Source organism: Colias philodice, chromosome 20 (assembly GCF_061535455.1).
Source record: "Colias philodice isolate Cphi_HAF_F1 chromosome 20, ilColPhil1 Martin Lab GWU primary, whole genome shotgun sequence".
In the NCBI taxonomy this organism is placed as follows: domain Eukaryota; kingdom Metazoa; phylum Arthropoda; class Insecta; order Lepidoptera; family Pieridae; genus Colias; species Colias philodice.
The window spans coordinates 4,336,108-4,443,467 of NC_143105.1; the positions used below are offsets into that span (position 1 = coordinate 4,336,108).

The 107,360-nt window shown below is 33.6% G+C and overlaps 7 protein-coding genes across 9 annotated transcripts; 3 read left to right on the forward strand and 4 right to left on the reverse strand.

Annotated features, from left to right (window-relative positions):
* The first annotated feature begins 3,722 nt into the window (after positions 1–3,722).
* Scsalpha1 (Succinyl-coenzyme A synthetase alpha subunit 1) lies at positions 3,723–7,330 on the forward strand. 2 transcript variants are annotated; one of them, XM_089707754.1, is made up of 5 exons: positions 3,723–3,869; positions 4,520–4,887; positions 5,373–5,567; positions 6,418–6,597; positions 7,040–7,330. In XM_089707754.1, exons 1-5 carry the CDS (start codon positions 3,833–3,835, stop codon positions 7,253–7,255), a joined length of 996 nt encoding a protein of 331 aa, XP_089563880.1. In that variant the 5' UTR covers positions 3,723–3,832; the 3' UTR covers positions 7,256–7,330. The 2 variants fall into 2 exon arrangements, with proteins under 2 accessions (XP_089563880.1, XP_089563881.1); XM_089707755.1 differs by having other exon boundaries at positions 3,741–3,869; positions 4,526–4,887.
* A 289-nt stretch (positions 7,331–7,619) lies between these two features.
* On the reverse strand, positions 7,620–10,559 carry LOC149479374 (putative ATP-dependent RNA helicase DDX43). Its single transcript, XM_089707751.1, has 2 exons — positions 8,187–10,559; positions 7,620–8,128 (listed from the first exon to the last, which is right to left on the reverse strand). The coding sequence occupies exon 1, from the start codon at positions 10,365–10,367 to the stop codon at positions 8,400–8,402; it is 1,968 nt and encodes a 655-aa protein (XP_089563877.1). The 5' UTR covers positions 10,368–10,559; the 3' UTR covers positions 7,620–8,128; positions 8,187–8,399.
* A 379-nt stretch (positions 10,560–10,938) lies between these two features.
* Positions 10,939–37,457, forward strand: RhoGAP71E (Rho GTPase activating protein at 71E). Of its 2 annotated transcripts, XM_089707752.1 has the most exons (11): positions 10,939–11,367; positions 11,786–11,958; positions 12,756–12,851; positions 18,049–18,140; positions 22,822–22,931; positions 25,813–25,996; positions 27,179–27,256; positions 28,152–28,309; positions 30,814–30,936; positions 33,147–33,402; positions 35,782–35,830. In XM_089707752.1, exons 1-10 carry the CDS (start codon positions 11,200–11,202, stop codon positions 33,369–33,371), a joined length of 1,407 nt encoding a protein of 468 aa, XP_089563878.1. In that variant the 5' UTR covers positions 10,939–11,199; the 3' UTR covers positions 33,372–33,402; positions 35,782–35,830. The 2 variants fall into 2 exon arrangements, with proteins under 2 accessions (XP_089563878.1, XP_089563879.1); XM_089707753.1 differs by lacking the exon at positions 33,147–33,402 and having other exon boundaries at positions 10,943–11,367; positions 35,782–37,457.
* A 2,887-nt stretch (positions 37,458–40,344) lies between these two features.
* On the reverse strand, positions 40,345–45,619 carry DhpD (guanine deaminase). Its single transcript, XM_089707743.1, has 8 exons — positions 45,326–45,619; positions 44,988–45,248; positions 44,501–44,719; positions 44,067–44,174; positions 43,713–43,820; positions 41,815–41,980; positions 41,174–41,320; positions 40,345–40,769 (listed from the first exon to the last, which is right to left on the reverse strand). Exons 1-8 carry the CDS (start codon positions 45,422–45,424, stop codon positions 40,549–40,551), a joined length of 1,329 nt encoding a protein of 442 aa, XP_089563869.1. The 5' UTR covers positions 45,425–45,619; the 3' UTR covers positions 40,345–40,548.
* A 4,261-nt stretch (positions 45,620–49,880) lies between these two features.
* On the reverse strand, positions 49,881–55,570 carry LOC149479377 (adenylate cyclase type 10-like). The gene is made up of 4 exons (XM_089707812.1): positions 55,275–55,570; positions 50,430–55,170; positions 50,142–50,303; positions 49,881–50,066 (listed from the first exon to the last, which is right to left on the reverse strand). Exons 1-4 carry the CDS (start codon positions 55,568–55,570, stop codon positions 49,881–49,883), a joined length of 5,385 nt encoding a protein of 1,794 aa, XP_089563938.1.
* Positions 55,571–57,389: 1,819 nt separating this feature from the next.
* Positions 57,390–70,910, forward strand: LOC149479378 (glutamate decarboxylase 1). Its single transcript, XM_089707952.1, has 8 exons — positions 57,390–57,672; positions 58,526–58,713; positions 66,716–66,938; positions 67,540–67,791; positions 68,502–68,566; positions 69,171–69,360; positions 69,785–70,018; positions 70,442–70,910. The coding sequence occupies exons 1-8, from the start codon at positions 57,568–57,570 to the stop codon at positions 70,631–70,633; spliced, it is 1,449 nt and encodes a 482-aa protein (XP_089564078.1). The 5' UTR covers positions 57,390–57,567; the 3' UTR covers positions 70,634–70,910.
* Positions 70,911–72,452: 1,542 nt separating this feature from the next.
* Positions 72,453–78,132, reverse strand: LOC149479379 (venom protease-like). Its single transcript, XM_089707987.1, has 8 exons — positions 78,046–78,132; positions 76,929–77,029; positions 75,514–75,650; positions 74,612–74,742; positions 73,903–74,071; positions 73,298–73,542; positions 73,065–73,225; positions 72,453–72,637 (listed from the first exon to the last, which is right to left on the reverse strand). The coding sequence occupies exons 1-8, from the start codon at positions 78,104–78,106 to the stop codon at positions 72,476–72,478; spliced, it is 1,167 nt and encodes a 388-aa protein (XP_089564113.1). The 5' UTR covers positions 78,107–78,132; the 3' UTR covers positions 72,453–72,475.
* Positions 78,133–107,360: the final 29,228 nt, after the last annotated feature.

Sequence of the window (107,360 nt, forward strand, 5' to 3'; positions counted from 1 at the left end):
CCGACTGATTAACTGCGTCACTGTTTCACAAAAAATATTTAAAATGCCGTCTTGCGTGGTTAAATGGTGTCGCAACAGTACAATTTTAAATAACAAAACACAAGGGAAGCAAGTTATTTCTTTTATGTTTTAATTACAAAATTATTTCGGCTTTATGTGAATTGTAAAGTTAATTAATTTTAAAATTACGATTAAATAATTTCATACAAAATGCAAATTTGTTTTAGCATTTTCTTCTCACAAAAACATGTATAATATGCTAATCCTTATATAACAATCATATTTTATTGTTTGTTCGTAATACGGCGTCCGTTTTTTTTTTATACGTCCATGGTTGTTACTTTTTTTGTTAAATAGCGGCTGTGGATAAGACTAAACCGGAAATGATAAATTATTTTTTTTTGAAGTGAAACTTCTCTAAGCGCGTTGGGAGCTTGTTGGGAGTAAAATTTCAAGGTTGGATCATTGCGATATCATCACGTCATGGAGAAAGGAAAGGCGAAGATTTTGGTATCATACAAAGATACCTTGAATTTTGAAATGTATCTTTGAATCTTGTCACAGAAGTTTCACTTCCGACGCTTGTGCTCGTCACACACGCTCTTTTTTTAAATACTTGTGTAAAATATCGTCCTGAATATTTCACGAATAATTTGGAAAATCCAAAAGTGCACGCCTCATAATTTTTTTTTAATAATTATTTATTAATTATTATTTTTGTTTATTTAATAACAATTAAACCACATCGAATCAGACCATGAAAAATGAAAGGGTTCTATTGACCATACTCAAGCGTAAGAGAAAAAAAAAGACTCGATTAGTAAAGTATTTCGGTCGCTATCGTGTTTGTAGCGACGACAAGCCAATTTATGAGTTATCGAATTTCAAGTGTAACGCTAAGAAAGTTCACACGGTAACTCATATATAAACAGTTCGTGCGTTATGCATAGACAGTTAAGGGCTTGTCGGGACGCGGGTTGGTCGCATAGGTCGAATATTAATTACATACGTTAAATATATGTAGTTAACGAAATATAACCTTTGCGTAGTTATTCATCTTTTATTACACCCGCACATAACAAGCCCCTATATTGGTGACTCCCGACGTTTAGTGAACATATAGTGAATTGCATAGATATCGTTTGTTTAAAATTTAATTCAAAATGAATCCGGCAGTTCCAGTTAGAGCAGTTTCGTCGGTACAATTAAACCTTCTCGAGCAGTTAGCACAATTAAAGCAGCGGGTAAACCAGCTGGAATGTGCAGGCTCGAGAGGCAAATCGTTTAGCGGTCGAAGGTACGGAAATCGCACGCATCGCTCCGCATCCCGAAGTCGCGATCGTGCAGGGATATCAAAACAGAAAAATCCCAATTGGCTACGTTTTTTCCATTACATTTAGCATAACGCCAGCAAGCGCATTCAACCTTGTGCGTGGCAGAAGCAGCAGGAGAGCCAATTAAAAAACTAGATACGGTACAGACAGATGCGGATGTTTGTACCACCGTAAATAAACGCCTGTGTATAAAAGACAGGAAGAGTAATATTAAGTTTTTAGTGGACACCGGCGCAATATTTTAATTTTACCAGTGTCGAAAAATAACCAATCCGCGAGTGAGTGTACTGTGTAGTGATTATAAAGTGTAGTTTAGTGTAATTAAGACATTTGGTACTAAGTTAATGACTTTAGATCTTAGTTTACGGCGACCGTATAAATGGTTATTTATTATCGCCAAGGTAACTCAACTTATGTTTTTGTTTATAAAGTGCAGATTTTTTTAGCACCCTAAGGCCGATGCATCGCTCGCACTTATGATGGACGCATCGGATACATTCGCATTCGCACAAATAGATAGCAGTCTTGAGTATGTAAGTAAATTACGAGACTCTATTAGGAAATATCAGTCAGTAGCTATTAGGCAGAATGAAAGACGGAACATATTTATTCACCCCGATTTGCAAAAGTGCGATTATGTTTTTGTAAGAAACGACGCAGTACGTAAGCCTTTACAACCAACATACGACGGTCCTTATCGTGTGTTGAGTCGAGAGGAAAAGGTATTTTACATTCAAATGACTGGCAGGAAAGTTAGAATATCAGTAGACCGTCTAAAACCTGCATATTATTTGAATGATAATAGTGATACGACATCTGGGGCAGATACTAAGGTTCCGTTACTAATTCCAAGTAGTGAATTGCCTAATACACATACCACGCGTAGTGGAAGAGCTATACGATTACCAGTACGATTTAGGTAATAGTATTGTATTTGTAATTGTTTCAACTATTTTAAATTTATTAGAATTACGATGATTATAAGTATTCATAAGACTTCATAGAAATGTATAATAAATACTTAGTAATCAACACATCGTATTTAATAAATAATAGCACTTATGAAATTTGAAACGAGTTTTTTATTCATTGTTTAACGTTTTAAGTATGATATTTCAAATTTATGTTTGTGTTGAGTTTTTATTGAAATGTTTACTACCTACTTAGAAATTTAAGTACTTTTGATTTATGGCTTATGAGTGTATAGTAATAGCCTTTGTAATATTAAACGATACAAGTGTAAAGAACGTATTGGGATTTGAAATGTTAATGTTACTAAGTGTTAGATGACGTGTAACAATTATCGCACGCCACTTAGAAGACCCAACCGAGTTTTTGTAGTAACATAAATAGTTTAACAAAATTAGGTGTTAACTGTTAACCACTTGTATACGATACGTATTGATTGATTTATATTGTGAACATTTTTTATACTTTATATTGTAAACATTTTGTAACCTTATATAGCGACACTTTATATACACCCATTTGTTTATTGTTTAGTTTAGTTAAATGTAAGTTTTTTTACTTGTATACCCTTTTTGAAGTGAAACTTCTTTATCGGGGTTGGACAAAAATTTTGTGTAACATTTTTGCGTTACGCCGTACGCGTGACATTTATGCGTTACGCCGTACGCGTGACATTTTTGCGTTACGCCATACTCGTGACATTTTTAAGGTCATAAAGGAGTTTCACTTCTTACGTGTGTACTCTAGTACACGCCTACATTTTTTATTTTTTAAGGGGGGAATGATGTAGCGACGACAAGCCAATTTATGAGTTATCGAATTTCAAGTGTAACGCTAAGAAAGTTCACACGGTAACTCATATATAAACAGTTCGTGCGTTATGCATAGACAGTTAAGGGCTTGTCGGGACGCGGGTTGGTCGCATAGGTCGAATATTAATTACATACGTTAAATATATGTAGTTAACGAAATATAACCTTTGCGTAGTTATTCATCTTTTATTACACCCGCACATAATAAGCCCCTACATGTTAACAAAAAAATCCTCCGCACATACAGACACACGGACGTCCAAGACAGAACTTTTTAAACTGTTTTTTAACTAGTTTAAATAACAAAAATGACATCAAAAATATCATGAATGTTAAAAATAGTGTTTTTTCTTAATATGTGTGTGTATGTATTATCTTACAAGTGCAATGTATGATACATAAAGACATTTTAAGTTTGAAAAATCAGATGTTTTGCGCGAAGTGACAGTAGTACCCACCTCAACGCTTCGCTTATGAGGCGTGCAATATTTGTAATCATGTAATACATGTGCCATTTTCGTTTTTGCTACATGAATTGAGAGTAATTTATAATCTATCTATGCTGACATTTGAGTTTTGACACATGGCATGACGGCCGCGGGCCGACCGCTGACGGCTGATTCCTTGCTGATTCTCTATTCCATACGTCATTACGTAATGGCTGCTGTTTGTCAGTGTCATAAAAATCTTTAAAATCCTCCTTTCTTCAATAAAATAATGGCTGTCCCGTTCCGAATTCTTTCTCGTTGTAAAGGTAAATTTCTATTCTTAAAAGTAATTTATGATATATTTTATGTTTATGCAAGTTTCATTGCTTGATGTAGTTGTAGTTTTTGCATAGCACATTTGCATCTAATAATTATTAATTGAACGTTATTAGCCTTGTAAAATGATCAATGTTTATTGATACAATCAATTTCATCGATTCTGGACCTGTATTCTAGATCCTCATTACTGTATTAGTTTCTGATAAATCCTAATCGGACTTTGAGAGATTGGACTACGACCATTTTTTACCAATGTCGTTTTTATTACAGTCAATGTTACGTAGACCTTATTCTAAAAATAATATAGACAGTTTTACAATAAGTATAACATTTTATATCTATCTTGTTATTATACGAAACAATGAACTTAAGTTTTCGAATGAATATTAAGTCATTCTAATTAGATAACTGTTATTGATAAAAATTTAAAAATAAGTTATCCTCCTTATCTTGCGTCCAACTATCTTTGTATGTGATTTGTTTGGATGTAATTTTTTATATAACTGGAAACTATTATTTTGGATATATACAATGAGGGTGTGGCCTTACATAATATAAATATAACACCTACAGTATGGTATTCAATTATTATTTTCTTTTCAAAACTCATAAACAGTGTTAATCTATGTATTTTTAGTTACAGATGGGCTCAAGCTCGGAAATGTCAGACTCTCATCAGCCTACGCAGAGACTAGAAAAAACTTAGTACTCACAAAAGACACTAAAGTCATTGTACAAGGCTTTACTGGCAAACAGGGTACATTCCATAGTCAGCAAGCTCTCGACTATGGCACCAACTTGGTTGGTGGTGTGTCCCCCAAGAAGGCAGGCACTGAACATCTTGGGAAACCAGTATTCGCTACTGTGAGGGAGGCTAAAGAAAAGACAGGTGCGGAAGCATCAATGATCTATGTTCCTCCACCTGGAGCAGCCGCAGCCATTATGGAATCAATTGAGGCAGAAGTGCCCTTGATTGTGTGCATCACAGAAGGAGTACCTCAACATGTAAGATATATTTTATAATTCAAAAACTCTCCTTTATTAAAATAATCATACATAAATAACATTTCACTTATAAGTATGCCAAGGAAAAGTTGTGGTGGTCATGGGTGAAGTATTCCATGATGTTTAAGATTGTTTAAATATTATTCTATTGTTCCAGTATTAAAGCATATTTAATATCACATAATAATTAATTGAGATGTTTATGATATTGATATTTTTGGTTTTATGGCATTCAAATATAAATTTATAAAGAATATAAAAAATTCGATCACTAGGCGGGACACGAACCGGCACCCTTTCGCGCCATTCCGGGGCCGATGCCTGACCAATTCAGCCACTCGTGACCCGCCAGATTAATCGAATTTATTATATTCTTTATAAATTTAAATTAATATGTTTATGATAATCACAGTTCATCAATACAAAAAAGGTACTTATTTGAAATTATTCATAATCTTTCTTAACAATCATTTTAATGTTTATAGGACATGGTGCGCGTAAAGCACGCGTTGCTACGTCAAAACAAATCCCGTTTGGTGGGCCCCAACTGCCCTGGTATCATTGCACCAGAGAAGTGCAAGATCGGCATCATGCCGGCAGCTGTGCATAAGGCTGGTTGTATCGGCGTTGTGTCGAGATCTGGTACTCTCACATATGAGGCCTGTCATCAAACAACTGTTGTAAGTGTACATTTTACAATATATGTTACTTTTGTGTTTGTATCATAGGTTTGATGTCATGAATATGTTATTTTATATGACTACTTAATTGATAGGTCTGGGTTAAATATATTTTCTTCATACTTATATGCATTAATAATGGCTATAATTTTGATTGCTTTTGTAAGAATTAAACCTCAAGTTGTCTATTGGTAAATTGGACACAAAAATCTTTGTAGAATCTCAAAATTTAGAAAAGTGGCCACATTAAAGACATTTGTTTGCCTCTCAAAGGTCTACACATATCTTACATCTGATATTGTAGACGTGAAACATAGGTATGACTGATATCTTATTATCTGTCTATTAAATCTTGATTGTTCAATGTGCATTTGTACTTTCGTTAAATCTTTATATAATAAATCTGTTATGTAAGAATAATTTTTATTCTTAACTCAAAAGTAATAAAATATGATGTATGATATTAACCATGACCATCATATTAAATTGTATTGACCTTACTCTTGAAATTTCGTATAGTAGATGTTACGTAATTCGTGACGCGTATTTGGCGACAAATAGTAAGATACATTGTTGAGCAAACAAATACATAATATACAAATAAAAATTATGTATCTAAGAAATTATAGAAAGATATGTGCACTTATGATGTGTGTACTTATGATACACATATCATTGCTACCTATATTTTAATATTTCAAGACATTTCATGTTATGTACCTACAGTAACGAATAAGAATAAGATGTTGGAATATATGTATTTTTAACCGTATGTGCCATATCATGATGTGTAAAAATATACAATTATTATAGCAAAGAGTTTTAATTAAATGTGCATCTATGTTTTCAGACTGGCTTGGGACAAACTCTATGTGTTGGTATTGGTGGTGATCCCTTCAACGGCACAGACTTTATTGACTGCCTTGAAGTATTTCTGAAAGACCCCAACACCAAAGGAATTATACTCATTGGAGAGATTGGTGGTAACGCTGAGGAATTGGCTTCAGAATATCTGATTCAGAACAACACTGTAAGTTTTGTGCCAATATTTGTTTTATCATTATTTTTTTTTATGTTTTATTTATTTGCTTAGTTTATTTTTTGTTTTGACAGAGCAAGGTAACGGGTTAAGCTACTCACAAAGGTTACATTTAATTTATATGAAAGTCTCATGCATTTACGAGTACAATATGAGTGTCTATATGTAGAAACACTTCATGACTTCAAATACATTTATTACATTACTATCATTCTAGACTCGAGTTTGTATTTCATGCATTTAGAAAATAGCATGTATCTATATTACAAACACTACATCTCCATAACTATAACTATATACATTATTTATTATATATTGCATTTATGTAGCAATGAACATAGCAAGTGAATGAGTGCATCTTACAATCATTGTATGCTGCATTGACCATTTTTTTCATGTATTACGAATAATAAACAAGTTTTATGATCTCTAGGGCCAAAAAGCGAAACCAGTAGTTTCGTTCATCGCTGGTCTTACCGCACCACCCGGCAGGCGGATGGGTCACGCCGGTGCCATCATTTCTGGTGGCAAAGGAGGAGCCATGGACAAAATCAAAGCTTTAGAAAAAGCAAACGTAATCGTCACCCGCTCTCCCGCCAAAATGGGCGTCGAATTATTAAAAGAAATGAAGCGATTAGAAATTGTTTAAGTATATCAAGATATATTTTGTCGTCATTTTACTTTGTATAAAATTTTAGCGATTATACCATATTTATTTATTTCATGTTGTTGTTTAATTTGTGACGACGGCCTTTATGTACCTAGTTGTGTGTGGCACAGCATATTATTAAGGCACTTCAATGTTAAATTAAGTGAATTAAATTTTGTGAATGATCACTTCCTATTTGTAAGATCATGTCCAGTCACATATATTCTAAGATAAACTCTGCCAGATTTATATGTATTTACTTATGGAGTTTTGTTATGCTTCTAATGTTTACTCCTAATTATTATGCTAATTACAATTTAATACCTCGAATCAATGTTAACGTTATGAGGATAAAATAAAAAAGTTCTTCAAAGTTAATGAAATTTTTAATTACACAACTACAATATAAAGTACATAAAAACAAAACAAATATTAACAAAACTTTAAAGTTTCACAGTTTCAATGCTGAGTGTTTTCTCTAAAAATACTTCACAGCAAATTAAATCTCTAACATAATATGCTAGCTACACTATTGGTGGGAACTCAACAGTAAAAATCAGTTATCACATTCAGATCTGTTAAAAAGTAACAATAAAGAAGTGAAGAACTAATATATTGTTTTTCCATTTATAATCTAACATTTATACAAAAGATTTCACTCTTTAAATACTTCAGTGAAATACTAACTGCTACAATTAATATTAAATGCTTTTTTTAACACCTTCATAAGGTGAAATAATAGTCAATAGCACAGAAAAACAAAAACCCCTACCTTTATTTCTTGATTTTGACAATATTCTGTGCTTCAAGCGCCACTATCTTACAGAGTGAATAGATTTTAACACATTAAAATGGATAAAACTACGCTTTTTGCTATGTTTGCTAAAAAAAGTAATGGTATGTATTACAAAACATACAAAAATACAGAGACATCTGCAAATTTTTATTGGCACATGTACAAAATTATGTTTATTTTAAACAACATATTTTGTCATATTATATAAATAATCTGCATCTCAAAGGTAGCAAAATAACTTAAGTCTAAAATAGAATAAAAAATATCACTAAATAGATAAAGTTGCTTAGAATGCATGCTTAAGTCTTCAAGTCATGTTTACTTCTTAACATCTAACAGAAAATATTTCTACCACCTATCTCTACGGCCTCTGCCACCCCTACCCCTGCCACCACCACCACCTTCCTTCTCTCGTCTTATTTTCATAGCATCAAATCTATCAGCCATAGATTGCAACTCATCAGGAACTTCTTGATTTGCTTCCTCCAAGATTTTAATTAATTCTTTGGCATGAGCCCAATCACTCCTTGTGATAAAGGACAATGCAATACCAGTCTTTCCAGCTCTACCTGTCCTGCCAATTCTATGAACATATTCCTCAATATGCCGAGGAAAATCTAAATTAACCACATGGGTCAAGTCCTTAATGTCTATACCTCTGGAGGCAACATCTGTTGCAATTAAAATATTGACTGTACCATCAACCATTTCTTCTAAAGCTGCTTCACGGTCACTTTGGTCTCTATCTCCATGCAAAGATTGGCATTCAATGCCTTTAATAGCAAGCTCAGTGGAAATGTGGGTGGCTGTGGCTTTTTTACCACAAAATACAATCACTTTATCATTTGGGTCCATGTTAGTTATGAATTCAAACAGAGCAGCATCCTTATCATCTTCTTCAACAAACATAAGCTTTTGTGTAACAGTATGTACTGCAGCTAAATCAAGTGATCCCACATTTACTTGGATCGGGTCTTTCATGTAGGATTCTGCTAAACGTCGCACACCAGATGGCCAAGTTGCTGATGTCATAACACATTGGCGGTCAGGCCTGACATCAAATAGGGATTTTCTGATCTGTGGTTCAAAACCCATGTCCAACATTCTGTCTGCTTCATCTAATACTATGTATGAAAAGTTTATAGCATTCAAATGTCTAGCCAGAACCAGATCATTAAATCTGCCTGGTGTTGCTATGACAATATCCACACCTTTGGTTACAATCTTAATTTGTTCCCTGCGATCCCCACCTCCATACACACATACAGATTTTATCCCTCTGTATTGATACTTAGAAACTTCCTTATCAATTTGCAAGGCAAGTTCTCTTGTTGGAGCTAATATTAATACAGTTGGACCCTCCCTTTCTTCCCTTGGGGTTGGTTGTCCCTCAATATGTATCAAAGCAGGAAGCAAGAATGCAAGAGTTTTACCAGTTCCTGTTTGTGCTATACCAATCATATCTTCACCTCTCATTAATATTGGCCAAGCTTGACTCTGTATAGGAGAAGGTTGTGTAAAGCCTTGCTTATAAATTTCATCCAAAATTTCAGGATAATGTTGGAATGCCTGTTCAAATGTTAAAACTGGGTTGGGAATGGGTTTCAGATCTGGTCTATCCTCAAATGTTCTCCGCACTTGTATGTCATTGTTTTCAAGTCTCCAACGAGTAACATCAGCAGGAGACATAGCTGCAACATTGGGATCTTCCTTGTAAAAATCTTTTACAATAGCTGGTAATTGTGACCATCTCTCTTGTTGATGTTGATCATAGACTGCATTCAGTTTATTCCAATCAAAAACCTCATCCCCATGTGCATTCTTAGTAACAAATTCAGAACTATTGCTTCCATTACTGGTATTCATAGTGTCTCTTGGCTCTCTGGGGGTGGGTCTACGATCAATCGTTAGATCATTGATCAACTTCTCTACTTTTGAAATAGCTTCATCTGATCCAAACAATGTTATGTCTGTATCATTGCCATTAGAATCTCCGATTTTTATTTTAGCTTCACTTTCATATTCAAGATCTCTGATTTTAGAACCCCCTTTGCCAATCACCCGGCCAACTTTATCAGATGGAATGGATATAATCTTTTTGTTTTCTTGACGGAAGTTTTGCCGGTCACCATCTCTGTTGTTATCTCCACGCGCTCTCCAATCAGTGTTAGTATTTGCAGAACGTTGCCCTCCTCTATACCCTCGATTTGAATAGCTTCCTCGTGCTCCTCTATTCGAGTGAAAAATTTGAGTTCTTTGTGGAGGCGAAGCAGCTACCGGCTCACTTTCCTGCCATTCATCATCCCAATCCGCCATTTTTAAAACAATCTAAATGTTTAAAGATGTTATTACAACGTATCTTTTCGATATTATAAGTAGTAAGAAGTCCTCTCAGGATCTAAATACCAAGCTTCTTCTGTAATGTTCTATTCTTTAACCTAACATATCAAACAAAGCAGCGCAACAATTTTAAATTTTACCTTGAATTGTCACACCCGTCACACCAAAAAGAGATGTCCAGTGTCCACAGAGATGTCAAAATTTTTAACAATCTCGAGTGACAAGTGACAACTTATCTATGGTTTCGGTACCGTTTTCGTTTTGTGGTTTCACTTGTGCGTTTCCACAGCGTTTAACGAAACCACGACAAAACTGTGATCGCCTTAAAAAACTTATAGCACGCTGCACCTAAGCGCTGCACATTATTTGAAATAATTATTATTACTATTAAATTATGTAATTCGATCTTCCGTTTGATTACAATAATTGAAAAAAATTATAGTGATGGCGCAAAAATTGTAACGTGAATGGCCTGTTCTAATACATAAATTCCTATGGTATCTGTATGACGAGTTGAGAGTTGGGAGTTGTTGATAATTTGTTCTCTATTTTTTGTCGTTTGTGTATCGTTATTGAACGAGGTTGTATTGTAGCTAAATCTATTTGCTACTGACTAAAATATTTAAATAAAATTTGTGATAATGATGTGGTTTAAAATAAGTTAAAGTTTATATTTGGTGTGATTGATATTAAACGAAGAAATTTGCTGCTTCACTGTTGGCAAGCCTTTTAATTTCATAAAATGCTTGTGTTCATGATAGCTTGATTGAAGCGGGTTAGTGATATTGAAGTGAAATAAGTTTTAAAAATGAGTAATTGGGCTAGGCGTATGCATAGGAGAGCTGCTACTTTAAGTAATGTGGTTACTTCTTGCGGCCATCCAAATTCATTGCCGTACCCTAGAAGATTAGAAAAAGTCAAGTTTGGTGTTCCACTTCATGAGGTTTGCAAAGAAGATATTCCTGGACCTTTACTTGTAAGTACAGGCATAAATATACATTTGATCTTATTTCATACCTAGCGATTTTATTTGTGTGTGCGAACGGATGTACCTATACCATATTGCTTTCTTTTCATTAGCAGTAGGTATCGAGTATGCACCCAAACTCGTTTTTCGATGTTGTTAAACCTTAAGAAATAAACCATTTATTATCAATTCATACAATGATTTAAATAATTGTTCAACTATAATAGAGCTAGACTATAGCTTAAGCCTTCGGATATATGGCTCTAAAAAAAAAAAAAACAAGATTGATTCTCAGTAGTCTCTGCGAGTAATTAATCTTCATTAGCTTAGCTGACTGATCAGTGATAGCCGACTGGTGAAAAAAAAAAAAAACCACAAACATGTCTCACATCTTTGTTGATATACTTACTCGTGTTTAACTTTATAGGTACTAATATTGAAGCTAAACAAAGAAGCACCATTACGACGCGATGTATTCCGCGCTCCCGGACATCAGGGAGCGATGAAGAAGCTCATACATTTTCTACAAACTGGCCGACTAGTCAATGTAGATAATTATTCAGTATACACTATAGCGAGTGTGCTGAAGAAATTTCTTAGGTATGTTTGCAAGAAACATTTTCACAGTTTTATTGCTACATACACTCCTGTAATTAAAATTGTACAATTTGTTTATTAGGTACAAAAGAGTTGCTAAGTATAATAATTATTGTAGACTATTATTGTTGAGAGTAATTGAAAAAAAAAGGAAATGCTCTCCACTCAATGAATTGTTATTATAATGTTGTTGGACATAGAATCCCTTGTTTTAAGTGTAAATTACATTTCCCACAGCCAGAGGCCCCAAAAAAACTCAGATTTAGATGATTAAAATGAAACTTTACAACCATGTCTGCTCGGTGCTACCTACGCCTAACAATATTAATAATTATTCTAAAGAAATCTTAAAAACTAACACAGCAAAACTACGCTTGCATTCCGTTCCCATGTGAACGGCGTAGCCAGCAGTTTGCTGTTAAGGCCGGGATGTAACATGTATCAAAATATATACACTTTAAAAAAATAAGCTAATAATAAACAACACTTTTAGAGTGTTGAATATGTAAGAGCATCCCAATACCTCTGTGAAGATGTAATTTGTACAAGTTAAAGAAAATAAATGCATTTAAATTTTTAAAACATTGAAATTCAATAACTAAATAATTACCTAAATAAACTCCACATTAAAATAATAATTATTTTGTCAATAATAATGTGTAGTGTAATATATCATCCAAATTTTAATAAAAATGTTTTTTTAAATATTCTAATTATATGTAGAACTCAACTCAACAAAATCTCAACTAATGTGTTGTTGCATCAATTATGAGACCATAATAAAAGACAATATTTGACAGGAAAATTCCGGGGGGTGTGTTTGGGCGCGATGGTGAAATGCAACTATTTGCTGCTGTGGAGCTGCCGGCTGAACAGCAAGTGGACGCTATTAGAAGGTATTTAAGTAATTGAATTTACATAGTTTTTTGTATTTTGCTGATGTAATAAAAATAAAAAATATGTATTATGCTGCTATCAATCAACTTAAATAGTATATATGTTTCTGTTTTTTAACTGTTAATCTTATCAAGTCTTAGGGAGTAAACTTATTTTTGTTAGTACTACTGCTGCTTTCCGCCCGCAGGTTCGCTCATGTACAATATTCAACTATTACCTACTAGTGATCAGCATAATTTCGCTGCATTATTATATTGCATTGTTATAAATTTTCGAATACATTTTATACATTACTGAACAGTGAACAGTTGCAAAGGTTCACATAAAAAATGTATTGTGTCCAAATTAACTTAATATGCGTCAACGTGCACACATTGTATAGCCACATTGCGTCGACGGCCCTACATATGGTAGTGTTGAATTTGCGCGAACATTGACGATTTAGTCTTTAGTCAATGGCTCTTTGTTGGCCGCAATGGGAGATGGTGTATTTTGTACGTCACTACCGCTCGCTGTACAATAGATGTTGAATAATTAGTTGCGTTCGATTTTGTTGCTAGGTGGTGTACCTAGTAACGCGTATGGTGCATATTATAATTTGAAGATTTCCGAAGTGAAACTGTAGGCGCGTTGAGACTAAAATTTCAAGGTCGCGTCATGGTACCATCTTGGTATCCTTGAATCATGCCAAAGAAGTTTCACTTCTGACACGTGTGCTCGGCAAACACGCTCTTTTTTAATGTTCTTGCTTTGGGGCAAAAACAAGTAATTTTTGGGGTAAAAGAAATATAGGCGTAGGTATTTAATTAGATTAAAAAACTCCGTACCGTTATATCCGATGTATTTCTGTGCTGAATATTACACTGAATTTATCTGAAAAGTTAAACTTTGGAGAAAATAATCGCGGACCTGGTAATTTTATTATTTTTCATAATATCAGCGCAATTAACATCTATACTAATTTGACAAACTTAAAACATAAATAACAAGAAATATTGATTCCACACCCACTACAGTAAAAATGATTTGTTAGTCAGGAAGTCGGTGACCTTTTAGTGAAAGAATTTCACATAATATATTCTCATCACGATTTATTTAACAAATATGTATCGTTAATTTAAGCGCTTGTATACCGTTAGACATTTATACTTATAAATGCGAAAATTTGTATGGATGTTTATAACTCAATCACGACTAAACTACGAAACAGATTTTGATAAAAAAATTTAATGGTGTAGCTTCTAAGCAGCAAAATAACACATAAGCTATGTAAACACCAGCTTTATCGTACTCTGACCAATCGTTGGTGAAGTATGAAAATGTGAAGTCCAAGCAGACGGAGACGCGGGCAAAAGCTAGTAATTAATGATTCAGGTGGATTGTATAAGTGAGCTCTTTTGTTTCTTGTCAGTCGAGAACCCTATGCACTCGATTTATCAATGTGATAAGATCGCCTATTGTCTCGCGTGTATGTAATGCATTGCTTTCGATTTTGTTTATGGCTGATGTTACAGTGTAGGTAAATTGTGAAAACATGTAATGTCATGTAATGTGGATTTTTTTAGGAATTTCTCGTTATTGTGTATGACTTTTATTAGATAAACTTTTTCACCACTTAAATGGGGTGATTTTGAATGTTTAGTTAATTAAAAACTAAGTTCTTTTACACCTATATCGATACATATAAATAACAATTAACGCGGAATCAACTGATTTGGTTAATTTTACCGCAAATAATAATCTATTATCGTCTTGATTATCAGGTCATATGCACTTCATCCCCCATAGGACTATCTTAATCTATTATTATCTTCTATCCAATAAATCCTGATTCTACCCTACAGTCTATACGACCAAAAAAATACGACCTTTCTATTCTCATCTCGGAAAGTAAATTAATTGTTATCACATCACCAATACGTTAATTATTTACCTGGCCATTCAAAGTGGAAGTGTTTAAAGCGGAACAAATGTTAATTGCTTATAGTTTAGTAGTAGTGTGCTATCATCGATTGATAAATTAATATGCATGAGTTCGATGAGGAAGTTTACATGCGGTTTCGTTGTAAACCGGCTGATTTTAGCTATAACGCTCTAGTGACTTTTTTACGCGACATGTTTTTTCTAAGAATCGATTTATTTAGGTAATTTTGTGTTTTGATGTGGTTACTGGTATAACTACATCTTAAAAGGGTAGTTTTTTTTCTACTTCAAAAATACATTTTTTACAATACATTGGTTTACAGAGTAACAATACCTATAATACCCGTGGCCCTGTCGATGATGCGGCTTGACGGAACACAGTGGGGTTTTGGTCGGTAGGAATCCGCCATAACCCACGGCCCCTTCCCCGGAGGCCGTGGATATCTATGCAAGATTTCCCCATTAAAAAAAAGGTCTCATATCAAGGTCTAGCCAGTAAGGCTTTAATCCAGCCCGTCATTTTGATGATTTTACAATAAAACATTGATAAAAATTTGATAATTATATCTACTCGTAATCTTTTTTAGCATATTATGACACTGTGATAAATTTTTCGAGTAAATATTCACTAAAGTTCTAGATTACACATAATCCGACTTCAATAAGGAAATTTCGAGTTCTCTTTTTGATATCATAAAAAATTACATCATAAAAGTTTACAATATAAAAATGTAAACGTGAGAATTCTCGCCGAGGACTTATAAAGTATACTCCCTTGATACATTCTTAGATTAGGCGGTGCATCTCGATGCAATTGCAAGTCCATCACGACAAACCGGTCGAGGGAACGGTTGTTGGCAAGTACTGTAGTGCGAACGTCTTCAATACGATACAAAAAGTATTTATCCTTTTCAATTTGTTTACGTGTTGTTGTAATCAAAGGTTATGGGCAGTTGGTAAGGTTTGCAATTTGCAAACGTCGGGTTCGTTTGGACGTAAATGTAAATTTTCGTTGGAACGCGGGTTATGTCCTTATTCCATAGCGTTGTCGTTTTAAACAGATATTGAATTAAGGTTTTATTTAAAACTCCAAAACTACCCACATTTATTTTTAAAGATTTTTTATTTATAATACTAATGAATGGTAATTTTGTTTCTTGTGTCATGTGATTTTAATTCGTTCAAAATCCTATTATATAACAGTGCTCGATTATTTTATTAAACCGATTAAATTCTAGTTTTGTATACTGAAATAATTGAATAAAATTATATTATGTGATGAATTTACACCAACAGTAATTTTGAAATAAATAGGTATGAATGTCGAAATTACAGTCTACATTAGCTGAGAAGCAATTATTTAATTCCCTGCCTATTCAGACTCGCGTAATCGTGATTTATGTAGGTTTACGGTAACAAAGCAGGTCGTTCACCCCGCTCGTATTATGTGTAACATTTTCCTGGATAATTGGGTCATTATGATATAAGGTTCGGGAAAAAGAGATGAATATTGTTGTGGGGTTATTTACAATGTGTTATTTTGCATCAATGTTTACGTAAACGGATATTTTACGCTATCGTTGTTGTTTGTGTTGATCATTTACGAAGTAACTTAATCTGTGATCATACTATTCAAATTCTCATCTTATATTGGCTTGTTTTAAAATTAGATCTGTGCAATTAATTTCCAAGTTTGGAAGGTCATTTGTATTTTCACTTTCAGGTTAGTTATAGAAATCCTATGATTAACTGCGCAGTATAATTAGGTACTGTGATTATAAATTTGTAGACGCGATGCAATAAATCGTTGGTTAACTTTATAACCTTGAATCTAGAGCTTTTCATTTTATGGCGAAACTAATTCAATGTTTATAGAAACGTTAGTAATTACAATTAGTTATTAGTTGAATCGTAAACCCAGAATACAATCAATGTCGCAATACATAATATCAAATTATTCACCTGTTTTGATTATACAAAATGATTCGTATTCCTTTATAGTTTATACGAATACTGGAGTTTTAGTTAAGTTCTTTACGTGCTGGACGTTATAAGAAAATCGTTCTCTAAACATTTTCACATAAAATAAATGAGATCCTATTATTTCTCATGTATGATGAAAAAAGCGGAGCGCCATTCCTGTTAATTATATAGCTTTGCCGCTCTTTTCTCCCGGGAACAAAAAGTAATGAGATGTTGCCTGTTCCGTGATTAAAGAAATGGGAAAAATCCTATCAGCTACGATGTTATGATTGCAAGCTAAATTGAAGGTAGTTTTAAAAAATGTTCTACAAGGAATAATTTATAACAAGAAGGTTAATAAAAAGATTTTACATTCATAAACAATTGTTTCCTATTTATTACACACGTATAAAATTCAAACATGATTTGTAATTAGTAAAATTTTAAGGCGCTTCTTTGCTTACTTTTCTTTTGCGAGGCAGAAAATATATATAACCTATTTAATATTTATGCCACCGCTGCACCGTTTAAGAAGGACTGCTACCGTTTCGAACAATACTCGGATAAATAAACATAAATAATATTGAAAGTTGTAACGCTACAGAGCTTTCACTTGGGGAAAGGGCATACGAGTTATATAACTTGTTCCATTTTTAAATAATATTTATTTTATCGATACCATTATGGAGTAATTATGTCATTAAAAATGAAGATAACGTATAATTAATGTAGGATCTTTATTTTATCTCTTATAACAATTTTAATAATCACTGGAAGAAGCTTTACAAAAGCTTTGTAATAAGATATTTTATATTCAATATTTTTAAGCGCATCTGAATCGTTTATCTCGTGTCTATTCATCTTTGTTCTTTTTTCTATTTAGAAAATGATTTGCCATGAATATTATCTGCAATTTTCTTCTAACTGCTTATATTTCTGTACATCGTGCTTTTCTCTCACGCTTTAGATGATTCACAAAAGATCGTGTCTATGACATTTAGGTTGGTATTAGCGGTTTAACGAACTTTTAGTCAAGTTCTATGGTTACTACGTTATAGGTAGGTACGATAGATTACAAAAGCTCACATAATATAGCAGTTATTTTTTTACAAATGCATCAGTATAATAACTTTTGCATCCGTATTTCGATTGAAGTAATCCTTGTCTTTGTCGTCATACAGACTTAGAAACTAGGCATAAATGAGCTTTTGTAGAGGATAATTTTACAACTGAAATAAGTAAAGCATAGGAGGAATAAGTATAGGGATGAAAAGTTGAAGATTACAAATATTTTTATGTACTTGTCAACAGATTATTGCTGTCATTACCGGTATGCACGCAGAGGCTCCTTGTGCTTCTCTTTGGTACATTTCGAGTGATGGCCTCCAACGCTGATAAAGCAGGTTTGATATATTTTCTTAGTTTTGGTATAAGACTTTACCCATTACCCATTATTTACATTACATTGTTAGTAGCTTAAATAAGGAATTTGAGGGACCTCAATAGCGTACAATTAAAATATTTTCACATTTGTTTTAAATTTCGGAACCAATTGAAAAAGGCATTCGGAAATAAATTCAGTCGAAACGTTTATTGGGTGCTATCAATTCATATATGTATAATGAGGATAAGTAATATTTTCTGGTTGACGTATGACACGATTAATCTAGAAGTCGCTGAAATTTTTATGTTTCCAGGACAACTATAATTTAATATTAATCATGTGTAACACTAAGTTTTGGTTTACAAAAATTATATAATTTTTAATGTATTATCTTAATTCGTATGAGAGTGAGCGTTTCAGCGGATGACCTTATGCTCACGATTCTCAGTAAAAAAAAATGGGAACAATGAAACCGAAAATAATTAGTGGTAATTTCGCCAATTACGAGCGTCGGCGTGGGCGTCGATGTAATGATGCAACGCTAAGCGCTCGCGATCATTCCATCTGGCCCGTAATTCCTAAGTGGGACTCGGGTTTGATGAGTTAAGTGTTGATGCTGGGCATTTTTGTGTGAGGCTCATGTAAACAGAAAATGAAGGAGTAAATTGGTAGTGGATTAGAAATTATCTCGAACAATTCAAATTTCTAAATCTAGTCTGAAAGTGGGAAATGCAAGGGTAGGAGTACAATTAAGAAAGTCATTTAAAAATCCATTGATAACTGATATTTCCATTTATAGTCTGATACTTAGCCATACATACATATTCATATAATACCCGAACCCTAAAACATAATGTTCATCACATTATTTTTTTACATCGATTCGTATGAATTCATTTGCTACATTCTATCATTCATATCCTACTTCTATAGGTATACATGAAGTCTGAAAGTCAATTGTAAGATATTTTAGAATTTTTAATTATTTGTGTCTTCTGTAGTATTTCAATTAGTCTTCTGACCTGACCTGATTTCTTATACATAGTACATAAACAAACTATACTTCCTAAGGAAACGATGCTCTCAGTCCAATTTCCTTACATCTTATATCATGTATGTATTATCATCTCATAAGATAGTATTGGCAACCCTGTTTCTGTCGGTCTTCCGTTTACATACGACACTCGATGATGTGATTGACCCACTTATGAGATCGAGCGTGTAATCTTCTGAAGTTTGGGAAGTCGAATTTTACATAATGTTACATGGATTTTGTAACGCATTTCTTATTTGTTTACATTGTTTTATGTTGACTCGTGTTAATTGGAGCTCGTTTGAAGCTTATGCCTTAAGAATGCTTTTAATTCTGCCTGACTGGATGTCAGCGGAACAACTCTTGGTATTCCTTCTGCAAGTATCTAAGTTCTATCCTATATAAGCTGGTCCAAGTTTTAGTTTGTTTCGTAATGTCATGCTAGATTTTTAGCGTGAAACTAAATCTAAATGAGAATCTTATAATAAATAATAATTATAATTTATATCAGCTGTGTTTGTATCAAAATCTCAATTGATAAGTTTACACGATAGTCGTGCCGAATTCATCATTTTTATAAAATTCAGCTATGTATAAATATCACAGTGATTTATATCCACTCATTTTCATAGAGTATTTTCGTGAACGACATTAACCGGATGTTCATAGATTTTCTGGGTCAAGCGCTGAACTATTCGGGTGCCAAATATAATATTTTTATCAGCTCATCTATAACATTCCGGCTATTGAAGAATGCCGATTGCCGCTATTATTGTGTTTACGTTATATCGTGTCTACGCTCGCGCTGGACAAAATCGTTTGTCTATGACGCATTATTAATGACCTTTATAATTGTTGCTATTTTTTCTTCTGTAGCGTTGGCGTCTGTTTTAAATGCCGCTTTACGTGCATTTTCATTAGATGTGTTGATAGCTAATTGTTATTCTCTTACGATCGGTGTGGTATAGGCAGTCGATTAATTGAGTTGTTAGGAATTTGTCTTTTATTGGAAAATTAGAGAAGACAAATGTGATATGTGAATGAAAAAGAACCGGCCAATCAGTGAAACGATAAGGAAGAAGGAAACGAACGTTCGTTTCCCGGCTGGGATGGTCTATTAATTCTAAATCTGTTCAGCTCTGTCATTATGTGTGAACATATTAAGCAAATCTTTATTACACTTTCAAATCATGTCTTTTTGAATTTGTTTGTATGAGCACTTGGCTTGGAAGCTATTAGAAAATAAATTCGAAAAAAAAATGTATTTTTTATAAACGAAGTAGTGTCTTATGTCTGCTCTTTTCCTACAAATTATTTTCAACACGCGCTAGGAAGTACTCCCGGGCAATTTGCAAATTTCCTTCCACGTTATTGAATTTAAGTTATTCACGATTGTGTTTTAAATGGGGCATTTTTTTACCTTGTCACGCATACGCAACGAAACGTAACGTATAGTTACGTGTATTGTTCACTGCCATCCGTTGTCATATTCCATTAGCGTTTTTATCTATGCCTGTTCAATTGAGTGTGAATTGTGACTTATTATGGTGGTTCCCGTTGCTGTGGGCGCTTCCGTTTCTTTTATACGCTGCAGCTGGTTGGATGTTCATTTGTTGGAAAGTTTGCGTAGAAGTATTTAACTATTTAATATTGGTTGTTGGCTCATCTATGACCCTACTCCCTGCTTTAGTTCTCCAAAAGATTGGGTACATTCCTTGTGTTGGTATATTATTAAGGTTAAGATGATCTATAAAAGGAATATTGTTTATTACTATAAGATTTTATATTGATTATATTTAAAAGTTTTTATTCAACCTGATATAGCCACGTGCATATGTATAATTGTTCATTGCATTGCATTACATAATGTTCAATCAGTCCCCTTTAGCGACAGGGGGACGTCAGACGTGCATCCTTTAATTTGTGAATCCATTAATATGGGTATTGGGTATATGTAATGCATATGTTATTATCACATAATTGCCTTTTTATTTTGACTAAAGAGTTTAAAAACAAAACGATGGTTGTATTTGTACATTTTTCATAGGCAAGTGAAATTTATTTTTTTATATTAGTATTTAGTAGGTAATTAGGTATGCTATCTATGTTACCTACCTATGTATAATAATCAGATATTATTATTGTGCTGAAATTATTCTTGATTTTTTCAAATATACAAATATTGAATTTAAAACTAACATTAAGAATAACATTAAAAAGGTTGCAATAAATTAAATTGATTGATTATAACAAACTAGAGGTCCGCCCGGCTTCGCCCGTGGTACATATTTCGCAATAAAAGGTAGCCTATGTCCTTTCTCGGGTATCAAAATATGTCCATACCAAATTTCATGCAAATTGGTTCAGTAGTTTAGGCGTGATTGAGTAACAGACAGACAGACAGAGTTACTTTCGCATTTATAATATTAGTATGGATTAAATCGACATAAATATTGTGTTACTAATTACCTATACGCTATTTATTCACAACACGTATACAATCATGTACATACATTTTACCGATTCAACCGTGCTAATAGCCTTGTGTTCGATTTAATTCACTTTCCACAACCATTACTGACTAATTGCCGGTTTATTATAACATCATTACTATCAGAGATGGTTATTTTTTGCATCAATAAAATTTTATTGCTCCCTGAATTTTATTGGAATATTAAAGTTGACAAGACTATTTAGTATTCAGTTTTTAATGTTAATTGCTCAAAGAATTGATCGTGTTGTTAAAATATAATTGAGAACTTTCACCGTTTAAAAGATTACAGTTGTTATGGATACATTTTATTGTTTAGATTGCTATCCAATGGTATTTTAAATATTAATATTTTGCAAGGCATGATTGGAGCATCTCTTTCATCTATATTCTATGGTATTTCTATCGCCCTCGCTCGTCGAAGGCAATGAATAATTAAACTTTGGCGTGAACTTTAGGCCTCCCCCACATTGGGCGTTGGCCGAGCGTACGCGTTTTCTGAGCGTGCTGCCGGCGTCGGCGCGGCGCGGACGTCGCGTCAGCGCACCGTCTGTGGGGCGCGGGCGTCGCGTCATCGAACACCATGCAAGCGCTGCGCAAGCGCCGCGCCGACGTCGCGTCTAAGCACTCTGCCGCCCGCGCCGTGCCCCTCGCACTCATTGCCCCCGTCGTCGCCCGCTAGGGTCGTCGCCCGTGGAACGCGACGTAAGCGCGGCGTCTGCGCGGCGTTCACGCAGCGCCCGCGCGGCGCTGGACAACGCGGGGCGCGCGCTCCGCAGACGGTGCGCTGACGCGACGTCCGCGCCGCGCCGACGCCGGCAGCACGCTCAGAAAACGCGTACGCTCGGCCAACGCCCAATGTGGGGGAGGCCTTAAACTTTGTATTGATTATTGACACGTTATGGGTTCATGATGAGTGGATCTGTAATGATAGAATTAAAATAGCATCGATTTTTTATTACAAACGAAATAATAATACTGCTATAATACACCATGGTAACTCCCTGATTCGATCAGCTGTCCTTGCCTGAAAGAGCAACAACCATCCATCCACACATTCCTACAATTTCGCGTTTATAATATTATCAAGGAGAGATACATAATATAGCCCAATATTTTGTGTGTATAATGTTTGTAAGGATATAGCCCAATATCTAACCCGCACACGGATTTCAGGTACGGGCATGACGTCAGAAGCGCTCGGCGTGTCGGTGGCGCCTTCGTTCTTCCACTCTTGCGTGTCGGATGGAAAGACTGCCACTATGGAAGATGTGCAGCGGTTCAAGGTTGGTGACTATGTGTGAAGTGACGTTTAATTGCGTGTGGTTAGGAGGTGTTAAGGGTGTGTGTGTATGTTTTTATAAAAGATGTACACTTGAAATGGGTGGTGTGTGTGTTTGTCTTTTTATAGATGGTTTAAGATAATGAGTGATAGGATAGTGCAGATTATGATTGTGAGCAGTCTGAGTTCCTAAGTCATTTGCTAACTACAAACAATATGAAGGTAGGCTTTATAGTAGTAATGTCATGAGATTTCGTGAAAGGCCAAAAGCATCATGAATGCAAATCGTCTTGAAAATATTAGAACCAGCTATTTAATCGAATTATGTTTCATTTCAATTTGATTTCAAAAATAATAATATTACAAAATATTAATATTCCAAAATAAAAGTCCTCAAATATAAAATCAGCATTACATATAACCAAACCGTTTTATCATCACAATTGCAATGCACAAACTCGACTTCCCGTTCTTCAAACGCCCAAGTATAAAGGTACTTGAGTTATCTCGTTAGCCGTTATCAGTAAAGATCGGGGTCCCTTATCAGCAACACAATACACCTAACTGAACGCTTGTGCTTTCCTTGATAAGTCATTGCAATTAGATAATATTGCATTATTTTCTTGCAATTTTGAGATATTAACTATTTGACCTACAGCTTCATAGGCCCGTGTACCTGTAGTAGGAACATATGATATTACTAGCGGTCAACCCCGGCTTTGCCCGTGGTACCTACATGTTTAAACTATCCTATCTCTCAAGTTGGATCGAACTGCACATGGTGTGCGAATTTTATTATAATCGGTTAAGTGGTTTAGGAATCCATAATTGTAATATGTACATATTAAGATTAAGATGATCTGATAATGATGAATTGATATTTGAGATGGTTGTCTACGCAGTTTATTATTAAGATGCTATATCGTCTAAGCGCCTAATCTTATTACTGTATAAATAATTAATCGATATTTTATAGTTGTTGTGGACTAATATCTTCACTTATAACGTCAATATTGGTTTTCTTTTATAAGGTTGCTTGCAGGAAATAGATAAAAGCAATAAAAACTTTATACATTGTACAATCACAACGTATTTGTGTAATGTTGAATAAATAGTATTATGTTTATGTATATTATAAATTAAAAAAAATACTTAAATAAATTAGGTACCGCTGGTATTTCATACTATGTATTGTGTTATGTGTAAATACGTTTCGTATTTATAATATCATTGCATTGTTTATTTAAAATAATTTGGTAATGTAGATTGTAATTAAGACACCTTATTTCTAATGCAAATAAAGTCGTTTTTAGGTAAATTATGTTTTGAAATTTTGTTGATTAATTGTTGAATTACAATTTCGTTCACGAGTGTCTTAACATTATGTATAATTTAGTTGATGCTTCTTGTAAATAGCTTTAAACAAAATTGTTCAATACATGCAACCGAAGGCCGAAGTGTGTGTAAGTATTCATCGTATTATAGTATTATTAGTGTAGTAGTGTGTGTGTAATAGGTATGAGCATAGAGACAGTCCTCGTTCAATCTTATAGTGTAGCAAAGTAAAATCAAGCGTTCCTTTGATCTGTATCTTCTCGATGTCTATCTCTTTATTATTTTTCGATTAAGTAGATGATTAGCTTTTCCTTATCTAAATTGTTAGAACTGAGAACCTATAAGTCTTACGCTAGAATCAATTATTTGCTCTCTAGGTTTATGCTATTTGCGCTTTACAAATAGTGAGGTTTGTAAAGCAGACATTTGAGGAGATTATCTTTGAAAACTTTGAAAATAAGTTAAAACATGATATTGGTTCTTACATAATAATTACGGTTTATATTATATCGATAGATGAAATCTATTAAATAAGTGCAGCCAGCACGTTTTAATAGAGAAAAAGTCTTTAGTCACAATTTATTTTTTGTAGAAAGCCCGTCCCTTAAAGCTGTTTGCTTGCAATGTTTGTAATTTGTATATGTGATTATAATTTATTGCTTTTGCCTCACATTTTCCGCATATTAGGGCTTGCTCACAGACAAGCCGTTAAATGTATACAAAATTAACCGCTCATAAATAAGCCCTGAACCAAATAAGGGTCGTCTATGTCTTTCAATATTACAGTGCAGTTGTTCTTTATGACGTCGCTATTATTGCTGTAAATGTTCTTGCCGCTTTACTTTACCACTAATTTATATAATTATATACTATGCTATAATTTATGTATGTGCATTGCTTTATTATTGTTTGACACAAGGAAGTTTGCACACGCATGCCAGAGATAAGAGGTTAATTCACAAAAATTCGTTACTCACATCCTGCTATCGCTTGACTCATCTAAACGTACCTATATTTAATTATGACGCACGTGTGATTTATGGCTTTCTAGAAACAATTTCTATTTATCTTATAGAGCTTATTTGTCACGCTATGTCAATATTTTTAAGTGTTCCAACGCACTTATCTTTGATAATTGATATGATATTGTTTTAGCTTCCTGTAGGTTATTGTAGCATTAATTTCAATTAAAAGCTATTATCATATGATAAAAAAACATAAAATTTGTATCCTCAAATTATATTATGTAGCTAATAAACACATTTTACACAACTACTATGAACCCAAGACGACGTAGCCCCACTTCGCAGAGCTACCATTTCTATGTAGTTTCATATGTTGCAGCTATTCTAACTTGTATTATGAACATGGTCCATGCCATATGTTATTTGTATGTATTACATATTCCTTACAACAGCTCATAGAATAATTCAGCGCCGTTGCTCTCTTTTGGCTCCACAACTACATATTTTCACTCTTTATTCAGTACACATTTCTCTTCATACTATTCTCTCCTACATACCATAAACATATAACAAACTATCCATCAGGTAGCAACACGCATAATGCGACAGCTCATAGAACAATTCAGCGCGGGCGATCTGTTCGGCCGAGATAACTACGAGTACTACGCGCGGGTCACGGGCCGCGTGTTGCGGGTTAAGGATGAGTGGATATGCTCCTTTAGGGACCCGCCGCCGCCCAGACATCATAGGGATCAAGAGGCGTATGCTAGTAAGTGGATGTAGATATTAGTTTATTTCATATTTTAACTCTTAAATGTGTGTAAATGACGTGAATGAGATATTAAGGTTTTATTACTGAATAGCTATTCCAATAGATGCAAAATTGACCTCTTTTAATTTAAGCATTTGTTTAAACTTAAGTGACTAATAATATTAATAACATTTCATTTCATAAATGTGTGACCACGTATTAATTATTTAATTTATGTGCAAGTGTAGTACCTATAAATTCGATGAATTTCAAACTTGTCGTTTGTTATGGTTAGGTACCTACTTAAAAAACGTGAGAAAAATAAATTCTAGGTTAAGTCTACATCAAATTTAATATTATCAATGTCGATGATACTGATAAAATAAAGGTCACAATTCGCCACCTAGACAGATAAAGTAGCTGTAGGTACTATTTACAACCATTTATTGTTGTTTTGATAAAACATGTCCCCTAGTGAATTCAGATAACTTAAGGCCATAATATAGCCGCCATGTGTTTATATTAGAATTTACCATATGTAGAAAGATATGTTAGTTCTTTCATAACGTTTAAGAATATGCTTCATGTATGGCAAAAAAAAATGATCTAGTTAAATCTTATCTATCTTAAAATTTGCTTCATCGCTATAATAATATCGCAATCCTAAACAAATTAAAGTTTCAAAATTTTTTGTTTCACAAATTAATTTGCATGTAATCCATGTAATTATTAGCACACATGCACTATAACATCAAAAATGTTTTAGCGATTAAAACAGAAACAATGCGCGTCTTCAGAAAACACGACGCGTTTGAATGGTGTGAAAAATTAACAATCCCACGGTTTTAGAAATACGCGGTAAAGTTGATTTTTGTACGCAAAAACATCCCGACAAGTCTAATAACCTTTATGGAGTTGACTTTTTTGATTCGTAATTGTTGGGATTGTTATACAATTTGATGTGGACATTTTGTAAATTGTAAGATGTATTGTCGTAATTTTTTGGTTATGTTTCGTTTTTTATGAAATGGAATTTGTGTAGAAGGAACTATGGTCTAAATGAAGACATGATAATCCTACAATCACTCCATACTATTATACCTACGTAAATAGTTTTTGTATTTACTGTTTTAATGTATGATACACGTACTTTTTATGATACACGTATTTTGTCATTAAAAATCTTATATCTTCTTTCAGGGCAATTATCACTGGAAGCTGAAAAAACCTGGTTACAGTGTGAATGCGACCGATGGGGGAACAAATATAATTTGGAAGGTTAGTAGAATATATTTATTTGCATATAAATGTTCTTAATTACAAAATAATATGACAAAATGAGTATGATGCATGGAATAATTAATTTACCAAAATCATGTTATAATTTGTGTTCTAGAATTATTAATCACACTTAATATTATTTACATAAAATAGCGTAATGGTCAGTTTTAAATGGGTTTCAAAACCGGTTTTCAGTCAACAATATCTTCCACAGGTCGTGTTCATGAAACCCCTTAAAGTCGCTAAAAATACCTCAAAATTAATAATAATTTTACTTGTAAAGTCAAAATTTTTGGTGAGTTCGAACTATAAAATTAAATAACAAATTGTCGTACACATGTAACAAGGGGGTGGATAAGTACATACTGTAGTTTTGATCAATTTGTGTTTCATAATAAAATAGTTATATTATATTTCATTTATAACATCATTCGAATACTAATACTATGTTAAAGCTTTGAAATAACAATCACGTATGTGTTGGTCATCATATCACTTTCGTATTACATCATTTAATACCTTTAAATTAACAAGATTATATTCAAACTAAATTAATTTTTTTTTGTTTGTTTTTATACGAGAGTGATTTATAAATTCAAGTATATACTGAAATCTTTCTGAAGATGTTTTATTTTTGGTCATATATGTTGTACCTACTTTTGTTGACAATATAAATTTCTTGCTATAATCGATCATAATAATTAATAGATAATAATTAAATGAGAGTTTTACAACCCTTTTTCGCAAACCCAACTCAAATAAATATTTGGAACGGCATATTCCACATGTTATGCAGCTTGAAATTGAATTGTGTTCTTTTCAAATACATTTTAAAAATTGAAAAGCATTTGATCGTATTACACAACAATAATATTACATCAATTTATTATAGCGTTGTCAAAATCAGAAGAATGCCAGTCAATGCCAGCACTTATGGGCGTAGTTGGCGCGGGGGGAGGGGGGGCCCTCGGTCTAGGGATCATTCCAGAACATAGCCTGTTGGATTCGTGTACACGACTGTCGATTTCCTTGGAAGAGAGCGTTTTTAAGGTAAGAAAAGAATTGTATAAAAAACGTGAATGCTTCGAATAGATAAAAGTGTAGTTTTTTGAGAATGTTGGTTAAATGTGATTTAGTTTGTGTAAACAGTCTGCTTTGAATATAAACTTTAAAACTTATGAGTGAGAGGACCCTCTCCCCTCTCTTTTAAACTGGTTAAGGGTACCTTGTTTCTAAAATACCCAGGTTTGAGTCAATTCAATTCCTTCAATACATACTAATTTATTTTAAAAATTATGTTTTTAATTTGTAAAGTATGTTTTATATTAATATACAGGGTGTCCCAAAAAGTAGTGATGAACGGAATCTGGGAGGTAGAGGACCTAGAGGGCTATCCGAATAACCCCCATGTATGTTATGCGATTTTTCGTATTTTCGGAGATATGACATTTTTTTCAATTTTTCATCTATCGTTGAGTACGATGAGATTTTTATTTATGGTGACGTGAATTATTGCGCTAGATGCTTGATTTTTTTTGTGTGCTAAGCTGAAAGATAGGCCAATTCAGTATGGTAACATTTACTATCGTTAGATCTTCGAATGGAATAAAAAAAAGAATTAAATGCCAAGAAAGATAAAATTACTCAGTATGTTCACAACTTCAAGGGCCCATAAAAAAATTAAATCACATAAAAAAAGTTTTCCATTTGGCTTTTAAAAACTTGCTCTATCTATCAGGTAGCTACCCTAAAAATTTCATTTTATTATTCAGAAGGCTTCAATCGAAAAATTGAAATCTAAATGTGGTAAGTGCAAAAATTTTATTAACATGATGATCATTAAGACCAAATTAAAAGCAATAAATAGGTGTTTAATTACCAGAAATTTTTAAAATAACGCCGCTGTTGCTCAATGCAAGTGCGACATCACCGTAAAAAGTTGTCTTTTAAATGTCGGAATGCCCTTTTATAATTTTTAATGGTTTCTTCTGCTACTATGAATTGCCGGGTTATTTCGTCCAAATTGTGGCATTCTCTCAAGTAGCCGAGGTCTTTTTAGTATCCCCATTGAAACAAATCAATGGGGTTTAGGTCGAGGGACCGTGCAGGCCAGGCTTTAAGGCAGGCGTCACCGGCGCATGCGCAGGCTGCAACGACCAATCCATCTTTCAGGGTATCTTTGCCCTTTAGCCTGGCCTCCACGGTCCCCGGACATAAACCCTATTGATTTTTTCCGTGGGGATACTACAAAGACGAGAGACTGCCACAATTTGGAAGAAATAACCCGGAAATTCGTAGTAGCAGAAGAAAGCATTAAAAATGATAAAAGGGTATTCAGACATTTAAAAGATAACTTTTTACGGTGATGTCGCACTTGCACTGAGCAACAGCGAGGTCATTTTAAAAATGTCTGGTAATTAAACACCTTGTTATTGGTTTTAAATTGTTTTTATTAATCATCATGTTAATTCAATTTTTGCACTTACCACATTTTGATTTCAATTTTTCGATTGAAGCCTTCTGAATAATAAAATGAAATTTTCAGGGTAGCTACCTGATAGATAGAGTAAGTTTTTAAAAGCCAAATGGAAAACTTTTTTTATGTGATTTTATTTTTTTACGGACCCTTGAAGTGGTGAACATACTGGGTAATTTTATCTTTCTTGGCATTTAATTCTTTTTTTTATTCCATTCAAAGATCTAACGATAGTTAATGTTACCACACTGAATTGGCCTATCTTTCAGCTTAGCACACAAAAAAAATCAAGCATCTTCCGCAATAATTGACGTCACCATGACTGAAAATATCATCGTACTCGGCGATAGGTGAAAAATCGAAAAAAACGTCATAACTCCGAAAATACGAAAAATCGCATAACATACATGGGGGTGATTCGGATAGCACTCTAGGTCCTCTACCTCCCAGCTTCCGTTCATCACTACTTTTTGGGACACCCTGTATGTTATCAATTTAATATTCATATCATGTTAAATGCATGAGAAATATTTTAATGCATTGTATTAAAATTTGCTTACTCACGGTCTGCAAATTGCACAATGCTCTTTTCAATGTTATTTTTATGAATGATAAGAAAAATATTATCAGATAAAAAAGGGTTGTTATATTAATGAACGTTTTAATAATATGTAAGTTAGCCATTTAACATGCGGCCTCACCTTTATGAATATTACTGTAATTTATTTTACAAAAAAATAATATATTTATTATTTAAGATAAAATAAATATAAAATTTTAAAAAATATATCCCATTTCCAGTTCTATTTTATTATTATTTTTAATGATCATTACAGATTAGCAATGATAGTTTTCTTACTTATAAAATAAACATTATATTACTCAATAAGCACACATATACATTTTCCAAAAATGAGGGTACCTAAAAAGTATAAACCCTTCCAAGTATCAGTAAGTTCTTACATCATCTCTTACCTATCCTTCTAAAATTTAAATAGAGTTAGCATCAATACTATATTAACTAATGAGCAATTTTTTTTCTCAAAATAACTGAGGGTACTTTAACAAAATATTACAGGTGTCAGTGAGCTCCTCCTCACAGTCGTCCTGCAGTAACTCGAGCCCGCACATGACGCTAGAGGAGTTGCGCGCAATCAACAAGTACGCGGAGAGCACTAAGAGCCTCTCGTACTTGCCGCAGGTAAGAAATAAATAGATTAAGTAGTAATTGTGGACTTTGGACCTCGTTACCCGAGTGTAGACTTTGGACCTCGTTACCCGAGTGTAGACTTTGGACCTCGTTACCCGAGTGTAGACTTTGGACCTCGTTACCCGAGTGTATACTTTGGACCTCATTACCAGAGTGTGTACTTTGGACTTTAATGTTGAAAGCGTACTTGTTTTATATTAAGTATTAATGTGACACCTGACAGTCACAGACAGGTCCTTGGAGTTTGATGTTTTTATCAGTGTTCCTGTAGAGGTTAGGATTAAGGTGACCTAAAGTTGACTTGATGTTTGTGTCACTATTTTAGGGTATGAAGGTTAGGGTTATGTTTATGATATGATAATTTTTTGTGGTAAATATTGAATCTAGGGAAAAATAGATTTTTTTGAGTTAACAAATTATGTTCCAAAAATATCAGGTTATGCAAGATTTTCATAAATTTGAACTTTGGCTTTTGTAGCTAAAGAAATCAAATGCAAAACGGAAGCTTCTGGGGTCAGTAATTTGTACTGAAACAGTTCATAGAATTTATCGATTATTTGACAAAGATTTGAGTACATTTAATTTAATTAAACTTGTTTATATAGATATACAGTGGTTGTGGGATATATAAAAATGTATGTTTAAATTCTAGCGCACTCTGAGGGATATATTACTTTAATGGTGAAGTTGTTTCCGTAGTCACCTGTAGATATCACACGATGGATCTGTTTCTGTGTTGCCCTGTTATGTGAACCGTTTACCAATTTTTTATATATAAAAAAAAATCTATTTATAAAGGAATACAGGTAATCTGGGGGTAAATGGGATTAAGTTAATGAAAAAAAAAACTTTTGTTAAAAAATTTACTTACTACTACTTAATCGAAGAATTCAAGTGGTCAAAAAACATGAAAAAAAAAATATATATATATATATATATTTATAGTCCCTTTTTGGTTCATAAAATGATTCATTTGATTGATACGTAATGATATTTACCCCAACGGTAACTTATATTCGATATAATTCGTAAACGGTTTACGTAAATTCTTCGCATGGCGATATCTGTTTGCAGTAGGTATTTAGGTCCATCTGTTGCTATGGTATTTTTACTTTATCCCGCTGTTGAAATTTGTATTATCTTCGTATTTTATGATTTTTATTGTGATCGTAGGTTGTTTCAGAGTGAAAAACATTTTTATGATAAAGCCTAATAATTAAAGGTTGTTAGTGTATAGTGATTAAAAAGTTTCCGTGTGTAACTAATCGTGGTTAAGGTTTATAACTAACATTTCATTATTATTCTAACATATTAACGGTTTATGTTAGGTATTTTGGTAGTTGTTTATCGTGGATTTACATGTTCAGTGAATTTTAGATAATAGGTTAACATGGTTGAATTAATAATTCGACATGAGTGAATATGACTGCGAAGTGAATGCTGATTTGAATTTTATGTATGTATTAGAAATATTAGTTACAATAATTTTGATGGTAAATATGGATTTGGTAAAATAAAGTGTTATTATTAGGTAAGATTTACACAGGAGACAACTCGAATTGCTTAATTCAATAAATCAAGTTAAATCTATTGTTTGTTTTTAAGTATCACATTTTTTTTTAATTTGCCGATCTGAATGTCTGCTGTCGTTGAATTGAACGGTTCGGAGGTGTCTAGCTTTCAGAGCAACTGCACTAAAATATCGTGCTTCTTAGAAGACCTGATTATAATAAAAAATTGTAAAAATGATATTAATTTAAATTAAATCAAACGATACACAATTTTAGTATAGTTGTTCTAAAGTAAAAATCCGTTGTTATTGGAATAACATGGTATCACTGTTTAATATTGCAAACATAAAATTACAATAAATTGTAAATAACACTCTTGTCAAATCTAACACTTTGGAGTCGGTATCCAACCATAGCAAGACAAACGTTGAACTTAAAAAAAAGAGCGTGTGTGCCGAGCACACGTGTCAGAAGTGAAACTTCTTTGGCAAGATTATAAGATACCTAAATCGTCGCCTTACTCGATGACGTGACGGTATTGCTATGACGCGACCTTGAAATGTTACTCAACGCGCCTAAAGAAGTTTCACTTGAAAATTGTCGTCCAAGTTAGAAGAGTCCCGTAAAAACAGTGGTGCCACGTTGCACAAGGACGCGCCACTGGCGCGGGTGACGTTGAGCGTGCCGCAGGTGCACGAGCGGCAGCGCGCGCGGATGCAGACGCGCTCCGAATGGTTCCTGCAACCGGCCGCGTCACTGGACACGCCCCGCCCCCGCCCCGGTACAAGCCCCGCCCCCCCGCGCCCGCCCCCCGCCCCCCGCACCGCACCCCCCCGCCGCCCGCAGCCGCCCGCCTGCGAGCCGCAGAACACCGCGCTATACGTCCTTGTCGCCTGCCTAGAGTTCTTGTTCTGATACGCCGTACGCGAGCGGGCCCCCAGCACCGGTACTGTGTAATACGCAAGAAGCTTATATCTAATACACTGCAGATTACCTACCCTACACCTAACTTGGCAAGTTGGTGTGAAAGGGATAAAAAAACATACAGGCGTCATTCAAGGCCATATTTTCTTGTTACAAGTTAATGTTCATACTGAAATCTTCAGTGTATTAGATATAAGCTTCTTGGTTGTACGTGAAGGCATTTTGCGGACTGTACGTTGGTGTATCGTTTGGTGTTGTGGATTTGGGATTTTGTTGGTCGAATTGGGATCGGTTGTTTATAACTATGTTTCGTGAAAATTTTTCTTCGCAGTTAAATTACAGGGGTGAAATGTCTTCTCGCTTACTGACACAGTATTGACGCTAAGGGTAGCTTCAGCTTGGAATGTATGTGTTATGTGTATAGTTCTATGTGTAACGCGTCTGCATGTAAATGTGTTTTGTGCCTTTTATCTTAAAAATGTTTTTAATTCTGTACATATTTAGATGTTGTTGTGACTGCAACTTTTGCGCATGTCAGATGTTGCATTGTTTTTTAAAAATGACAATTTTTTGTATGATATCGTACGAAGACTATAAAATGTAGGCATCTAATTAATCGATTTATGCTACAGTGGAGCTAGCATGTTTCTTTATATTGTAACACTATGTTATTCTTATTATTATACTCTTGACTCCGCATTTAATTAGGCATGTTTGTATTTTAATGATATTAAACTTATTATCGTTTTTGATAATTTTATTATATTAGGTAGGATTATACCGATTAATTTATTGGCTTTTTGCCACGTATTTTTACGATTGGCAAGCTTTTATTTTTCGTTTTTATGTGTTTTGAGAATATTCTTCCATATCACACGAGCTTATAAACAAGGTTTGTAGATTTGCTTATTAGAATATTTAGAGTAATTGATTATTAAACCAAACTTCTTTTAATTAAATATTTGCTGTAAACATATCCACCAAAATTTTAAAATTAACGTTAGCCAGGTATTGATTAATAAAATCTTCTTGTATTCTATTGAGCATAATAGATACATGATTAATGCTAGATCAACACAACGATATTTTCTATTCATATATTGTAAAATTGAAATAAATTTGGATGAAATAATAAGTGCAAACAGCAGATGTAATATATTATAAATTATTCACATAAAATTATTGCTAAAATGGATTAGCAATTTGTTTAATTTGTTTATTTTATGCATTTATTGGTACGTATAGTTAAGTACCAAGTATTTTTTATTAATAGATCTCTTATGCATGTATTTAAATATTGTTAGTTTCGCGTTATAGGACAAAATTTACTAGCATTTCGTTGCAACCACAGTTTTTTTTTATATTTTTGCCTAGACACTACATAATCATAGATAATAGGGAATTTATTTTCCTTTAACATAAAAGCTTATTTAGAAAGTATTTGTAGTTGTACTCTAATGTATTTCCTTTGTTATATGTGTTGAAAATCATTATTATCCCGTTTGTGATTGTAGTGTCCGGGTATTTTTATTCTTTAAAGTACTACGTACTACGTGACCAAGCCAACTAGACCCTTTTCAACTGTGACGTCACCCGCCCATGTCTCGGGTACAGATAGCAAAAAAAAATATTAATAATATCACTGTTCGCTCTCCGCTATGAATAGTCTTATTTTTCCCCATTTCGAGGGCTGTCTATGAATAACAACACAGTAAAAACTTAAACAAATAACATCAAAAAACTTAACAGTCAACAACAAGCTTTAACGATTAATAATAAAAAGTACAGAAATAACTAGCGATGCGAAACGTACGAATGCGTCGATGTTGCGAACCGTACTAAGGCGAACGCGGTACCTGAGGCGGTAAGCGGGCGGGGAGGCCGCATTCCACCCGAGCGTCTAGTTGGCTTGGTCGAATAATAAGTTTCAACTGCTGCGTTTGTATGTGCTTATCAAAATAACTGGTAATAATGTATTAAAATGTTTTCGTTCTACCAATATAATATAAATTTTAACAAATAACGTTTTTACAACACTCATTTCATATTGAGACATAAAGCACGTTTTAATCCATTTGAAGCACATATCATCGCAGACGTTATATATTTTTTTAATCCGTGTGCATTTCGAATATGCATAATATACCTAACTACATTACTAAATAATCAATACTGTTTACTTTTAATCAATATCTATTTTCCTATACATAGACTGATATACTTTTTTTTTTCGTTTCACAACCATTTAACGTATCACTTTTAAGACGTTCCTTGTTGCCTGAAATGCAATTAAATTACAAACAAATTCAATAAACATTTTGATCGACACGTATTCCTATTCGAAATGCACACACATGTACATTTAAATGTACAACCAATATAATACCACGTACACGGCCAGGCGGCGAGCGTCGGAGCTCGCGGCGACGTTCGCGGCGCGCTCGCGTGTGCCGCGCGCTCACACACTCCGACACTGAGATCCCGATCGCTCTCCAACCTCGTAAAGTGACCGCCTGACCGGACGCCTGTCCGCGGTGCTTTTGCATGCGTTAACCTTTATAATGGGTGTATAATCCTATGATTGTATAACCTAACTCTTTATGGATAAACGTTATTTGGTGTAACTGTACAGATTGTGTAACCACAACAAATATGAATTTCTCATTTAGCAGAGTAAGTCAAAGTGGCAACGTGGCGGCCTGTCCGTGATATTTTTGCACGCGCTCACTTTTAGTAACGGTTTTACAACCACGTAACTATAATTTGGCTGCACAACCGCTGTCCAGATTATACAACTACAAATATTGAGTTTCTCATCTATCCGTACGGCAGCCAGTACTGCTATGCAAATGCTTAAATTTTATGTGATCGTAGAGAAGTTAAGTGAGGACACTCATATTTGAAGATTCGACTATATCACTATAGATTAAACTAGACAACTCAAATGCATATACCGAAGTTGTAAACGATTTAAAAAAGCTCTATTCTGTATTGTCCCATAATTTTCTGTCCTGTTTAGTTTATAGTCTGTGGTTACGTCATTGCACTGCGCGATACATAAGTAGTAGAAATCAAAATGGCGACCTCAATCAATCGCACACATTTTCATTTAAGCCTTATCAAACATGTAAAGATTATTAGCATGATTTTAACATCTTTCAACACCCAAAATGCACTGAAATCAGTCTGAACTCTGAAGTTTAACTTATTTATCGCGCAGTGTAATAATCTGTGAGTGAATAGTATCCAACCCGAAATGGTATGCAAAATCAAACTAACGACGTGTTTAATATTGTTACTAACGTGGTAAAACTATATTGTATGTGGGGTTACCAGAAAACTATATGGGATAAAATTTTAAGATTTTGATCAATTTTTTGTTTTTCATTCAGTAGATACTCCTTGAGTAATTAACAATTTTCATTTCTGGTAACCCTACAGTGGAATTATCACTGTACCAGAATTGTCCTCACACGAATTGCGAGCAATTACACTAATACACAATACGGGTCATAAAGCTTTGTTGGTACTTCAGCAATATCAGCCATTAAAAGCTTAAAAGTAAATCTTATAGACCAATATAAATAACATTCATACTTTTCAAGCCACGTTCCAACATTCAAGTGTTGGGAAGTTAGCAAACCAAAGTTATTTGACACGGATTGTACCTTTTATAAGGAACGATGCACACAATGCAAATGCTACATCTTGTATTGTAACTCGATATATTATGTCTTCGAAAATCGACCTGTATGCACTGACCCTAAATTGGAACGTGTCCGCACAAATGTACGATCCATTAACAATTCCTAAATGCAACAGCATTGTGATTTTGTGATAAATTATAGAACACAATCGATCTAATGTTTTGAACTATTACTAATTAATCCTGATATTTTTTTATCCTTAAAAAATTGCATTCATTGAATTGCACCTATATGTGTTGAATTGAAAATTTTGTATAATCCTACATGTTTTCATATGCGCATGTCACACCTGGGTATTAAAATTCGAATATTATGAAAGGATCATCTTATAACAGGATTTATTTTTTGTAACTAAGCAATAAAATAAAAGGATTATTGTATCATACAATCATTGCGAGTAAAAAGATGTTTATGAAGAACTTATATTTTCAGGGTTTTTGTTTATTCTGAAGTATACTGGTACGTTTATATTGCCTTAATTATAGTAAATACAAAATAGGACGATCCCTTGGCGCTTTAAAATTTTGTGAAGACGTTTTCACTTATTATGTCTATAATTGATTTATTAATTTTGTTTAACACATTTTATATTAATAGAACTTTTATATGAATCTTTTTAATATGCTCTCTATTGAACGAAATGTTTGAAATATTCGAATAAATTTTTAAAATAATCGAGAAACCATGCCAAAATAATAAAGTAATAGATTATGAGAAACATTAGTAAAATTTAAAAACAACCTGCAACATTTATTATTTTTGAATGTTATTAACAAAAAATTATAAAAATTTAAGGTTTATTATAAATTTCTTTTTATAAAAAATAGGTATTAATTATTACTTACTGAAAGAAAAGTCACAAAGCTTTATAAGATTATGTGCCATTATGTAATGACGAACGCAACTATTTTATGTTCCTTTATTTTATAAGTAGAGGAGGGTAGTCTTAACGAACAAACCTTGGACTTGACATAGATATAAAATCATAACATTCCTGTAAATATTTACATCATACTATAATATGGTTAGTGTAATATTTTAAAGTAGAATTAAAGATTTAATCTTCTCAGAAAAAGCCGGTCTCAGAAATGAGACTGGGCTATGATTATATAAATTTAAATTAGATTTAATAATAATTAATGTGTGCTAAAATATGTATTAACAAAAGAACATTTCAGCATTTCTCTCTACCTCGTAATTTAATTTCTTTATTCACTCTAAACCAAAACATAGTGGCTTGATTATTAAACATCACAATTATTTATAATAGACTTTTCTGGTCAAGCCACATGAAGACTGATTGTTTACGAACCCTTTCTCTTGAAATTATAATATTTAATCATCTCATCGAGATAAAAAAAGTCAACTACAGACATTTTAGTCTTCAATAATAACTCAAAGTTAAATGTACATGTATATTTTTTACCTTTGCAATGTAGTCAGATGTCTATTAAGCAATAGTACAAATAACATCAAACAGTATCGAATTTAAACTATTTATACTTTAACCAATTGTTAGTTATATACAGTTGGATACTTTTCTGACGTATTATTATAGGTGCTAGTTGATTGTGAAATCTCTTATGAATATTGTAACATGTTTAGAAATGTGAAGTGGTTAGTTGTATGATCGTTTTATATACTTATATTATTCGAAGCCAGTCGACTTAAGAGATTTTAAGATACATTTTTATTCTATATTTTTGGGGTTATAGATAACTCCACTCTTAACATAGCCGACTCTTTCGCTTCTAAATCTTAACGATGTATGTTATCGATTTATTAAAAGTGTAAATATAACTAAATTATAAAATTATTCGCACATAAATGTCATTGGTATGATTTTACTTTAAGACTGTTAAATTTGTTATTACAGTTTTACTGTATTGCTAGAGATATGCTCATTGAAGTCGGCTTATAAATGCAATTTTGTTACTTTTTCTTTATTAGTTAAATATGCACTTACGTGCTTTTATAAAATAAGTTAATGAAATCGGCAGAAGTAGATCTCTAGCAATTTATTATTATGTGAGAGTTGTTTTTATTTGGTTAACGGAAGGCAGCTCAATGTTATTTTATGGAAAAGGTTGTGGCTCATACCTGTCCCTAATCATTCTATGTGCATTTTCTGTAGTATTTTTAATATAGATATATTCAGATATTGAAAGTTGAGGCTATCGCCTATCATAAATTTGATGTTGTATATATGTAAACGTAGTGAAACTATACGATATCTTGGATAGACGTCCAAGCTTGTGTTCATTGGCTAGATATAGATTTAAATAGTTGAATGAACTTATGATTGTAGGTACATACACGGAAAACGCTTGTTTATTTGCTCTTACAGATTCTAATATTATGTAAAGCGGAGACGAAGTATTATATTTTTGAATAAATATTCTATATTTTCACGTGCGTCCTATTTTTTAAATTAGCTTAAATTGAAAGTGTATTTTACGCTAAGTTGAGTTTATAATTTAGATTAGGTTAATGAAATTGATTTTATAAGACTGTTTAGTGTTTGTATTATATTGACACTCGAATATGTTGACGTTATCATTCCACCGATTTGTACCAGTTCTTTGAGTATTATCCGTCATGTAGATGTTAAGATCTCACTTATCTTTGGTAAAATTAGGACATTGTTAAAATTTATCACAATAATAATGTAACTATTCGTGACATTGTTTTATGGAAATGTTTGTTATTTAGGTATCGATTATTGTTTAAACTTTACACTACACGAAGAAGTATTTCTGTTATATTGTATCTGTTTTAAGTATTATTATACGGTTTTTGCTTTGTAAATTACTTTTACATGGACACACTGTATTTGCACATCCTTATAATATTAAAATTTTTAATAATTACACGAAATTATAAGTATGAAGTAATGTGTTTTATTCCATGTCTTACCCATCTCAAAAATCATTTTTCTTTTATTATCTACATTAAGCCTTAAATATGCTACTTCAAATAATAAAAATGATAAGATTGTTGCCAAAGCAACAAACAATATTGGTAAATAAACTATATCACCTTCTATGATCTAAGAAAGATGACTCATGACGAAATCGTATTAAATATCCAAAAAAAAAGAGTACTTAGCTTCAATTTACCTTAGTTCAATTAAAAATAGTTTCTTACTTTTATGTAAAACTAGCTACTACTGAAATAAGTGAAGTTTTTAATTTTCAAATTATCTGATTTGAGGTTTATGAAGGAATTAAAAAGTTTTGCTTTCAATAAAAACATAGTTTTATAATGAAATTAACTTTTTATTCATAGTGGTATATTATAAAAAATACACATGGTACATTTGTAAAAATAAATTGCTCACTGGAATGTATATATTTCGCTAATAAATCTATTCTTTATATGTAATTAATAAATGTTATCACTGGTTAAATGCCATACATCACGGATATAATATAAAGGTACTGCAAAATTATCACAATGAATCACAGTATATCTTTCACTATTTTTCCCTTAACGTAAACTTGTACTATGTTTCTGTCGTCTCCTACATACAGGAATCTTTGTAGGAGGTGCATAATGTGCTCTTCGCTGGTTGCTATGGGATACCCGTAGTCGTCTACTTGGCCTTGGAACACGTCTATGACCAGTGCGTCAAACTCTTTGCCTACAGCAAAGTTACCGATTTTATCGTCGAGGTTTAACGCTGAAATGAAATTGTCATTATTTTGTTTATAAAAAACTAGAGGTCCGCCCCGGCTTCGCCCGTGGTACATATTTCGCAATAAAAGGTAGCCTATGTCCTTTCTCGGGTATCAAAATATCTCCATACCAAATTTCATGCAAATTGGTTCAGTAGTTTAGGCGTGATTGAGTAACAGACAGACAGACAGAGTTACTTTCGCATTTATAATATTAGTATGGATAATATTGTTTTAAAGCCCAAATCATCTATTAAAAAGTACATACTACGTCTTATGACAACCTGCAAGCATCGAAGAACGATATAATAGAATGAATTGAAATTTGCCCAAGTAGCTATCTGCTATTCTATAATAACTTCATCTTTAAAACTATTCATGTGTAATCTGCGTAGTGTATATATCTTACCAATAGCGCCACCTAGTGTTGCCAGGAAAAAGCCTTCTTTCCAATCAAGGGCACTACCGCCATTTCCCTGCATATCGAGATGAGTGGACACATCCATAGCGCGCCTTAATGCATCCAATATACTTGCGCTATCACCACCCGACACATCTAGAAACATTTTTATTATTATTCGAGGGTAGAAATGAAAATATACTACCCTCTGGAAGATACGTCACCTAGATATAACTAAAAAATCTAAACACGATTAAAAATATCGAGGATAGGATTGAAGCATTAAGGAATTTAAAATTAAGGGTCTTTGTGTACCTTGTAAATATAGCATAGTCCTTGGCATGTCTTATATGCCGTTAGGGTATATAGAAGTGGTATTAAACCTCCACAATAAACACGAAAGGGACAAAGTGCACATTGAAGCTTATAAATATCAATTTGTTATTAATTATACACATCATAAAAATATGCAATTACAAAGATAAGAAGTGCAAATAAATATAGGGACAAGGAAAGATTACAAAGGCAATCGTCCTAGTATGCCATTCGTAATTGCATGTGCCGATAACATGTTTTGCAATAAAAAGCCTTAATGCATTTAAAATTGCACTCTTGAATCCGAAAGTTAAGCAAAATATACATAAATATACCAGTGCCAAGTCCAACATTGACATTGTTATTTAAAAGTTGTCTAACGGGACACAAGCCGGATCTCAGTCTTGTGTTAGAAGCAGGACAGTGTGCGACGGATACCCCCTTTTTAGCAAACAACCTCTGCTCCTCTTGTGAAAGGAATACTGCATGCGCCATTATACACTGGAAATTGTAATAACTAAGAATTATTTACAGTAATAAATATACATTTGATATAAGAATGTGTGTTTTATTTGCCTTTTCCCGTATCCATTGTCAAAAATACTGGGGCGCCTTTTATTGGTTTTAAATGTATGATTTGATAAAACTAACGATATATTCAGTTAATAACAAAATCAGGCCTCTACTTTGTAAAGGTACGCATTAAAAAATGGTGCTTTTGAGGTGACATCGCATCGTAACAATCAAACACAAAAAAATACTATATAATGTGTTATGTTATATTAGTTCGAGTTTACTTGAATTTTAATCTCAAATTTAGGAACTAAAATTTGAAAAGGAATGAGATACAGTTTATGATGCATATGGTCCGGGAGCCAGCAGCAGATTTTATGACCAAGTTCCTCTCAAGCGGTAATTAGTAAAATGCATCAAAGTATAGTATTATGAAGCCTCGTGAACGTCAGCTGGAGCTCGGTTGGGGGGAAGAGCGGTTGTAGCCTCCCGTATCAGCTGACGGTTTTTCCACCAAGATACAGCCAGCTGACATATATATTTATCCACAGTTACATATAAGCTATCATCAGGTAAATTTTTGTTTGAGAGGAAATAACGGAAAATAAATTTTTCTTTAAATTTAACTTTCATGTTCGAGACACCAGCTGACGTATAATACACCATGTTGTAACCAGCTGACTATTTTTTTTCGTTGAGATATTAGGTTAGCTACAATTTGACAAATTTTTAGCTGAGAGGAAATGAATGAATGAATGTATTTTTTTTCCTATGTGCGTGTGAGGCTACAACCGCTCACCCCCCCAACCGAGCGCCAGCTGACGTTCACGAGGCTTTATAATACTATACTCTCATGCGTCTGACGAATTATCTCTTGAGAGGAAATAGTTAACCAAATTTGCACCTGGCTCCCTAACCAATAGATAAGATGCACAAATTAAGATTACACTTTTGACACTTACCATGAACCGTCAATATGACATTTCCCCCATATACACCACTTACATGAATTATGATGATACGAGCCTTAAGATTTTTAGTAGTCATCACAACAAACTTCTTTGAAGCAAGTTTTGATTTAAATGAATTAAGAAAACGTTAAAAGACTTTTCTTTAAGTTTGTTGTCTCTGTTTGAAATAGGTATTATGAAAATGTTACCAAGTGTTATGGGATATTAATTTTATTTGCAAGATGAATAGTGTCACATAGATGCGTTTTATTAAATTACCTTAGTATCTGGAAATTACTTTTATAGATCAAAAAACACGTTTGAAGTTGAAATATCCCTCAATAGAGGCGTAAAACCGATGGAGGATTTTTTTTTCTGTTTAGTTTAAGTGTTAGGGCTCTTATAACTGGGTTGTTGCCATCAAATTCAGATGAAATTAACGCAATAAGTTATTAAATATTGTGCAAAACATTTTGAGCCTAGTTTGAGTGGAGATGGAGATGACGAAGCAACTTAATTCATGATCTTTAGACCTGTATGAAAAGTCATTACGATGTAATTTAAAATGTAATTTTGAGACCTTGAGTGTAAATTTATCTCATATTGTTTCTATTTATATATCGTGCCTTGCTCATAAAGCTATTACTAAAGGTTGACTAAGATTGCGTATATAAACTTAAGTTTCAATGCAAATGGTTTTATAATAAATTATTAGTGAGTATTAATGAAGATAATGCCCTTGATTATTGTATAGAATGCAGTTTCCTTACCTTGTTTGTCAATATTCCGCACTTATCATAAATATCAGAGTAGTTAGCACAACCAGGAAATTGAGTTAATACAAACTCTATTTCCTTCGTATTTTCCGAGACGTGGCTCTAAAAATTAAATTATATTTAGTATTTTCTTTTGTTGATTTAACGCGAACATTATTCATTAAAAAAATGCTTTCTAGCGAATTTTAAATGCGATTTATTCTGCCCTTGACTACACTCGCTGTAAAGTGTTCGAAACATATGAATAAATCGGATTAAAAATCCGTTAGTCAAATGAAAAATAATGACGGTAATATCTGTATTATAAAAGTCATATCTAGTAAAATAATATTCATAATATAAACACACCTGTATCCTACAATCATATTTTTGGGCGATATCTGTTAGACCACACAGTAATTTGTCATCACAGCTTACAGCGAACCTTGGTGTCACTATGGGTTGTACTAAATCTGTCTGCAACAATATGTAGAAAGAAACTAGGTAGTTCGTTTTCTTCATATTATGTACTACAATTCCAACTCTAATGAAAAACAAAATTATATTTTATATTAACAGTACATGTCCATGATGTATCATGTAAGTACATATATAAATTGAAATAAAAATACAATATTTCTGTGGTAGCACTTCTCCTATTAAAATGGATGGACTAATTTTTCTAAAATATCAGGAAATGATTCCAATTTGATCCAATAAACTGTAGTTATATGTTTTTAAAAAGGTCTCTAGTTAACCAACTATTCATATCAACTTAATAAATAGACAAAATACAAACTTACTTTATAATCCAAGACCTTTTTAATAAATTCCTCTGTCTGTTTCAACTCTGTAGCTGTATCATTGTAGTAACCAGCATCATTTTGCACATTCATACTGACTTTCCCCACTAATGCCCTCTGTTTGTGTTTTATGGCACTCTTGACTAATTCTAAACTACCCTCCTTGTGCAGAGAACCGAAGTAACATGCAGTTGTTGTGCCGTTTATCAGTAATCTTTGCTGTAAATATTCATTTATTTTAATAGAAAAGCAGATTCTGTTTCAATAAAAATTAATATGTTAATTGTTAAAATATTCATTCCTTCAATTAGGCTGTAGACTTATTAGCTATAAAAAGTGTTATAATGAGGGTTTCAAAACCTCTTTTATTGGATATAAAAAGATTGAGAACTACTCCAGCATTTTATTATTTATTTAATATTATATGTTAAAATACCTAATTCTCTTAAATAAACAAATATTCTAATAAGAAAACAATGCTACTCACCACTACATTATCATACACCCTAGCTGCAAAATCTATATCTTTGTACTTGGATTCTAACGGAAATGTATATTTGTCCAACCACTCCAGCAGGGGTCTGTCCAGCCCCAGGCCTATATTGGGGAACTGTGGTGCATGTGTGTGGCAATCTATGAAACCAGGCATCAAAAACTGATTGCCTCCTAAATGCTTTATCCTAAACCCACTGAATTGACCTTTCCTTTCAAAATTTTCAAACTCTTCTCTTGTACCTAGTTTGGTTATCTAAAAATTTAAAAATAAACATGTTTACTGATAATAATTACAAAAAATATACACAATAAAAGAAAAATAATACTAACCACTCCGTCTTCAACACATAAGTAACCGGCAAATGCATTAAGATCTTTCAATGAATTGGAGTATGTTATAAAACCAACAAAAACAATTTTGGGAGACATTTTTAGTAAAATAAAAACCTTAAAGTTCACTTGCTATAAATACGACAAGACGAGGTTACAAGTAAGAATACAATGAGGGAAAGGATGAAATGAATACATTGATAAAGATGATTTCAGTTACCGTGAGCATTTGCGATAACTTTTTGATAACAACACGAGTTCTGTCAATACAACATGGTTACAAAATACTATAGTCTCGGAGCAATTATCAAGCCTGGAGAAGTAACAATTAATTGAACAATAAAGCACTAGTTTGGCCTTTTTGGCTTATGGCAAAATGTCATGCGAAAAAAGAGGACAGATATATGTCAGTTCGACAGTTTGAAATGACATGTAGCCATTGAAATTTGTTTTAGTGACCAGTCTGGTCACTAACGCATGGTGATTTTAATTATTGTTTTTGAAGTGAAAAACGTGTTTTCTAGTTTCTTATGTTATTTTCTGAAAAGATAATTTACTAAAGATTACATGCCTTGTGTTGTTCACGGCTGTAAAAGCCGTAGTACTGGGAAATCGGATGAAGATTGGAATTTGTCTTTTCACAGGTTAGTGTTTTGATCAATTTTTTTGTTAATTGTATTATAAATAAGTTAATTTACGTTATTTTCATAATCATCTATGTTTTATCTAACCGTAATCATTGAAATGAAATCATAATCAGCTTAGTTTTTAGAAAAAATGCAAAATATAACTTCCATAGTGTTGTGCAATTATCGATACTTGAGTAGGTACGAAGTACTTCATTGATAATGACTGCTTTAGGTTAGGAGAAAAAAAAGGTATTAAAGTATGGATTTTATTGTTATATTTTGCAGATTTCTGGCTTGAGAAAAATTAAAAGATGTTTGGGTTAAAGCAAAGGGAAAATTGGAAGCCTTCAAAACATTCTCGGCCTTGTTCAAATCATTTCGAATCAGACGGGAAGAAACGTAAAGTGCTTTGCAGAGATGCTGTGCCACAAGTTTAAGGTGGCATCTATTTTAAATAATAAATATTGTAATTTGTTAATTAAGTATCGAAATAAAATGTTGTAAAAAAAATTTTAAATTTTATTTGTTTTATTTGAAGCAATTTATTTTAAACTTTTACCAATTTTTTCCTGTGGGAATGAGTTATTTTCCCGCGGTAAATTGTAGCCTATATGTTATTCTGATGTTTAATCTATAATATATAATATGTATGATTGTAAAGTTCCATAAAAACTCATTCAGTAGTTTTTACGTGAAAGAATATCAAATGTCCATTCTTATATATTTTTGTTTTTATAATATTAGTAGGATAATATGTATAATTGTAAAGTTCCATAAAAACTCATTCAGTAGTTTTTACGTGAAAGAATATCAAATGTCCATTCTTATATATTATTTTGCTTTTATAATATTAGTAGGATACGATTATTGATTTGTAAAAAGATCAACCAGGTGGAAGTCAGATTCGCGCACGAAGGGTTCCGTATAATTCTATGAATGAATCTATGAAAACAGGAAAAAAATACGTACCTTTTTACGAAACCATAAAAAACAACCTAAACCGAAATACCTAATAATATTTTTATATAAATACCACTACCATACAATGCAATACGCATCGTAAATGAATAATTCCAAATTAAACGAATCTTAAAATTTGGAATTACCTATCCATAATTCAAAATTAAAAGAATCTTAAATTATCTTCAAGCAATTTTATAACTTAATTTTTTTATTTATCGATATTTTAGTATTCGATAAAGTGGCAAGCACTACCTTTTAAGAACAAAAAGTGGCTACATGTGGATTTGAATGCCAAGCCGATAACAGTGTGTTGTCTCTTTCTTTCGCATTAATTAGGGTATTGAATAAAAGAGAGCCACTATATAAGAAACGTTCAATTAATTGTTACTTCTCCAGGCTTGTTAATTGCTCCGAGCTATAGTCTGTCCACTATAATAGCGGCAGTACACATTGGGCCAAGGCGTTGGGCCAACGTGTTGGGAAAAAATGAAGGATATCAAGATTCCTGTTCACACATTGGCGTACTGATCATTCTGCATTGGCGCTTCAAGGATGGACGTAGTCCTTAGAAGTTCTTGCAGCCGCGGCAATTTATTTATACAGTGCGTATCATTATTACGTACATGTGCATCAATAATAATGAATGTACTCTGCCGTCTGCGATGATACCATTTTCCAATCTCTATTGTCCTTTTTTTTATATCTGTATAAATAAAACATTATTATGTTTAGATTTTTTCAAATGTTTAAAATGTGTGCATTTTACATTTAATTTAATTTTAACTACCTATAAAACGAAACTTTAAAGATTAGATTTTAGATAATATTATTATATCAAATGATAATATTATTTATGTAATAAAGCACAATTTGATCAAAATCATGCTCATTGTATATTGTTATTTAATAATTTTTAAGAACAAGTAACTTTTTAATACTATTTTACTCATTTTATAAATATATTCATTTTTTTATCGCATTGTATGAAAGTGAGATAAGAAAAACATCTAGAATAATATAATAAATAGAAAATAGAACATCTAATTTATTGAGTCATATGGTTTTATTTTTGTGTAGTTCATGCCGTGGATTCCAAATTATTCCTTCATGTCGATACAATTCTACGAATTGTAAAACCTCGGCGCCGCCATCGCTATCGGAACATGGTTAAACGTAAATTTCATCGACGCGCAACGATACTGTCTCCGCTAACGAGTAGCAACAAACTGAACAAGACACCAACGTGTGAACGCTGTTTGTGGAGCGCGCCAAGATCCTTTGATGTGTGCACAAAAAACCGACAACATTCGGTTGGCCTGCCAATATTGGCGCCAACTAGGCTAATGAAGCCAACATACCGCCAAGTAGCTCTCTACACGTTGGCCCAACCCGTTGGCCCAACACGTTGGGCCCATGTGTACTGCCACCATTAGAATTGCTTTTTGACAGCTCGACGGGTGATACCAGAAGTGATGTTCAAAAGATTATCGATTGTGATACCATTTCAATTATAAATTCAAAATATTATCATAAATCGAATCAGGTACGTAAATAATAATTACAACGTAAACGTACTAATAAGATATGTAATAATATGACCACATATCTATGCATTGTATGTTAAAACTAGACTAACCTAATATTTTATTATTTATTGGTTTCTATTTTACAATTTGGTTGTCTTTACGGTTAAATTATATAACATAATAGAAGAGTTTTTCTGTATCGGATATATTTTACAGAGTATTTCTATCGATTATTATAATTTATCGACCCATCATTGAATAATTCTGTGTAGACATCACTAAGTGGGCGGGACCTGTCCATGAAGTACGATAATTATTTGTATGACATTTTAACATAGACAATACAATCCTACATAGGCGTGAAGCTGTCAAAAAGCAAATAATATAATGGACAGAGTATAATAAATAACATGTTACAAAAAACGTCAACAAAACAAACTTCTGTCATGTGTCACAGTGTGTGATGTGTCACGGTCATTTTGTGTTCAGTTGACATTAATTGTCAAATGTCTCTTTGTCCATATAAAAATGTAAATCTGTTATGATACGAGTCTATTCAAATCTGTGATTTAAATTTTGAAAAAAAAAAAAAATACGTGAGGCACTCGGGGACTGCCGCGGTAAAGCTATTGCATGCTATGCCTTCAAGCCACACCTCCGTGCCCGTCGGAGTGGGGAGCGTGAGGTTTTTTCGTTACGGAATTTCTGGATTCGGTCCCCGCGCTCAAGGCCCGCGATAGAAGCTATGCAATAGCTTAAAATAGAACTGCATTTAACAATTCTCAAAAATTCTCTTGCCAGGACCACATTGGTCATGACCGGATAAAATTGTTATTATATGCTTCAAATCAATACAAAATAATAATATTAAAGTTTCTTGTAAAAATAATTGCTCTTAGTATAGTAATAAATATATCATGGAATCCAAGATGTACCTCATTACTTATTTTATGTACATATGAATTTATTTTTGAAGTGAAAACTTCTTTAGCGGCGTTGAGCACTTTGTAATGGGTAAGTATAAAATCTTAAACTCGCGTCAGGACACGTGACCTGATCGAAAAAGCGTACGGATACCATTCCAAAATATCAAACATGCTCAACGTTAATAATCAAGTTTTCACTTCTGTCGGCACTCCCGGAGTGCAACCCGTCTTTTTTTATTTATCATCAACGACATGTACTTATACATGAAGAAAGTACCTAATTTGAAAAAAAAAAATTAACTAATTAATAATTTAAGTACTATACTGACTACTGAGGTATATTCGACCTCAGTCAATTACTTAAAACTTAAAAACGTACTCTAAACTTAGAAAAAAAATCGTATTTAGTTACTTGAGTTTTTTTTAATTAAAATAAATAACATTCTAAATCTCGTGTGAATCCGCTGCTGGATGCTACGTGATTAATAAGATTGTTAATAAAAATCTATTCTTATCTTGTATTATTTATTTTGTACATGAGTTGATGCCAAGATGTGCGCGCGTGCTCGGCTCCTATTTTCCATTCCAAAAAGGTTCCATTTTTTGCACTTTGTATCCAAAACTGAGAATTGGCAAATGCAGCTCGAACTAAGGATTCTTCTAACCGGTTCTTGATTTTACGGGCTTCGTCCAAAGCCTAAAAATTATCTAGTAAGTATTAATAAATGAACAGAAACTTACATAATTTTAATGAGAATGCGTTTGGTTGTACCTGAAGAAATGTATTAGTTGCGGTATTACGACCAGATAAACTTAAAGAATTAGCTTTTAGCAGTAACCATCTAGGCCATATAGATTTAAGCACTTTAGAGTCACGTTCTAGGCGCATAAGCTCCTTGTCGGCTAGTGATCGTAGTTCCATTAGGTCCACCACCTATATACGACATGCTATACTTTTAAAAATAAATTAATAGATAAAACAATTATTCAATTGAAAAAAAACAGGAAAAAGTATACATTTATTATAACATATTAATAATTATAATTAATAAAGTAATACCTTTTTTAAGTCATCAACTTTTCTTGCTAAACTTTCTAGCATTCCTTCGGCTAATCTCAAAGCGCTAATTAGGGTCTTCAATGAACCATCATCACTATCATTACCACACCAATTCAGTGCTTCACTTTCGAAACGTTTAGCCTTACGTTCGATATCTGCGCGAAGCCAATATGTCCATATTCCAACTACTAAACGCCTTCTGCTATCGCCAGCAAATTTTCCTGTCGATATTGCGTATTCAGCGAATCGGCTTATTTCTTGAGGAGATTCCAATTGAAATCCACAGTCAAGGATCATATCAATAGAAAGTGCATAATACCAAGTTTCACAGTCAAGAGAGTTGTAAGTTTGACTTAATTCTAACAAAAGCTTCATAACATCTACCGCTTCTTCAATTCGGCTGCGACTTAATAGCATGTAAAATAAGTCAGGTATGATGTCTATTGATACTTTGTCTGCGTGGAGAAATCGGCTTACAACTAATGCTCTAAATCCCGAGCGAATGGAAGCAGTAAGCTTAGCTCGTGCACTGCGGGCACGAAACGATGCCATAAATAGTTTTCCGATGGCATATAGTTCTTCAGCTTGAATAGGCTCATCCAAGTTCTTCAGTGCATTTATAGCTCCACGTTCTATATTTTCAGTAAGTTCTGGTTTTCCATGATCAATTTCAATTTGGATAGCGTTTGAGAAAACGTCACATAGGTCAACAATATTACATTCTACCCTTTGTGCTAAATAAAGTGCGCGAAAAGCTGCTACTCTTGCCGTTTTTATATCATCTAATGTAGAGTAAAGTATGGTAGCAATATTTAAACAGAATATAGAATCAGACTTCATGGAAGAATCTTGCAAACGATATTTGTGACCCCTCAATTTAATAAAATTATTCACAATTTTTAAATCCATATAGTCTGATATTTTAGTTAGATTAATGCGGTAAATTTTAACCGCTTTTTCAATGTGGATTTTAGCTGCCATTAGTTTGTTACACATTAAGTAAGCAGCAGCTTTTAAAGAGTAAATTTTACCCAAAAATAGTTTTCTGTCAAATTCAGCAATATTATCAATTGATTTATTAGAACATAATTGTTCAGCTTCTTCTAGTTTTGGAATAGCATTCTCGCAGTTATTTGACTGAACATTTAATCTACTAAACTTAATGAGAAATTCTAATAGTTTGCATGTCAGACCAGCTTCGGTAGCATGATGTATGAGTTGTTCAAAAATAATTATGTTAAGTTCGGTACATGTGCATCTATCAAAATTTGTACGAGATGCACCTTTTTCAATTTTAATATTAAAGGATTTTCTGTCATTGTTATTTTCATCTGAATTGTCTTCATCATCAACTATACCCAGATTTTCCCAATCGGTTTTATTATTGGCTTCTGCAACGGCTCGAAACATGTCGAACACAGTGTAACTCTTTATACTTTCAATACTGATATCTCTAAAAATGAGTTTTGACATTGTGACTCGTTTTGATGATCTACGTTTAGAGCTGTTGTTGTTTGACTTTTGGTTAGTTTTCAAAATAGATGTAAACTGTGAACCACTTGCTTCTACTTCAATTTTACTTGAATCACGTTTTGATAATATTTCACTCTTTGCTAACATAGTTTCTGCTGTTTTAATTGTTTTAGATGAAATCTCAGATGTAGCTCTTCTGACAGCATGGGATGTAGAAATTCTCTCTAAATTTTGGGCAATTTCTTCTAATTCATCTTCGTTTTCAGATTCATTTTGTTCGTTTTCATCCTCTAAAATCCTAGATGTCCGATGCTTTTCACTATATGGAATATTTGGATGAAAACTCATAGAGGACTGAATAATCATGACTGTGCCACCACAATCCGGACACTTTTGTTTATGGTTTTCTAAATATGTGACTATACGGGAATGAAACTCTTTTTTCTGATTAAGTGGCAATAGATCATAACAGGTTTTTCGGGAATTTCTGTTTCTAAATTTCATTACTTTACAAAAAGCATATTTTGGAAGGTCCTCATTTAGTTCTGGGTCAAAGTCGAAGGAACATTCGCAAGTCAAATGAGTCGTCGGCAAAGAATAATCCGATACCACTGTTGTACTTGAAGCCATTTTGCGATTGTTATATTTATTCCTAACATTTGCACATGAAAAGATTCGCATAGCAAAAAGTCTCTTAATAGCTTTTGCAGTAGTTAGTGGATTATTTTCATACATTATATTTTCTAATAGATCCCTAGATAGCACATTGCCTATGACAGATGCAATTTTTAGGAGTAATTGTTGATATGGTGTTAAGGAATCTATTTGAATCATTATTAATACATCCATGTTTTGTACATTTAAATCAGTCTTTAATTCTTCTTTGATTGTTACCACGCATATTTTAATATCTTCTGTTGAATTATCTTGTATTAACTGGTCCAATAAAGGTTGATCAGATTCATTTAAGGCGATTGGGTGTAATAGTGAAGATTCAGGAAATTGTAAGTCTTCATCTTTCCATTCATCCAGTTTGTCGTCGGTCACATTCTTCAGCTCTAAGGCACCACTCGAAAACAAATGGACAATAAAACTTTCGATCAAACCAGGCATTCCGTTACATTTTATCCTCAGAGCATTGCATAGATCGTTTGGCACGGCATCAACATCTAGTATTTGACAAGCAAGTGGTGCAATCCAAGTTGAACCTAGTGGACCTAGAACTAACTTTCTTATATTGTTACTTATAAACACACTGTAAAGCCAACTGTGAACAGTACTAAATTTTTCTCGAGTGACTGTAAATACAAGAAATATTTTCATGACGCCAAACATAACTGATAAAAAATCCCATGATAATGGATCTAAATTTTGTAGATCATCTAAAAAGACAACACAAGTTTCGGGAATAGACATCAAAAGTTGTCTAAATACTATTTTGGCTTTATCTATCTGATCCTTTTCATTACATGTGTTAAATCTTTCATGATAAGCGAATCTTACTTTGATAATATTATTTAAATAACAAAGATCGTCAGAGTAAAATTTTAAAAGTTTTACAATTTTTTCCTCCTTTTCAAAACCCTTTAAAGGTTGTTGTACTTCTAGGAGTTGATCAATGATTTGGCTTATAGCTAGATATTGAGTTGCGGCGTGAATAGAGGTCAATGTGACATAACAAACTTTGAGCTGTTTACTGCGAGCACTGCGAGCCATCCAATCTAAAAGTCTAGTTTTACCTAGTCGAGATTCACCTATAAGTAGTAAAGCATCAAAATCACGGAACGGTAAATTGCTATCTTTAATCCAGTTATTGAAGTAATCCATTTCATCCGCTCGATTTAATAAAGGTGGAATCATAGGAATGTCATACAATTCCTTTACACGAATTTCTTCTGTGTACTCATATATCTTTCCAGGTCTTACGATACCTTTCAGTTCGGTCGGAGGCTGTAGTGTAAAACCGTTGCTAGACATTTTGCTTTTTACGAAGGTAGCTTCATCACACGTAATTTTATTGCGGAAGCCGCACATAAATCTGGCGGCTTTATTAACAACGGCTCCGATTACTGTGAATTCTCTACGAAGAGGATGTCCAACAACGCCACAATATACTTGTCCTGTTGTTACCCCTATAGACACTTCCAGAACACCGTCCAGTGCCGACAGAGATTTTTTAATGCTATAAGCGCACTTTAAAGCTGCTTGTGCTTCAGATTCATGTTTAAAGCCTCGTAAACCAAATATAACTAAAATCATTACATCTTTATCAAACAGAATTATCTTATTTACACATCCCATAGATTTATAAACAATTTCACAAGTTATTTGATAAGAATTGTTAACTATCGTTATAAGCTGGGGGAGAGGACATTCTCGCGGCTTGAGAGTAATAAATAGAATAGAAACTTGTCGCATTTCCGTGAGATACTCTAAAGGCTGATGCGCATCTATTTGAGTTAGTATAGGCCTTATCATAAATTTTCTTATTTCAGAACCTATATCCTTTTCTTCAGCGAGTAATATTGTTTTCCGCAAACTTAAGATATCATTTCGTTTAGATATGTCAGAAGAACTTAATTCATTAGGTGCAGTATACAGAAAATCTGGAAGACTCTCAATAGAAATAAAAGGTTTCTTAATTTGTCGTATCATAGGGCCAAAGCCCAGAAACGGTTTTGTGACGTCTTTTTCATGGGGATCGTACAATATTGACTTTATTGTAACATGACCATCGTCATCAATGGTGTGATCGTAATTTCTCGAGTAACAATGTCCCCACGCTGTTGGAGTGAGTTTTACTTCACCAGAGGCGCACACGCTCTCAGCAGCTTTCGCTTCTAGTACAGGTAATCCAATTATAACATAATTCATGTCTATACCACTTCCTATAGGAGCAAAAATGAGATTTCCTGCTGAAATAGCTAGCTTAACCTTTAAATTTACTTTAACATCAGTTTCATAGGAACCAAAAGAGTGCTGTATTATAAGAGCACAAGCTATAGCGGTATGAATCGTATGATTTATAAAAGTTCTTTTATCCGTTTTCCAAAGTGCTAAAAATGCATCTCCAGCAAATTTAATAACATCACCTCCGTGGCTATATATAATTTCTATGAGGGAACCTAGGTAGGTATTTAGGGTGACTGTTAATCTATATGTACCCCCTTTACCATAATTGTTATATTTTTCTGATAAAGCTGTATAGCCAGACACGTCAGCCATTAATAAGACTCCAACGAAACGGTTTGCATCAGATGTATCAAATCTAAAACGAATCAGATATTAATTTTTGACTTATTAGATAAAGAGTAATTAGATTTGCAGCAACAACATAAAAGAAGCCAAGATTATTGTTCAAAATTAACTCACTTATTCATAAGAAGGATTTCATCTGGCACTAGTGTAGACAGTATCAAAGTTTGTTTTTTATTGAGTTTCACTTCGATATCTTGATCCGATTTGTCTGCGCACACGCTCTTACGGACGAAAAATTCTTCAACCCAATCCTTGAGTTCACCTGCTTTCGGTACATCGTCATCTGAGTCTTCTTCTTGATCTTGGTCTTTACGAGATATTCTTTTACCGAAGCTTCGCCATTTATCACTATTTAGTACAAAATTTAAAGAGTTTCGTCGAGAACGTGTGCGCGGTCTTCGGAAATTCATTATGCGATTTTTATTTACATTATAATTTGACTTTTTATGCTAACATTATTATTTATAACGTTAGAATTTATCTAATCTCTGGGGTCATGATTAGTGTCACTATAAAATCCGAGTTTAAGAACTTATTTAACTTAAATCTTATAGATTAAAACTATTATTTATATTGTTATATTATGAATGACATTTTCTTAATGGGTCTTCTTATTATTGACAGAGAAACAAAGTTATCAAAAATTTGAGGAAAAAGGTCTTTCTTTAGTTGATAATTAAATATGTACCTATGTGGTAAACATATATCGAAAAACGTAGCTAAATTATTAGAATATTTTTTATGAAATATTCATCATCATCATATCATAAATCCATACTTAATATTATAAATGCGAAAGTAACTCTGTCTGTCTGTCTGTTACTTAATCACGCCTAAACTACTGAACCAATTTTTATGAAATTTGGTATGGAGATATTTTGATACCCGAGAAAGGACATAGGCTACTTTTTGTCCCGGGAAAATGACGCAATCCCGGAAATCCCACGGGAACGGGAACTATGCGGGTTTTTCGTAGACTGCGCGGGTGAAGCCGCGGGCGGAAACCTAGTATGAAATAATCGATTTTGTTTTACATCAAGTCTATTAGCGATAACGTAATAAGCCAACGAGTGTGATAAGATGTTCCCATTGATAAGCTGATAAAAGTCCTCGAAGCGACACGTCACATTAAATAAATTTAATTTGCAATTTTCAAGGTAGATGCTAAACAATCATATTATGACGATGTCGTGGCGCTATATTCAGGTTTTAAAATCAACGTAAATAGGACTTAGGTACCTTAGAGTATATATTAACAAGGAACCTGTAAATATAGTATAATAACTGCAACGTATGATTTTTAATTGAATTTTCAGATATTAAAATAAGACCTCACCAATTTTCAAATATTTGTGTAAAACTACCTGAAACACCTTCAAATTTGTTTTCATTGAAAGATTCATGAAAACATACGCATAAATAATGTCGAGACAAAGTTCCTACAATGAAATTAAAAGTGGAGGCAAGGCATTCAAGTTCAAGTTCCTGTACCTATAATATTTATTATATACTATATTTTTTTGAATTTCTTTATATTATATAAGGAGTATATAAGGAGTTATGCTTAGCGGGTAAAATACTGAAACGACTTCTTGGAAACGTATATAATATTATAATATAGTAGTTTAAGGTATGTACATAAGGCAAAAAACAGGAACAGCTCTACAATGAGAGCAATGGAGCAAATACAGAGAGCAACTTATGACATAATTTTGATTAGCATAGAATAAACGTGTGTGTGTTAGATGTAATTCAAAAAATGCAAGTTGATTAAAGACATGCATACTTAATACCTACTGAGAGAGCAATATGTCTAGGTATAATAGTCAATATGATGTGAATTTGGAATTCCGTGAATTCCGTGCACGTGTAAGAGATAAGTGGGTAATTTAAGAAACATTAGCCAAATATTGTATTGTCATGAGAAACACAAACATGAAGATTAAACAGCGCTAATGAGGAGGATGACGGCAGAATTTTAAATTTTTGACCATGCTTGTTAAATTTAATTATGATACCTATACTTTTGTCAAAATGATGTAAAAAGCTTACAATAAAATACATTCACAGCTTTAGAATTAGTACTTGGAGTACTACTTATAAAACGTATTTAATTCATGTTTCCAGTATGTAGGCACATTAATAATTATGCCTCATGAATAAAAGTGGGCTAGTAAGGTTGAACATAGCTCGTTATTGATTTTATCATTATGTAAATATGTGGTTCTCATGAGGAACTAAAGCCCTTTCAGCTTTCTGTTTATTCTTGCTTTGTCCAGGTGCAGTAACGGTATTCAGTACTTGTTATTGTCATACTATTGTGATTTATATTATGTTCTAACGCAGTGTAAGCCGACCATTAGACTGAGTAGTACATGTGTTGTGTTATAGGATTAATATTCCGATAATGGAACACGAAGATACGTTTTTGGACAGAGTATTGAAGATAGTAAAAGACGAATCGGCGCATCATTTACCGTTGATTCAATTTAAACATCCGAAGGATTTAGAGGTAATGTAAAGGAATATTTTATTCAAGGCTAGTGAACATTTTCTGCCAATTGTTAGTAATTAAAGATTATGAGAGGCAATATTGATTTATTGCAGAAAGACGTGTGCAATGCTTTTTATTGCACATATATTATTTTTGAGTATTTGTATGTAACTGGAATATCACAAAATATATAAATTTATAAAATATATAAATTATAAAGCATTTGAATGCCATTAAAAACCAAAAATATCAAATATCACAAAATATATTCAATACTAGATTTCCGCCCGCGGCTTCGCCCGCGTTTTCAAAGGAAAACCCGCATAATTCCCGTTCCCGTGGGATTTCCGGGATAAAACCTATCCTATGTGTTAATCCAAGTTACCCTCTATATGTGTGCTAAATTTCATTGTAATCGGTTCAGTAGTTTTTACGTGAAAGAGTAACAAACATCCATACATCCATACATCCAATATCCATACATCCATACATCCATACATCCATACATCCAAACAAACTTTCGCCTTTATAATATTAATAGGATAAGAACGCCTTTAGCGATAGCGATTCAGCATTCTCAGCGATTGTATGACAGTCGCAATGCACGGGTTCGAACCTGGCTATGATAAAAATTATAATTCGTGGAACTGCTTTGTTTGCGTGCGTGTTTATACAGGGTGTGTAAATTTAAATCAGATCAATTTATTTTTAAATGAGAGATGATGATGATGACAAACACAAAAGATGAAACAGTGGAGTGAAACCGGAGTTTAATTTTAAATTATCAAAAACTTAACACTGAGATTTTTAGTACCAAATTAAATTTAATGCAGTAGGTGCCAAAAATATATTTCCGACGACTATTTTGCAGGAAACTCTTCGCAAGGATATAGATATTTCGGAACCCGTCGCAGATGAAGAGCTGGAGCAATCAGTAAGAAATGTGTTGCAATACAGCGTCAAGACAAACAAACATACCTTTAAGAACCAGTTATATGGAGGAACAGATCCGTATGGGCTGGCAGGAGCATGGATTGCGGAAGCTTTTAATACCAGCCAGTAAGTATTTATAATAGGAAAATTTGTAAGTAATTACAATATGATTTAGAAGTGTCCTATGCTGCAATGATCTGACTAACTCCTTGGTCCCAGGATTCTATACTTACTTACGGTATAAATCTATGTCCAAGGAGAGTACGTAAGCTAAGATACTTTAGGTCCTGTCTCCGATGGACAATAAACAAAAGGGCGTCTAGCACGGTGTTCATAGATGAACAGTTGCATGCCACAAAAGAAAGAACCTTTTACCGTAGTTGCCTAGAAGAGATCACTAAAAAGTGATCAGACCGCCAAATAAGTTCAACAAGGTCTTTTTTCTGTAATTAGTTTTAGGTTTCCTGATTGTTAAACTAATTAAGTGTTAAATAATAAATAAATGATCTACGAAAAAGATATGAAATGCCTCATTCTTGTGTGGGGAACACGGGTCTTCAGTCTTCACACGTCATAAAACAGGTCTAGGTCACAATGTTGTATCTGGTGAGAAGCAGACAAGCCACGTGATGACGCGATGACAAATAAAAAACGTAGCGGTCACATAATATATATGCTCATATGTTCCTTTACAAATATTGGCAGACGGGTTGTTGAACTTCATGATTGTGTAAATTGATTATTTTCAGTGGACTGGGGCAGTCTTAGATTGCGTATTATAATAGAAAGATTACTTTTAAGTTTGTTTATTTGAATGACATGGAAACAAACAAAAACATAAAATAGTCCGAGCGTTTACGGGACAGGGGTCATTGCAAGAAAATAAATAAATAAATAAATAAAATATCCTTTATTGAATTATTATGTACATTAATGGACGACTAAGATCCGTTAGGCAAAAATAAAAAAAATACAAGAGTTACATTACATTACACAGTTATTGAAATAATACAAAAAAGTATCAATTTAGAATTCATAAATATTAACGCAGAAGCCGGGCATAAAATGCCAAGATGCTGCTACCAAAATTCGTTAAAGCATTTATAATCGAGTTACTAGAAGTAAAAAGAATATTCCTAAATCTAGCAACGCGATGCCTGATCAATGCATCGAGAACATGGGGCTTCCGCGAACATGCTAGACGCGCTACACTAACGCGTTAGTTTGAATAAAATTCGGAACGAATCATTGTATTGTACCCTAAAAATTCGATAATTTTCTTTTTTATACCTTGTCCACAGTTGTGGAGTATATAGAGCGGTGCAATAAGCTTTGAACAGTAATATTTTTGTATTTCTTTCGCACTTATTACCTAAACTTTCTTCCGATTATGTTCGCGCGCGCAGCCAGAGAACGCCTCTCTCTGTCTATATCGAGGTCATCTGTCAGATCATACGAAACTATATGTCCCAGGTAGCGGAAAGAAATCAAAGAATTAACAAATTTGAGCGGCTGATTATACAGGTAAACAGGCAGGTGGATATCCCTAGGGGTTGTGCCAAAAAGCATAGCAACCGATTTATCCGTTATAGACAAGGTGATGCCTTTCCGCATAATTGACAACATTTCAAAATTTTAAGCTACTTATTTTTTTATTTTAATGAAAACTAGATCAAAAATTATGATATCGTCAACCGAGGCAAGTGTGACAGTGGGGCTAGTGTAACAAATTCAAATTACGCGCCCTAAACACGTTTATTTGTTTTAACGCCATACGTACGTTAGAAGAACTTTTTCATCATTAATTTTTGTATCGACACACAGCAAATACTCAACTGTTTTATCGACATACGCCATTTTGAAAAACAAAGCGAATTATGATTGAAGTCCGTGATATCTGGGACGTCGCGTTTAGTGATTTTTGGTGTTTTGGAGTGTTGTTTTAAGGAGTTAAAGGTAAGCGACAAAGTATTACGATTTGTATTTGAAGTTTTATATGTTTCTGTGCCCAAATTTCTGATATTCTTTGACATATGTGCATTGTCACACTTACCTCACCCGCTAACCTAACATGGGAAAGTGTGACACAGTCACACTTACCCCAGCCCTTTTGTATGAGGATACCTTAGACCATGATAGTGATGGGACAGCATATATTTTATACAACGATTTTTTTAAAAGTAAAATTGAAGCATTTGTTTTGTTTTAGATGGTACGATACTATAAAAGAAAAACTACTGATAAATACTCTCAAGAAACTCTACGCGAAGCAGTCAAAGCAGTACGGGAGCAGCATATGACAGCTTTGAAAGCATCCAGAGTTTACAATGTTCCTAGAGCAACTATAATTTCACACGTAAATGGTGTTCGTGGTCTAAAATCGAAATCTCATGGGAGACCAACAGTTTTTTCAGAGGAGTTTGAGAAGAAAATGGCTTCAATTGTAATAGTTACTTTTTTAATTAAATATAATTTTTAACTAATAAGTACATATTTACGTTTTATTATGCTTAAACCTTCCCGGGGGAAGTGTAACATACTGTCACATCACTAGTCCTCGAAAAATCTGTCACACTTACCCCTTCTAGAATATAAATCTGTTGCAAGCAAGAATAGACTATCGTGTTATTGAATTAGATTATAAATTAAGTTGACATATTTAATATCTCATTATTTCAGTAAGAGACCAGCAACAATAACCAGAGGAACAAATAAAAATGATATCTGTTACACTTGCCCCATTCCTGGGGTAAGTGTGTCAATCTCCAACCTTCCTTTCTTTTTGCTTACGTATGTCACACAAAACTTCTAGGAACATTACAAATCATTGTTAAAACATTGAACAAATGAATAATTAATGTATTAAAATTAAAATATCGGCATAGGACTATTACGGTAACGAAATATTAAAAAAAATAATTTGTACCATTTAAATTTATGTCACACTTGCCTCGGCTGACCTTCTACACGTATTTTTTGCTTTTTCTAAATATGGAAGTTTTCATTCATCTTTTTGAGTTTTAAAATCATCTCATTCTAAAATGTCGTAAGCGCCAAATGACGTCATACATACGGAGGAATACATTTTTTCCTTTGCCACATACCTAGTTTAAATTAAAAAAAAAATCTTGGCAGTTGACATTTTGGCACATTTGTCACTTTGATTCGTCAAGCTTTGTAAATATTGTTATTTATTATTTGCTGATCCAAATTTTAAACAAAAGAAACTTATTCACAAGTACTGATGATGATGACTTTATGCAGGATTTGTTAAGGGGTAAGTACTGAAAATTTCTGGGAAACAAATATACTATCCCAAAAACCTTGGAAAGTGTTAAATAAATACAACTTTTAGTAAGTAAACAAAGTCTTTTATTTCAAGAAAATTATGAACACTATAGGCACTATTTGTAGGTATAATATAAATGAATTGGTCCAACTCCAATCAAACAAACATCACGCTCATGAGATTAAATTAGAAAACCAAAACACAATAACACGATTTAAAAGTTTGTTTACATGAATAATTCACAAAAATGATATTAATATGAAATTTGACACATGTCATACCCTGTAAATGTCAGTGATAGTTTTTTTTTAGCTTTTTTTAAATTAGGCTAAGGCGCATTTTTATTCCTCCGTATGTATGACGTCATCATCACATTTATCGTTTTATTTAATTTCTCTTAAAATAAGCGATTAAAAAATGAAATAATTTTTTTTCTGTAATCGCAAGAGCAAAATAAAGAAACAGTTTTTTTCTTTCATGGCCTTATAAAAAATGAAATGTTGTCAATTTTCACAGATGGTGAGGAGCTTACGGAGCGCGCCGACCGAGGGGCTCAGCAAGACCATGTCGTCAGCATAGCTGAGGTTATTCATACAAATACCATCGATGTAGCAGCCGACACCGGTCTCGCTGAGCTCCTCGATAATCAGTTGATACTGATTAACATAAATTTTAAATAAGAGAGGAGAAGTCAGACCTCCCTGTCTAAGCCCACATGACAGTACAAACTCATCTGAGCAAATGTTTCCCCAGCGAACGACATTTTTTTGTTTAGTGTACCAGTTTTTGTCTGTTTCAAGGAGTAAATAGCTAAATCAGTTGAACTTTGTTTTTTAAATCCAAATGGAGCATCGTTTATCGAAATGTATTTAGAAATAATATTTAGAACAATCGAATCTACTAGTTTAGCGCAAGTCGTCGCGATAGAAATCGGCCTATAATTCGAACTCGACATTGCGCTCATAGTTTTACTTTTAATCAGGGGCGTTACAACACATTTTATTAAAGCAGAAGGCAAATATGCGTGTTTTATACAAACATTTATGAAAACTGATAAAAAGACTACCACCCATGGACCACCGAAACGTAAGTGTTCTACGGCAATGTGATCATGACCACAAGACTTACCTAAATGCATTTTTCTAAGCGTGTCGTAAACTGTTTTTTCATCTAGGTATATGAATTGATAGGTCAGATAAATAAGAAAAGGAATCGTCAATGCTATTGCTATTTCTATTCGCATTGAGAAGCGTGTGACTAGTAGAACCAAGCATAATTTTTTTTTAAAAATATCCGTAATTTTTTGTTTATCTGATTCACCAATCACCATCAATTATTGAAAATGGTGTTCCAATCTTAGTATTCGTTAATTTACCCGCTTGCTCCCAGAACTTACAAAACTGTTTTTCTCTACAAGTACTACTTATTTTATCTAGTAAAATCTTTTCTTTATTGTTCTGGCACCATTTTAACCGTCCCTAAAAAACCGACCTACTCTTTTTCATGCTATCATAAAGCGTACCAGAACGAGGAGATCCAGTCTCAAACCAATGCATCAAACAGCGTCTTGCATCCTCGTGAGCCGATTTTACAAATCGATTCCATCCAGGTGTTTTCTTAGGACACCCATTTTTCCCCTTATACCTGTGTCGTGAACGCGCCTCCACAGCGGTCGATTGCAACGACGTTACGAATTCATTGTAAATTAGTTCCAAACTATCCTTATGCACAGGACAAGAACATGGATTACACCTAGCGAGCGAACGCAAACGATCCCAGTCAAGAGCAGACAAATACTTATTACATAATGATCTATACGTCTCAACCTCGTAGCTGCCTCTCCTACCCCAAACAACTCGGTTCAAAGACCTGTTCGCGAGAACAGAGCACCTCTTTACTGCAATTATATCGAAGTCTAATTCTAGTACTAAGGGCCTGTCATCCAACCAAAATACATCTTTAATTATGTAAACATTAGTTAAAGCCGTCCACGCGAGCGGGGAGACGATACAATGATCAAGCCAACTATATGAACCGTGTGAGTAACTTACATAGGTAAAAACATTATCCAAGTTCTTTAGAAAACACATATATCTGCACATATAAGATTGTGATCAGCACAAAAATCAATTAATTCATTGTTAAATAAAGTATTTCAATTCGCATTATAATCTCCCAATACAACAGCCACATTAACAGAGTTACTTTCAATTAAACTTTGTATTGAGCCTAAAATATCAGTAAAATAAGGCAAATTTACAATATTATTTTGAGGCATATAAACCGAAAAATACATATGACAATAACCATTATGTTGAAACTTAATGGCCCATACTCGTGAGTCATTACATGTAAAGACATCAACATTATAAAACAAAGAGGCTCTCCAAAGCAAGGCTACGGCCCCCATAAGGTCTACCGATTAAAATCTCCGCAGACGTATCTACTGCGGAGGTACCGTGCGCTGAAAAATCAGGATGTATGTTAATAGATAACAAAGGCAGCTCGTGGGGCAGTAGCCAGGTTTCTTGTAACGCTATTACATCATATTCATCGCATAATGATCTTACTTGATCAATGCTCCTTTTAACGGATTGACAATTAAAACTAACAAATTTCATTTTGATTTTAATAACGTTTTATGTAGCTTAATAATGATATTTTAATTATGTACTATTATTCTTAAGCCAATAAGGTCTAAAAACAATGCCAATCGGCCAAAAGTCGGAATTTAAAAACGTATTCTTTTTATGAGACAATATTGTTACCTTAAAGGAAGCAAAAGAGGTTTCTTTATACGGTTCAATACGTTCTATAGACACCGCGCTTTCACCTTTTGATTTAATAGACCGGGAGATACTGACACAAAATTTCGAGTCATTTGTAACAGGATGGCGGTTCTACAGGGTTCTTAGTACGCAATGACAAAAAGAAAAATGATGGTGTGAACGCTGGTACCGGCGGCTTAGTCGCGTGGGCGTTAGTCGAACTCGTCGGAAAATAGCGAAAGTCAAACGATTTGTAACAGTATGGCACTTATTTTTCCTGTAAGTTTGAGGATCAACGAATATAAATACAAAATTTCAAAGATCTAGGTGTTGGAAATCTTCACTTATATAAATTAATAATAAATTTATTTTTCAAGTATGACAGCACTTTTTCCCCCTACTAGAAGTATGGCAAATATAATAATGGTCACATTTTATCAAATACTCTCCAAAAAGCCAAATGCAATACTGGTACAAAAAGATAGGCGAAATAAAAAATTTTTGCAGATTTTCGGCGGTATGGCGACCATTTGGAATCGTCCGAAAAGTATGGCATGGCGATTTTCGTAAATGGCTGCACGACGATGGTTACCTGTGCAAAAGTTAGCTTGGTACAAATGGTTGAATAATTGTTTTTTTTAAATCAACACATTCGCGTCGGTATGGCGGGCTGTAAGTCATACCGGAAAAGTATGGCATGACACTACCGCCTACTTCTTTTTTATGGGCTATCGGTAAATTCTAAAATTTTTGTGTTACAAATCGTTTGACTTTCGCTATTTTTCCGACGAGTTCGACTAACGCCCACGCGACTAACCCACCGGTACCAGCGTTCACACCATCATTTTTCTTTTTGTCATTGCGTACTAAGACCCCTGTAGAACCGCAATCCTGTTACAAATGACTCGAAATTTTGTGTCAGTATCTCCCGGTCTATAATGTATTCTGCGAGCTTATCGTTAGTTGACGATATATCTAAGCGACAAACGTACAAACAGAAGGTTCTCGGTGCGGCTTGAATAATAGAATCTTGTTCCTGAACTACGGCACGACCCTCCCTGTTCCTGTCTTTTTTAAAGTGAAACTTTTATTACATCGTCTCAAACTTTTTGGTCTGTGACGGAACCGTACGATAATTATCGTACAAATACGATAATTTTGTGCCTAAGTTTCACTTTTACCGTGGTTTCATAAAACCACACAACTTTTTCTTTTTATATGTGACCGGCAAAAAATCCCTATCAGAGCTTTCTTTAATTAAACCCTCTTGCTTATTAGTTACACAGTTAGGCGCGCGTAGCGAAACAGCTGTTTGTCCTGCTAAACGCTTCCGGCGTGCTGCGCCTGCGCCACCGGCAAGTAATGCACCTCGTCCCCCTCAGGCCGCTCCCCGCTCACGTTGGTATAATAATAAAAAAAATAGTAATTATAGTTGGAAGTTTCGAGCGTTCAATGTGTTGATTTATTTCTTTACGTAGTGAATCGACGTCCGATTGTTTCCCACAATCACTTTTGATGTGAATGATCTCCTTTTTTAGGAGGACTATGTCCTTTAGGAGGCTGATTACATCCACGTGATCAAATGTTACGGGTGGAAGTCTATTAATGTTGCGGGCAACGAATACGGGCAGAGTCGCTGGATCAGTTTCTTTGAGGATTTTTACAATATCTTGCAGGTTTCTTTTATTTTTGTTGTCACCTTTTCGTACTCCACGACGAGTGAGCGAATTATCTGTTAAAATCGCCCTTGCACTGTCAATTTCTTCTTCGGTAAACTGGCCCTCACAAATTTGAAGCAAACTGACTTCGTCAATTACATCAATCTTACACTGAATATAGCATAAGAGTTCACTTATTACCACACGGCAACTACAATCGTTAGGCATTTTAGCCTAGGAAAATAGACTTTAAACACTTAAATTATATTTAATACTTTAAATTTAAGACAACTTAGTGCAAACACGACCGTTCGATGCGAGACCTCGCGCTACCCTCCACAAAAAATATTGATGAATTTTGTTACGAATTTGTTGGAAATTGGAATTAACTTTGATATGTTTTTATATTTCAGGTATACATTCGAAGTAGCTCCTGTATTCACGTTAATAGAACAAAAGATGATTCAACATATTCTTCAGCTATTCGGAATTCCCAATGGGGACGGTATTTTTAGTCCAGGTGGCAGTATGTCCATGTTATATGCTATAGTAGCAGCTAGGTTCAGAGCTTTCCCAGAAGTAAAGGCGAAGGGAGTGAGAGGTCTTCCTGAAATGGTTATATATACTTCGGAAGATGTAAGTATATTGATAATGATCATTAATGATGATGAGTTCATTACACGCTTTATATTAGCTTCACCTGTATGTTTGTTTGTTTGTAACCGACTTCTTTGTGCGCGATTTTGACCCACTTTAAACGGCCAGATTTCGTTCAAACTTTGTAGATTTATTGAGGACCGATGACAATACACTAATTTGATAAAATTTTCTATTTTTTAGTTCGGTTTACTATAAAAAGCGCGTTCAGGCGTGATTGAGTAACAGACAGACAGAGTTACTTTCGCATTTATAATATTAGTATGGATTTGGAATTGGAGAGCAACTCATTTCATATTAGGTACATATTTTAGTATGCATCGCTATTAAAAGCAGGATGCTCTTCTTGACAGTTGGAATAAATGATATCATACTATCGTATTTCCTCAAATTGTATGCAATTTAGAAAACTATGACAGACGTGTTTTAATTGATGGATTTTAGCTTTGAGCTTTCATTAGCTTTTAACATTTTCTTGTTGTTATTTTATTTCGCCTTTTTATAGTAGATAAACTAGTAAACCCCAGAGAAAGAAACTGTATTCAAGTAAATCATTCTGACTGAAAATAACGTTTTCCAGAGCCATTATGCAATTAAGAAAGCAGCACATTGGCTAGGTTTTGGCACGGAAAGTGTTAGACAAATTAAATGCAATCAATGCGGACAAATGAACGTGGAGGAACTCGAAGAAGCTCTTAAAGAGGATCTGAGTACAGAAAAAGTTCCTTTATTGGTGAATGGGACCGCGGGAACAACTGTTTTGGGAGCTATAGACAACTTGGAAAAGATTGCTGATGTGTGCAGCAGATATGGTGTTTGGATGCATGTTGATGTGAGTATTTTCGCTAATTAAATGAATATTTGAGTTTCACATAAAAGGCGAAACTTCTGCAGACGTTTTATGATTACCAGAGTGTCGTAAGTATTAATGTATTATTTAGTAGGTGTTAAAGATATTTGAATTGATTTAGGTAGTATTCGATTAAAATATTAATATAGCTATGTCTCGCCGTCATTTGGTTGAATCTGCCATTAGCCCGGTTTACACGCACACTCTTAACCGCGTGATTGAGTGCGCGGGATTGAACGCGGGAAAGCACGCGCGCTGAGGAAAGAGGAAAGATTGTGCGTGTAAACGATAATCGCGCGCGATTGATCGAAGTTAAGCGTGGCGCGTTGGAGTGTGTGCGGAGTGGACGCGCAATCTCGTTCTCTCTGTCATCGTTTAAATGCTCGCTCTTTCCCGCGTGAAAGCCAAATCGCGCGCGAAAGAGCGTGCGTGTAAACCGGGCTATTTGATTGAATGACTAGCACGTTCATTGAATGACGACAATCAATTTAGAACTGATTTCATTCAATTATAGTTATTACTGCATTAATATTTTCTTGGTAATAATCTGTAAACGCTAAACATATGTTTGTAGGTCTTAATATTTAGTATTTTATTTTCAACGACCTTTGTAAGTGTAACTTTAAGTGTACCGAACTCCAAAGGAGTGTATGTATTTCTTATCAATTCATGTTCGTAAATTTATTTTTCAGGCATGTTGGGGAGGTACGCTGATATTGTCACATAAATTTAGAACGATGTTGAGAGGAATTGAAAAGTAAGTATTTTTCTATAATAAGGACCGATTTATTATATATCATAATTTGATAATTATTCAAGAAACCCATATTAACATAGACCGTAATATTATAAATACGTAATTTAATATTGGTTGAATAAGCTCAAGGAAATTGAGTGTTCTATGTCCTACATGAATTGTAAATTGAAATGACCAGTCAGCGGCTTGATCATGATTGCTAATGATATTAACATTATTAGTGGGAATGTTAACTGTTTTACTACAAACCTTGAAAGCTAGTTGTATCTTATATACCACTACTTTCCCTATATATGTGTGCTTAATTTCATTGTAATCGGTTCAGTAGTATTTGCGTGAAAGAGTAACAAACACACAAATACACATCCATCCTCACAAACTTTCCCATTTATAATATTATAGTAGGAAGGATTTTATGGGACAGATCACAGAATAGTGTCACAGATAGTATAGTATCTTTTACAAATAAAATTAATTTAAATTCTGATTAAAAGGTAACATCTATTATTAGAATTTCTTTCAATATCGATTAAATTCAAAATTAACGATTTTAAAATTGTACATTAATTTGCTATATTTAAACAATATTTCCCTTAATTTTCAGAGCAAATTCAATATCATGGAATCCACATAAAATGGCGGGTGCACCTCTGCAATGTTCCTTGTTCCTTCTCAGAGAGAAAGGACTCTTGCACGAATCGAATGCCGCATCTGCGCAATATTTGTTCCAACAGGACAAGTTCTATGACGTGAGATATGATACCGGTGATAAGAGCATACAGTGTGGGAGGAAGGTAGGTTACACAAAAAATAACAACACAATATTTGTGCAACCTTGAGTTATATCCGCATATTTTATGTTCTCATTCAAAGGCATTTTTTTATAACTTTGTCTTGTGCAAAAAATATTGTAATAACTCAGGCCCCGGAATCACAGACACAATAGAAAATCTATTGTGTCGTGGACCGATCGGGCCGTTCGGGGCTCAATGGGTTAAGAAAATAATAAAAATATAATGTATCTACAATCTTCAGATAGGTATATGATATATCTATCTCGAATTATAAAGATACATTATATCTTTATCATTTCAATAATTTATGGTTATAATCAGCACCTTAGGTAGGTTCTCAGTTCTGTGTTCGTCAAGATTAGTTCCGTAGTTCCAATACAAAACCCAGAGATTTATTTATTAACATTCTTCCCAACCATTCCAGATAGACGCTTTCAAGTTATGGATGATATGGAAAGCTCGTGGAGACGTCGGGTTGAGTCACATGATGGAGTACACCATGGAACTTGCCGAATTTTGTATGGGAAAGGTCGCAGAGAAGCCAGGCTTTCGTCTTGTATCGGCTCCTATACAGTGTCCTAATGTTTGCTTCTGGTATATACCCTCTTTTATGAGACACCAGATGGAAGATGACAGCTGGTGGGAAATTATGCACAAGGTAAGATATTTGCTTATTTGTTGACCCATATCCATGACTTTTGTAATGGGAAGTTTTTATAAAAATAATATTATATCGTCTGGGTTAAAACTTGTTAACTGCAAACTTACTTTGTCGGATACGCTAAAATTACTTATCTTACATCCTCTTTATGGTCAACGTCATCTACCGTATTTCATTCCGTACCGTAGTTCATTTTTTGAATAGTTTGGGAGTCATATGTAGCACACGGTAAAGGATATTTCATCCACTTAAGTAATAATTACTTTCAATATGAATTCTATTATGTATCCTTTGGCCTACCAAGTACCAATCTCTGAGTAGCATTTAAATTGTTGCTCAAAAACTTCTGTTATAGTTAGAGTCCCTAAGATGTGTTTTAAAACACTCCAAATAATATATTATGAATTGTTTTTATTGCAGGTAACACCAAAGATAAAGGAACTATTGACGATAAGTTCCCGCCTCATGGTGGCCTACTCCCCTCTCCGTCAATATAAGAACTTCTTTCGAATGCCGTTCACCTTCCACCCGAGACTTGAAGAGAAACAGATCTTGGAAATGTTGCAAGCTATAGAGGATTGTGGGGAAATGATAACCATGGATATGCTGTGATGCAATAAGAAAATAAACTGGAATTAAAAAATAATCATGATAGATGAGACTTAACGATTTGCGTCTAGACAAAGATTTTGAATCTGCTGAAGACTAACATGTTCATTATGTATTTATTTTAATAGCCACGAGTATAATAAATGTACAAAACGATCCTTGGAAATATGTCTCATGCATATGTTTTTTCAAAACGAGTCAAGGTGGTGTCATGTATTTATTAATTATACTAAGTATATGGTGCTGAATTTATATAGGTAATAAATATATTTTATAATTATTATTATTTGTTTTATTGTTTTTACTTTTAAGATCAAAGCATACTTCAAAATAATTCATAATAATGTTTCTTCACAATTGAATGGTATAGGTCTACCAGAATCTGATGGCATATTTATATTTAAGAAATAAAAGATTTTCATGAGGCAACTTATTTGACAGCTATCAAATTGGTTGTCAAATTATTTGTCTTTTTTGCAGTTGATGAATAATTTTTAGGATTTTGTCTAAAAAATCTTCGAAAATGTCGAAAAAGCCGCTGTGATCACAAGCAAGAGGTGTTGTTTATAATGTGTATAGAAAAATATTTGATGAAGAAGGGTCAAACACATCACAATTTTCAATTTAGAAGATTTTATTGGTAAATTGGACTTACCCGCTTTGATACTTTCAATTAAAAAATATTATATGTAGGTAACTATAATATTGTTTGTTGATTGGAATATAATTTTATGAAAACTTATTACAGGAGTTTCCAATACGGCTATTCGTCAAGTCCAAGCTGTCCAAGTAAATTTTATAATGTGTGTATCTGTTAATACTTACGAAAATAAACATAGTTTTATTTTATTTTTATTTTATTTTATAAAAAATTATAAGCAGTCTAGTTTTCTATCGATATAAGATCGATATAACATCGATATTTTCACATGGCATAATGATAATGAACATACAAATATAGGTATGTGTAAATAATAATATGTATTACCTGTATAAAAGTAATATGTATATAATACATGTAAGTATGTACCTATATAATATTAAGTGGATATCTCATTATTAAGTACAGTATTGTCCACTTAAGTAATGTGACTAATGATATTGAGAACAAACTAAAAAATAAGCAGTATCAAGATCGTTCAGTCCATTTTCCCTAGGGTTGCACACTCAAAATTTTGATTTCCCTAATTGCCATCAGATTCTGGTTTACCTATATGGATTATGCCAAGGATTATGCGTTATTTATAGAAACATATTTTGAAGTTTAGACGCTCGACATTTGGTACATTTTCTGACCACCACTGACATAAATAATGTCTCAAGCGCGTCACACACTGAATATAGCATGGAAAAACATCTATTCAACATTGTGAGGAAATAAAAAACACATCAAAATCTCAAATATGTATTTATTGTCTAAAACACGGTATTGGCCAGTATCCACTCCAAGTGAATATCGACCGTGTACAGGCCGGGGTGCGCCCGCTCGACATTTGATACATTATTTGATCACCACGGTCACCAAAATATCTCTGATTGTATACAGTATGGACACACATCTATTCAACATTATGGGGAAATGAAACACACACTGCTATATCAAATATTTATTGTCTAAAACACGATATTGGCGAGTATCCACTCCAAGTACATGTCGACCTTAGTGTACAGGCCGGGGTTATTAGTGCACCACGCCTATCGCGGACCAGCGCCCGCTCGACATTTGGCACATTATCTGACCACCACTGTCATAAATACTTTGTTACACTCAATATAGTATGGATAAACATCTATTCAACATTATGGGGAAATAAAACACACATTTCTATATCAAACATTTATTGTCTAAAACACGGTATTGGCGAGTATCCACTCCAAGTACATGTCGACCTTAGTGTACAGGCCGGGGTGCGCCGGCTCCCCGCAGCGCACGCCCCACGACACCACGCCGATCGCGGACCAGCGACCGCTAGACATTTGGTACATTAGGGGACCGCCACTATCACCCTGGAGAAAATAATTAAGCTATTACATAGGTTCTATCGCGGGCCTTGAGCGCGGGAACCGAATCCAGAAATTGCGTAATGAAAAACATCATGCTCCCCACTCCGACGGGCGCGGAGGTGTGGCTTGAAGGCATAGCATGCAATAGCTTTACCGCGGCAGTTCCTGAGTGCCACACGTCTTTTTTATTATTGTTTTATTCATAAATATTACGGCCTATTCTTTGGGAAAGATTGAGTGTGAGGGAAAATTTTATTTTTCTTGTAAAAGACTAGGAACATCCATTTTGCAAATAGGAGATGTCAGAAATGGGTTGTGGCTATAATAACTATAAGGTATAGACTATGTACAATCATATTATCTACTGCAAAAGCCAGAAGGAATATTCGGGAATAAATGAACATTACGTCAAATAAGTAGTCGATATTACCTGACAGGCATCCTTGCCTCCTTCCCGGCCACCAGCACAAAGAGTTTCATCGAACACAGAGTCAGTGAAAGCTTTCACACATTCTTCGTGTCTCCACACAGGTACTGAGACCTCCATGAGGACATCGCTGTGAGGCCCTCCGTAGAACTGTGTTCCCCACCCTAGAATATGAAAAATGTAAAAATTTACAAACCTGAAATACTTTTTGGGATTTCAGTTAACAAATTCCTTACCTATGATAGTAGCAATTTCATTGTCCAGCTGTGTTCCCCTTGGTGGCAAGCAAATTGGCCACACATAAGTATTAAAAACAGTTGGTCTATGTAACTTCAAGATGGCTATATCATTGTGATAGTTAGAGGAATCGAAAAGCTCGTGCTGTCTAATTTCAATGACTCTGAAATTGTATGAGCGGGAGTCGTTGCTTCTACGGAAGTCGTATTCGCCGAGCCGCACGGATAGTTCTTCGGCTTTCCAGCTGAAAAGGTTTAATCGTTTTATGAGATCATTGTAAAAAAATTCTACGGATCATGGAATTCTGTATCAGTCAAATCTAGTCTAAGTTCTGAATTGCGCAGAAACTGCCAAATTATCTATTCAACCCAACACCTGAAGATTATACGCTTTATATTTGCGCTCTGACCAAGCCGATTTTTTAACCAAAAATTGTCATCTACAACTAAATTAATAAACTATCAACGTCGATCTAGATGTAGCAAGCAAAGGGGCAGGTGGGCCGTCTGATGTTAAGTAGTCACCTCTGCCCATAAACACTTGAAGCGTTACAGGTGCTTATGAAAAGTACCATCACAAAAATGTCACACACAATTCAACCTACCGTCTAGTACAATGCGCAGCGGTCATCACATGTCGGTCAGTGATGAGAGCTCCTCCACAGTATTGCTCGAAGCCGGGCGGTGTGATGGACGCCATCCACGGCCACTCGCGCGGGTTGGCGGGACGGGCGCCGGTCACACGGCCTTGTGCGCGTGTGCTTAGACCACAACCTGGATAGTTGAGTTTGGAGATGATGTATGGGATAGTAGAGTGAAAGCTTCTATGAATCTGATCTGACTGTGATTATGTCTAAAGACAGAGCAGTCTCTCAATACTAAAGAGTTCCATGTTTACAAATACGTTAGAATAAGGCGAAAATGAATAATGTGAGCTTTTTGGCTGTAGAGACAGAAATGTATCTAGTTACAAGGTGGAATTTATGTAGATAATTGGCAAAATGTTGCGCGGGATTTGACAAATATGTTTAAAAAATAGGATGTCGTAGTAAATCAGGATTAAGCAATATGAAATTGATAATGATCAGAATGGGATGACGTAGAAAGTGAGCTATGATTGCTTCTATAGAAACAATATTATACCTACATATGTTTAGGGTGATAAAGATTAGTGATAAAGTGGTTTCTGAAAATGATTCAAATAAATGATAAATAAAATAGCAACTTACATTCACTTGAAAAAAATCTCAGCAACTAGGGTGTAAAATGTAAATAAAACACGTCACTATTTAGAAACCCTTTAATATTACACACCTCTGTTATCAGCCCTGGTTATTTTAAGGCTGATTTCATCTTCATCGCGCGGTGCGGTGGCTGGTAAATCCCCTGCCAAAGCGTCAGGAGCTGCTTCACCCATACCATCGGGACAGCAAGTACCGATCGATCTATGGAAAAAGTTTTAAGAATGCAATTGACAATTGATAGCGTTTATTACAAATATTTTACATTATCCTAACTTTCTAACTAACATTATAAATGTGAAAGTAACTCTGTCAGTGTGTCTGTCTGTCTCTTCACGCCTCATCCACTGAATCGGTTTCGTGATTTGTATGAGATTTGGTACAAATATAGTTTGAGATATTATGTAGGTATATAAGTATAGGATAGTTTTTATCCCAAAAATCCCACGGGTACGAGACCTATGCGGGATTTTTTCATTAACAACTCGGGTGAATGCGCGGGCGGAAAGCTAGTATGTGTCAGTACTACTACAGGATGTCAGAATCCACTTTAAAGTATTGAAGAAAAATACCTGAATATATTTTGCGTATATAAATATGTTGTAATGCCTTATTATCATGCTCAATTTGTTCATTTAACTTTTTACCGATGTATAGGAATGTCGTATATTAAAATTGTAAATATTATGACCAAACATCCCGATTTGGCTATATAAAAGGAAATCGGTAATTATTTGACTATTAAACTGGCAAATTAGTACTAGATACCCTTATAAATAGGTATTGTATTTGAGCCGAATTAATTGTAGGTATATTGGCAATCAAACGATCAAACGATGATGTAGCAACTTGTGGATTATTTTATTGTATCTAAAAGGATAGCATATAAAACATTGATTACAAAATAAGTTAGGTAAGTGCTTATTACAAGCGTATATAACGTTATAAGTAAAATAATAAAGGTATAATACTCACGAATGTTGTATAATACAGATATAGTCCATAAACTTCATGAAATCTTTCTTGAACTCATCTTGAATACAATAGTGTAAGTGCCGGCAATGCCCTGTTTTGCCATTGGGGAGAAGGCAGGCTTGGTAGGGCACATTTGGCTAGAAGATAAACATAATTTGTTCTATAAGCCTCTTACTAGACGCAAATGATGAGCGCATTGTGTGGTAGATTGTGTTATTTGTGGCTAAAAGTCGCGCGAATAACGTAGATGGTTAAATATTTCTATTTATGACCTACAAAAGCTTTGAAGGCCTTATAAATTTGTTGTAAAACCAAAGAGCTTATGTTTTTATATGTGTACACCAAATACAAAATTCAATAATACTATAATCTCTCTTATCTTTCTAAAGCATTGTTTTTCCATAATGAAGTCTACATTCCTCAGATTCCAAAACTCTAACATTAAAGAAATTTATACTTCGAATATACTTTAAAACAATACACAAAATCCACACGTAAAAGCTTACCGATAAAAAATTGCAAAATAATGCAAGCGATCGTTCATTTCGAATTTTAATAAATCATGTTTATTTCAATATGTCAGCACCTTTAGCCACGCACATTCATTTAAAGAAACATGCAAATTGTATTGACAAAGTTATTCATTATTACCACCAAATTCGAGATCAAGCTGATATCAAACAATATTTAATATACCAGCTGTGTTTCGCGGTTTTACCCGCGGATAAAACAAGAGACAAATACTTTCATTGCCGATTTCTAACGTTTCTTTTAAAAAGTAACCAATATTCGACCCTGGTTCGTTAGCTATTTTTTTTCTATACATAACAGACGAATAGATTTTTCGCATTTATAATATATATTAAAGTTATATATATATCATTCCGATATTGTGCAGATTAGGACAGTGCGTGGGAGGCGACACGCGGGCGCCAGGCTTGAACTCAAATCTCACATAATTGAATTGCTCTCTCCGATTTGATGATCATTCAAACTGCTTTTGCAATAGTGATGAAATGTAAAACTTGCTTAAGTGTGGCGCCTGTGTTGAGATGTCCTGCTGTTTTATTTGCGTATTTTTAGAATTATCGGGAAATAATGAAGGTGAAATATATTTTTTGATAGGCTATTAATTAAACTTGAAATTCAAGTTTAATTTATAACAGTTAGTTGAATAATTCTTAGAAATTGTGTTAGTTTTAAAATGCACTGTGAAAAATAGAGTAGGTACTAGCACATAATTAAAGATATTCATTTCACATTTAAAAGAAAATTATTTTGAGGATTTTAATCGCGATCCTAGTTAAACTGTCCAAAATATCTTTTTGATAAATATTTTTTACGGCGCAGTTTACAGAGCTCGATTTGAAATACATACTATCTAATTTACACTTAAAAACAAAAATATAATTTACCTGATCCTTGTTGAGTTCGACGAATCGTTTAGTTCGGCCGTGACCGATGTGCATGCCACCAGCCGCGACCAAGTCGTGCCATGATGGATCTAATTCATCAGCTGTAAAATATAGCTCCTATAATTTAATGTTCACAAAAATACTATAACTACAAGTATTTATTTTTTGAGAGTTAAAATGAAAAGCTTTAAAAAAAGAGCTTGTGTGCCGAGCTTCTTTGGCATAATTCAGAGATACCAAAATCGTCGCCTTACTCCATAACGTGACGGTATTGCCATGACGTGACCTTGAAATTTTCTCTCATCGCGCCTAAAGAAGTTTCACTTCAAAAATGTAAACGGTGATCCTTGGTGGTCTCAAAAACACAATTTGAAGGGTAATACATAAATGAGTATGCGAAGTTAGTACGTGAGTAGTGCGGACATTATTCAATGTTCAAATGATTGTATTTTGATAGGCTTATAATCGCTGTTGGACAATAAAAAAGTAATTGATTTATTATAAACCGGATTCCGGATTAAAGCACAATAAACATAATCATACGATTCCTTCGTACCTATAAGATATATTATTAGTTACCTACTCTCTTTTCTAAAGGAAATACACACATTATATTTCATCACCAACTTATACTAAGGCAATCAAATATTTCCTCGCGGTTATATTTTAGCGACCATTAACAATTAATATGTATGACTTGAACAAATCAACAACCTGCATGTTTTGATTTATTGAGATTAACGTGCTATGATAATAAAATTGATTGAGCAAGTATGTATATGAAATAATCATTTAAAATTCTATAAAATCGTAATAAAATTCAATCTTTAAACTGAATAATTAAGCAAGTTTATTTTTGTGTATTTTCTTATTTTTAGTCGTTGACATTAAATTATTTATTTTTCATTGCAGTTTATAGATACTTAATAAGAATTTATAAAAAATATCACACTTTTAGTCCCTTAGATGCTCGTGAAATATTATCAAAAAATTTTAAATCTCATTTTGTACACTCATATTCATATATGCCAACACCGAAAACAATCATAATTTTTTTGTAATTAAATATTCTTATTCTTATACTTATTTGTTACCATATAAAATAAAAAGATCTTACAAATGAGTTTAGATCCCTCAGCACTCAGCACCGCCACAAATATCGTCAGGAGGAACAACATGATGGAAGGCCTCCAAACAACTAAATCATTATAATTTAATAATTGGGACGACGGAAGTTTGTCCTGATATATAATCCGCAGGATGTTACTTTGATAGCTAAAATATATCATCGCAATTTTTATCATACTTTTTATTTTTATTAATTAGTGGTCGGTAAAAATTTTTGTTTGACCACCATATTTTTTGAAGTGAAACTTCCTTTAATCGGGGTTGGAAAAAAATTTAGTGTAACATTTTTTCGTTACGCGTGACATTTTTCCGTACGCGCCGTCTTTTTCTAATCCCTACCACGCGTGATTCGACGTATTTCTGTAAAGTTGCATATAGTAAATTATTTTTTGAAAAATAAGGTCATAAAGAAGTTTCACTTCTTACGTGTGTACACTAGTACACGCACACTTATTTTTTTCTCTTAATTCGTTTTAGGTACTTAAATAATTTTAGCATGAAAAGCATTATCTTAATGTCATAAAGGTGTAAACCTTAGGTGTAAACACTTCTAAAGTCTTTTAAAACAATTTGTGTAATGTTTTATGGTAGATTGGTAGGCAAACTCATAATTGAAGTTATCACTAACATAACCGATAAAGATACGATTTGCATGTACGTATATATGGTAAGTGGTATTTAAAAATACATAACTGTATGATTTAATACGCATAATAAATGACCGCTTCAGGCGTAACTTTATAAATACACAAGGCTTGATACCATATACGAAGAATTGAAAATTCAACGACCTTTAATTTGTAATCTAGTGACCGACCTGCCTTGATATGAACAGACTGTTTGTATTGGTAGTGTATGATGTAATTTTAATTACATATTATTAAAAATCATACACATTAACATTGAACATTTGGATTTAACAAGTGTTACCTACTATTCATTAAACCATTAATTTGAATCTGAGACTTTATATTATAATGTAGGTAGCTAAACTTTCCTGCGCAAGTCTAAGTCAAAATTCAAAAGGTTGTATGCCTCATTGATGAAGCTTGTAGGAGTAACTACAAGCCAGGCAATTCATCGAACAATAGCTTATTAAAATAAATCGTAACCAGCAATTATAAATAATATGAAGAGATAAAAGGAATAGTGAATACGATGTAATAACGTGCAGTGAACACATGTTTGTGGGCGCTCGTAAAATCCCTGCTATTCAATTATACGAGTAATATTAACTGTGTGGCGAAATCAAAATATTACCCGGCATTCCTCTGAGTAATTGTTTAGGCTAAGCGAGATTACTTGAATATTTCAACGCCCATTAGCGGCGTGGGCGGCGAAGCCTTATCACTCGATATCTTTTATGACACTTTGACGTTACGATGTATGCGATTAGGTATCAATTTTGCGTGAACAAATTTATTATCCGAAAATTCGTATTCGGTACACGACTGGCTGGAATTAGACTTGATTTATTTAAGGACGAATTGTTCTATTAATAGACCACAAGGTGCCATGCCAATGTTTGCAAATGTCGTCCAGTTTGTTGTTGCATAATCTTCGCTAGTGGAAAAGTATGAAGCTGGAATGTTGAACTGATTTGTAGGTTTTGAAATAATTTCTGAGATAAATTAACGGATTAATATACCTAATGTAATAATGCACGTCTTATTACATATGTAGACCTAAAGTTCATAGCACCAACATTTTTAAGGAAAAAAATAATGGCTCTATGTTTAAGTAGCTTTTAACTCAACAAACGTTAGTTTGACTGGGTATGACTTATGGGTGTGCATACACAGTTTTTTCTTTCATTCTATTAAAATTTTGTATTATTAGCCTCAATTACATTTAATTTATTATTTTCTACGACATATACCTATGTATGTCCTAGGAAATATACCTGTATATTTAATATGACATGCACTAAGCAGTCGGCGACATCAAACGGCAAACCATTGCGTTGATTTCGTACCCATATTCAGGTATTACCAAATTGAATTCATTTCCGTTGATAATTATTGGTTGTAATTAACCGTTAAGGTAATAAATTGACAATGGCGCCGGCGCAGGTGGACAGTCCACAAGGCCTTAATGCAAATACCGAACACTAATGCTTTTCATACCTTCAATTTTGTCCAGAATGCCTCAAGCTATAGGCCGTAATCGACTGATTACAATATTTATCCTTTAAAACCATCAATTTGAGTAAACCTCGATATTATCAATGGTAGCTTGGATGCATGACCAGGAATAATATGGTCTATGATTACAGTCAACAAATTAGGTTCGTATCTGGGTAGAAACACACTAATCATCAACTTATTGCATGCTACAAACAAACTAGCCACTCCTTGTGCAGCATTGTCAATTTTCAATTTGTTACTTTATATGTATTGCATATAAATGGAAATTATATGGATAGCTACTGGCTATATTAGTGAATGCATTTATCGACCTGAAGCCGTAGCGTGACTGAAAGAGATAATTTAACCAACATTATGTGATGCCCTCCAATAATTCTTTTATTTATATTGATGACTATGTACTTGTTAAGAGGTAATCGTTATTAACAATAATACATGTACCATGTTAATTTGTTCTTGGATTACTTTTAAATAAAAAGTTGAATTAAACAAAAATGCCCCACAATTTATTGGAGAAGCAAGTCTTACATGCGTATTTTATTTTTATCTGACTTCTTGTAACAGTCTAAGGTTTACAAGTTGCAGTACTTTTAACTCGTTAGGTAAATGAATGTAAAACAGTATAAATTGAAGTGAAGGGAACGCGTAGGTAGACGCTTCGATTGCATTGGCAAGAATAAATTGAAATGACTGATGTCTATGTAGATGTTATTGGAGCCACGGGATCATTCGTCAGTCACATTGTATCTAGACCACACGAGATTGATAAATTGAAACTGAATAACAAACGTATAAAGTAATTCTAGAATTTAATTAAAAGAACAAAGAGTTTATCGGATATCACAAGTATAAAGATGAATTCAATTTAGATACAAGTTCTGAATTAGAGAGTGATATCGCATAGCGCAGATTTTTAAATAGCGCAGATTTTTAAAATAACAATAATTAGGTATTATGTGTAACAAATTACCAAAATAATCATTACCAATTCATCCAGTCCAGTCGAATATCTGAGGTAACAAACCCAAAAAAAAAACAGCCGAATTGAGCTCTTCCTTTTTTAAAGTCAGTTGAAAAGTTTCAAGATAATGTGCTTATATTAATTTGTTCTAATTGTACCTTTTAGATTTATATCTTGCCTAATAATCGGTATATTACAAACTTCGTGACTAACCTCTTTAACAGCACGTGTCAGAGTCGCACGCTCGACCCTCGGATGCGTCTAATTACAATTATGTAATTAGACAAGACTTTAAGTACGTTTACTTTGATGCCCCTTTGTCATTTCCTGTAAAGAAACAAGTAATTAACAAGAAAAATAGACCTATGTGACGAATGGTTCCGTATTCATTGTTTGTTTGAGTGAGGGTCAAGATAGGCATTTTCAATTTTTTTTTGCAGAGAATAAAAATAATCATTCTGTATGAATTAATGAATGAAAATGATTTATTGTGTTTCAAAAAATACTATAAAAAAGGTATGCAAACCCTAATAAATAAAACCTATGGTGTTTGAGCAAAAATAAGGGGATCATTATACTTAACACTGTTGAATGTACCCGTATAAAGCTAGCTAGGAAATATTTCGTTTGGAGGGAGTCCAAGGTTTATCTTGGAAGGAAATTGCAGGTTAACCAAAACTAAGGTGGTCAGGATTAAGAGGTTATAAACAGGTAAAAAATAAAGCTATAATGTGGGAAGAAATTTTCAAAGTTGCAGATTGCATTATAATAAAAACTTGTTTATTTATTAGCGGCTTTAGCAACTTCATCTGCATGTATCTCATGATATTAACATAACGTGATCAGTGATAAGTATACTTTATCGTATATTATGGAACTAGGCTCTTTTCACCAAGTCCTTAGCGGTTTGATTGGATTTTGTGGCTTTCCAACCTCTATACCAATAATTATTCCAATCATCTATTTGATGTGTCTATTAACTGAAATATTCAAATGACAAGAATGAATAAATAAGTGGGATGAAATGAAGTCGTCGATATTCATTGCATTGATCTAGCATATTTTTAAATTTAGCTGCCTCACATGTATTTAAATTCAGCTTTCGCCTAAGCCTTAGCAATCAACACAAATGTGTGTAATAGATAGTTAGTATATTCTGTTAAATTAAACATACACGTTAACTTATTAGTGTCCCTTAAATTCCCTGATTGTTTAATAGTCCATTAATTTCTAATATATCTGCGATGAGAAGGTCTCAACGGCCTAGTTCTCATAATAGTATTGGCAGAAATTAGTGCTCGCTTTCTGAATTTGATTGACGAGAAAATCTCTATCTCCTAATGTATGTTCGTGTAAATAGTGTATTAATGCAGTAAATGTCTTGTTTCGCCCGTTTAAGCCGACTCCAAACTGATTGGACATTTTAATAACGCCGATCCGATGAAAGTTGCACGCATTAATAGTGGAACTCCGATTCACTGGATCATTAAGAAAATGGTCAAGAATGGACCAGATCTATGTAGGGTTCCGTGGGACGCTTTGTAGTTTTTTATTTGATATGGTAGATATACTTTCGTAATATAATCTAGTTGAGAGGTGAAATAAAAACACAGGCGATAGCGACATCTAACATATTTTGCCTGAAATTGTTCAAGTGATCTCGGAGCTAGATTTTTTAAACAGGCGCGCAGTTTTAAGTAACTCTACATTTGACGCAATTAAATATTTATAAATGCGATAACCATTTCATAGCGAGATAAATATATGCATATTTTTATAGGAATACTAATTAGATCACGTTTGTGTTGGAACATATTTAATAAAAGTAGACAAATATAATGCAAGTATGATGGATAAGGACTCACAAGTGTAACAACTACACAACTAGCCATGCGGTTGGCATTTAAACACTTCTACAATATAAAGGTCCAGATTACGGGACACTAAACAGTAAACCTGGTTTACTAATTCTAAATGCAATGAAATCAAATTTATATATTCTAGTACCAATAGTGCAATAAGACTCTACATTTTACAATCATTAAAATAACGTATAGTTGGTGTATAGATATTAAAGATACCGTTATCTATAATATCCGTATATTGTTAAACCTTCTTTACTTCGATTGTAAATTTGTATTAAAATTTGCATTTAATACCAATATTGTTTGCTTTACATTACACACCGGAATTAATTGAGATTCATAACCACAAAGACCAATAGAAATTACATTTCACTTGAGTAAGTTTGATATAGCATATGATATAGCTAAGGTTTCCATATTTTATCAAGTATTTTTATGAACTTGATGTTCAAGAAATAATTTGCATTTTCAGGAAAATTTCTACATTTTCCCATGGAAATTCAAAACATAGTTCACTTAAATTTATATCTATAGATAAATATACAGAAAGAATCATCAGTATTACTTTCGCAACAATAAATATTTAGTACATTAATTTACATTAAGAAATCTCTAGATCACGTTTCTGTGATATAATTTCCGATGGCCTGACCACGTCTGTGACCTTTGATCTCATCTCATCTAGACCTCACATAGCATGCCTAATGCCGCCTTAACTATAGCTACATAATAACTTGCTACTGATGCCCCATAGAATTTCATCTCCAAGCAATTATTGTTCGTACGTTTGTCTGTGTTTTGTTCAGGTTAAGGGTCATTGCCTCGTGTGTTGAACGTATTTTGTGAGCATTTATATTTTATTTATATTCATAATTATGCGATCAAACTAGTTTATTAATAATATGTCATAGGAACGGGTAGTGGAACCCGTAACGATATAAGGTCTAAGCCCCGGTGCTTATAAGTTTTATATCTATGAAAAATATTATTAATTATGCATTAGCATTTGCTTGAGGCTATGCCTGCGTATTAAAAGGACGTTCCCATGGGAAAGAGTAAAGTAAAAAGTAGCCTAAGACACTCACCTCCTACCTCCAAACATTGAAATCATATTTTACAATCGTTCCATTGTGACGCGACAGAAAGACAATGCAATTTAAATTGAAATGAATTCTAAAAAATAAAATAGTGAAAAACAAATGTAGGATATACTTATTTAAATTGGATTTATATTTATCATAATGATAAATCAAATAAGTGAGAAATAGCTTCAGGATTCCATTTCAACTGGGTTATATTTAGAAGAACGTTGAGTGGGTATACAAGAAATACAAAGTATTACCACTGGAAGGTATAATTTCGAATTCCACGGCGGAAAATGTGGCGTTAGTTTGCTTTATCATTAGACTTGTTAGTATCACTGTGATTATCACTTATCACTCCACGCACCAGCTTTTCACACGTATCGACTTTTGTACGCACAATATTTGAATTTGGAAGGGCAGCAATTTTTTCGTTTGAAAATCCACAGAGTATTTATGTGATTGAAAAGGCAAGCTTTTTTTTGTAACTGGCCAGTTTGTCAACGTTACGTTTTTTTTCACATGCTGTTCATATAGTTAGTACTTATCGTGCTGTATCGTTTTGCAGTCTTTTTCATTTGGATGCAGCAGCAGCCAGCAGGCCAGAAAACTACATTAAAAAAATAGTAATACATAACTATAAATTTTCACTAAAAGATCTATTAAGCATACAGCTTTATTTTATAAATTCATTGGGTAGTTCTGTACGTATTCATAAAATCAATAAATAATGGTAAAAATTAAACTACTGTTGATAGGACAATTTCTATGCGACGCGACCACGTGATGCCTTTTTCAAAAATACGATCAATAAATGCAGTCTCGATGAACAGGGGTCAAAAGGTGAAAAAACATCTTTAATTTGCCGCTTTACAACCTGTATCGATCACTGAATGACGGGACGCTGTTTTTAGTTGATTTTAAATTCTCGAATTTAAAACTGGTTTATTTCATTCATTTATACGGCTTCTGCTTGATCGATTGCATTGTTCGTCTGATCACGTATCCATCAAAAAACACTTGGATAAGCACATTTGTAGTTCCGTAGTGAAGAGGTATTATTCTGAAGCGATTTGCAAACAATGTAGCTTAAACCGAATTATGCACTTTTTGTTATGTAATGGCCGTTTATAGATGTAGTACTTGTAATTGTTATAAAGTTTCAAGATAATCACTTACCTACGTTGATTAAATTGTAGAAAAATTATATGAAATAACATTTTTTTTTAATGATCGCCTATATAATGTCAACTAGATGAGAATAATTTAGTCCGTTTACTATCTAATCTAAAAATATTACTGATTATTTCATAGAAATTCTTATAAGCTATAAGAAAACAGTTTATTTTCCCAATAAGATGTGTTGGTACTTATTTAGAGACAATGGAGTTTCGAAGAAACATAAGAGGATGTAATGAAATTATTAGGATTCCACGTATCAAAAACGAAAATCATTTATCGTGAGAACTATACATGTATAAACATCAGGTCGAGCGAAAACTCGTTGCCTTTTAAGCTTGAAATCTGATAAGATGAAATTGATAATATTTTTTGCGCGTTGCCTTTGAAGCTAACCTCAAGATCCGGAATAAGCCCGTAGCGGTCAGGCTGAGGTTTGTCAGTAATTAGAGGAGTCTTTTTGCTCGTCGGTGTACAGTTAGCGTCCAGGGCGCTTTCCTTAGAAGGAGACTGGTCTCGACCCCAAGAATGCATCAATATTGTGCCGTTGGCGATGTTCCGTTCACTATCCGCTTTCTATTTAGTTCTGTTATTGACACTACAAGGAATTTTATTATTGAACAATTAAGGTATGTAAGCTTCGTGAAAAATGTCTGTCTGAGGTTGTGAGGGTAGGTAAGTGAAGGGCGGAGGTGAATAAATTAAGTTGATTATCGCCAGAATTAGATTTAGCTTTTAAATCTAGTTATAATGCTTCGTTCAATGACCATAAAGGAAACAACACACATAAATAGACTTGTGATTAATGTAATTTAAATAAACCTATTATGGTAGGTACCGGTCAGGTTATGTAAAATAGATTGCTTTTAAAATTACCATAAAGCAAATAATGAAATGAGAAAAAATGAAATGTAATCATGAGATGAAGTTTTTTAACCGCTCGTTAACTAATCTCATCGCTTCTAACTCGCAAATCTATTGTGCCTTGTTGTCTTAAACAAAGATTTGTGCTCAGTATGATGAATTGTATTTAACCACATCGTGTTAGCAGAACATCGTGCTTCATTCGTCGTCTATAATTAATTGTATTTGTTAGACGCATCGTGCGTGTACCATTCGCTTGAAGGTTTTTTAAATTCATTAAGACAGTGGTCACGTCGGGGTTCTTAGCTGCGGACGCCGGCCATTAAGAGGTTCAAGAAACTGTCATTAAAGCAATTGTACGCTTCAGTCTTCAATCAAAAATACTTCGATAGCATTCTCCGTTTTTTGCGCGTTAAACAGTCTTGCTTTATTTCCTTTCGTCGCTCTGCCTTCACCTCGCAAGTGATTTGAATGATTTACAATTACATTTGAGTTTTATCTCTAGAAATTATTAGAACTGGTTCGGCTTGTGGCTTTTTTGCTCAGCTTTATTGTACGTGTATGTCCAATTTGAGAGTAGAAAGTGGTAGGTATGTGAAATGAGAACAATTTGTGTATAAATAGCTTCTTCCGGAGAAAGAAATTATTTTTATAGAAATGTTAGTACTTTTTATTACGCATTAAAATAACTAAACCACTTTTTCTAGGAGCTATCTTCTGAGATTGCTAGTAACAAGTACTTGTTTGAAAACTTACCAACGACGAAAAAAGTAATTACATACCTACTTCTGTAATACCGTAATACGTAGAAATATGCTTTTTTATTTCTGAATTGCAGTTAATATAAAAAAAAAGTATTATACAATATCATATAATATGGAATGGTAGTATCCAATGTCTTTATTAGGCTTTGGAAAATATTTATCTATTCAGTATTTCATCGAAAAACTGTCAATAGTTTTAAGTATTATAAAGTAGAGGTTGCCTGAAAGATCAATTGAATGACTGGACCCTTAATTTCAAAGGTAGGTATATAATTCCATATCCAGCTGAAAATTTGTAAAATTGTTCAAAGCATAACTAAAAATAAAATTAAAATGTTCAAGGTAAAAAAATAACCAGAATTTTAAGACAGACCAAATAATACTATTAGTTATACGTTTGCGCGCGCAAACTTCTAATGAGAAAGAACGCTTTGATAAATAACATCAAGAATTACAAAGCACATAAGTTAAAGATTATATGAAGACAAGGGCCTATAAATTAGCATTATCATACAAACGACATCAATTTTTACAGCGTTTTTACGACATTCTGATACTATATAAAGTGTATGGTCAACATCGGTCTATATTTTATTCTTCCGACATAATAGGTACATATAGACGACATCGTATTATGCTAATTTATAGAATCGATAAAAATATCAGATATGCTTCGCCATGGTTCTGGTTTGACGGGTTATAAATCTTCAGATTTAGATTTAGGGCATCTTGAAACGTATTCGTGCAGAATCTAGGTATTAATTAGGGATGTAACGATACATGATTTTGCCGATACGATACCGATACCGATATTTGTAGTAATGTATCGGCGATACCGATACCGATACCGATATCGATGACTTGGTAGAAAAATAAATAGTGAATTATGCATAAAAAGTTACCAACATTTAACAGAGACAACTGTTAATCGTATTCTTTTAAATAAAAATGCCAAATCAAAAAAACAACAAAACCATTTATTTTAGTATTATTATTTTACGAAGTTAAACTTTAAGTAATACACAAACAATCAGTACCTAATAAAAGTTTACTATTGGTAGAGTTTTTTCAGAAAACAAAGTGCGCACGCGCGGGCGGCCTCCCGCATCGTTCATTGGGCGCGGGTTTTTGAATATCTCGGCCATTTTTGATTTTAGAGAAAAAGTTTTTTCTATAAAACATACTTATCTTAGCGTTTTGAATAAAGTTTTCCTAAGTATTTTATGATTCCTATACAATTTTCACTTTGAATCAAAAAAATTCTAAGTCCTTACTTTGCGCCCCCTTTGCTTTAGGCGGACCGCGACTTTAGGGCGATTCCCACTCAAACAAAAAAAAACTACAGGTTAAGAAACTAAAAAGAAAAGCAGTTTACTATGAAAAGTCCCTTTATCGATTAGACACCTCAAAATAATGAAATTCAGGGAGCATGTTTCAAAAATTTAACCATAATGTTTATTACATTAAATCTGTCATATTTCAAATCAAAGAGCTAATGCAATATTACTAGTATTGAAAACTATTATTGTAAAGTAATAATTAATATTAATTGCTTCAGATCAATGTGGAACTGGAAAAAAATACATGCTTTAGTTATAAATTGATGTTAATTTGCATCCTTGCCTGCCAAAAAGTGGTAACAATCCAACATAACCTCAAAAACTTCATTTGTAAATATCTCGAAAACTATTAATTTCCGCGCCCCCCCCTTTACAGGGAAAGTTCCTAGTACCTACCCCCCCTCCCTCCACCCCCCACCACCCCCAAATTCCACGCCCTATAATGTACAGTTTTACCGAATTATTTGATATCAAAAAATTGGTTGTTTGTAAAGTAGGTTTACGATCGAGATGTTTACGTGATAACATAATTCAGTGGCAGCGCTCGAGATGAAACGGGAGATCGGTCCGTCTCTCTCTCGTTATACCTGCGATCGCGCTCGTGAGGTTTTGGTGTGACACAAGTTTATGAACATGTCACCCGAATAAAACGATTTTAAAAACGTTATCACGTTAAAAATTAAAAAAATTCAAAATTATGTATTTCTTTCCTTTACATAAACAAATTTGTGATTGGAACACTCCTAGTAAGCAAATAAAATGCTTGTGCAGGAGGTTCCGCTCTTCCTTAACACTATTACAGAAACAGAAATAAAACAATATGAATGAATACAATGCAAAAACATAAAAGAAAAGAAAGAATTTAATAAAAAAATATCGGTATCGGTTGATTTATTATCGGCGATACCGATATATCGGCTTGCCGATATATCGGCCGATATATCGGTATCGGTATCGGTATCGTTACATCCCTAGTATTAATTATAAGGTACCTAAGTATGCCTAAGTAGTTTCCTGAAGATTTCTGCTCAAATGCTTTTCTTTTTTCTCAGTTACTAATTAGTTTGATATAAAAGAGTCTGGTATGTTTACAATTTTTGATTAAAATTGGTTCTTTACTTGACGTTGCAACTATTTAGTAATCTGTGCTTTGGCCTGAACTTTGAAGATTGAATTTTAATTAATATTATTATATAATAGTGAAGAATCCATCAGTAAAGTATGTTTAACGAACGAGTTTATCTAGTCCCACGTCGGCGCCAGCATTCGTCACAGCGAATGGAAAATAATTAATTGCAAGCATTATTCACGCCTTTTAAATTATAAATTTGTCACCCGATAGTATCTCTAATCCAGTTATTATTTAACTCCCATCGATTGCCAAGATGAATTACAATATTGGAATTTGCATTTACTTAATGATGAAGTTAAATTATCTACTTCCAGAAATTGCAAAATTTTGATTTAGATATTCATGATATTCTTATAATCTCAATTCCATAATACACGGGTACCATCATAAGGAAGGTACCCGGTCCTTTGGAAGGCTTACGTGGGGACACGGATCCAACACGCAGAGGCCCCTTCGAGAACTTTACTGTGTTGTGGGACACCAGCCGCAGCCTGCCCATGACTGCACTATAGAGATACAGCCCTGGGCAGTCCGCGGCCGATGTAGGACTATTGCAAGATAAGGAAACAAAATAAAATGGGCTATGGAATGGGATGCTAATGGACCGGAATTAAGGACTATGGAAGACTATGGCACCTGCCTTTCTACCAAAATATAGCAAAAAATTGTTGGCAGGTGGCGACTCGCCCTCTCACTGTATGGGCCCCCGAAATAAGTCGCTGCAACAGTGCGACAAGGGGGCAACATATTGTGAGCAGCTAAGGGTGGAGAGGCGTCCCTGGACTTTAAACTACGATCACGCGCTCCCTGAACTGTTTTGTTTGATAAAAGTTTAAATTCCATCTCTAAAGATTTTCTTACTATAATTGATACTGATCTGAATGTACTTTGTAAAATTTTATTTCATTTTAAGCTTAGGTACTTTTGGTCTAAAAATATCATAAACTAAATTGCATCTTTAACATAAATAACGAAGTATTTAGTCATAATAATTGAAGTCAATAATACAACGCAAATTAAGTTAATAATGTGGTTAATAAATTTTTATTTGCAAAAGCGGTGTTTACACTTCATGCGTAAAAGACGGTTCTAAGAAAAGGGTTGTTTTAACCGAATGAAACAATATAGGTACACACAATATTTTTAATTTTTTCCAACCCCAGCTACCTGTTTTTGTTATTTTTAGGTAAAGTATAAATTTTAATAAAACATCTTTTTATGGAGCGAAGAAATAGCAGCATACAATTTCATTGACTCTCACTGGATTATATTATTTTACTATAATATTTTAGATTGTTCAATGTCCAGTAGGTAATGATAATTTTACGCTTAGATACCAACTCAGCCGAATAATGTTTAGATTTAATATATTACGTACGTGCTAAAGTAATTGTTAGCAGACGAACATACATTAAAATTCATCAAGTCGCCCAAGATTACCAAGTTTAGCACAAAAAAGCATTGAATAATCAATAACGTAGACAATGTTTGAGAGACGAATTTTTATCGATAAATTTAATCTTAACTTTATCTGACAGAATATTCTACTAGCGTTGACTTATGTGCGTCTTGGTGCGTATGGAATAATAAATAGGCAGCCATACCTACTTCATTCATAAAACTTAACCTTTTATTTGATAAACAACTTAGGGCTATTTTACATTTTCTAAAAGTTTTAAATTCTATGAAAATAAGTGGGTTTGAAAGAACAATCGATCTATATATATAAAACTCAAAGGTGACTGATATAGTGATCTATCAACGCACAGCCCAAACCACTGGACGTATCGGGCTGAAATTTGGCCTGCAGGTAGATGTTAGAACGTAGGCGTCCGCTAAGAAAGGATTTCCCGAAATTCTTGCGGGAACGGGGAAAAACGGGGATGCACGTACAAAGTCGTGGGCGGAAGCTAGTAATGTATAAAGGCGGAATAGAAAATAAGTAGTAAATAAAAGAAAAAAAAAGGTCTATTATTCCATCAGGCCTCGGAATCACAGACACAATAGAAAATCTATTGTGTCGTGGCCCAATCGGGCCGCTCGGTGGTCAATGGGTTAATTCAATTTTAACCATTTCAGCATTGATTCATGGTAATTACCACTCATATTTTGAGTGAGTTATTACGCACTTTTGATATAAGTAAAATAAATATCGCACTCAATAACAGAGCTACTTAAATATGCATTATGTACACAAAAACGTATAAAATTAATGCACAATTCGCGAAGAGTTAAGTAAACAAGTTCGAAACTTAATTGCGGGCTCGATTACTTAATTTGCTTTAATGACACACGATTTAATGTAAAGACAATTTTAACATCGACCAGGATATTAGTGACATTGAGGTAATCACTGCTGAAAGCATTACCACTTCCCGGTTCCAATTAAATGCACATTCACGAGAAAATTGATACAGAAATATTCGCTTTTGGTGTGTTACGCAATGTTTTACAAACCCTATTTGTGTGTATTGTAATTGCTTTATTTTAAACGGTAGGTACCTGGGTAATACGTGGACTTACACCTAGTACCTACGTACTTCATACAGAATCCTAATTCCTATACATTTCTATAATTGTTTTTAAAACCAAGTCGAGCAAAAAAGCTTCACGGCGCGGCCGCAGCCGTACCATCCTTTCCTCGAAGCAATTCATGGACACTGTAAGGAAAGAAAGCTTTTAAATAATAGAAAATAATACCTAATAGATAACGGAATCTCGTTAAATCTGTTACCTAATCGAATAGTTGAAAAAAGAAAAAGTTTGAAATAATTGACAATTCAATTTATATTATAATCTATAAAGATGTTAACACCTTGAGCACAAAGAAAAGCGAATCTTTGCAACACCCACGAGAATGCGCCCGCGGCAAACAGAAGTGAGGAGAAACGCGCCATGACCAACATATCTAGAACTTTCGATATGGCGCTAGTGATTCCACTTCGTTAGCGAGTTGTTAGCTGTCATGTTAGTACCGACATTTACCGTGGGTCAAGTTATGATTGTCGAAATGGTAGAAAGTCGCGGCTTACCGTATTGAGTGGGTTGTCCACCGCATCGTGTATTTAATATCATATCCATGATTAATGGTTTGCGGTAAAGTACAGTTTTTAGGGCTATCATATAATATTGGAAAACGAGTATAGTGTCAAATTACTTTTTTTATATAAATCTTGAAACTTTTAAAGCTTCAACATGTCTAAAAGTTTTAATGATTTTGATGAACAAGATTCAAAACGGCTAATTTATGAGCGCCAAAATTTTTATGTTTCAATTTTCTAAGCAGTTAATAGACCTCGATTTTTAAATAACGTGGCTCTTTTTAATAAACGATTAAACAAAGCACAATTCCTTCATTGAATCCCAACAATGAAGTTATTCGAAGTTATTTACAGCCATTTCTTCGTCGGCAATAAAAATGAAGTGGTAAAATCTAAATTGAAGGCAAATTTGACCTTAATTTCGGTTCTCTGATTCCATTTAGCATGTTTATATGGCAACATTGAGGTTTATTGCATGACATTAACATTCGTATTAAAATCAAATAAAATATTTGTGTCTTTTCTTTTCGGTTTCAGAATTTAATATCTTCCATGAAAGTAATAATGTCTTATCCTTACTTTTGTAAGTATAATATATAGTATATACCTATACTTTTCGCAACGATTTATTTCGCATACACCTATGTAAAGTCTCTTGCGCGGTTTTGGGCTGATGCACACATCATGTTGCAATGGTTCATTTTCTTTGCGCATAAGTACTCGATCAATATTCTGTTCTGCCTAAGAGAGGCTTTTTTATTTCTACTGCGAAAACAAGCTTTAAAAAACATGATCAAGGAGCATAGAGATAGTATGTACTACGTACGTATGTAGTACATATAATATCTCGATTCTCGATGTCAAGGAGGCGGTTTGCTTATCTACGAAATATTGGATTTAGCAGGTGTAAAAAGGAGAATTTCACTGTAAATATCCATAATATTGAATTTACATTTGTATTATTCTATAATACGCAGTGCACGAGTGCAATTGATACTATAAGTTATCACGTATGATCGTGCTTATAGCTATATGATTATTACAATGATCATTAAATAGCGATCTTTAATCAGATATGCACAATACCACCTAGAACAACATTTAAATGAATATAAGGTTATAAAATCGATTTTCCTGACATTCTACGATTCTCTGACCTTTCGGTATTAACACCAAGGCTTTATTCTATATTCTATTTGTTGTTTGTTTGTCGTAAAATATTATATTTATGACTATCGTGGAATGTGTGTGATTAGATGTCATTTATTAGTCTTGTATGGGACTCTGAATACGGTATCTTCCTATTGTTTCTAATGATTACTGGCGATAAGCGAAGTGATTTTAAGTTTTTTTACTATAGTAAGTACTGCATTTTTTTTTAAAGAGTTAAATGGTGTGACGACCGGTGCGGATTATGATGCTCTAGATCGAATCCAGAATCACCATAAAATAATAGACTTGATTATGAAATATTTGACATACATTGAAATATTAACACCTTATTTTCTTTATTTCTGTGACTATTTAAGTACTAAAAAGATAGGCAGATTACTACAATATCGGGTCTACAATGTTTCAATCTCAAATGACATCAAATTTGATCCGATAGATATAATTGCTGGGGAAACCAATACGCGAAGCCGCAGATATTTCTAGATACTCATATTAATTTCTATTAAGTACACAGCCTTTCCACTTTGAAGGTTAAGCCTATAATCTGAGTTCCATACAACACGTAATGTTAGGATAGAAAGCGTAAAATGCGTCAGGCAACGATAAGACACAAATTTAAGCGAGTGAGATCATCATTTGTTGTTGCATTTGCTTCCTAGTAGTGCTATCGAGCTGGTTTCTAGGGTGATAATAATGCAATAAGCATATTTAGTTATCATGAATATGTTTATAACAGTTACAATAGAGAAAACAATACTTTTGTCGTCGATATGCTGCTCGCTCGGAGGCAGCTTTATGTGACTAGAAATGGGTAGGAAAAATGGATTTCGGTCCTGATTTGGTTGGAAAATATACAAGCTGTACAAAATCTAAGATTACATGTACTTTTATCGTAAAATTGTGGTATTTCAGAAATTTTTACTGAATGATCATGAATGTAGCGACACTTTTATAACGGTCATATTTATGGTATGATATCTAGGTGATCTATCGCCTCTTCAGGTTTGTCCTATTGTTTTAATATGCAAAAATACTGGAAAAAAATCTCAAAATATCTTCAAGAATATCATATTCTTTTCAAAATGTCAATGACAAGGTCGTTGATGTTATAATAGGAAGGTATATTATATTATCCTATTATTCTTAAAAATTGAGAATGCGGGTCCCCTGTGTCACTTGCAGAGGGTAAATATAGAAGTACCTTTATAATGGGGGACAAATAACAATACATGCTTTATTATATTATACCAGCTAATTTAATTTACCGATCGAATTATCTTTAAGTAGGTAAGTAACTACAGTAACCTTTTTATTTGTGAAAACATAGGTACTAACTTTATTTGTATTATATGGCGAACAACAGTGCGGCGTCATCTATAATTATAACCTACCAAATTGTATTAGATTAACATATCGTATTTAAATATTTCTAGATATTTTATTCAAAACTGTGGAGATATCTGCCTAGTCTTAGATACTATTGTTTGCGAACTTGTTTACGAACTGTATGTAAGTATGGCGGTGTTTATTTATTAATTAGGTACCTAATACCTAATACCAAATAGTGTTAGATATAGATAGTTTATGCCTGGGACATAACAAGTTAGTCATTTATCAAAATCAAATTTATTTTTGTTACATAGAAAAAACATAAAACAAATTCTCATAATGAGCCTCTTACTACTATCATTATAGCTTATAACTTATAAGCTATAATACGAAAAATAAATAATAAAAAAAACGTGACTGTGCTGTACCTCAAGATTAAATTACAGTACCGTCCAAGATATATATTTCATAAACTTTTTGTTCCATTTAGTACGTAAGTCCCAAAATCTTGTTTGAAGGAACTGATCTTCGTACACTCAAGGTCTTAAAAAACAAAGGTATAATGTTACCAATAAGCCCTCGTTCTGACGCGTGTAACCACATTTAATAACATAACCACGTATAATCTGATTATTTAGCTAAGATCCAATCCAATTACTATGGAAAAAACCGACAAACATACCCATAATTATAACGCTATTGCGTTGTAGGAATGCTTATATCTATCCTATTATCCTATGATCACGAGGATCCATGTGATTATATCTCGTAGACTTTTTTTTTCCCCTGAGTTTACGGTTTCTGGTTCAAAAGCTGATGAGTTCAAATTTTACACCGGCTACAATGCGAGTTCTGACGATTTCGAGTCTGCAGTACCTACTGGTTTGTTTAAACAATAAGCAATTTTTATAATTAGGGGAATAACCGATTATTTTATCTAAGTAAATTGATTAGAATGCCATGTGTAGTAAGATGTTATTTTCACATTCTTATTAAAAATTGGAAGAAAATGAATAATAATACAACTGTGAACTGGTACTTTTACCTCTTTGATGAAGTCGTTTCTTTGTTTGTAAGTAAAGTGTAAAGGAACAAGTTTATGCCTTGAAAGGATTCAATTTTGGTATCATATATTTATCTTTTATAAATATACCTCATCGATACCTAGGATATTCATTGTTCAACCAACATCTATATAATAAGTGACAATTAGTACTATAAGTTCTGGTTATACTGGCATACAAGGCATGTCTGCGAACTGTATCGGGCGTTAAGTGACAGCCTACGTTCCGTTAGACTTATAGAATATGGTTTGTTGGCGGAGCTGTCACGGGCTAGAGATCAGCGAGCTTTCTTTTAGGTCGGTGCTACACGAGTATTTAATGGTCTGTCAACGTTTTAAGATCTGTTAACAAGTGTATAACAAGCTTAGGAGAATTGAGATGTCATGTTCTGAGAGTTTAATGTGGTGCATCTATATTGATTTTAGATGATTCAATTAGTATATATGAGATGGAATCAAACTATTTTTCGTGGATAATTTTCTTCAAGCCACATGTTACCGCGAGATAAATTACTGAATCTGTACTGATTTGCTTCTTATCATATCATATCGCCACTATCCTAATATTGTACACATAGCTTAGAACTTGGTTTGTTTCTTATTGAGGGTCTGTAGCATTTGTATGTCTAATCTAGACAGTCTATTTTCTTTAACAACACATGCCATGCCATCTTTCTTAGCGTTATATAGCCACTATAATTAAGGCAGTTAAGTTAGGCGTATTCGCTTTTCTGAGGGACACCAATAATATATCTAATCTCTATGTCATTTTAATTAAATTAAGAAGTTCATCTATAAGTGCCCTAAAGTCGGTACCCTTGTTCAGGTCGCTAGATACAATACCCTGTTCCCAGGACCTTGTTATTAAAGTCATACGGCTGTAAATACAGATTGTTAGCAAGACACTACATGCCTTGCTGACCTCGTTGGTGAAATTCTTAGGTTATCTCAGTATACATGGATTCTGCGAAACATAAATAGAATAATCAATCACGTTATGTATTCGTAGAAAGCGCATTTCGCGTAGTTAACCTAAGTCTTAACGGTATGGACTCGTAAAAACTTTGAACGTAAACAGATGTTTATTTTCCATTTTCATTTATTAGGAATAAGGCCTTAGAAATCATTGAAGGTTCGTTCAAATTCTTTTAAAATCTGCGTACACTCGGAACTGTTTGCAGAATGCAGATAATAATTAACAAATTAAAGGTAGGTACACATACGGTTTTCGATTTTCTAAATTCATACTTTATATTTCTCGACATGTGTTATAGTAGAGCCAATTTAATAGGCAACATTTGACGTCTATCAATTTTATCTTCATAGGGTGGTAACCTGCTAAAAACATCGATTAAAGTGAATTAATCGATACGGACTTGAAACATTTGTCAATCGAACTTGAATCACATGTCAATAATTTATGATAATTTTTGTCAAATTTCTGTTATTGTTTTCTGTCAAATGTTGCCTATTAAAATGGCTCTGCAATAATTACTATTTTGATGTAAAGCCAGTAGGCACATGTATGTGAATGTCATAGGAATGTAAGCAAATAAGTTATTGTTTACCTTGTCACATATAAATTTGACTTAGGAGTCAGGGTTTGATATATAGTACGGTATTGTTGTCTGCGCTGGTAATAAACTATCGATAGATAAGAAATATTTTTAATAGCTGTGTTTTACCTGAAAATAAAACACATATTAAATACTTACCTATATTTGAAGCTTACTTCATTGAGAAGGTACCTAGCTTTTTCCGCCTATTTTTCCCTCTCTTTCCGTTGTATGTATGCTATCTCTCTCGCACACCTCTCCACCAGGTGGCGGGGCGCACGATAATGTCGGGCGCTGGATGTTTTTCATTGAGTCGAAATCCACAACAGGTGGACGTTAAGTGTAAGCTTCAAATATAGGTAAGTATTTAATATGTGTTTTATTTTCAGGTAAAACACAGCTATTAAACACTTGACCGTAATTTGAAGCTTACTTCATTGAGACCTGTTTGTTACCCACCTGGTGTACAATATATGGACGCCAATGTGAATTTGAATACATAAGTAATTACTTATTTCTTTATTTGAAAGAGTAAGGTGTGCAGATAGTATACCTACCAATAAATCACACAAATTTTTATATTATATAATATATTAACAATCCCAGATGAAAAGTTAATCAAATAAGAACCAAAAAGTTAATCATAATGATTAAAAGTATTAGAACTTATGAGATTGGTTCAAGCGTACCTTAGTTAACCTTTTGGGCTTGAAAAGTTAAAGTTACTACAATTTTTACTATCTTTAGCGTAAATCTGCGAAAGCGCCAGTAACGACTTTCAATTACGCATTTAGATGTTACTTACAAAATGAAGCAACAGCTGATCCCGACGAGGCAAAAATACCTCAAACTCAAACCTTTATTTATTCAATAAGAACTCTGTAGAAGCACAATTGAATCATCTTAACATAGAATTACCAACTGTCTCAACTCACACAGTTTTAACCTAACCTGCTACAAGCGGACAAGAAGAGAACTTGGTCCTTACTTTTGGGGTCAGAAATAAATTTAAAAGGTCACCCCTTGAATAAGGCAATAAAATATCAAAACAGGTAAACGGTTTTAATTATAATACAGATTTTTAACATCCAACCAAACCGTGCGCTATTAATGTTTAGAGCCAACGCCACCAATCATAATCTAAACATGGCTAGTACTTTCAGTACAATGCATGAATTATTTATTTAAAACTGATAGGTCATAAACTCTGTACTGGAAACAAATATACTGAACTTAAGAGACTAAAATGATAAGGAGCTTATCTGTGTCCCAAAACTGCAATTACTACAGCCAAGTACGTTACTTTTAATCAATTCGGTTTTAAGATATAATTATGATTTACATCAGAACTTATATACCGAAAGCCTCGGGACTACATAACGTGACTTATCTTCTTATATATAAAAATGAATCGCAAAATGTGTTGGTAAGCGCATAACTCGAGAACGGCTGAACCGATTTCGATAATTCTTTTATTATATTCCTTGAAGTACGAGGATGGTTTTTATGTAGAGAAAACGTAAGTACCACGAGCGAAGCCGGGGCGGACCGCTAGTTTATAATAATAGTGTTTGTGCACAACACTAGGCAGTCAACAGCTATATGAACGTCAGATAGGAAAAGAGCCAAATTTATCCAGTCAGTAACAAAGGATTTTAACTATAGTTACTTTATTCTAATTCAACCAACTACTACCAGCTACTCCGTATGTCTTTTGGATAGACGGAGGCAAATAGGATTTTTATTCCAACTATATCATTTGATATTTTGAAAATGTACTCCACATTTTCATACCGTCAGAGTCATTTTGCAGATTATAGTGGTGCAGCACTGAACACTGTCTATTAGGTGGCTGATGCTGCTGACCGGGCCTTCAGTTCCGCTTTCCAGAATACCTTCACCCTTCTAGGTGTTACTACTACTGAAATAGCGGTACTCTATCGCGTCGTTCAGGTCTCTAACTGACTAGGATTTCTCATATTATCGTAACAACCCTCGCTCGTTCTAACGAGGATAAATTATCGCCAAGGAATTCTGCTGCAGGATAATGGCAAGAGAGATTATAAGCTTAACTATGCATTATTATGTTAAGGAATATGGTGGGTTTTGAATACTATCGTCGTCTGAAAGTATCTCCTTTCGATTAACTGCATTAAGGATGCAGATCTGATCCCATCTTTGTTCCGTAGGAATGCTACGACAGTCTAAACGTTACACTGAACAAAGAAAATTGCCCTGAATATAGTCGGTTGTTCCAACATCCGTAATATGGCTAGCCTAAGGTTAGTTATCCCTTGATTGTAACTGCTACCAATGGAGGCATTGCTCTTGTGTTGTCCACAGTTGTGCGAGTGCAAAAATGAAGAACTGAGCTCGTGGGGAGCTATGTCGAATGAATCTGTGTTAAGATTATGACAGTATAGGACAGTTAGCTGTGGATGCGAAGACAGGACATTACTTTATTCATCCGTAAACACGCGAGGCAGCCACGGACAGCGATATAGCAAGAACTAAACTAGCAAAGTTTAGTTCGCTTACCAGACTTTGTCATGTTTTAAATGCAGTATATCCTCTGAATAGCATTGCATTTATGACTATTGATAAACTTAATTCACCCGTAAACACGAGAAGCAGGCACGGATAGCGATATAGCAAGAACTAAACCAGCAAAGTTTAGTTCGCTTACCAGACTTATATTTTAAAAGCCGTATAGCCTGTACATTTCATTTATTGCCCCCCCCCCCCCCTCAAAGCAAAGAAATGAGAAGTCATTTGGCAGAGCTTTCTCGTTAAGGGTAGGGGTTCCAAGTAATATCTAATAATAAGAGGCTTTTGTTTGGAAAGATTGACTTTCCGTTATTTATCCTCTATCCTATGTAACTCAACAGTCAGTATTCTCAGCATTCGTTGAGTACTTAAACGTTTTACGTTAATAGTTGTATATAACTTTATTATACAATATAATAATCCTGGTGGGATGACAAAAAAAACTTGTCTAACAAACGATTATCCTAATCCCTCAGCGATTTATTGTTTGAGCCCCGAAGAAAAATCTCATGGGTGCAATAATGAGGTCAAATGGGTTGAAAAACGAGTCAAATAAATTGCCTACAAGACCGGGCAACTAAAATAGGCCTATGAGAGGTCAACTATACGTAATCAATCGTCATTTGTTACATTCAATCGCTTTGCGATTAAAAAATCTCTTCCGATGTTTGTATATGAAAATTGGTCGGCTAGTGCCATTTAATTACGATACCAAACATACCGTTGACACAAGGCTTGGTGACAATCCTCGAAACCACCGCCACAAATCATCTGCGAGATGATATTTGATCCGACTCGCCTTCCTTTGTTGTGATTAGGCTTTGCATTGGTAAATACAATTTGTTCAATTCCAATTTCCATAATTGGTAAACCAATGGTGGTTTCCTGATTCCTGAAGCGTAAACTTTTAGGATACGAAGTATCAATTTCATGCGCCCATTATTTGACGTATCTAACCTTTATTGTATTTATTAGGTCATTTACTATACTGCCCACTGTGAAGTAGATTTCAAAACCTTTTTCTACCTACCTTAGAAGAGTGAAGATCCGATACGGTCATATCCAAAACTTCTTTCGTGGGTCCTCGTTGACAAAAGCAAATATCTATGATCATTTTAATGATCAATCCTTTGTATATTTGCACCAATCGCCATTAAAGCCCCGCGAGGGCTGATATATATTTGCACCATTTCCCCGTGGGGACGGTTGTTATCAAAGCCCCGCGAAGGCTGATATATATTTGCACCATGTCTCCGTGAGGTACTGTTGTAATCAAAGCCCCGCGAGGGCTGATATATATTTGCACCATTTCTCCATGAGGGACGGCTGTAATCAAAGCCCCGCGAGGGCTGATATATATTCGCACCATCTTTTCCGTGAGGGACGATTGTAATCAAAGCCCCGCGAGGGCCGATATATATTTGCACCATTTCCCTGCGAGCGACAGCTGCGCGAGGGATGTTTGTAACTAGAAATAAGTAGGGCCTGCCAAAAAATGCTTAAGAGACACCCTGCGAGGGTGAATTTGACCTGGCTAACCCCTGCGAGGAGTAGTGGCCACATTTATGTATTCTGCTTCGAGCAAGAATACACCTTAGTGCTAATATAAAAATAGCAGTAAATAATCATTTAAATAATATAGCAATTAACAAGGTCCTTTAACTTATTTTCCAATGTTAGCGACATTTAATAAATTCATAATTCAAATCAATTCACTAAATTTTAAAATGAACTTCGATTCATATTTATTTTTGTTCATGCAATCGATGTAACATTTAGTTGCTTTATATCCGTTAACATTCCTTACGAACGCAACCATACCGTCGTAGGACGTTATATTTAATTGCACAAAATAATCTCCACTCACCCGCAATTTTTTACTTTTTGTCAAGGTGTACAAGTTTATAATATTATTCTAAAACGTTAGAAGTGAATTGTAAATCATTTGAAATAAGTTTATCTAAATCTAATTTATATTAAGATATCTCGATAATTATTATACGATAACCCTTTCAGCACAAGTTCAGTAAACCAAAGAATTTAATTGTAAAATTTTTGGTACTTACTCGTTTTAACAAAAAAGTTGCATCATTTGAACATAGGAAACGTAATTTTCAATCAAATTAGCCGTGTGTAATATGTCTATTTTCACATAAAAACGGATCAGAATAATACTCATAAAAGGACACGTATAGACTACGGATAGTTTTGAATGTGTGGAACATTCATGGTACGTATCTACTATACATGAGCGAATTCCATCATTATTCAGTTGAGCGGTAACTCCCGTACGATTTATAAAATAATATCACAACATGTTCTGACATGTCGTGACTTCTTGGAGCTGACTCATCTCGTTCGATAATTTTTAGTAATAAACTATGATAGGAATTCCGAACCGTTCCTAGCGATAACGACAATGTAATAAAGTCGTAGCAATGGATTGTATGCCTGTAAAGCTTTGAGTTGGCTCATATCCATACTAAGTATTAATTGTAATTTTTCCACGAAAAATTCACTTGTACCCTTGTAATAAAAACACATTATTAAAAATGAAATAAAATATTAAAAATATCTATATACAAGAGAGGGTATTTGATATATCTAGTAATATCAAATAATCACAAAAGTAATATTAACGATTCGAGTAAAGCCGAACGGTAACACCGTTAAAATAGCTTTACTCACAGTATTAAAAATTCAAATATTAATTAGTACATATTGCATAATGAAATATTTCAAAAGAAAAGTTACTATTTCAAGTAAAATGTAACGGTTGTATCGTTAATTTTAAATATCTTTATTCATGCTATTAAGTATTTAAGCATATTGAAAAATAAACTATTGCTGAAGGATTCATTAAAAACCTCAGCATTTTAAATAAAGTCCAACGATTATACCGTTGACTTTAAAGATTTTTACTCATTTTTAAGTAAAATATTATTAGAATAGATGTAAAAATAACTCACTGTACCGATCCGACGGGATACACTTTTTAACACTTTTAGCACTTGCTTTAAGCAATACTTAATACTTAATAGCACCAAGGTTGTAGTCTTGTAGACAACCTTCTCGCGGCGGAAGCTAGACGCCAATGAAAAACATCCAGCGCCCGACATTATCGTGCGCCCCGCCACCTGGTGGAGAGGTGTGCGAGAGAGATAGCATACATACAACGGAAAGAGAGGGAAAAATAGGCGGAAAAAGCTAGGTACCTTCTCAATGAAGTAAGCTTCAAATTACGGTCAAGTGTTTAATGCATATTTTTTCCCAATACTTTCGACTTTGTGATTTCTATAGAGTGGGTGTAATCGAAGTTATACCTTTTACCTTCTTTTTGCTAAGAAAATATTTTAAAGGAATGAAAATTAAAATAAATATTTAAAGAACTTACAATTTTAGTGCATTGTTAAACGTGCTTAAAATTAAATCATTATTGAACTATACAGGGTGTCCCGCTATTGGTATACTAAGCGCGAAGGAACTTGTAGTTTTGCATACACTGATCACGTAAAAAATACTTTAAAAAAAAATTACGTCCAATTTTTTTTGCTAAATTTTTCCTGAAAATCCATGTTTTCTTCTCTAGCTTCGCGCAGCCGGCATATACCGCTTCTCTAATATGAGCATTTTATCTATGAAAACATAATCTTAAACGATAGCTCACGTGCTGGTGGCAAAGTTGGGCGGCTCGCTTGTTATGGGTGTACACATAGAGTTTTAAGAATTCATCTATTTGAAAAAAAAATGCGTCTGGAATTTTTTAATTATTTTTTACGTACTCAGCGTATGCAAAACTATAACCTCCTTTGAGCTTAGTATACCAACAGTGGGACACCCTGTATAGTGATGTCATAAATTAATTATAAGCGATGTTATATTTAAAAGCAAAACATGAACATGCACCACGAACCCATCACATCGAAGGTCAGTGCTGATGTAATAAAACCTAATAATATTGTATAACCCGTATCATTAAATAAGCATTACCTAGACGTCGACCGCGATTTATAATACTATTCTTTAATGGCGCGGGTTATAAGAAAATTCGTATCAAAAAACACATGATTGTACGTGCGTTTTATCTTCATAATCCTTAGCTGTCGTCATAGATCTCTGAGAGATTTACTGATAACGTGACAAGTTAGATAAGGAAACCAGTAAAGAAAGTAAAAGATAAGTCGGTGCATCATATCCACTTTCGTAATTTTTGAAAGTGTTAACTTTTGGACAATTTATATTACTCGAATCGGAATTGATAAATTAAATATTCCATATCGGTGTCCATTGACACCGTTCACATCGATACAGGGAAACTGGTTGTTTGAACATGTTAATTAAGAAGTTTTATTTAATTAAAATTCAGAGAACTATCCTGGGTACCGTCACTACCGTCTGGTATGAGTGGTATGAAATAGCTGCCAATAAAGTACAGCGTTTATGTGAGGATTTTAGTTCGAAATCGAAGAGTTGTACTATCTAGTATAATACATATTATCTGTAGTCCAGTGTCAAACAGTGTAAAACATTTTATGGGTAACATCTTCCTATAATCACAAACCTACCTACATTGAAACTTATAATTGGATTTAAATTAAGATTTTTTTTAAATTAAGTCACAAGAAAATCTAACAGTGTATAGAGACTTGATACCATAGAGAATGCAGGTTAACGTAACTATTTATACTATTTTTTGTATTGTTAGATTTGACAAAACAATGAAGATTAATTACCTGGTACATTTCTCCTTTTATTCAACCCTCTTGGCGTCCATATTCCAGTCGGTATAGCTATTTCTTTTAGCATTGCAGATTGAAACATGTCACTTCGCTGGTAATGCGGCTGATAGTGTACCTTCTTCTATTGTAAACAATAAAAGTACCCACATATTTTTGAATAAAAAATACTCGTAGGTAGGTTTGCGTCTTCGAAATTAAAAATCTAAAAAGAAAATATAATTTATTAATTATCTTTAAATTACTAAATTAACTTTTCAAAATTTTCATAAAAATAAAATAAATCTAAATAATGAATTTGTTCGCTTGCCAACATAAAGTCATGACGTGTCCTAAAATTCATAATCGATTTTTGTTCATTTTTATTGTGTTCTATTTCCTCCTACACATTGTTTAAACTTATAAACTAGTTTTATTATATAACTTGCAACTGTTATTTTTTGTAGAGGTCTGTCCTAGATATGTAGGTATATAATATATATTTAGTTTTTATAGGTTCATCAATTATAATTCTATTAAAAGAACTGAATGGTGCTGTGAACATATGGTTTAGAAGCTTTTTATCCCAAGTCTAATGATGTCAGGTGCATATTGATCTTCTGTAAAGGTTACGTCGTAATAATTAGAGAATAATTAAAAGCTAAAAAAGGTTTGGAACACCTGGTACTTAGGTACCATTACCGTACCAAGTTAGGTTAGGTTTTAGAAAATAACTGAGGATCAAAAACTAAAAAAAAACAGCAAAATTTTATATGTACGTATAGTTTTATATTATTATCTGTGATAGATGGGTAGGTATATTAATTTAAACACGGCCAAAAAGCCTTCGAAACCTAACTAAACCGGATGTCTACGTTAAAAGCCGGTAAAAAACAGATAATGTAGGTGGTACATGCATCCTATTCTATATTTTTTCTCTTCTAATTTGACTAGGTATTAAAAAAATCTATTAACATTCTCGAAGAGCTTACAGTAAAAACTGTAGCCTATTACGAGTACACGTAGACATCAATTTTTCTATGTAAATGCATATCCGACATTATCAGTTGCTATCAACTGCATAATTCGTAGTTATTTAAAATTTATTCCTTGCAATTCGAGCTTTATTACGACTTCTTATTAAACTCGTTACGTCAATTATTTTTCAGATTTAAGATTTCTCCTTATCATAACGACCGGCTATTAAAAACCATATCCAGAGAAAAACATTATATTACCTACTTAACCCTAGAAGCCTAATCTATATAGAACGTACACAAGGCCTTAATATACGTCTCAGAGGCGTACACATATAAGAGCCCTTATTTTGGTTATATTGTTTAATTATTATTGTTTTAATAAAGCGGAAATTTGAATTTGGGATATAAACTAAAAATAAAACCACACTGTTATCAATTATAACTATAATCACAGTTGTTTATTACAACATAAAAAACAATATGCATAAATTGGAACAAAAAAATTAACTTCTTCAAAATCAACTAAAAAATACATTATTTTTATAGAATATCAATTTTTTTTAAGCTAATTATATATTCTTAGATCAAACATTACAACTAACCAGACTTTAAAGTACTAGATTAACTTTAGCAACAGTCTACACATAAATCAACCTTGTGCTCGCCACACACAGTTTTTTTTACATTTATTACACACTAATTTTGACATGCATGGTTGGATTAGTTTCTTCAGAGGGCCCAGATTCTTGTAATGATGCAACGAACTCAACACCTCATTATTTTCGTACTCGCTTTGAACGTCATCGATAATCTGGTCATCCACAACTTCGGAATTTGAATCCTCGTGAGAAGGACGTCTCCTCCGTTCAAAATTGCGATAATGTCGTCTTCATTTAATATATTGGACCGTGACATATTTATACCTGAAACAATTCCGAAAAAAGATATAAAATACACGAAAAACAATCAAAAGTAAAATCACTCAATCTTAGTTAAAAGTTACACAAAGCCTAAACATACGTCTCACAGGCGTGCAACACTTCGATAAATCAAAAATGGCGGGACTTACCTTAACGATACAGGCACCGTCCTCTAGCTCCCGTCGGCTACTGAGATAACTAAAGAGTACGACGCGCTAGCTTCAACCGTTAGAAAGAGACATCCAATATTCGAATTCTTGTACGCCTCGCAGGCGTAGATTAGGCTTCTAGGGTTAAAAACATCATAATGCAAGTACCTATGCGGAACTCTGAAAATACAAAAATATACTTACAATTGCTAGCAATGCAAATTATTTACCTACACCTGCGTGACATTATCGACTATACGTATATCTATATGCGTCTAAAAATAATCATGTTCAAAAGTGTTTGTACATATATTGATTTTTTATCTTTTTTAATACCGTACGAGAAGGCATGATGGCGTTTAAATAACGCAATGAATTCTGAATAAAATCATCATAATTTATTGTAAATATCAATGAGAACATATATATAACATATATTATTGATACATTGGAGGTATTTCTAGATATAGGTGCGCATATTAAATATGTGTTTAATA

Bases quoted from the DNA above. Each gene is read 5' to 3' on its own strand.
- Scsalpha1 (XM_089707754.1), top strand. From the start codon at position 3,833: ATGGCTGTCCCGTTCCGAATTCTTTCTCGTTGTAAAG. The intron at 3,870-4,519 runs GTAAATTTCTAT...ATGTATTTTTAG, and splicing joins AATTCTTTCTCGTTGTAAAG to TTACAGATGGGCTCAAGCTC. The intron at 5,568-6,417 runs GTAAGTGTACAT...CTATGTTTTCAG, and splicing joins CCTGTCATCAAACAACTGTT to ACTGGCTTGGGACAAACTCT.
- LOC149479374 (XM_089707751.1), bottom strand. From the start codon at position 10,367: ATGGCGGATTGGGATGATGAATGGCAGGAAAGTGAGCCGGTAGCTGCT.
- RhoGAP71E (XM_089707752.1), top strand. From the start codon at position 11,200: ATGAGTAATTGGGCTAGGCGTATGCATAGGAGAGCTGCTACTTTAAGT. The intron at 11,368-11,785 runs GTAAGTACAGGC...TTAACTTTATAG, and splicing joins ATATTCCTGGACCTTTACTT to GTACTAATATTGAAGCTAAA. The intron at 27,257-28,151 runs GTTAGTAGAATA...AATTTATTATAG, and splicing joins GAACAAATATAATTTGGAAG to CGTTGTCAAAATCAGAAGAA.
- DhpD (XM_089707743.1), bottom strand. From the start codon at position 45,424: ATGTCTCCCAAAATTGTTTTTGTTGGTTTTATAACATACTCCAATTCA. The intron at 44,720-44,987 runs GTGAGTAGCATT...GAATATTTACAG, and splicing joins GGGTGTATGATAATGTAGTG to CAAAGATTACTGATAAACGG. The intron at 43,821-44,066 runs GTGTGTTTATAT...TTTAATTTTTAG, and splicing joins AATATGATTGTAGGATACAG to AGCCACGTCTCGGAAAATAC.
- LOC149479377 (XM_089707812.1), bottom strand. From the start codon at position 55,570: ATGAATTTCCGAAGACCGCGCACACGTTCTCGACGAAACTCTTTAAAT. The intron at 55,171-55,274 runs GTGAGTTAATTT...GATTCGTTTTAG, and splicing joins GAAATCCTTCTTATGAATAA to ATTTGATACATCTGATGCAA. The intron at 50,304-50,429 runs GTATTACTTTAT...TGTCGTATATAG, and splicing joins AAGTTGATGACTTAAAAAAG to GTGGTGGACCTAATGGAACT.
- LOC149479378 (XM_089707952.1), top strand. From the start codon at position 57,568: ATGGAACACGAAGATACGTTTTTGGACAGAGTATTGAAGATAGTAAAA. The intron at 67,792-68,501 runs GTGAGTATTTTC...TTTATTTTTCAG, and splicing joins GTGTTTGGATGCATGTTGAT to GCATGTTGGGGAGGTACGCT. The intron at 70,019-70,441 runs GTAAGATATTTG...TTTTTATTGCAG, and splicing joins GGTGGGAAATTATGCACAAG to GTAACACCAAAGATAAAGGA.
- LOC149479379 (XM_089707987.1), bottom strand. From the start codon at position 78,106: ATGTTGTTCCTCCTGACGATATTTGTGGCGGTGCTGAGTGCTGAGGGA. The intron at 77,030-78,045 runs GTAAGATCTTTT...TATATTTTACAG, and splicing joins TGAGGGATCTAAACTCATTT to CTGATGAATTAGATCCATCA. The intron at 74,072-74,611 runs GTGTGTAATATT...TCAACTATCCAG, and splicing joins AACCAGGGCTGATAACAGAG to GTTGTGGTCTAAGCACACGC.